Consider the following 123,689-nt stretch of genomic DNA (forward strand, 5'->3'; position numbering starts at 1 on the left):
ACAGGAAGGAATGTATGAAAAGAAAAACTGACCACAACAAACAGTGGGGGATCCAGGAGGGACAAAGTCCCAGGAATTTATTTGTTTCTATCGTGGCTAGCACCACAGAAAAAACACCAGGATGTAACGAAAATCATGCACAAGCATGAATGCTGGCGATGGCATCGGCCACTACGTGGGTTACACTGTAGGCTCTACAAAGATTCACAGCAGTAGTCTAAGTCTACAGTTATACTTTCCGTGTTTGTGAGTCTGTAGGAATCAGCGACATAATTTCATCATCAGACAGTGAGCGTGGGTCCATGTGGACTTACCTGCCAATCTTTTTAGAACTGTGAAGACTCGTCTGTGGAGACGTTACATTACAATGTACCAACTGTGCAAGAGCTCCAGGCAGTGGACTTTTTAGAAGCATAGCAGCAATCGCTTCTTGGCTGTAATTTTTTCAAGCTGTCCATGCCTGTGTCCCCAACAGAGTATAATCAAAGCTTTAGAGAAAACAAGCCTTCAGCTCACTGGATTTATGATGAAACACTTTCCAGATGAGTTTATGGTTCGAATTGCAAGTCTTATAACAACACCATCTTCATTGTGTAAATTATGGTCCCTATTAAAATCAAAAGGTGGAAAGCAGGGTATTTTTTTAGAATGGGATTGCTTTGTATGTGACACAATAAATAGCCAATAACAAAGGACTCAACACCTATAAAGGATATAGCAGGTGGGTGATATTCTTTAGTCAAAAGTGAACAAGGGCATATTCACTTACTGCAAATTGCTCCTCCATGAGGATTTAATAAAAAAGTAACAAACACCAAAACTGACCTCCCATGACTTACTATGTAAGACATATAGGACACTATTACAGCTACAGAGTTTATATGGTTTTTATCCATATTTTCTCATCTGAGTAACTCCATTGACCTTTATTTGTAACATAAAAGCAAAAGTCACACAAGTAAAAACTCAGTTAAGTTTAAAAAATGTGAAAGTTCATTGTTTCCCTATGTTTCTAAAAAGTGAACTGTTTCCCAATTAAAATGTCCGTTTATTACACTCACTTTGTATCGACAAGCCATTCACCCAGTATTACTGTGGCTACATGTCACATTCTCTCTAAATCTGAGGCTCAACCTTGTCTGGGAGGCTAACAGCTGAGTCTTAGACACATCATCAATCAATACAGAAGGGTCACATACTGAAGGTCCAACAGTCTGAAGGCTACACAGCAGAGAGCCATACTTGCAATATTTTCAGACATGTGAATGGACCATCTCGCATCTCCAGTCTTCTATTCTTTTCATTGTCAATAGAATTATATGTTGAGTTAGTGTAAGATTGCTCAGTCAGTTCATTTGAAGAACAATAGTTTCAAACAAAAACTTTTTTATGTTTGTGTGCACTTTGCACAACAGTGAACAAGTGTGAATGCACTATTTTGAGAGTGTTGTGACTAGGAGGGGAGCAACTGCTGCCAGGACCTCAGTGCCCCACCTATTTGTGCTACTTGGTCAGTCAAATGAAACTGGAATAAAATGGAAACACAAGGGAAGTCCCATGACTCGGTCATGGAGTTTCTGGCTAAACAACTGCAGTTATTGACAATAATAACAGCCCTGATGCTATCCTTTCAGTTCTTGGGATCACTGCTACTCTGACCGACCTTTGGTTTGAAAGCCAGACTGAAAGTGCAGAAATCCACTGTAGAAATAGTTTAACTTCTAATCTGTAAATTTAATTTATCTAGTTTGATCTACAAGGTTAGCTTCTCTAAGATCTGAGTGACTTTGTACCAGGAAACCAACTCTTCGTCAATGAATGCACAAGTTTAGAACTTTAGATAAATAATGAATAATTACAGAAAGGATTTACATCATAGAATGGTTCTATAGTAACATTCTGAGCAATTGTGTCTGTAAATTTAAATTTTAATGCATTTTTAGGTTATTTAGGTTTCGAACCTCTCTGCATATTGTTAACACCATGTAGAGGGAAGGGTAGCCTAAAGTGCTAAACAGAGGCAAAACAAGTGAATTACAAGTTTGTGCAAAAATGCACCACACTCAACGTGGTCTCCAGTCTGTTCAGTGCAAAATCCTGTATGAGAAGCAGCAATTAAGAAGTTACATTTAGAGGCTTTGTTTTTTCTATAAATAGCAGCCCACAAATTACTGTGTACTTCCTTAGCATACACTGCGACAAGGCGTTAATTCCAGGGAGGACACAGTATAAGGGAAAAAGGTGGGAAAATGTAAGAATGTTTCTGGTATATTTGCAAAATAAATACAAGGTAAACTAAGCTGTGTGACAATGCAGGAAGAAAGAAAAAAAGTAAACAGTAAGTCGTTTTTATTTGTAATGGCACATAGTGTATTGCTAAATCTTAAAGCCAAGAGCTGAGCTTAAGCTTTTAAAAACAGGATAAATCTCATAATCTGTGTTCTAATTCATTATAAGCCCATATTTGAACTGTACCTGGGTATCTACTTTTATAACTACAAAGCTTGGAGTTACAGAATATATTGTGCATGTTTTTTAAAGTGGATACATAGATCCAATCTGAACAACATCCAACAGAAAATCAACGTGAACAATAATTAGCATATCACAAATTGCATGAAAGTTTCTGATAAAGTTTTGGCTCCTCTAGCAGCAGGCGCCACAATTTGAACCAATGAAATACTGCACAGTACTGCAAGTAATAAAGTTTATTTATGAAGTGCTTTCAAACAATTCAGAAAGTGCTGCACTGGTTTGCTTTTGTTCTGGTGCTTCGGCCGAGGTTGTGTTGGAGTCTTGTCAACCCAATCAGCCTCATCAGCAGCCAGTATACAAGGACCACCTCCAGCACTCAGCTTCTCTGCCTGTCTCTGAGATTTATTGTGCCCCTGCGTTCCTGCGAACTGATGTTGTAGCTTCCCGGTATTCCCTGTGTGGCTGAAGAGCAGTTCTCTTACCAGGACTACTTACCTGTCTCTTGAGCTGACCAGTTCCTTCTGAAATAATCACCTCAGCAACTCACCTGGCTGTTCACCCTCCTACGACCCCAGCAGTCCCCCTCTGAGTATCATCCTTGGCATTGCAAAATAACCAACCCCTGTTGTATTGAAAAGACAAACAAACCTTGGAACATCTCTTTGGAATCTCTCCTAATAGACTTATCTGGAATAAGCACTCTCTTTTCCAGTGAAACCACTCCCAGTGACCTGATGTGTCTCTCAGAGATCCCAGCCTTTTAATGTACAAATTTTTCTTTGAATGTCAGTAAATTTCGTTGACCGAGGTAGGAAAAGATACAATAAAACCAGAACAATACAAAAGCATCTTAAGCCACATAATAAAAGTAAACCGATAGCTTTAAAAAACAAGACTGTGGTCCCAAAAGTTAATTGGCAGGAAGCTAATGAGCAAACGTTAGCTTGTTAAAGTAATGTGCTAGCATTTAGCTGAGAGCACCCCAGTGCTAATGCTAAGTAAAGCCTAACAGAGCTGTTAGTGTGTATTTAAATTACATTAAGTGTGATGTTTTTCAAAGTCCACTGTTTGCTGATGTAATGTGATCATTTTATCTATGTAAAGTTTTTAAAATTTCATCTATATCCCACACAAACACCTTTGTGACCCTCACCAACATACGGTACAAAATATCTACATAGCCGTTTTTAATTAGGTGCGATAAGCCGTCGGGTTTCCCCTCTTCGAGGCTCAAGGTTCAACACATTCCTGACTGCACTGGTCAGTATGATTTTAATCTGTTTTCACAGGCAGGCGGCACAGACAGACACAATCTTGTATGGAATTCTCGTCCCACTTGACTGTGAGACCTTCAGTCTCATCTTGTGAACATACCAGAAAGGAATCAAGGGTGGCAGCCCTTTTTGTGTGTGTGTCCCACATGTGCTCACTGGAAAAACATCTGAGCCTAACACTGGGATATCATATCTTTACCCTGTCATATCTTTCAGGGGCATCTCTCTGGAGCCACACATAGCTTTGTCATTGCAGCTGAAAAAACAACAACGTGGGGTGACATCAGAGTCAGCGAATCGCAGTGTTGATACAGCGGAGGCACATCAGAGCTGAAGACTGTGCTCGACACTCACGGTGCTGAGTCAAAGTGCAGAATTAAGTGCGAAAGACACACCAAAACCACTTTGAAAACTATGAGGAGGAGACGAGCTGTGACACCGCAGGGGCACGCTGATCATAATGACAAGTAGGGGAAGACGGAGCAGCCTGTCAGGAGGGGCACTTCACCACAAACGGGGTATGAGAAGTGCAAAAGTGGTCTGCAGTCGAGCTGAGAAACTTACAGGCCCTGGTTTTACATGAATTGCAAACACTAGTAACGTCTAATTAAATAGACTATCCCATCATACTGAAACGCAGAGTTTTGATTGTAGAGTAAACTGACAAAGTGACAAATTTACAGCCTCAGCAAAGTAAGAAGCACTTTCTCAGAAACATAAAATAATCATGTGGTACTATGGTATTTGCTATTACCAAAATCCCAGTTTGAACTCCATTTAACTGCCACAAATGGCATTTTACTTTAGCATGTGGTACCATGATTACTTTGACAGAATTAGACACCAAATAAATAACTTAGAAAACAAAAATGTAGAGTAGGTTTTAAAAATTTAAGTAAGAAATTGGCAGTGGACATGGGCCATGGGCATGCCATCTGGGCTGACTGTTACTTAATAAATAATTTAGTGAAATTTGCCCTAAAAACCTCGAAGGCCACTCATCAATTAAGCATCAAAATTCAGTTTAACTAAGTAGGACTTACTTTGGACCACAGACAAGTGAAGACGCTGAGAAAGTCAATGTAACGCTTTTGAATTATGATCAGTTGTGTGCTTTAAAGAGATGATATTCAAGTAAACTGAGTGTATTAAAACAGATAGAAAAGAGATTTACAGTGATTTAAAATATACTTTACTCCCATATTTAGGTGCACCGACCAGGATTTGGAAACATGTTAATAAAGATAATATACTTCATACAGACTTTTTATGGTGCTGGTATTTATGGAACAAAAATTAATAATTATAAATTAAGGAAGGTAAGGTATCCATTTCCTTATGTTAAATTACAAAACAAAAATCAATCCACTGATTTGCTTTTAGAATAAAAAAAAAGTGCATTTAAAAACAAACCATTTAAACTGAAACAAGTTCAAACCCTCACCACTTTGCATAAACGTATTGGCATATCCTGGTACCACCTTCACATTTAAAGGACAGATTTGAGTGGGTAACAGTGCAAGATATATGTTAAATGTCACATGGAGCAAGGAGCTGAGAGCAAACAGTATTGCAGCTTTGGTTTCTATGGTGACAAGTCTGGGAATTGTGACAAACAAAACAGGAGCGTCATTGACTCCTTAATGACAAATAGGTCTACGGCTCTGTTTTTCTGTAGCAGCAGTATTGTTGTTTGTTTTGCTCAGCTGTCAATCAACATGCAGGGCAGGTTAAAGGTCGCGGCCCACATTCGGACAGTGGCCGCCTGCTCTCAGCAGGAAGCATTTCCTGCTCTAGTCTGTATGCTGCTTTCAGTGGAAGGTCAAACACCTAGGGGTCAAAGGTCAAAGAGGATGTGTATATGAAAGAAATTAGTTTCTCCTGCTCAGATTCTAGACATGCAAATGTATAGTGTAGCTCCCCTCAGAGACAACACTATGCACTATATCCCTCAACCGGTCGTGATCTGACGAAGATTCACTGGTGAAGATACACAGAGATTAATAATAACTAGTGATTTATAAACACATGGTGAGTGAAAAAGAAACCCTCAGAGTAACTAAGAGAGGACTCAGGGTCACTTGATCCAGCCCTAACCTGATACAGCCTAAGATAAAAAGTCTGAGAGAGCAGATAAGAATCTCTGAGTAAGCCCCAGGTGGATGATAGATAACAACAAATAAAATTGGTTTTTGAGTTTTCCAGCAAGGATGGTTGGGGCTAAACATTAGGCTTCCAAATGAATTAAGTGTCTGGATCTTTGGTTGATTAATAAGCTGGAGTGAAAGATTGCTGCCATCCACCCTCCTCAGCCTTTGCTTCTGGGTAACAATTAGGGGTGTTGATTCATTTAAACTAATCCGCTGTAACCAGATTTATGTAAGGCAGAGTAAATGTGCAATAATCTTTTCTGGCATCGTTGTATTTTTACTGAGTTGTATATAGCACTTCTATTCTATTTTTATCTTATTGCATATTTTATTCTATTTTATTCTACTGTATATAGTATTTTATTTTATTCTATTCTGTACAGTTGTATACTGTATTTATTCTTATTTTATTTTATTCTAATTTTTGCTTCATAACTTTTGCACTGTCCACTTCCTGCTGTGACAAAACAAATTTCCCACGTGTGGGACTAATAAAGGTTATCTTATCTTATCTTATCTTAAATCAGTTTTGACTCACAGATGCTGCTGTTACTGACTTTCTGAATTCTTTGGTATTGGCTGTTATTCTCTTTTAAAAACAAACAAACAAAAGTTGTTGTAAAACGTCACCTTTCCACACAAAGGAAAATTCCTGCTGTTGTAATTCACAGTAAACAAAATGCTACAATATTGGTAATATCCGCCTAAGCCCAGGGCCCCCAGGCTCCAGTGGGGCCTGGGTCACATCTAGGGTCATCGTCAGGAAAGTTTATGGGCTGAGCACTTTTTTGGTGGTGCTCTAGTCTACAGAGGAGATGCTCGACTACCTTGGGGAACTGAGCAGACACCTCATTTCTCTCTTCTGGATCCTTTTCAATGTTAAACAGCATGACAGGCTTCAGCTGATCCACCTCAGAGGAGCTTGAGTCGGAGGTGTTGCCGTCAGGTCGGGGGAACCAAACGTCACATCCTGGGGATAACAAAAAGGACATTAGCAGTATTGTTAAGAAGGGAAGAAAACCCCATCTCCATTTTCTGTTCAGCTTGTTTGTTCTTTTTTCCTGCCCTACTTATTATAGATGAATTTTATCATGTGCAAAAACTGAGACGCACTGCTAAAATTGCACTTTTCTTATATTAGAATATCTCAGGGATTAAATGTGTAATTAAACTTCTTTACTGACAGAAAGGGGAGTTTCACTGGTCCGGTCCACTCAAGATCAGACAGCAATAATAATAATAATAATAATAATAATAAATAAATAAAAAAAAATGACCAGGCAACCACTGCTTTTCCTAGTGGCAACAAGGCTGCCATATTTTTACTCTAGTGTGACTGAGCCATAAGGCAACTTGCTTCATACTGGTTAGATCGATCACTTAGTACTGGTATTAGAACAATAATTTAAAAAAAAAAAAAAGAAAGAAAATCCTCCAAGTCCCAGAATACATTTTTACCCCCCCCCCCCAATATAATATAATATAATATAATATACTATACATTTTCCACAGTGTGATCACAATGTAATGGGCCAAGTGGTATCCAGTGGGCAAGCCCACAGTTAATGGCACTTTGGCTCATTGACCAGACCACAGACTGAAGATAAAAGATGGCCTCTGGGTCTCAAAAATGAAGGAAGAGAGAACTATTTTCCTCCTGCACAATGAGGACATGCTGTCAGCTCTGGCAACAACAACTTTACGGTTTTACACAAGATATATTCAAATATTTGCTACTACCAACTTTACTTCATGTATTGCTACTTTATGACCTTGGACTTTTACTTGGCATGGAGTGTTTGATTGTATTAAGTTGTTTGTTTGTTTTTTTTAATAAAGATAAGAAATGAATGTCTTCCTGTGCATTACTGTGTTTCATATTCTACGTTCCACTTAGACTAAATATGACATTAGAAGTGACAGAAGATACTGACCTGGGTACCCAGTCAGCAGCTTCCACTTTGAAGATCGAATGGCTGCGTGAATGGACACATTGAAGCCGGAGTTGGCCACCTGAGCCAAAGTTAACTCGCGCTGCCTGCCAGGACCTGTAGACAGAGGAGGACAGAGGACAGAGCTGATTCAAGGAAACCATCCATCTTAAGAACTACAGTTCGCCGATTAAGATGATATTAGTCCACCACTGGATACAAAGCGCCTTCTGTGGATATCTTCAGAAACCAAATGAGAAGGTAGACTGGCATCAGCATACTTGACAATCACAGTCGGTATCAGGTGAAGGGTGTGAAAATAAATGTACTAATAACAGACTCTTTTGTGCTGCAAAATCTGCAGTGAAATAGAACAGTTTAAATAAACAAACCCCATGAAAATCCCTCCTGTTCAAGAACAAAAGTTGTTTTGTTTTTTTTAAATGTATAAATTTCTGCAAACACACAGAACTTTGGGCCTGGAGGAATTTGACAGATACGGTGGTAATGTGGTCGACTCAGCACCAGTCTTCCATGTTTGCCAAGCACAATGAATAATGTGCCGTTAGTGCAGTTGTGCAGACACAAAGATGGCACAGAAACAAGGGTCACAGTTACCAATGAGCACACTTATCAGTTTCATAGGGCAAAAGTAAATAACTGATCTTCCTTTTGATGGTGTAGAAATATCTGCAGCTTCCAGTGATGGGAATAACGGCGTTACTTTTTTCAGTAACGAGTAATCTAACTAATTACTATTCCTATCGTTACAACGCCGTTACTGTTACTAACAAGAAAATGTGGTGCGGTCGCGTTACTGTTTTCAACAAACAGACGGTTGAAGCTGTGTTCAGCTTACTGCATCTTATATCAGTTGCACGGAAGTAGCTGTAAGTAATCTGGGCCCTACAGCTTTAAGCAGCTGCGCGCGCACCTGCGTACGGCAATCACTTTCTGGCAGACGATCACTTTTTGGCACAACACCTGGAGCTAAAGGGGCAAAACAATCGCATGAGTGCTGCTGTTTGACTGGAAGAATAAAGTAGTCGTGGTAAGTCAATCACATGACCACTTCAAGATGACAAAGCAACAAGGTGATAGATACCAGTTTATAAATTGTGTTGATAGGCCACGTAAAACCAGAGTCATGATAAACAATATATACGCGGCGTTTTTTCCTCAATAGTTTCATCACGTTTACTGTCTGAGGACAGCGCTAGCAAGCACTCTCTGCTTATGAGCAAAAAAACCCAAAAATCAGCCCTTTCGTTTTGGTGGAAAAATGCACCATGTCGACCAATCAAAAAAATGATATAGCAACATGACATTTGGTTGTTTAGGAAGAGGGGGAAGTTTTAGGAGTGATGGAGAGAGATAGAGAAAGACAGCAGAAAAAGAGAGAGAGCAAGTTTTGAGATGTGAGAGATTTGTGACGTTTAGCGTGTTTGGAGTGTGTAGTTAATGTGTTGTCTTGTGTAGTTAGTGTGTAGTGTTGTGGATAGTTTTGTGTTGTGTGTCAGAACAATGAGGTGACTGCTGTCTCCAGGTAGAAAAAGGAGTGATACACCTCCTGCTATCAGACCTGCAGGTATCAGGCTGTGATGTTCTCCTTTATAGTGGACAGAAATTATTTTTTGGAGTGGCACAAATAATTTGTGTGGCATCTTATTGAATGCAGAACAGCTGATTGTTCTGTAAATAGTTTGAAATGGTTATTTTTTTTTTTTTTTTTTAAAAAGGGGGTAAAAGGTAAATGGCTGCAAATAACTTTGTTGTTTGCAAAACTTGTGCATAGGATTTTAAAATTGACAATTTATATTTGCATTTAAAGTTATGAAAGTTATGAAATATGATTCAATAAACATGTTTGTGGTTGTTACAGTAAAAAATATAACTTTTTCTACTCAGATTTTATGTTTTTTGTCTGATTTTAGATCAATTGTGTTAATACAGTATGTCAAAATGAAAACATAACTGTAAATTCAGGCACGTGAGGTTGTGCTGAAAAGCATGATACCAAACAAGGCAAATAAATAGTTTTTAAAGGTGAAATGTAGAGGAAACATCAAAAGTAGTCAAAAATGGCCAATTATACCCTGGAGCCCAGAGGGTTAAACTTTTTTTTTTTTAAAGTAACGCAAGAGTTACTTTTCAAGTAATTAATTACTTTTAGACTCTTGTAACTCAGTTACTTTTTTGAAGAAGTAACTAGTAACTATAATTAATTACTTTTTCAAAGTAACTTGCCCAACACTGAGTATTTCTAACCCTTACGGAAAATGTCTCCCAGAAGCGAGTACACATCTCCGCACCTTCAGACACAGGAGATCTGGCCTTGAGAGTATTCTCAGGTTCATACCTCTGTTGACCCCAACAATATGGTCCTGGTTAGACAGATTTGCAAGTCATTTCAGCCTCCTAACGCTGTCAAAAACAAGCATGTCCTCAACATTCTTCACATAAAGAGAAATCCACACCCACACAAAGCCAAAGTTCCCCATCGGGGCTTGTTTAATAGAGCCGATTCCGCCGCAGCAACATGAGTGAGGGAATTAAAACATTTCCGATCTCAGCGTTTTTGCGACCACATGATAAAAGCTTCGACAATGAATTCTTCGCTGATCGTTGTGCGAATGACGTGTGGGTATCTCAAACACTTCCAAATGCAGAGCTAAGCTGCTCAGCTCATCAGGGATCGGCATCGCTCACATGGTTGCGTAAGAGTGGGGTATTCAGATTCAGGTGTGAACACCGTTATGTAAGTAGGTGATTAATGATTGACAGGTTTGATTAATTATGCTGCGCATGAGCTTCTTCTTCCATTCTTAAAAAGGGACTGGACCTCAAACCCCAACAGATTGCCCGCAGTGTACACATGTCCACTTCTTACATTCATTCTTTGCAGCACAAAGGAGGCTGCACTCATCTGGATCCACAGCAGGATGACACACAAACAGGAGGACGGGAGGGAGGGAGGAACAGTGGGAAAAGACCCCGAGTGAGCAAGAGAAGTTTCTAGAGGGAGAGCTGAGGAGTGATTTAAGGTTTGGGTCAAGTCCAGGAATCGTTCTCTCAGCAAGTGAGAAGTTCAGGGACCCCTCTGTGACCCATTTAGCCACAATCCTTTTACTCACAAAGCGACAGCAAAGAAGATTTTGAAAAAGAGACTTGAAAGGAGTGAAAAAAAATAAATGAAGGAAAAAAGTCTTTTCATGAGCTAAATAGAAGACACCCCCCCCAAAAAAAAGCATGAAGAGGAGAAGGAAAAGGAGAGGAGAAGGAGAAAGGAAAGGAGAGGGAGGTCTCAAAGAGAGGCTGGGTTATAATAGGAAAGAAGAAAAAGGGGAAAAAAGAGAAGAATTTCAGCCTGGAAGGGAGGGTGGGTGTCAAAGCGGTGGCCGACAATAAACTTTCAAACATAAAACATGAGGTTGAAAGCTTGTAAAGCAGTGCTTCCCTTATCAAGCCAATGATTTAAATGTTAATGACCACCAGTAAACTTTGAGGGTAATTTGAGCAACACTGGCTGAAGCTGTACAAACAGGCTCGTGAATGAGGGATTTTAATAAGTTAAAGCTTCATTTATCAATATTTGTATTTGGTTTTGGTTTTCTTCCTCTCAGCTTGGTGCAGCCAACTATTACAGTTTTCACATTACATTTTTTCAATGATTGTTTTTGTGTCTTTAAGCTCCTTGTTTTGGTTTGACAATCAGCAACTTTAAAGTTTTGTTACTCTAGTTCAGTACAAGAGGCCCTGATAAACTCAAAGTATACTCCCTGCTCAGCAATAAACAGCCCACCAAACAGATCAGCAACCAGTTAATGTGAGCCCACGGTTGCCCCTAAAGGACTGCTGATGGATGCTAATATTGTTTTGTTTTCTTCCTCATTTTTGATGTCTACTACACATCATTAAAGACAGAACATACTGTACTTTGTAAAAGTCCTGGGCCATCCTTTATTTCTTTATATTTTGCTTCCAAGGACCTAATTTGGTCCTTGATAGTTATCTTGAGCAAAAGTTCTCCAAACTTTCAGAAGGTCTTTCAAAGTTTTCTTAGGACATTGTCTGCTTTTTAACTCATTTTCAGTCTAATCCTGTACATTGCCGTTTTAGAAACACACTGCAGGCAGTTTAGTGTCACGACTAAGCCTAACCTGCATGCTTGTGTACTGAGGGATGAAATGTTTCTTCATTAAGCCACCTAACACTGACCTATCAGTCAAGGATGAAAAAGACATCTAACTTGAGGAATAAATCAGTATTGTATGAACATGCAACAGACAATGTAGCAAAGAACCAATTTTTAATTGGCTCTTTCAGCACTCTGTTACTGTCAGCCTGTCACAAAAACAGTTTGCTTTCACTACTTAAGTTGAATCTAAGAAAAATGCCAAAGATCAAACAGTTTGACAGGCATCAACTGAAAAACCTGCCAAACCTTGGCATGGTGTGCAGTATCCCTTTAAAACAATTTGAGGAAAAGACAAGTAGGACAAAATTATAAGAATTAGGCTTTATGGACATGACTTTCAGATAGTGTTCATCTGCTGTACACAGTTTTAAGAAATAAGAATTAAAAAAAAAAAAAAAAAAAAAAAAAAAAAATCATACAGAGACCTAACACAGGACCAGAGCAAAGCATCTGTCTTCAATTCACCCATCTACTGTTCACTGAAGCCTTATCAGAAATGGTCTCAATGGAAAGATGGTTGTCAAAAAGCCATTCTTAAGGAAGGCAAGCAGAGAGAGAAGGCTGGGGATGCCAAACACACAAGAACTGGACTGAAAATCAGTGCCAACGGGTCTTATGGGATCATGAATTCTAATTTCAGTCAGTAGACGTCGACAGTAGAGGCCTGTGAGTTTATACACTCATCTGTTACACATGGTTGAGGCTCTTTCATGGTTTTGGGCTGCATTTCATTCAGTGGTTTTTAGGAAGAAAAATGAAGGACTTTCGAAGGAAGAAAAGTACCGTCAGATTTTCATCCACTGTGCAATACCATCTCAAAAGTACCTGATTCACAATGGCTTCTTTTCAGCGTGACATTGATAGCAGATATACTGGCAATACAGTAAAAGCATACCTGGAAATACACATGCACACACACACCAGTCATGGATTGGCCTCCCTGGGGCCCACAACTCAACATTATTGCCGCACTTGCATCATCTTGACAGAGAACGGAACAAACAGGGACTCACTGGTGAGCACTGAGGCCTGGTCCAACCCACCCACCAGAGAGTCGCTAATGTAGATATGTGAACATGATCCCCCACCAGTGAACACCAAATGTTGCCCTTAAACCTGAAATTAAACCCAGATCTGTGCAGTGCTTAGCTGACTTGAAATACGGATTGACGTCAAACACTGAAAATGTCATATTAAAGCAGGCTGCCGTTCATTGTTGAATATGGACTCAGGAAGGAGCGCGACTTGTACAAACTCTAAAGGACTGCTGTTTAAAGAAATCCAGATAATATTTTGAAAAGCCCCTAATACATAAGACTACTGTTTCACATATGTTTGATCAACATATTAATATCTGTGTGGTACATCTGTGAAGCTTTTCAGTCCCAAAAAAGTTTGCAAAAAAAAAAAAACAGAGAGCAACCAAGGCTGAGTTGGTAGAGTGTGCTGTCCACTAATAGCAAGGTTAGTGGCTCACATTGCCGTTCCTCCACACGTCTGCGTGTCCTTGGGCAAGAAACTAAACCCAAAGTTGCTCCCTATGGCAGGACGGCACCTTGTAGGTCTCTGCTGCTTTAAAAAAAATGCTGTAGGAGAAACACTTTAGAGCACTTTGGAAAAACCACCAAGGTTAAAAAGGTGCTATATAAGCAGGATTTTTTTTTTTTTACCATTTTAGTCCCCTTGGACCTCTGCTATTTTAAATGTGTAACTGAGGTGTAGTATCCGCCCCAAAAGTCAGAAAGCATGGCCCCAGATAACTGCCCTGCTACCTCCCCAGAGATGGAAGCGGTTTGGTCCACTAAATATTAAGTGGTTTAGACAAGGATGAGTCCAAAAAAGAAAAAAGCAGTCCCATAGCAGATTTCCTGTAAAACCTCCCTACAATCAGAGGTTAAAGAGCGAACACCCGCCCTGCCCTCTAACATCAGCTTTCTCAGATTTCCTCCCTGGCGACTGATTACAGTGTCAACAGTGAATGATTAGAGTTTCACCCCCGTGTTATCAGCATTCCTCAGAAGAAAACAAAATATCTTGTTATATACGAAACAGTGAGTGAAAAAAAACTGATAAAATTCTCTGGATTCAGCTAATTTTAACTAAGATTCCAAACACTCTTTACAAACCTAACAACAATTTCAAACACTCTTTTTGGTCTATTCAAATGTTATATAAGACTCTATTCTAAGGTCTAAGCTCAAACAATGATCCTTTCATACAGGCTTAATGAGAAAACACAGCAGAATTACACCGTTAGTAAGAAAAGGAGAACATATCCTACACTGCAAGCACACAGAGGAGGAGGTCAGTGCATGAGGTTTTCATCATCTTAAGCCTTCACTGGCATGTGAATTATGACTAAGAGTGTTTAAGCTTGCCTGTGTGAGTTTCATCCCTCAGAACACAAGCATGCAGGTTAGGCTTAGTCGTGACACTAAACTGCCTGCAGTGTGTGATAAACAGATGACCTGCCAGGCAGCCTGCAGTCCACCTTTGACCCAATGTGAGTACACTCCAGATACCCATGACCCTGCACAGGACGAGCAGACTGATTTACAGCAGCACTGCTTAAGATCAGCTAAAATCCATATCATGATTACCTGTCACATTTATTGCAATAACAGGTCAGCCATCCATCTACATTCCCTACTGCTTATTCTATTCAGGGTCGCTGGGGAGCAACCTATACTCTAGCTGTTATAGGGCAAGAGGTTGGGTACGCCCCAGACCTGTCACCAGTTCGTCACAGGGCCCATCACTTCTCTTAATTACTGTTTTAAATGCAAGTGAATCTAATTAATCTGCATAACGTTTTAATTATCTGCACTGTGCAGAAAAGAAAATAATTTAACATAATTATTGTATTATAAAGAGTTACATGGTTCTTTGGAAGCTCATTTCTAGATCTGTGTCTTTTTTCGTTAGCTCTACCAAAATAGTTTTGAATAATTAAGAGCTCAAAATAATCACATCCACTGGTCAGCTGGGACCTTTCTCTGTGGGGTTTGCCTGTCTCAGGGTATTCTCTCCTACAGCCCAAAGACACAATTATACGATGTGTTAGCCCTTTGATGGACTGGCGACCAGTCCAGGGTGTACCCTGCCTCTCACGCTATGACAGCTGGGATAGACGCCACCTACCTGGAGACACTGAACTGAATAAGCAGTGATGGTCAGTTTATACTTTTTATTTTTTTTCATATGAATCATATACATTCAATTTAGCTTCACTCAAGATTTTCTTCTGTGGTCATTCCCCACTAGTGGGGTCATCCCACCAGTCCTTTAAACCAACACTATTGTGATTAGCTGCACCCTCATAAACCAAAGCTTTAATAAACAACAGGTAGGTGGAGCTTCTGTTCTCACAGTCGAAACAGTGTTTCCAAGTTGATCATATCAGGGCTATCTGATATTTATGACATCATACATACATATGTAGCTGTTTAGCAGCTTCCTCAAAGCAGCACCCGCTCTCATGTATTTTCAATGGATTCATTCTAAGTTCATGACAATGTATCAGCTTGTTGAAGACATTATTACACACTAATTAATCCATATTTCCAGTATAATCTTCTATTTTTCTATTAAATAACCTTAAAAAAATTACTTACTCTACCTTTAGGGAAAGGCATAATTGACTTTAACAATGGACATTCTGTGAAATCAGCAGTTTGCATTAATTGAGAAAATTATCAGACAAACTGAAAAAAAGATTTCCAAGAGCGTTAAAGTGGAAAAAAGAAATGTGAACTTACATGGAGCAATGTCATTATACAGAGGGTCGATGTTGTGCAGCAGCTCCAGTCTGGGTGAGGCAAACCCTTTGCTGTAAGATAAAAGCAGTGTTGCACTTCAATAAGAGAACACACAACCAACACGCCACGCTGTCTGACTCATGTGCTGTGAAACCCACCGGGATCTGTAAATCTGAAGCAGCTGGCTGTTGCTCACCAGGCGGTCATATGCGCTGACCGCACTCCACCACAGAGAAAACGCACCACTTTCTCTGACCACACTGACTGATAACACAACTGAAATAACTCTCACTCTCTCACTGGGTGCTTCTCTGTTCTGGGCCTTCGTTTGGTTTACGTTTCCCAGGCTGTGCTGTCGGGGCTGCTGTTTTCTGCAACTGGGACGTCCAATTAAAACACAATGAAAGCAGCGTTTTGTGCCCTGCAGTGCTGCTCACACGGCCGTGCCAGCAGCTGGTGGTCAGCTGACACGCAACGGCCAATCGAGTCAAGTGGAGGCTGCGAGTAGTAGTTTGCGGTCCTGGCTAAGCCTCGATTTTCTGCCGGGGCTCTGCTGTAGCCCTCAATTTCACCTCTTTCACTGTGTCCGCATTTAGTTTACAAATATAATGTGTCAGTCAAATGGGACACAGTGACAGCTCGCCTCACATGGAAAGCACATCTGTGGTCTGCAAGCTGCTCCGTGTGACTTATCGATTTACTAATAGCTTCTTTGCAAAGTTCTCCAAAACACAAGAGGTCATCCAGACGTGTAATTGAATATATTACATTTAACAGAATTGCATCATCTCAGGCATGTCCTGACATAAAAGGATTTGCAGCAAAACAAATTAGCTGATCTAACAGGAGGACGGCTTAATTTTTAGTCTGAAGCGAAGCTGGGGGGGGGCAGAACAGAGGGATGGACGGACTACAGATTTGTGTGAGAATGACTGATGCAATTTCCTTCTCTTTGAGCTCTCAATGCCACAGCAACAAAGGGCTTATTGAAGAAGCAGGGGCTCCTACGAGAAGAAGACAGAGGTAGCTGGAGAGTGCGAGTATGGGGCAGGGGTGGGGGAGGGTCTGAAAGGGGCACAAAGAGAGGGCAAGCTGTCAAACTTAAGAGCTGGTATCACTCACAAAAACCCTCCAGGCTACAGCCAACTTCCCCCTCAAGTCCTGTGACAGATCTTGACAGTAAAAAACGGCCCAGCTCACCTGATCGCGTTCCACACATCGAAGCCGTCCAGCGGCTTCGTGCCTGTGGTGCTTCCTCCTGCCAGGCCAACAAGTGTAGGCAGCCAGTCGGAGATGTGGATGAGCTCACGGTTCACGGTACCCGGCTGTTTCAGTAACGGGCTGGCAACAAATCCAACTCCTCGGATTCCTCCTTCCCATAGTGACCACTTCCTCCCTCGCAGAGGCCAGTTGCTGCCACCAGACAGCGTTTGACCTCCATTATCTGAAACAACCACAGGGGCAAAAGGTATGAAGATCATTTGTAGGTACTGAAACAATGTTCAAAATTTCCCAGAGTCTGGATTTCATATATGTTCAGGTTCCAGTGTCACTCTGTGGAAATTTGGTTTCTGAATGTTGATTGTACATCAGCCAAACATTTTATATTTCCAGCAGACATGTGGGAAACCATGAAAATGAATTTAAAGGTGGAAAACCCATCTAAGCGATATGTGCTCAGGTTTTGATGAGTCAAATACTCTTTAAGCAAAGGCATAAAGAAGTTTTCTTTCTTCTTCTTTTTTAAAGGCAAAAAAGAAACAGGAAACTCCTATCACCTGATAAAATTTTATCCAGTCAGCTGATATCCTTCCACTTTATGTTACCTAATTAAAGTGAGCTGAATCATTGATCACTGTATGCCAATAAGGTCAACTGTGACTGTAGCACCAACTGTAGCCTTTAACCTTATAGCAAATGGACAGCATCAATAAGCTGCAACATTACAAAGTTTCACAGCTGACACAATTTAACGTGCCAATTTGCTATGGGGGCTACACAGGGTTTTATTTTGTTGTTGTCAATTTCAGATGTGTGACATACAATCATGTGAAGAACAATCTTCTCTGGATTTCACTGCAGATCTATGATTTTTGTTTTGTTTTTTAATAGAACTGCATAAAGTCCAGTGATCAGCAGTTATTGGGAAACTTCATGTGGTGCTGAGATAAAGTCAAAGCATCATTAAAGCCATTAGGGATTCATGTACTCTGTAACATGACTGTAAAAATTCAAGGATTTCGGTTTGAACAACCAATGAAGCAGCTGTCAGTGCACTCCCCAGGGCTGCTATTGCTAAAAACAAGTGATCAGCTGAGACATTAAACCAACACGCCGTTGCTGTCTCACTGTCTGACAAATACACCTATAAAATATCCAACCATTACACAAGTGCACACACAGGCGGTTAGACTGTCATCATCCCAATAAGCCGATCCAGTATAAATACACTTGACCAGTCACATCCAGGCAAGGCTCCCCTTTCACAGGCAAAGTGTCATCCAAGTCCAGGAAGTAGTCTGTGTCGATTCCCGAACGGTTTTTGGAAAAGACCGTCTGCTTCTTAATGTCTTTTCAAGCTGCTTCGCCTCTCTACAGGCCAACTCTGTCTTTCCCAGCTCCCCCAAAAGTTCCCTTCATCCTCCTTGCTCATTTGCTTACAGTAAATTCCCAGTGAGGCTGTCAGTTTACAGAAAATGTCATCATAAAGGAAACTCAAAGTCCAACCAAACCAAATTCTGCCAATTCTGTCCTGTTAAGCTTAGAACATGTGAGTCAGTGATAACAGCTTGACCAGGATGAATTCAAAGTGTGAGCTGGAAATGCGACTAACCAAACAACTGATAAGCCTTCTTTCAGTAAGTTATAGTTAAACATTTATCTGGTCAAATCACAGATTACATAAGCTCTGCACCACATTTACACAGAAGCAGGAAGTACTCTGAGTTTTTCCACTGCTTTAAATCAGCAGAGTCAGTGTCTGCCCAGCATATGGTTGGCTCAATCCTCAGAATCACAGCGAGCCAAATGTGTAAAGGAACAATGAAACAGGCCACCTACCGTAGCCCACCACAGGCATAAAAACGCTCACACTTTACTTTCACAGCATTGTTCCTGTCTTCTAATTACCCTTTAAAAACACTAAACCCCCTAAAAATAACCCTCAAACGTAGTTACCTACTTCAGATGCAAATCATTAGATGTTCCACGTGTGGAAACCTGCGAGCAGGCACAGGTTTAAATGATGTGGTTTATGGCCCGTCTTGGCCACATTACGTTCTTCATCAAAGGTTTATTAGATGTTTTTCCTTTGTCTTTTTCTCAGTGAGTTGCCTGTAGAGCTCTACACGAAGACATGAGCTAAGAAAAGTTTTCCTTACTTCTGTCAGCCGGCAGTGACGTTTGAACAAACATAGCAAAACACCGCCCTCTAGTGGGCATCCGCAGAAAAACAGCTGTCAGCCAAGCCAACTTAAAATAAATAAATCTTGGATATTTGAGATCTCTTTCAGCTCGTGGAGACTGATTTCAACATCATGGAGTCAATTTTGGGATTACATGAAGAGATAAAAGGCACTGAGACACAGCTCTAATTAGTGCTCAGCTATATAATGCATTTATTTCTAAAAAAACAACTGTAAAACAAATGGTGGTTTATCTAGCATCTCAGTTTAAAAAACAACAACTAATAATTAAACTCATACCAGTTGAGAACACAAGGACCGTATTGTTCCAGAGTCCCTCTTTCTGTAAAGCCAGGGTGATGTTGCCCACCGCCTCATCCATAGCTGACACCATGCCGGCGTAGAGCCTGCGATTGGTGTCTGTGATAAAACTGTAGGGAGTCACGTAGCGCTCTGGCACCTGCAGGGGTGCATGGACCGCCTGCAGCGCCACATACATGAAGAGTGGCTGAAAGATAGAGGGAAACGGGGACAGAACATTCACACTGTTGTCATTACAGACGTTAAATGTCCCCCCCACCAAAAAACAAAACAAAAAAAAAAACAAAACAAAAAACCACAGTTGTGATATTACTCCAAATGAGAGGCTGAGCTAAAAAAGCTTAAAGAAACAATAAAACAATAAAGATAATTCTTGGATGAGATTAAAATAAATAAAGAAAAAAAATCTGCATTTAAAAATCAAGCGTAACATTAGTGCCAGCATACATCATCTGATGTCTGAGCTGATAACCTTCTACACATTTTAAATCTAGGATTATGATTAAGATAACTAAGGTTAAATCTAAGATTTGGTTAGGCTAGCAGTTTCACAGTTAATGTATGTGATGAGATGTTGTGTGTCACCTTTTGAGAGTTGTGTCTCTCAATGATGCTGATGGCCCTCTGGCTCAGCAGCTCAGTGGAATAGACCCCTTTGTATCCTGTGGCGACCTCTTCCCCATCTCTAAGGTCCAACGCACAGCGGCTCAGGTTCAGCGAGGGGCTTTGATAACAGCGGAAGTGAGTGAAGTAATCCTCACCACCTGTCAGGTAACCTGTGGCACACAGCGGATAATCAATACATTAAAAACAGCTTTAAAAACAATGAAAGCACAGTCATGTATGGTAATTTATCCTGTTATTCTTTATATGTTCATTATATCACTTTATATAGTGAGATGGCAAAAAACAAATGAATATTAAATATACATATTTATTCTTCTTCTCTGTAAGCTACATATTCACTGTCCATTACAGACACTATTAGCATCACAATTACAGATATGAGTGACAACACATTGCAGTGACCTCTTAAGTTCTACTGCATTAAAAACTGTTTAGCAAAATTTACACCTAATGTCGCCGTTTGTTTTGAGGTCGGCTACGACACAGAATTTTTATCATTCCTAAAGATCTAAATGTGACAAAAATGATTCCCAAAAGCCACATAAATACTGATAATTCTGGTACTGGCAGTTTATATAGTACGTGTCATTCAGATTGATTAACACATGTGTGTATATTGGGTAGTTTGAGAACAGACGGACATGATCTATGAGACTACGATCAAGATGCCAGATAAATAATGACACTAGTTTTGTTAGGCTTTAAATATAGATGTGAAAAGTACTGTATGTGCTCAAAAATTAAAAAAAAATATCATTAAATACATAATATTATTTTAAAATAATGCAAAATGTCTATAATACTGTTCGAACTCCGGACCAGGAGTATAGGGAAGCATTTTTAATAGTCGCAGTTTTTTAATTTATGTCACTCTTTAAAAAACAAAAAGACTTAAATTCTCAATTTGACTTTTACTGGGATAAACAAAGGCTACAATAAAAATGCTGTAGTTGTGGTCAGCTACTGAGGAGCTCATTTCACATGTGAAGAAATTGCAGACTTTGGCAATGACACACAGCGAGCAATGCAGCAAGCGGTTAGGAAATAGTTTCCTCAGCAGAGGTATACGTGTTGATTTGTCAACAAAATTATGCAAAAAAAACCCCCAAAAAACAACTTGGCTAAACCTTCGTAAAAACAGTCCTCCCTTAAGGCGCTATGCTCTAGTCCAAACGGTGTTTTTGTCCTCCTCATGTTTAGAACTGGATTTATTCACTTAACAGTGTCCCCTTCAGTGAAGACAGTCGCTGATCAAACATCTTCATCTAAGCCCTCTTCAGTTTTTAGCATGTGGCCTTAGCATCTAAGGTGTCAGCATGAATGATTGGGGTGAACAAAAACATTGCATTAACTGTTGGGTAACTTCACTTTTAACACACGATCTTCTATTTTTAGCTCAAATGCAAAAGATTCAAATGTATCATGAAGGTGATGTGTAACTAAGGTAATCGTCACTTATTATGTGCATGATTTTATACAAAGATAAACACATGAGCTGTTACTGAGTAGCATTCATGCAAAATGTGCTCCGTGAAGTGTTTCTTCCACATTATACAAACCAAGGTACGTGTCAAAGCCACGGCGTGTGGGCAGGCAGTCCTTCTTGTACATGCCCAGGTGCCACTTGCCGACCATGTGTGTGGCATACCCCGCCTCCTTCATGAGCTGAGGCAGCAGTTTCTCATCCAAAGGAACGCAGTACGGCTGGCAGGGCCAGATGATCTGGTGCTGCATACCGGTGTGGATCTGAAGTTTAAAGACAAACACAGACAGTTAAGAAGAAATCTGCAATTTAGTAAAAAGGGAACAAAATCGTTTAAAAACAGAAAAGAGGAAAACAACAGCCTTTGTGGTGGCGATGACTCAAACAGAAGTTTCAAAATAAATGTCCTGACTTTGTCTTGTTGTTCTCCTTTCCATCAACATCTATAATTATACGTACTTCCCTAGAAAGACTCCATTAAAATAAAGTTTACAAATCCAAAGTAGAGCCTGTAGGAAGACTGTTCTCATCATGCAGTGAAGGGTCCTCTGTGATTGGCTTAACCAAATTTCACATTTGATTTACATGAAGAAAAAAAAATAACTATTGTTTAGGAGTGTTGGTTATAATAATGGGGATTGTTCCTTACAGGAAATACAATTTAACATGCATAAACACCAAATAATGCCACGAAACATGTGACGTTAACATCGGACATAAAAGTGTTAGCTCGCTAGCTAGCTGGAATCACAATGGCTGCCATCAGTGATCCTTCATGCTACTGAATGTAAATTCTTTGGTGATCTTTCCGCTTTTGCTGTGGGTGGATGTGAAGCTTAAGCCTTTATGAAGGCCAGCAGGGAATGACTCCTGCGGTTAAAAAAAACACATCTGGTTGCATTAAAGTTTACAGTGGGGGAAATAATTATCTCATCCCCTGCTGAATTTGTAAGTTTGCTCACTTACAAAGAAATCACACGTTTCTAATTATTATGGTAGTTTCAATTTAAAGGAGAGAAACAGTATCAACCAAAAAAAACAGAAAAAAAACAACAACAAAAAAAACAAAAAAAACACATTACTTAAATCTGTAAATTGAGTTGCATTTCACTGAGTGACCTACAACCTAGCCAGAATTCCGGCTCCCACATCCTGATCTCGATTCTGTCCACAGAATCGATCATCTGTTCATTAAATTATCGATCCATGAAGATGACACAACAATGTATGTGTTAAAGACATAAAGACCTGGATGACCTCTAATTTCCTGCTGCAGATAAAACTCTAAAAATCTTAGAGACATGTTATCTAACCAGATACTTACTCTGGACGGCATTACCTTGGCCTCCAGTAACACTGTGAGGAATCCTGGAGTCGATTTTGATCAGGATTTGTCCTCCAATGTCCATATTGAACAAATATGTAGGACTGCTTTCTTTAAGTTGCGCTATATTCTCTAAAATTAAAACATCCATCTAAGAGTGATGCTGAGTGATGCTGAAGTTCATGAATTTGTTACTTCTTGGGTGAACTATTATAATTCGTTATAATCAGGCTGTCATAAAAACTCAATAAAGAGCCTTCAGTTAATCCAAAAATGCTGAAGCAAGAGTCCTGACAGGGACTAGAAAGAAAGAGGCGATTTCTCCCACATTGGCTTCTTTTTACTGGCTCCCTGTTAAATTCAGAATTCAATTCTAAATCCATCTGCTCACATACAGGTCTTGAATAATCAGGCCACGTCTTATCTTAAACACCTTATAGTACCATATCACCCAAATAGAGCTCTTTGCTCTCAGACTGCTGGTTTGTGGTATCTCTGATAATTAAAAGTAGAATGGGAGGCTGAGCCTTAAGCTTTCAGCCCCTCCTTCTGTGGAACCAGCTCCCAGTTAGGATTCAGGAGACAGACGGCCTCTCTACTTTAAGATTAGGCTTAAAAGCTTCCTTTAGAGGAGTTGACTTTAACTCCTCTGTTAGCTGCGCTGCAACAGGTCTTAGGCTGCTTGGGGTTCCCTGATGAGAGTTCTCCCTTGAGATGCTTTGTTATCAACCATCTACTATGCCTTTGATGCAGCTACCTTCAGTTATGATGTCTCTGTCTTCAGTAGCTAAAAACTGAAAATCATGCCCCGTTGGGCTGAGATCAGGCGACATACGCTTCTTTTCCTTATCTTTAGATGCTTTCTGGCAAACTCTAATCTTGAGTCTAACCAGTCATTTGCCCGTTTTTGTAAACCCTATGCATTTACATTCATGAAGCTGTCTCCAGACTGGGACTTTGACAATGACACATCTGTCTTCATCAGTGTTATTGACTTGGCTAGGTTTTATTCTTCATAACCAAGGAGAGATTCTGTCACCCTCCACTTTAGTCATTTTTTGTGGGTTTTTTATTTTTTCAGACCTTTGGGTGTTGCCAACTTGGCCACTGTATTCTGTCTTTTTAGGGAAGCAGATTGTTGATTTGACCCCTCCAGAAGCTTTTGCTCCTCTATTCAGTAACATGGCATTATCTTGCATAAAGTCAGTAAATATGCTTCACTGTGCACAAAATAAAAAAAAAAATTGTGTCACTGTCCAAATCCTTATTACCTGACTCTATATACATTTATAGATACCCCTCTTTTATTTATTTTAAGCCTACTAAGAAAGTAATGTGATATTTTCCAACTGGTTGAATAAAGTGAAAATAATAATTCTAAAATATTGGAATAGATTCATTATTTTGTTCCCCTGTATGCGTTTGTACCAATGACTGTAGAAAACAGTCTACAGTCATTGGTTTGTACTCATTTCAGTGATTTTGGAGCATATTCACATAAAACCTCTTAAAAGGATTATTCGGTTACACTGTAACTTGTGTCAGAGAAATGAAGAAATAAGGTCAGCTCAGGACTGGTTGGCTTATTGGTCATTAAGAAATATCGTCTGTATTTCAACTATCTTTATATCCAGTCTATGTTCTCACCTGATACCTCCCGGTCATGAGCTGGTTCCTGGAGGGGGTGCACAGAGGCTGCACATAGTAGTTCTCCAGGCGAACTCCTCCGGCCGATAGCTTGTCCAGGTTTGGCGTCCTGATCTCGGAGCCGTGGTAGCCGATATCGTACCAGCCGAAGTCATCAGCCAGGATAAACACGACATGAGGCTCCCCAGCTGCTAAAGTTTGAGCTAAATTTACTATGAAAGTCGAGGCAATGATCCAGTAAACCGCCTTGCCATTACCTTCAGTCATCTTCTTATTTATCACCTCAATGGGACAGTTTTTTTCCGCCAAAGTCAAACAGGAAGTCGGTACGGCCGCGTTTAGCTAACCAAGAAAGAGTAAAGTAGCACCAGCTGTTCATGAGTTATTGTAACTAATGAGGTGTCAGTGTAATGATTACACTGATCAACAATGAACGACGCACTGCAGCTAACTTTCACTTCCCTGTTCCACAGATTAAAAACACTGCCGAGACTGCAGCAGCCAATCAGATGATCGAAAACATTGCGAAGCACGTGATGTATGGAAGCCCGAATTGGCGTTTTTCAATTCCTGCTGAATTTAAAATTTGTACTGTATTTGCATTGTGTTTATTAACTAGCAGTAAATCAACCAATATTTGGAATTAGTTTATATCAGGTATAGGACTATAGTTATCTATTAGAAGCTACTTTTTGGTGCTCATCTGTCACAAGGGGTCACCACAACATGTTCGAGTTGGCAGTTTTTACACTGAATGCCTCTCCTGACGCAACCCAGAAGGTATCAGTGTCTTTTCCTCAGATCAAACCCGGGGTCTTTCACTTGTTGTTCAGATGCGTAAACCACTACGCTTTGGAGCTACTATATAAAAATCTATTATTACTTATCATGATTTTATTTTACATGATTCTCTATGATGTACTTTTATTTTTACATACTTAAAAGTATGCAGTAATACAATGTTAGTATACATGGCTGACTCTGTCTAAACTACTAAATGGAAGAGGGAAGGAGTGGGAACACAGAGAGTCCTTTAATTATCAATGTATATCCATTTAATTATACTTATAGAAAACACATTTGGTTAAATCTTTGTACAGTTTTGCAAACACTAATCTTTTTTAAGCACAAAAGCCAAGACTTATTTGGACACCATTCAATCTGAAAATCAGTTCTTCTTCACAAGAGAGGCAACAGTTGATGCGTAAACATTTGACAACCATTCATGAAATTACAAAAATGAAATTACTCTGTCAACAATGCAAGACACTGTGGTGCAGGAACACCCCAGTTTATAAGACTGTGCTGAGCTTTCGCACGCCTGTTTCAGACTTGTTCCTTGTAAGAACACGGGTAAAGTGTCCTGAGCTGGCCACAGACGTGAACACAAGCAACTCAGGATGTGAACCACCCTGACTCTTGTTCACAGCAAGATCGTTCTTCATTCACTGGTGGGAAACTGATGAGAGGATGGCCTGTGTTTATGCTTTGCTCTGAGTTTTCTTCTGCAGCCGGGTCCGCGTAGGCTCAGTGTGGATTAAGGGCTCTTGGATGACGGTGGCGGGGTACTTCTTCCCAAGCAGTTCCACCTCCACCTTCTGGCCCAAAGTGCTTAATTCCAGAGGTAGATAAGCGAATGCCAGGCTCTGCTGGCTGCTGTAGCTGTAGGCTCCAGAAGTTGTGTTGCCAACCACCTGAAGAGAAGGTCAAGGGACATCAGCATCGTGTGAATGATTACAAAATCTCTAAACTAAACTGTAAATTAAGTTTTGATCTTCTGTTGTCGCTAACCTTGCCATTGTACCAGATAGTCTCGTTGCCTTCGGGGTCGATATCATCTGTGCTCACAGCAATGTAGGATAGCTTCCTTTTCAGGCCCTTGGCTTTGATCTCCTGGAGAGCTGCTTTGCCGATAAAGTCAGCAGGCTGCAGGACCACAGACACAGTTAAAGAGGAAATGCATGACTGAAACTGGAATATGAATGCATGCAGGAAACAACATTACCTTGTTTAGTTTAATAAAAGAATCCAGTCCTGCCTCCAGAGGGTTAGTGTCACAGTTCATCTGTAAAGATCAATAATAAAAAAAAATCATAAGCTGTACTTTACAAAGTAAAATTTTCACCAATATAATTGTATAAATGTATAAATTCTGGTTGTGTTTACTGACCTCGAAAAGATTTTATGTGGTACAAGGTGCTCGAAAATCTGTCAAATGTTTTAGTACGACTTTGCTAAGCTACGAACCCGCACCGCTTGATGGACTGTCGGAGCATTACGGCTATCGTAGGCAGGAGCCTCGCGGAGTGATACGTACTGTGCTTCAAAGTAATATTACCGTATTGTGTGTGTATAACCTCTTTTTAAGTTTTGTGGATATTATGGATGGTTATGCTGAGGATATGTCGGCCAATTTCCACTGGAAATACCTTTTGGTTAAACTGTCTGAAAGGAATTTGCATTTGCACTGTTAAATTTTTATATAACTTTAATGCACATAAAAAACAGCTGCTCGTTCAAGTGAAAATACATTGATGGGTTTTTTTTTTGCACTAATAAAGTTCTGGAGTTGTAAAGTATTTTGTCTAGTGTCAATTATATCGTCAGTTATATCGTTATCGCAAATTTTCAAATGTATATCGTGATAAATGTTTTTGGTCATATCGCCCTGCTCTATATACAACTTCACTTTATTAAGGCGGGTCTAATAAAAGGTGTTTGGAGTGTATACCATATACAAACTAGGTGAAAAAGATAAGAGAAGAAACATCTCTCTCAAAAATTACACTCTGTAAGATTCAGATTCTTTTCCAAAGTCACACAAAGACGTCTTTCTTTCATCTCCATTGTTTTGGAGATGTTCCTCTAATCCAGGGGTTTCAATCTTATGACCCAAGGGCCCAGTGACCAGTGAAATCCAGCCCTCATGATGGCTTTGCAAAGTGGGAAAACCCTAACCCTTTCAATAAAATGCTATTCCTGATTGGTCCACTGGGTGTCCCACTCTCCTAATGACAGTATCAAGGCCAGAGGCTGATATGCTAATATAAACACTACAAGCTAGACTGTGAAGCATACGCTGCTGTTTATTTGAGTTCCCTTTTGAAAATATCTTTATCAGAAAAGGAAGAAATTGACACGGTTTGGGGTTTGGCGAGAAAAATGGAGGATAGCTCATAGTTTTTCACTGGGCTAAAAGGGAAGCTGTGTGTTTGGTGTTTTCATTGCTGACAGAATATAATATTAAAGGACCACTATGAGACAGATCATGGAGAAAAACTGTGTTTTTTGAATCAGCCTGGCTGGTGATGCAGCACCCTCCTGACTTGAAAAAAAGACAGCTGTCGTCTAAAACATTATGAAAAGTCCAAAAAATGCATCCCTCCAATTGCAGCCTGTATTTTTCTCTTGAATTTTGTCACAATAAGTAGTTTGTTTGTGTCGCCGTGTTGTCCTTAAAAGTGGATGAATTCATGAGTGAGGTTTTCCGAACTGTAATTTTCATCCCAGCCAAAGATCTGAATCCCCGACAGTTTGACAACCTTCATACTGAAGAAAGCATCATGCGTGGCCTGCCTTACCACACCGAAGCCTCTTTGACTCACAGCAGAATTACAGGATGCAGAATGGCTGCAAGGACTTGCTTTTTTATGGTGCATATTTTATACCAGTTGAATACTTTCAAGAAACTTATTCAAAATTGTTATAAAAAGTTGCAATATGACACTCAAAGTTTCCTGCTGAAGCTGATTTTGTGGAAGACGCAGCTACCAAGAGGTGACGTTTTCATTTCCTCTGTCTCTCTGTTACTGCGTAATATGCTGCTTCACATTTAAACAGGACTTTTTTTTTTCTTCTTCGTGTATATATGTATGTACCTCAGCTCCCCAGCCTCTGAAGCCCTTCTCCAGTCGGAGCGAGGCCATGGCATAGGTGCCGAAATTGTCAATGCCCTCGTCTTTTCCTGCTTCCATCATGGCCAGGTACACAGCTGCCATGTCCTTCTGGTCAGTGTACAGCTCCCAGCCAAGCTCACCTAGACACAAAAACACTTACACTTAAGAGCATGTCGATACTCAGCACTGAAAACTATGTCACTGAAAGGAAAAGACAAAAGAATGAGGGCAGTCATAAACTCTAAACTATGAGACTATGCACACTGTAAAAGATTCACAAAAATAAAAGAAAATATCCATAGTCCGTAAACTGAGACCATGGAGTGTACATGTTTTATAAAAATAAAATGAAAATTAATGAAATTAAAATCTAGGCACATGAAAATTAAAGTAGTTGAAATAGTTGAAGAAAGATTTTGGTTTGGTTTCTGCATAATTTTGAATGAGTAAATTCAAATTTTTATTTAACACCTGACATTTTTCTTAAATAAAACATCTCAATAACTCATAATTCTAGTTTTAACCCAATAACCATCATTTTGACTTATCATAATTTTACTACTACAACTACTACTAATAATAATAATGATAATAATTATAAAAATAATAAGTCCTATTGAGTTTGCATCTAAAATCTCTTAATGAATATTTCAGAATTTTGCATTAGCAAGTCATAATATTTAATTGATGTCTAAACTGTGTTCGTAATAAGTCATAGTTTGCATTTTATTTTAAAAATTAGGCTAAAGTTTGAGTTATTAAGTCAGAATTTTTGTTTTGGTATAGGTTTGTCTGAGTAATTCATAATATTGATTTTATATTTAATACTTGACATTGTTCTTTTCCCCCTGAAAGATAATAATGACTTATTATTTGACTTAGTATATCATTATTTTATTAGAATCTTGCATTTTTGTCAAAGTAAGTGAAAAATGTTCACTCGGTATCTCATAATTCTAAGTATCTCAAAATCCATGTGGAGTTTTCTTTTCTTGGGATAAATGAGCCTCCGTATTTTTTTATATTCACTAAACCGATGTTTTTGAATTTCTTATCTTGTGTGTTTAGACACAAAAGATGAGATGTCAGGGGATCACCTAGAGTGCCTGTAGAAAATTTCACTCCTTTCACTATTTAAAATATTCGGTCTGGACCAATATGGAGGAAGCACTGACCAACACTGCTGTTAGGCATGGCTAAAAATATATATTATTGTGCAAAGCAAGCTAGGGATAGTTGCATTGCAAGACACAATAAATGAACTGCTTTGCACTACCGGTGTAGGAGATCCTGATGGCACGGACAGGCTTGCCGGCAAGCTGGATGGACTTGCAGTGGAGAAACCTAAATCCAGCGTCACTCATATCCTCATTTGTCAGTTTCTGGAGAACTTTGCGAGAGTTTGGTCCGGCAATGCCCAGCACACCTATGTCTTCTGTCACATTTGTAATGTCAACGTCATATCCACCTTGTGCAACTTCAGTTTCTATCCACCTGTAGCAAGTGCAAATCCACAAAGCAAAGAGCCATTAATACATTTATAGACCAGACAAATTTTATGGGCTTTGCAAATGTGTGAATTACCACTAGATGTCGCTACATGGCATAAAAAAAACTTCATAGCCTTTTTTTAAACTGTGGTAGAGAGTTGATTACAGTGAAGGAATGAAAATAAATGGTTTACAATTCTGCCTCATGATTGGAGGAGCTCGAGGGGCGTTGTGTTAACAGCTGCCGATAGGTTTTAAGTTTCTGCATTACAAAACAGACAGCAAGCCAGCACAGCTTGACATGGGCGCAGGACAGAGAGCAAAACAGTGTTTGCTTAACTGCTAACAGTATGAGCACTGTGCAGGGACTGAAATATTGAAATGTAGTCTAAATCAATATGTGTGTGGAGTTTTAGACATGCTGCACTGATTCAGTTCTGCCACACTGCATAAAAATACTGCATGAAAACTCTTAGTATGATGCAATACTTCATTTAAAGAGTTTCAGAGTTATTTTTATTTGATGAGCTAATTATTTAACTTACTTTCCATATTAAATCAGATCTTGGCAACTCACTTCAGTAACTGAGATTCATGGGTATTGGTGTATTTCGACCCAAAGCAAACTGAAAGGAAAACACAAATTTTGAAAAAAAATCTAAAGTATCAGCCTCAAGACAGAGCTCTGTGTTTTTCTGTGCTATGCAACAAAACACCTTATTTCTCTAAGTAAGACTGTAATAAGGAACCCAGTCTGGAAAATCTATTGAGCCCAGGTTCACTGAAACTGCATGAAGAGATAATGTTTTAAGATATTCTTTTAATTAAATTAAATTTTTTTATTTAAAGAAACTATTTAGGACAATTATTGCTGCTAAATTATCTACGGCTGAATTTGACTGAGAGTTTAAAGTTTAAAGGGTTTGATCCATTTCACCTGAGGTCGTGCAGCTCCGAACCGGAACCTGTGACGAGCAGAAACCTTCCTGGTGCCAGCTGGGTGATGGTAACCTCAGCGTATACTTTCCCAGAGGGTGTCAGCATGTGGCTGATGTTGGTCATCCCCACCTGAAAACAGGTTATAGAGTTTGAGAAAGCTGTGTGGTCAGGACCGTTTGTGCAGCAGTACAGTGCACTGGATATGTGACCAACACAATCATCACTTTATGAGCTGAACAGTTTACATTAGGTCTTCTACCTTGGGCATGGTGTTGGCAAAGAGGCAATCCAGAAGCTTATGTGAGTCCTTCCCCTTTACTATGAACTTGCCAAAAGGTGTCAGGTCTATTACTCCCACTTTCTCCATCACCAGCTTGCACTCTCTTCCAACTGGTCCAAACCAGTTGGTGCGTTGGAAGCTGGGTCTGAGCACACCACAAAATCAGTTAACTCTGAATTTAATTAACTAGTGATTTCCTTATATTATTACTTTTTCTATTTGAAAGTGTTATAAGGTTCACTGTAAAAGGGCAGTGGACTGAGTGAATATTGTTCCAATGGGAATAAAATATAAACAAGACCAGAAGACAAAGAGAAAACACTGATAAAAGTTTTGCAGACATGCCAACACCTGTGCAGGCACTGCATTCTGTAACATCAAATAAAGCAACACTATCCATTGCTATTGCATGAAAAATGTTCAAAGCTTATGTTGGAGCAAATTCAACAATCTTTTTAAGCAGTTCTAGTTAGAATTGATACAAGCCAACACATTGCTGGCCCCAAGACTGGATAAATGCCTCAAGAAGGGCATCCAATGGTAAATCATTGGCAGACCAAACCATAGTGGATGGATTGAGGCCCAGTTTAACAACAATCACATGCAGTGCTATTGGCCAACAGGGTGCCGGTGGAAACTGTGCTGCTGTTGGCTGAATATAAAAGAGAAGGAAAGGGGGAAGGCATGTTTGGAGGCAGCGAAAGAGAAGGAAAATGCAATAGTATGGCGAGTAAGTACTTTAAATGGAGGGACTATGACTGGTAAAGAGAAAGCTGACTGATATGATGGAGAAAGTGAAGACTGAGGACTATGGGGAAGGGAAGCAAGGCCAGAAGCATTGGAGGTGGATTCAAACTTTTCTAACATGGTGTAGATGGGAAGAGAAATGGAGTAAGGATCATTTTTAAGGAAGATTATGTGAATAGGGTTGTAAAGGTGAAGAGAGTGCAGGACAAGATCATGAGTTTGAAACTAGAAATCAAAGAGGTAATGTTGAATGTTTTTATGCCCCAAAGGTTGGATAGTTGGAAGAGAAAGAGGAATTCTGGAGTAAGTTGGATTTAGTGGTAGTGTGTTCCCATGGAGGAGAGACTGACAAGAGATTCACTGGACATGTAGGTGCCAGGAACAGAGAGCATGAGGTGCTGGGTAGGTATGGCGTCAGGAAAGAAATGTGGAAGGGTAGTGGTTGAATGTGGATGGTGGTGGATTTTGCAAAAAGGATGGAAATAGCTGCGGTAAATATGTTTCAAGAAGAGGGAAGAACATAGAGTGAAATATAAGAGCAGAGGACAGGGGCATACAGGTGGACACAGGTGGAGTTGAAGATGCTCAGATTTTCATTGGGAGTGGCCAGGATCGACAGCATTAGAAATGAATATATCAGCAGGAAAGCTCAGCAATTTGGAGACAAAGTTAGAAGGGAAAGGCTGAGATGGTCTTGACATGTGACATCTTTGACCTCCCTACTACACTCCACTGGATAAGTGTTAAAGAAAATGGATGGATGGAAGCATGGATTAAATCAGAGAAGTTGTCCAAAATGTTGTCCAAAACAGAACCCCACCCCCCACAACTGATGATAACCTCATGCTGACACTAGAGAACAGAGCCTGAGCAAAACAAACTCATACCAGTACCAATATTTGGTCTTTTAAAGGCTGACTATTCCAATATACAGGCTGATATTTTTTCCATAACATTTCTCATGTGTAGTTATCCATTTACTCATTTACACTCAATTCAGATAAAGAGATAATGTTTTAAAAGACTCCCATGTTATAGCTGATCTGACTGCTCGGATCAACTGGCTGATCAGTCAGGCTCTACATGAGATATCATGAGATTACCCAGAGTGCCTATAAAAAAATGTCTGTCCAACTATTTGAGATATTCGGTCTGAAACCGAATGGAGGAAGTACTGACCAACACTGCTGTTAGCATGGCTAAAAATATATATTTTATTGTGCAAAACTGGCTAGCAGAAAGTTGCATTGCAAGACACAATAAATGTTTTGCAAGATTATAACCGCAGCTTTTAGCTTCCATACAAACTAAAATAACTATGTCCCAGAAAGAGCCAAATATGCAACTGCCAAGAAGGCCAACTGGATATGTTTGAGGTTTGGACAACCCAAAGGCTCATCGACATGTGGGTTTGTAAAAGAGACTTGTGCATCTGCTCCATGTGTTCTTGAACAGTAGCAGCTGTTCAATTTCAGTGGGGAATTTAAATGGTCCCCTTGTGCTAATATCGTCAGAAAGCCTGTTAGATGATCTCGGGCGAACTTGTACCTGTACTAACTGTGTACTAAATGTGGCGCTGTAATGCACAGTGGATTCAAGTGGAAAAAATTAGCATTCGGATTTTCCATATCAAAAAGACACTGTTAGAAATTTACAGAGAAACCTTACTTGTATCCAATGTCGTCTCCAGGTTTATAGAACCAGTGAGGTTGCTCCCAGCCAGCATGAAAACCCATAGATCCTTTGTCTTTCAGCAGCTCATAAACACCACTAGTTCGGCAGGTTGGTCGGCCAGCAAAACGCTCCTCCTTGGGGTAACCAACTGCAGTGACCAACAGCATGAGGAGGACACAGCAGGCTTTTAGTAACAATATAATAGAACGCTCTGTTCCACAAATGCTGTGCAGCTGTCCCATGTTCTTCTTACCCACATTGTTGAAGCCATAGGATTCTCGAGCTTTTGCACACATGAAGGGTACATCAGTCCACTTGCCATAGCGGTTGGGGTCGCATTCGATCAGGTCGTATGGAGGTTCTCCGTTCATGATCCATTCACTCAGGAACTTGCCCATGCCACCAGCATGAATAATACCATACCTGAACAAATATTAAATCAGAGCTTTAGGTACTATCGATTGGCTTTGATGGATTTTGAGAAAAAAAACTAAAGCTTTTCAAAGAAAATCAAAGTCTTCTAGAGGTTTAAGTCACACTGCATCTAAAAATATGCGCATCACATTTGTAAGTTACATATAGCTGGGATGCAACTCCAACTGCATGTTGTAATGCTAGCCAAATCAACGACTCATACTACATCAGCTATTTTTTCTGTCTTTAACCTCTTAGCAGTATTTTAGCCAGATACGGTTCAGCAACACCTGACTAAACACACACCCAAAGCCAATCGCTGTCCAGTAGTTGCGAACTCCGCAGTGTGGTCCAACCATAGGCAGGAGGTCAGGAGTGTATGTGATTGGTCCAGAAACAGTGTTAATGATGTCAGCTTTCTTTAGTACAGGGACCATCTCCATGGCCTTTTCCACATGCTCCATTATCCTGTCCAAGTCAGACTCAAACAGCTCCTTACCAAAACCTGCAGGCAGATAGAAACAGTCATGCACAGGAAGACGAAAATTTTGCAGAAATATTTGGATTCAAAAATCTCATGTGGCAGACAGACCTGGTGGTACTCCATCTCTCACCCAGGAGTCCTGTAAAACCATCTTTTCCATCTTCTCATAGGGGCCAAAAAGCAGGCCATCTCTTTCCTGACGCAGGTAATAAGACCCCTCCAGGTCCCTGATGACCGCCAGCTCCTTCTTCAGAGCCTTCACCTCCGGTATTGTTGCTGTCACAACGTACTGGTGATGCACTGGAATAGTAGGGTGTTCAAACCCAATCATCTTGCCAACCTCCCGGGCCCAGAAACCTGAAAACAAATTAGATGCAGTCAATTCAGCTGAAGAGGTGAAGTCAGCCAACAGATAGAGTTGGCTCGCTCTCAATCTCTAAATGCATCTTTGACAAATATTTGTTCAGAATTGTCTTCTCATGAAAACATAAATGTCACTCAGTTAAAGGTGAAGGGTCAAGATTTCTAGCTTATCTTTGCATAAAGGGGAATCATGATGCTAGCCAACAACAGCCATTTCCAAAATGTAGCTTCTCATAAAAATGTACAGAAGCAGAGTGGTAACAATCATCTTACTCACAGCATGAAACTGGGCTTCCTATTTAAAGAAACATTTTTTAAAGGATGTTTTTCTTTCACTGTTTGATTCTTTATAAAACTGCCAAACAGATTACAAAATTTTTAAAAGGTATTTCTGTTGTTTCTGTGTTTTTAAGTTGAACCAGCAATTTATTATTATCATTATCATGGCATGATCAGATTGCGGAAGAAATGTGATTTAAGTGACTTTGAATGGGGCATGGTTGTTACTGTCAGACGGGCTGATCTGAGTATCTTAGAAATGGCTGTTGTACTGGGATTTTCCAACACAACCATCTTTAGGGTTTACAGACAATAATCCAGAAAAGAAAGAATGTCTAGTGAGCGACAGCTCTTTGGGTGAAAATGTTCATGCCAAAGATTAAAGAAAAATGGCCTGAGTGCTTCGAGCTGATAAGAAGGTAACAGCAAGTCAAATAACGATTTGTTACAACCAAGATATGCAGAAGAGCATCCCTGAATGCTCATCATGTCTAAACTTGAAGCACATGAGCTACAGCAGCAGAATGACTCTGGCTGGCACTCCTGTCAGCCAAGACCAGGAAACTACAACCAAAACTGGACAATAGAAGTGCTGCAATATTTGGAGGGTAAGATCCAAATTTTGCATAAACAAGGATGTATGCTGCTTTATATCAAACAATGGTTGATACTAGTGGTGGTGTAATGGTTCCTGGAATATTTCCTTGGCACACATTTGGCAGTTTGATACCAAATAAGCATTGTTTTAATGGCACAGTCTACCTGAGTATTGTTGCTGATCACATCTATCCCTTCATGATCACATTTGTACCCATCTTCTGATGACTGCTTTCAGCAGGATAAAACACGAGGTCACAAGGCTGAAAGTCCATCTCTAACTGGCTTCTTGAACATGACAATGATTTCATTGAGATCTGGTGACTGTGGAGTACAATCTAATAGAACATTGGGATGTGGTAGAATGGGAAATTCGTATAAAGGATGTGCAGCTGACAAATCTACACCAACTATGTGATGCTATAATGTGAGCACTGACCTCTGAGGTCAAGTTTTGAAAATATGCCACCAGGAGGTCCAATCCAATACTGGCATGGTGTGCTAGTACTGGTGCAAGCTGGAATTCTAATAGAATTTCACAAAGTGAAAACACTGACTGCTGGAGTATTTCATCACTTGCAAGGAGCGTTAAGGGATTAGATTTCATAAAAATGTCATATCACAGGGGCAAAGACACAGGCGTACACATAGATATATGCAAGACAGACACACATAAGACCCAAAAATGAAGGCAAGAATAAATAAGACAGCACAGATTAAATAGATTCAATATAAACCACGAGGAACTAGTTCAAGAGCCCTATCGCTAATCTAATGTATGAGCATTACAGCATTAGAAGCAAAAAAAAAAAGAGATTAAAATCTGAGGATCTCAAACAGAAATACAAGTCACACTATAAAAATCACATGTTATGAGAAGACACCAGACATGAATCAGAAGTTACCCTCAGGGTTCATAGCTCTACATTATTCACCAGAGCAGTTTTTCCACATAGAGGGCACTTCAGCGTGTAGAGGGAATACTAAGCTTAATTTACAACATCACAACATTTTGGTTAAGTTGCTTACTTGAATGTGTTCACTTAGAGTTTCCCCAACTCTTTCTCTTAAAAAATAAATTTGCATACACCTGAAGTACAGCATAACCCGTTTTATAAATTAATAGCCACAAAACAAATATGCTAGGACGCGTGAAAGCAACACAGACGTGTACTAATGCCTTTGCTGGGGCCCAGGGTGTGAAGCCAGAGAAAAACCCGTTGATCCCTGCTATCTTTAGCCAAGTGTTGCAACATACTCTTGTCAGCAACTCTTCACAAGAGTTTGTATTTCAAATTACGTTAATCTGTGTACCCATATGCAAGTCTGCAGCATAATAACATTGCAGATTCTATTTACAGTTGGTTACAGGTTGGAGCTTCATATACACAATACTTTAAGAGTTACTGAGTTACCTAGTAAACATTGGTTAATGGAGTAAAGAAGCCAAACAAAAAAAAATCCTGCTAAATTGTTTCTCTGAGAATTATAATAGTCAGACCAATTTACTTTAAAATCAGAGGCTAAAACAGCTGTTTGCCACATGCTCAGAATATGTCTAGTTCAGTGGGTACTCCTAGTCAACTGTGGTATGCATAAAACAACTTTGAAGAAACTCAGTTTATAAAAGTTTATTATCAGCTACCGGAGGGAGAGGAATTCAAGTTAGCCAGAAGTAATACTTAAACGATTCAAAACAAAAAATGGTTAACCCAGTTTATATGTTACAACGTGAGGCACTGAATGGTCAGAAGAGATATCCAGAAGTAATGGATTATAGTTTATATAATTAGCTAAATGTAAAGGATAACATAATGACAAATCATAACATAATAAAAAATGCACTTAATTTATGGATCATTAGTAAGTATAAGCACCTGTATATAGTTTTGGCATTTTGCTGGTCTGGAAGATTCAGGGCTGTGTCAACACAAAGCCACAATTGTTGCAACGTCACCTTGGCTCATGTGATTAGAGGATCACCAGGGGGTCCTTTGTCCCTCTTTGGGGGGGATACTCCCTCTGGGTTTAAATCTGGGACTCTCGGCCATTTGACCTTAGAACTGAAGAAGCTTCTCGGATGAGAGGTGAAACGTCTTCAAGCAACTTTAAGAAGTCCAGACGCTTTTCTTTCCAAGCTCCTTAGACTACGATGACCTGGATGACTGAGAACCTTCACAGACAACGTCAGATTGTACATTTTGGGGTGGCTGTGGCTCGGGAAGTAGAGCAGGTCCCTTACTAATTAGAAGGTTGGTGGTTTGATGCCGCTCTGTTCCAGTCCGCATGCAAAATATACTTGGTCAAGATACTAAGGCGCTCTCCAATGCATCCATCACAGTATGAGTGTGTGTGAATGCTAGATAGAAAGTACTTACATAGGAAAAGCATAGAAAAAGTGCTTGTGTGAATGATTGAATAAGGCAAGTTAAACAGAAGTGCTCTGAGTGCTCAGAGTAGATATAAGAACCAGCCCATTTACAATGTTCCCATAGACTGCAAAAGAACCAAAGGACATGGGCACCTTGCAGTCCCTGAGTCGACCATGAATTCCTCTGCATATTGCAGTTTCTACAGTCAAACATGAGGCAATCTGTTCAACAGCTAGTGCTTGGCTGAAATTTATGTCATACAACAAGACAGCGATCCCAAGCACATAAGAAAATCTGCAACCGAATGACTGAAAAAGAAAATAATCAAGTTGCTGCAATGGCCCAATCCTGACTGAAATGCTGTGGGCGGGGCCTTAAGTGAGTGGTGCAAAAACAAATGCTCATAAACCTCAATGAACTAAAGCAAGGTTTTAACTTTGCTAGTTTGGCCATACATTTACACTATTTCATCATGTGATCTACTATAATAAGGATGGATAAGGAAATGAAAGGGTGAGCTACAAGTTACTGATCTAATGCTAATAAATAGTTTTTAAGACTAACGATTAAGTGAGAGCTAAAAATGATAATTAGTGAAGTATTAGAAACAGTTTTTATTAATAACAGATCAAAAGTTATGCAATGGGGAAGCAGATGAATACATGCAAAAATCACTGAAACATCACATGAAATTCCAAACCAGCCTGTACACACATATTTTACATGATGAACAGACTCTAGTACTACAGACAGAAACATTGAGAAAACACTGAAGATAATCAAACGATATTAGGTATATTAGGTTCACATGGCAACCACGAGCTTTGGCTTCAACTGAGCCCTCTTTGGTAAGGAGGATGCTTTGATAGGAAGAGGGCTTACAGGCTGTACTGCAGATCACACTTTCAACTGTGAGATGTTTTCAACAAAGAGATGTTTGCTGTAGAAGCATAGAGTTTGAGAATGTAAAGGCGTTTTTTGCCACGCTATGTGAGACTGCCCATGAAGCAGAAGAAACTCAACAACCACAAAAAATTATATTAATTGAATGAATTTAAACTTTTTTTGTAAAACTTTGCCCTTTGTTAAAGCTATACCACAAACCCGAGGTCCATGCATGCAAGAGGGAGCAGCAGCCCAGCAGTAGTGAAAGGCTTAGAACTGCATGTCAGGAGGAGGAGGAGGATTACATGTGCTGCTGCTTCAAGATTGGATGAAATCTGACCTGTTGCCCTAAGTCGATTGGCTGTTACAGTGATGGCGAAATGCCAGCAAGGCCTCAACATAACTGGATTCAACCAGAGTAAAGAAAATATGAAAGGAAGAAAATGTGAATGAAGTAGGAAATATGCTCTGCTGCTAAATATTTGCTATTTTCAGCTTCTTTACACCTTTGTGTGTGTTCCAAAACACATGAACAGACATAGTTTTGTTTCTATGGACAGTTTGTTATTTTTAAACCATGCATATCTTTGAAACGCTTGTATTTTTTTTGGTGGCGGTTGTTTGACTACAGTCGTTATTTCATTTGCCGTTTGTTTCTAAGTTTTTGTATTACATTTAAAAGAGGGTGACTAATGAAATGCATGACTCTACAGGGGAGCACAGACAGGAGAAAGAGAGTGAAGCACATTCTTGAACTTCTGCCAGAAAAACAGGCAACAGCAGCAAAGAGTCGCAGCCAACAAAATCCCCCAAGAACTGGTATGACCCGGTTCAGACCAAAAACTCTGTTTTCTAAACTTTTCAGCCAGTGGTCTGGGTGGGCAAAGGTCTCCTATTAGAGTATCTATAGATAGATAAGATGTTTTACTGTGCTCTGAAATCCGAGATCTATCCTTTTCCCACAAAAAAAGAAACAAATAAAACAAAATCAAAAACTATTCTTCTTTTACCAACATACACACAAAGAAACTTGAGACAAAGAAGAAAAATCTGGACTTGAACATATTCACATGTGCGTTGTGGACTGCACTTATTCCCTTGTACTTTTCCTTACATTTTCTGCATGGATATAGTGTTTACCATCTAAAATATCAGGATCACCGCTCCTATTATCTTTTGAATAAATGTGTATAGAGATTATGAATATTCACCTGCTGTGTTGACAATGCGGTTTGCCCGAATTGTTCCATGAGAGGTCTGCACGTCCCACTTGCCATCAGACGTTGGCTTGAGGCTCGTCACGGGGGCATTATTATAAATCTGGGCACCATACATACGAGCTCCAGCAGCCAGAGCCATAGTCAGAGAGTAAGGGTCGATGTGGCCGTCTCCTGGGGTGTAAAGACCTGCCAACACCTAAGATCACCAAATTCAAAATGGTGATCCAATAATAATAAACTTAATAATTAGCTGATCAAGCAGCTCCATGAAGATATATTACTAACAGTGAAATATACTTAGATACTTAAAGCTTTTCTATAACTACACATAATATCAACGACTCTAAGCACTTAAGCAGACCCGGGTCAACAACATATCAACAAATGTCTCATTCTTTGGGTCATTTAACTTAAGAGATTTGTAGGTTTTACCTTTCTAAGCTGATGTCATACCAAACAACATAATATTAGATCAACTAATTATTCCCTTATCATAACTGTGTTTGATAAATTTCAGGAGCGCTGGATCAGGTCAACTTTAAAGCCCAACTTTACAACACTCATCGAGATGTTTTGCTTTGGATCTAATGCTGAACTGTGAACTTTGGACAGAGCCAAGAGCACAAAACCAGGAATATACAATGACATGTTTCAGCAATAAAATAATAATAAAAACATTCCTAAATTTATTTTAAACTTTAATAGCTCATCCATTTTTCAGCAAGATTTCTACTCGTGTTTAAGGCTTAGATAAAGTAATCATTTTTACATATTTCTTGATTTTGATTACTCCCAACCGGTCATGACAGATGGCTGCCCTTCCCCGAGCCAGAGGTTTCTTCCTGTTAAAAGGGAGTTTTTCCTTCCCACTGTCACCAAGTGTTTGCTCATAGGGGTTCATCTTACTGTAGGGGTTTTCTCTCTATTGCAGAGTCTACAAACCTAATTTCATAATTAAATATAGATATAGATATACAGATATAGATCAGGGATACATCAATACTGACATGATTATCTGAAATGTCTGAACTAGATGGAACTAGTTTCTTTACAAAACCATGCTACAAATAAAAGATGCAGAGAGTCATTTAGAAATGTCACATAGTTTGTGCCATTTGAGAGTCTAGCACTCCAGTGTTACAATACTCTCAGCACTTTTTTAAAGCATGTACCAGAGCAGCATTACAACTAAGCAGATGCATGCATGGTCTTAAGTGGGGGAATGTTTATGGCAAGTATCTAACCAGTTCTTGAAATACATTGCTTGAAATCTGTTAAACAATGAGCTCATCACTTTATCTTGTGTTTTTAATATAACAGCTGATAGAGGGTTATGAGAACCTTTTACTGTCTAAAAGCTGGTATTGGAATTGCCTGCAAAAATCCAGTATTGGTCGGAGCCTGAGCTAAGTTAAACATCTCCTTGCTGTAGTTTCATAATGGAACAGGAAGCACTCCAAGAACGCAAACGTCCGCCAAGGCAGCTCACTGTCTGGGCAGTGTTTACTTTTAAGGGAATAGCATTATATTTTATTTATATTTATTTTGTTTTCTTTAATGTTTTTTAACGTGCTTTCAGAAGTTTGTAGCGCACTAAAAACCATGACCAATGTTTACTTTAATTACACAAACAGGAGAAGGTAATGGATAATAGGTATTGATTTGTAACCAACAGGGAATGAATATTATTACTTATACAATATAGAGCTTATTGTATAATACTATTATTATTTATAATTTTATGAAAGTTTGACCTTATTTGATGTCAGAAGTCCAAAGTAACGTGATATTAAAAATCACCATATATCATTCTCTATAAGCTGATATGCTGTCAATACAAACAACTGCAGTAAGGAAAAATGGTTTTAAATAGCTCTGCACAGTATCACTTTGACTTTCAGATAAATCTATTGACTTCTATAAAAGGTCAGAGGTCAAATGTGACATGATACTTAAAATCTTTATACAGTACTTTCTATATGTTGACAATACACAGCAACCAACAGGTCATTACGCTGACCTTAATGACCCTGGTGGATGTAAGAAAAATTTTAAGGCATTGTAACATGGCCTTATTCTCCACCCCTACAAAGTTTTATCAAAATTCATTTAAAACTTTTTGAGCTGTTGCGCTTATAGACAGTAAGCATGGCAAGCACGTGTGTAAAAACACATAACCTCCATAGCAGAGGTAATAATTAGTGAACGGTTAGCAGAGTGATATTTATCTTTTCTAACTCTTGTCAAGAAGTCAAGTATTTGGCTTTAAAAGTTTTAGGTAATTGAATACCAAAAACACATCTGTCAAGGTTCAGATAAACACTGTACTTCTTCACAGTTTCTAATGTCTGTTTCAAGACAATAAAAAGATTGAGCAGGAACAAGTTTGAGAACAATCGAATTAATGACTTCTTGCTATCAGAAGTCATTAATGTGACTAATCCACAAGGGCATACAGACCTTATCCATATTAAGCAGAGGGAAGAGTTCTTGGATTTTTTCTGGTCCGATGAGGTACTGTTCTGTCACATGCCAGTGTGTGCGGGTCATCTGGTACTTCATTTCGTCAACTCGAATCGGTGTTGAAGCAATACGAATGCTGCCAGGCTGGTGCAAGCCCACTGCCTGCAGAGAAAGTCAATATAAAAGGTATACAAATATACAAATACAGTTATGCTTGTAAAAGCTACGAAAGCTAAGGAAAGTACCTAACCTGTCCAGTTTCAGCCTCCAGGGTCTCATATAATTTCATGCTGTCATGGTGGATTTTCTTGAGGTTGATCCCTGGATGGTAGTATGTTGTCAAGCCAGCCTGAAATACAAACACACCATTAAGATGATTGGAAAATACACCCACCAAGATACTGCTTTCACATATTCCAACTTAAAGCTGCAAGAACTGTTTTGTGGCCACTTGGGGGCAGCAAAAAAAAAATCAATGAGCCAAAACACTAAAATATTCCTTAAAGCTGTGGGAGCTCTAAGGAGCATTATAGCAATATACATCATCTGAACCGCTAATAGCGCTCTTCATTAAACATTAAAAAAGAAATCACAACTTCTGTCAGCAATGTTGTGGGGATGGACCTGGACTCTCTTAGGGTGGTGATGGAGAAGCGATTGTTATCCAGGATAAAAACAGTGTTGGATAATTCCTCCCACCCACTGGAGCACGTTCAGTGAGAGACTGAGATTACCAAAAAGCACCACTGAACGACACAGGAAATCATTCCTGCCTGTGGCCATCTCCCTGTACAACTCATCCACCTAATACACAGTATAGCGCTATAGCTACACCCTTTTTATATATTGTGCTATTTCTTACTTCTTGTATTGTCCATTTTTGTTATTGTTTGTACTGGAGCACATAATTTCCCCTAGGGATCAATAAAGTATTCAGATTCTGATATATTGGTTGTAGGGCTGTTCGATATAACGATATATATCGGATGACGATATAAAAACGTCTATCGTTTCATTTTACGCTATCGTTTGTTTCGTGGTGTCGCAAAATAAACTGTTTACGGCAATATGTTTTCATCGTTTTGATGGTCACTGTAGTGGCTATATTAATTTCTTAAAGTTGTCTCTTTCTCTTATATTTTATATAACCACACTACGGACGGACAAGCGCCTGTTTTTATGCATTGTGGTTAGCAACAACGATGGTAACAGCATCGCGTGTCCGCTTGTTTATGTTCCACATAAACCTTTCACAATAAAGCTCAAGATCCTGTTGAGACTTTTCAAAATAAACTGAATCACGTGAAAGAGCAGATTATTTACGGATGAGAAGTAAGAAAGAGCCGCCAGGTGTTAAAAAATAAACCTTAGACTAAAACGTTAGAACAGGCTTTTCCCCGCAGCACACTGTGTAATAAATACTCACAAAGAAAACGGTGGCCGTTACAACTTATGTCTAAAAATTTATAGTTTCATGCATCGGTTAAAACACTCGACTCCAGCTATATGACGCGCAGCTGGAAACACTTCCCGCAAGACGGGCTGCCCGAGATTCACAGAATTTACAGAAAATGTTACATTTTTGTGATTTATATCGTTATCGGGACGATAGAATTCTTATATCGGGATATGAGATTTTGGTCATATCGCACAGCCCTAATTGGTTGGCAATTATAAGTCATCAGCTACCCTACTTCCTCATCCAGTGTCCACTGGGTCCCTGCCCATCCAATGAGGCGAGTAAGTGAAGAGCAAGTTTCCCCTCTGACATGTGAAATGTCTATTAATAGTATAGGAGTGTTGCGTTTTTGTAAATGAATAACATGGAGTGTAAGGAGCAAGAGGATCAGGACCTCAAGTACCTTGAAAACTTAACAGTTGCTCTCAGTGGAAAGGGAGTAACAACTGGATGACAGCCACTTGCCAGTACTGGATCTAAACACTTGCACTGTCAAGGAAGAGCCAGACTTCAGTTTTCTAGCAGTATTAAAGACTCAGTACCTTCAAAATACTCTGGAGACATTTTATGCTTATCATTACACCACATCACTGACCCAAGACCCAAAATTGAGTCATTTTATTATATTTTAAGCTAAGAAAGCTCATTCAGAGAATATAAAAATAAAGGCAATTTGAAAAAAAAATTGTTTCTCATTTTCCAAGCACAAATACCAAATATACCCTTTTTCCAGTCTCTTAATTTTGACCATTTGCTATTCTTCTCTGTTAGGCAGAACTCCAACTGTCAGATTACAATTCAACTGCAGGAAAGAAGCCAAATGTAAAGATTTCTTTCAATGACTGATGTAAAATTCAAGTTTAATGGGAGCAGTGGTTTATTGACTTTGGGCTGTGGTCCTTTCAACGTTAATGAAGGTAATAATGGTCGCCAACCAACATGGTTGTGAAATGTGTGACCGTGGCCTTTCTCTGGCTTCACCTTCAGGACCCTGTGGACCCCAGTAGGGTCTTTGGCCTCAGTACTTTTGTAAACTTACAGCATGCCAGGTAGATCCAGCTGTCAGCTCGGTCTTCTCAAGCAGCACCACATCCTTCATCCCAGCTTTGGCCAGGTGATAGGCCAAGCCGACACCCACACACCCTCCACCAATAATGACAGTCTCTGCAGTGTCCTTCCACCGCTTTCCCAAAACTGAAGATGCATCACTGCCAGGACAGGAAGCAATTTAACTGCAGGTAAAATAGCTACAGCGCCATGCAACATGCACAAGTTACAAAAGTAGCTTGATAATGATGTACTGAGGTCAGCAAGTTGAGACTTTAAGGTCAGATAAGACTAACGTGTGTTAAGTCCAACAGTTTTGTGTGAAGCTTGCATATCACGTTAAGTTTTGCTGCACAAATCGATCACTTTCATGGCATTTTTAAAGCCTCATTTGTGATCGTTACCCTGACCAAAACTGGCTGCATGAGAAGAATCCTTAAAAATGAATCAAACTAAACTGTCTCACCTCTCCTCTGCTTGTTTTCTTGAGGTGCAGCTGATGGTTCTCAGAGGCTGCCCAGCGACACCTCGACACGAGGCTAAATCTCTGCGCAACTGAACTCTGATGAGGTTTAGTATCCGAGCCATGACTGAGAAATAGTACTAATGTTTAAAAAAACTACCAATGCAACACGAAGCATGACCAGCCCCCCTCTCTCGGAGTCCCTGTACTGTCGTGTGCAGTTACAAATATCCCACTTTTGCACTGACAGCCGCTTTGACACGCCCACAGTTCGCGAACCAAGTCAGGACGAAGGTTTAGCGCAGTTAACGCTTTGTGTGCTGAGACTTCAAATGTAGGTCAGCTAGGCTGATTTAAAAAAAAAAAAAAAAGAAAGACAGAAAGAAGAAAAAACCTTTGTTGAGGGTTAAACTAATGTGCTGTCAGAGAAAACCCTCATTAACATTCTGTAAGAGTCTGTATTTGTTTTTGCAGTAACTGGTTTCTGAACACACACACACTGAGTTTTTTGTAGGTCTTAAAACTGTTGCAGGACTGTTTTTTTAATGTATATATATATATATATATATATATATATATATATATATATATTGAGAGAGAGAGAGAGAGAGAGAGAGAGAGAGAGGTATGTCTTTTTAGCACAAAAACTAGTGGCACTTAAAAAAAATTGTGAGCATTTGATCAGTTTGTTTCAGCAACATCTAAAAAATGTAGCAGTGCCATGTGTTTATTTTATGAACAAGAAGACAACAGGAATCACTAGGTTTGCAGAGGTTACATAAGCTCTGCAGAAAAGGTGATTAATGGTCATGGTCTGGGGGTCCAAAATAGGGTTTAATTGCTCCAGGACATCAGGGTTCCTATTTTCAAAAATTAGAACCCCCCCCCCCCCAAACTATTGGCTGAGTTGATTTGACAGAATGTGACAGAGTCCTGTGCTCTGGCATAATGACAGCAGCGCTTTAAGTCACAAAATGCCATGCAAAAATTATGCTTATGTGTGTGCATAACTTCTTGATTCATAGTGCAGTACAGTAACACTGTTTTTCACAGAAAGCCTTGCAGCAGTTGTTTGTATCACCAGGTTTTTTGTGTCAATAGAATCGACTCACAAATGTCTGTCAGATCCAGTTTGAACAATCCATTCAGAAGCATTTATCTCTGAGTAGCCCTTGAGCCTTTAACCCAAGCGGGACAGCTGCAGCAGGTTTGAACTGGGTGCTGATAACTGCTTTATATGAACACAGAAATGAAGAAAGGATATTCACTACAGTACTGATTCATGTTGTGCATGTAATAGTTAAGCTCACAAAAAAGAAAAGCCAGAGTCTACGCAAACGCGTGTAGTGGAAAAATATATAATTTTACACAAACACTTGCAAAATAACAACAACAAAGGAACAGCACCACTGTTGCTGGACTAATTATTAACTCAAACATGGACTAGAAACAGGACTTTATCAGTTAAAAATTAATGTGCAGATGTAACCGGTGTGTTCCTGCGTTGTGTCTGATAAAGAAAGGTAAAAGAAACAAAGACCTCCAAGTTATTAACTTGCCCACTCCAGCTCCTCTCCCACAGGGGAATTGTAGAAAAGGGCCTGCATTTATTTTTTACATTAAACATAAAGTACAAACTTACATGGAACATATTTGACATAAGATTAAAAAAAACCCAACACGAAATCTGACATACCTGATAAAGAAAGGCAAAAGAAACAAAGACCTCCAAGTTATTAACTTGCCCACTCCAGCTCCTACAACCACATGCAAACAGTAGGGAAGAGGGTTAGCTCAACCCACCACAACTCCCAAGCTAGCAAGAATTATCTATTCATGCTAGCATTAACTGTGCTTATAACACATATGTGACACACACGTATTACACAGCATCTAGCAAAGTCAGACACAATGATGACAAGAATTGAACTAAAGACACACAATCAGAAATATCAGGGTGACTAAATATACATTATATGTGTGTTGTACAGTGTCTGGAAAGAAATGACACCAACCTCTCACACCCTATAAATACAGTGTACCCATAGGGTTGCACCAAAGAAGAAGAAGAACAATGAGGAGGGGCTCCAACTGATAATGAACATAACTACAGGCTTGAAGGTCCTATAAGTCAGGTATAACAGGAACGGTTTGGGGTCCCGAACACATTTTGTGTTATTATAACAATATGTAATTTATGGCCCGGTTACACAGACACTGTCGTACTTATGAGCCTGTACAGAACAAATACAGAGTAAAGATCATTACCTCTTATTAACATGAAGTAGTAATTCTCAGTAAAACACAACTGAAATATAAAAATTCAAAGCTTTATTTGTTCAAATAATGAAGGAAACTAAGGAAACACTAATTAAAATATGCTAACTATAAAGTGAATGTATACCAATCAGGTAAATTTCATTATTTTTAGATTCCAATAAGTGTGCTCATGTGGAAAAGTTCAATGGAAATCTACATGTAATCAAATCAGTTCAAAGCTGGATTTTGGGCATGAATATTTGTGGGGTGTGGGGTTAAAAAATTTGGAACGGCATCACCACACATGGTGCTGAAGAAAAAACTGTAGCCTGCCAGCTTCTGTTTGGACTGTAACGTGCTGCACTTTAATAATATCCCATTTGAAACCCTCTTCTTCCTGCTTTCATCTGTTTCCTGTCCTGACTAACCTGAATAACCTGTACTGTATTATATCATCATTAACAGGTAAACAGCTAAAAAAAAAAATGTTTTAAACACATCATTAGCATTTAGCAAAATTAGCTTAACATGCTAATCTAAAAACTAATGCTTTTAAATAGACATTGTAAAAATTCCAGTTATACTGTTGCACTTAGTATCAAATTATGGTTAAATACAACAATAGAAGGCCTACAACTCTTGTAAAAAATAATAATAATAAAAAATTTTCTAGAGTTGATTTTCATTCTAAGATGGCCAGATTTACAGGCTGTCATCTTGTGCACACATCCTCCGTTTTTATACATTATTACCCCATGTTCCTCCATATTTTTCAAGTCTGTGTTCATCACAGCCATTTCCATTCTTTTTGCAAAACCCACCACCATCTACCTTTCTTATCTTCTCCTTAACACTACCTCCTCATCACTTCTGTTCCCTTCACCTACATATCCATTTAAGTCTGCTTTGCCAATCTCTCCCTCATGGCAACACTCTCTACCACTTAATTCATCTTACTTCATAATTCTTTCCCTTCTTACTAACATCCAACTTGTGGGGCATACAACAAGGCAGACAGTGTTCAACATCACACCTTTGACTTCCAGGCTCTCTCTTCACCTTTACAACAATCTTCACATATCTTCCTTCAAGACTACCCCTACTCCACTTGCCTTCCCATCAACATAACAGGTTGAATCCACCTCCAGTGCTCACAGCCTTGCTTCCCTTTCATCTGGTCTCCTGCACACACAATATATCCGTGATACATCTTTACCAAAATTCTCCATATCAGCCAGCTCTGTCCCTTTACCAGTCAAAGTCCCTAGATTTAAAATCTTTGCTCTCACCATCACACTCACTCACGTTGGACGCACTTCCTGATGCAAACACCCCCAGATATCATATCCATGCAATTTTTTTATTTAATAAATGTTATATGGTAATCTGTACACAGTGAAAATTATATAAATATATTTCTCCCTGTGTGTGGTTTGTCTTCAGTTCATAATGACAAGTCTGCTCTGCCGCCCTCAGAATTAACATTCCACTGGTTGTTTGGCCTCATTGACTCTTGTGTTAGTCTGGGCTGGTTTGCCAGAGGAGTGCCATGGAGATCTAGACTAACCTAAAATTTTTGTGCAGTTTTGGTTTTGCTTGTGACTAAATAAATGTGTTGCCTTTTATTTACATATAAAAAAGTAATAATTTCATCTCTTTCTTTTAAACTTTGCAGGCAGGGGAGAGAGTATAATCAAGCGAAATGGCTGGGCAGCTGAGCTCAGAGAGAAGAGCTGATGAGTAGGAAGAAATTAAAAAGATATTAGAGTGGTAAAACACAATCTGGCAGTCTGCTGAGGTAGAGACTTGTGGCTGTGGCTGCAGAAGTTGCAGCCCAGCAGGAGCTGATGGCCTCCGCCACCTCCTGTCCACCTCCTGTGGCTCTGCTTCACAAGGACACACAAACTATACGGATGTGGGAATTGTTGGGGTGAATTCCAAGGGACAACTCAGATTTCATATCACAGGACCTAAAAAAATAAAAAATAAAAAATACAAGGACAACTAAGAGAACATTGATTGTCTCTTTTGGTCCTTTTTGAATGTGCACCTTTTGGTCTGTAACTGGGGTCAGGCATATAACAGCAGTTAGCTTGATTCTGGATCTTTATGGAGGAGATGAGGCAGGCAGTGCAGGCTCATTTCCTGTGCTTATGTATGTATGCAGGTTTAGCTGATGCAACAGCTAATTCTTACCCCTGTAGAGGGAGATTGATAGCCAAGAAAGGATAAAAAAGGAGAAATACTTGAGGAGACATTAGGTTGGCAGGGCAGCTGAAAACTCCAGGTGGAAGGATTATCAAAGGGCAGTCCTCATCTCCTGGTTAGCTTTAGGAATGAGGATGGTAACAAGAAGAGAAAACGTACAGTATGAGGCTCATAGGGCTAAATGCAACATCTTCCAGACTTATGAGATGATTTTATAGAGACAGAATATGATGGAATCCCATGAAAGATGAAGATGTGATTGACCAAGATTCTAATTCACTGAGGGGAGTATGGGTAAGGCAAGGAAACAAGCAGCAGTCAATCATATAGTTGGCTTTGAAGACTTTGTCATTTCAGCCACTAATTTTGCCCTGGCAGAGGGGGAGATGGTGTTTAGTCACATGTTTTTCATAGAAAGGTTAGCCAAATACTTTCTGCATCTCCTGGGTTAAGGTAAGAGAGAAGCAGGCCTCTGGTTGTGCCTCCCACACTGTTGAGCCTCAGTCTCAGGCAACTCCTCTCGACAAACCAATCAGATAAGCTAGGCATGTGGGATCAGTGGCATAAATGTAGCATGGGAAAGTGAGACAAGATAGAAGACCAGGTATCTGAAGAGCACAAGGCGGTTAATTAAAGGCTTGAGAAACCCAGAGAATTGTCTCCAGGAGAATACCGTCTCAGTCTCCAACTCCATGTCTGGTGGGTTTATTTTATGGTCAGATTCTATTGTAAAGACAATAATGGAAAACCCAAGTGCAGTGGTAGCGCCAGACATTTCCTTTTTCTTCCTGTGATTTGAGGTTTTGTCAACTTTTCAGTGAGGGTGCTCTTAAATTTAGCAACTAATTGCCAAACAACACACACTGCACAGCAATTACACGTCATTCTGCTGAATGACTGAAGAGATTCATATAGGTTTTAGTGTTGTCAACATGACAAAGCCTTTGAGTTGCTGCCTCCCATTGTTATTTTATTTTTTGGATCTGGAATGATGGCTCCACTCTACTACATGCAAACATACACAGATAAAACTCCTCAGGCAACATCAGACCCATAGCAACCAGGGCTAGAAATCATCATGAAATAGCAGACCTACACCGAAACTTTGGTAACTGATCCATCTCCTCAATTTACTGTTTTTCTTTATATTGATGGAACAGTAATTTCTTGCTTTTACAGACATTTGCTCTATTGTTCTTGAACCTCACTCTTGCTGGTCCCTTAATCACCTGCTCCACCTCTCCTCCTGCAGTTGAGCAGTAGCCCCACCCAGCTACCACACCTAAGTCTACACCCCCCACATACGGTATCATCTCTTTGGTCATTTACAGCCTAATATCAGTTAACTCTGTCTTTACAGAACAATATTTTCCAATTTCAAAAATTCCCAGATATATGTGGATATATTTTTCCACCATTTGTCCACAAGTTTATTTAACTGGAACTAAACTTTATTGTTTTATCGTTTCTCATTAGGGCTGGATCATGTGACCCTGAACTATCCCTTAATCATGCTGCCACATGCTCAAGACTGCTACTTTACTTCCACTGTGATGCCCTGAGCATTTCTTCTGTATGTCTCTTCTTGTTAAAATTGAGTTTTTCTTTCCCACCATCTCCAAGCACTTGCTCATGGGGAATTGGCTGTTGGCATTTTTCTCGCAAATAATGTAAGGTCTGTGCTTTGCAGTATAAATACCTTGAGGTGATTGTTGCTGTGAATAAGTAAATAGATCTGAATTAAACTGACTCGCTTTGTTAGTAACTAGCTGCTCTCTGAAATCCAATAAAAGCTGTTAACCTTTGATGCTTGCTCTTTCCTTTCTCTGCCTCCCATACTTTTTATTAGTAGCCTTGTATATATAATACATGTGTGTGTCTGTGTAGGACCCTAAAAAACATGGCATGCTGGGTGAACAGGGTCTCAGCTACCATGGCAGTTGTGTGGCGAATGAAGACTTGAGCCAAAGACCTGAACCTGAGGATTTGACCCCAGTTTACATCACTGTTTTCTATATTCAGCCCTGTCACACCCAAACAACCTACACCTTACTGGTCTGTAAGGTGTAACCACCAGTGGTGCCTCCATAGTTTTTACATAGGGGTGGCCATATAGGGACCACTAAAAATATTAGGGTGGCAAACCAAAAACAGAATTTCCAGCCTTATTATGATGTTGCCAAATATAGGCTACTTGAAAAATATGGCAAAAAAAGGGAGAAAGAAAAGAATTATATGCCTAGTTAATCTTCTGCTATCAAAGATGATATCACTGAAAACAGGTACATATTACAAATCTAATAAGATTTTAAAATCCATAACAATCTGTTTTAAGCAGGAATAAATAACAAGTTAATGTAATTCAACTCATTGTGGGGTGTCTTCCTCCCTCTTGTGCTCGTGTTTATTAGAATCATTACCAAAATAGGACAGTCTTGCCAGGGCAGGCCACTGGAGGGGCCAGCAAATTTTGGGGGATGGGCAGTGCCACCCCTGGCCCCCCTTAGTGGCTCCCTTGTGACCACATCATTGTTTTCCCAGTTGCCATTGACATAACATCATCAATGAGCATACACACACAATTCATTCAGCTCTTTCTTAAGCATAACTGACCTACAAACACAAAAATTAGGCAGTGCTGCCTGACCCTGTGTGTTCACTTACCCGACCTGTCCTTACACAAACACTCACTGCGAAAAATCATTTTAGAAAACTTTTTTTTCATAGGTAATGGTTTCAAACTGCCTATAAAGGTTAGATTTAGACTTTTATTCCTCAAAAGTGATCAAACAACGCCTCTGCACAGAGCCGAGATTTTACGGATTCTGCGCCGTCACCAACAACAACAATATCAGAAGTGGAAGAGGGAGGTGGTATTCGGGTGACATCAGGAGCGACACACCCATCTTGGATTATAAATGCAGCGTGGATGCCGTAAGCGAGCCTTTTCCAAACACAAGACTCTGCTGCTGAGAAGTGTGAGGCGGTCACTGCTGCAGTAATCATGGCACCAGCGGGAGAAAAGAAGGTAGGAGGGCACTCCGATCAGTCTTGGATGATGATTGCGCTGCACAAGTTGATTTTTGTTTTTGTTTATTACGTTTCTCGTCATGTTGCATGATTAAAAAATGTAAAGGGCGCTCTGAACTTGAAGCAGCTTGTGCGCGCTTCATGCAAGGAAATGGGTGTTGTGCAGCTCTCTGTGTGTTGTTTTGATTTGCGTGTTAACTTCACGGCAGAACATTTTGGAGCGCCTGGATGCAGGAGAGGTCGTTATTGGGGACGGAGGCTTTGTCTTCGCCCTCGAGAAGAGAGGTTATGTAAAAGCGGGGCCGTGGACACCTGAAGCTGCTGCCGAGCACCCCGAAGCGGGTAGGACTCTGCTTGGTCTCCGTTTAAAGCTTAAATGTTGAAGTTCCAGTTTTGTGGGTGCTGAATGGGGGGTGTTGTGGTTGCAGTGCGGCAGCTGCACAGGGAGTTCCTGAGAGCTGGTTCCAATGTCATGCAGACGTTCACTTTCTATGCAAGCGATGACAAACTGGAGAACAGGGGCCAAACTCTGAGCTTCACCGTGAGTTTGTTTTCATGTGCAGCTGCTCTGAGCTCTCATCGGGCATGCAGAGGGGTTTAAACGGACTCAAAACATGAAAGTTGAACTGATTTATAAGTGGTTTAAAAAAAAAAATTCCTTTCATCCACAGGGACGCCAAATAAACGAAGCAGCTTGTGACCTGGCCAGAGAGGTGGCCAATGAGGGTGATGCTCTGGTGGCAGGTGGAGTCTCTCAGACCCCGGCATACCTCAGTGGCAAGACCGAGGCGGAGGTCAAGGCCATCTTCATGAAACAGATCGATGTCTTTGTCCAGAAAAATGTCGACTTCTTGATTGCAGAGGTATGCCATAAACTTAGACATTTCCTTCTGGAAACTTAAAGCAACTTTTGATAAGAGATCACTTAGGTCAACATTTAAAGAGATGACCCTGAACTAGAACTGTCTCGGTGCAGATTTGGGAGTAAAGCAAAGTTAACAAAACCATTGCAGCAGGTTAGACTATCATCTCTTCTTCTCCTGTCTCTGAATGACTTTTTTAATAAGGAAACATTTTCAGCTTGGGCATCTTTGAAATTAGAAATTCATTTATTCATGCATTTATATATTTTATGTCTATATATTCATGTAATTCCCCTCTCGTAAGGTGCTTAACAACTCTCAAGAAGTCTGGAGGGGGTGTTACACCATGTCATTGTATAACTGCTCACATTTCAGTGTCTAAATGCTGGAGCCCAGGTTTACTGATGACCACTTCATATATTTTTTCCACTTAGACTTGGGAAAGAAAGTAGTCCCTGTGAGTAGCAAAGTCACCTCCCTTGGTTGCAGACACGGCCCTTCTGTTTGCTTAAATAGCACAAGTAACTGAGATAAGTGACTGCATGCCTTTATGGACCGGTATATTGAATTCGGGTGCACAATAATCTCATTCTGACATTTCAGGGATACTTGGCTATAGTGTAGCATTTTTTTGGACCTGAGCAGTACTGAGCCGGTCAACAGTGAGATATTAAGTTGTTGTTGACCAGCTGTTGACTGTTTTGCTCCCCCTTTTCCTTTCTTTCTTTCTTTCTTTCTTTCTTTCTTTCTTTCTTTCTTTCTTTCTTTCTTTCTTTCTTTCTTTCTTTCTTTCTTTCTTTCTTTCTTTCTTTCTTTCTTTCTTTCTTTCTTTCTTTCTTTCTTTCTTTCTTTCTTTCTTTCTTTCTTTCTTTCTTTTTTAAATTTGCTTGACCAGAAAACCAAAAAGATTGACCAAGAAAAGCTGCAGATTTCTGTAGCGCTGAGGGGTACTAAAGAGCTTCCACAGCAGCTTTAAACTGTTTTAGTAATGCAGCAGTCTTTACGTTTTGTGCTTCCTTGCAGTACTTTGAGCACGTGGAAGAGGCTGAGTGGGCAGTCCAGGTTTTGAAGTCTTCCGGTAAGCCAGTCGCTGCGACTCTGTGCATTGGACCTGAAGGGGACCTGAACGCCGTCAGCCCCGGAGACTGTGCAGTCAGACTTGTTAAAGCTGGTATGACAATTTCCCGCACGTTGAGTAACAGGAATTTAAGAAAAGTTTACTTTAAAAAAATGTTTAATCAACAATATTATTTAATTTTGGCGCCATTGTTTGATGTATATGAAGAAACTCAGCAGAGTTTAGAGAAACTACCTGACAACTAATGTTTTGGTAGTGTAACTGCAGAGCAATAGATGCATACATCAGTGGTCACAATTGCAGAATGTCTTCTTGTCTAAATGATGCAAACCCTGTTGCATGTCATTGAAGCTCTTGGATCAGGTCTGATAAAAGCAGACTTCAAATTCATTATCGCGACTTCATAGCTCAAACAGCTGCACACAGTTCTGCCTATGAATAACTATGAACTATGTTGAAATGTCTCTTATAAACTTAAGGCTGGTTTGTTCGTACTCCAGACTTCTCCTGGTAACTCGGTCTAGAGTATTACGATGCGTCTTCTGTAAAGAAAGCCTGTGTGCTTAAAGTTGTTTCCTGTAATGAAACTCTATAGCATCTTTCATTCCCCTCTCCCTGCCTGGTAAGAACCCACATTTGTGGTCCACACACCTCCTGGTACGGTGAACCACGTGGACAACATACAGTGTATTCAGTATCTTAATGGGGCCTCAATGTCGTATTCAGAGCTAAGTGCACCTCATAATGGACTCTCTTCACAGCTGCTTTTTTGTCACACTATGGTAAATTCAGGTCAAGCAGTTTAAAATGAACTGGTCTTGTTCTGTGTAGATGGACCAGTCAGGGTGTAGTGCATGCTCCACACTGGAGGGACACAGTGGGTCTGTAATTAATATTATCCATTGCACTTGTTTACCCTCCTGGGAAACTGTTCACCCTGTTTTAGTGCTACATTATGCTCAAGCTTGTTTTTGGACCTGCTATCTTCAGCTGACATGTGGGATTCAGTATAATTTTCCCATTGGCACATGTGGAAGCTTTGCGCCAGTCTTTCTTGTTTCCTACATCAGATGCTGGCAATCTTTTGCTCACATTTAGCTGATCTACACATTTCCAGAAGACTAATTTTAGTTGGTTTGGCAACTGCTCAGGTCCTATGTCATATGGCATATAGTCTAGCAATGCAATCAGGCCTACCATGGGTATGTCATACAAGTACGCATATTATTACGCAACAGCACTGCAAAACTAAATGTGGGTGTTTGGACATCTCGTTTTGTCATGTGGGGAAAAAAAAAAAAATCAAGACTTGCAAGGTCTGCAAAGTGTCTACGTTTCAAAATATCTTGACTTCTGATGTTGTTTTTGTGGTCCAAAACTTCATTTGTCACAATCTCCAAATACACCAAGAAAGCATTTTTAGCATGTTAGTGGTATGGACCTGACATCTTAAACTCAATGCACGCAGTCTGTATTCATTTGAAGTCTTAGTCTGTGTTAATGTTCAGTCATTAGATTTCCTGTTAAAGCCACTGTGTAGATCAGATTTTTGCTGCCATCCAGTGGTGGTATGAACAGATACTGAGGCAATCAGCCATGTGCACTGATACGACACATCCAGCATTGAGCTGAAACCAACATGGATTGCTACCATTTCTCACAAGAATTTTCCACAATCTCAACAATTTATTGCCTCAGTTATGATCTGTTCTGCACATCTTCTCTGTAGGTGCTGATATCGTTGGCATTAACTGCCACTTTGACCCAGAGACTTGTGTGAAGACTGTGAAACTGATGAAGGAGGGTGTGGAGAAGGCTGGGCTGAAGGCTCACTACATGTCCCAGCCACTGGCCTTTCATACTCCGGACTGCGGCCGCCAGGGATTCATCGACCTGCCGGAATTCCCGTTTGGTCATTACCTACTTTAAAAAAAATTAAAAATAATTAAAAATAAAAAATTCTCAATCCACATAAAAAAAAAAATTGAAGAAATCCTAAAAAATAAACTCCTCTTCCAACAGGTCTGGAGCCAAGGATCCTGACCAGAATGGACATGCATAAATATGCCCGGGAAGCATATAATGCTGGGATTCGCTACATTGGAGGCTGTTGCGGATTTGAACCGTATCACATCCGTGCCTTGGCTGAGGAGCTGGAAGCTGAGCGAGGTTGTCTTCCTGCTGGATCTGAGAAGCATGGCAGCTGGGGTAGTGGCCTGTCATTGCACACCAAGCCTTGGGTTAGAGCTAGGTAGATGTTATTTCAGTTTTTTCAAAGCACCTCAAGATTATAGCCACTGTTTTGTTTTCGGGACAGCTTGCCATTTCTCTTTTTAGGGCCCGCCGTGACTACTGGGAGAAGCTGAAGCCCGCCTCTGGCCGCCCCTTCTGCCCCTCCATGTCCACACCTGATAGCTGGGGAGTCACCAAAGGCCACGCTGACCTGATGCAGCAAAAGGAGGCTACCTCCAAGGAGCAGCTGGAGGCTCTGTTTGACAAGGCCAGCCAAGGCCACTGAGCTCCTGTCTGAGGCCTTTGACGAGGAGAAGCAAAGGGGTGGCGTGAGAAGGCATACTCACACATTCCCCAAAGTTTATGTACCAAAAAAGATCGAAATGCTGAAGTTCTTTCTTTTTTAGGACCATTTTTACTCTGTGAAAGACTGGAATGATATGCTTAACCTTTGAAATTGGCTTTCCAGACTGAGCCATCACAGTGTTATTATGACCATCACAACTGTTTAAAGAAAAAAAGTGAAATTACTGTATTACAAATGTACAGTTGTTTGTGAATGCACCCAAGTAATGTCTTAATGATGTGGGCAGCAATAAACGACAAACGGCAACAAAGAAATCAGCACTGGTGGTTTTGTTCCTTGGAAGGGTCATTTGGACTACGTCCACACTAGCCCGGATAGGGGAAAACGCCGTCTCAGGGTGGATGGGAGGCCAAAACAGAGAGAAAACAATGCGTTTTCAAACGAAAATGCATTCATATGGACATAGCCTTACCTATAAAAGTCAAACTTCAGGAAATGGTGTGTTGCTTATCACCTAAAATAGGTTTTTGTTTTTGTCGCACAGATGCTCAACTGTATTGAGGTCTGAAGAATTCGGAGGCCCAATCAATCCTTAAATTAATTGTTGTTCATCCATTCCTAAACCTTTGGGGGTTTTTTGTGTGTGTTTGTTTGTTTGTTTTTTGTGCCCTTTGTGGCAGGACATATTATCCTGCTGAAAGATTCCACAGCCATTAGGGAGTACAATTTCCATAAAAAGGGTGTACATGGTCTGCAAGTAACATCCACATGGATGGCAGGACCCAAGGTTTCCCAGCAGAACATTACCCAAAGCATCACACTGCCAACTGCTGGTTTGCCTTCTTCCCATAGTGCAAATTTAATGTCTGAAGTTGCTATGTTGCAATTAAAGTGCTTTTTCACCCTTTTTGACATGCACATAAATTTTTGGATTCAGAGTTTGAAGTAAAATTAAGAAGTTTTATCAGTTTGGTTTAACAGTTAATAACTTCAGTACAAACCAGCAAAACAAGGACAAAGTGCAAAGTTGGTGCAGGGCTATTTATTTGTTGTTTAAAAAATATATATAATTTATATCTTACTTTTCCAAGAGGATAAATGATGCAACCGGTCTCAAAGTGGAATATTACAAGTTTTTCTTTTTGTTTACACCTTAACTATAGAAATTAATGAGCAGTAAATAAAGTGAGGTCAAAACAGGGACTGTGGCAGTGTATGAGAGGTGCTATTTTATTGGAAAGAGAACATGCCTTAGTGGGTGAGACCAAATGTGAAACATCGAGTCAATTTAACAGATTATTACTCAGACATCAATGTGCCTATTTCCATATAAGGGAACAATCTACGAAGCTCTGTAGAGCTTATCTGTTTTTAAACCATGGAAATCCAAAGGGAGTTCTGGTTTCCTGTGTTTATTAGGCTGAAGTATTCTTTCCGCACACTGACTCAACTGATCCAAATTTTAATGGCAATAATGCATGACCTTCACCTGGTGAACTACATTGAAATGTCTTTTCAATGTGTTTTCACATGATTTACCAGAAGAGGCAGAGAATTAAAAAGCAGGAAATGCATTTATTTTCAGATTACTTTCCCCCCTCAAATATAATAAAAATAATAATAATAAAACAACGAAACGTACAAAAAATACAATCAATGCCAATATTTCTGCCGTTGATTGTATTTTACATTCATATTCACGTTTGAGATTTGCCTCATTGTACTTTGAATCCTCGCACATCTTCCATCTCAAGCTTACTGTCAACAAAGGCTGGCATATTTCTACAAATACTCTGCAGTGACTAACAGAACTGAAGTTTGCACTCAGAGGAAATCAAAAGTTGAAGAAAAGATTGTAAATATAAGTCAAGCACCAGCAAGATTTTGGAAAAGGCCCTTGGTAAACTAACCCACTTGGTTCTACATACAGTTTTGTGGGGTTTTTCTAGTAGCGTTAAAACCAGCATAAAGGTAATCTTTGCTCCACTCTACGTTTTTTTCTAGTTGCTAGATTGATTTTAAAGTTGCATACGAAAATTAACTTTCTTAGAGAATAAATGGTGCATAAACCTGTTTTGACCCAGTTCGCTTACCGTACGCAGTCTGGCACTAAACACGTTCTGTACGTATTTGCGTCATGGATTTGCCCACGTGCAGATGTTTATGCTCCTCGTGCACGTATGCAAGTAAGGAAAAGAGACAGAGGAATAAAGATAAAAAAAACAAAAGAGTACAAATCGTAATGAACACTTTTTAAAAATTAACCACGTAAAGTTACTGAATTAAAAAGTAGTTTGCGTGGAACAGTTTTCTGTATTTGTGTGCCGTTTGGTTTATTAAGCTGTTAAAAGAAACGGACTGTTATGTTGCCTTCAAGGGTTCATGTGGAAAAAGTGTACGCGTAATAAAAACGTTAAACTCTTTAATGTAATGAACAAAACAGTTTAAGGATGTAGTATGTACAACTGGACTGTGTTTAAAAATATCCAAAAAATAAAAAGAATTGTGAAAAGAATAAAAGTTTGTGATAGAAAGACATGTCACGCTTAATGCATCTGATAAAATGTTAGGCTTTGCATTGCTTTTTAATGATAAATTGATATATTTCACGCTCGCATGGTATAAAGAGAGACTAGCGGATATAGTTAACCAGCATTAGCATATTATACATTTTATGCATCATTAAACGTCTTTTAAAATGCATATTATTGGGATTGTTTTGTAGAGATAAAGAAATATTAGTCAACTAACTAACAATTTGCTCAAAGATCGTTTTGCATGTCAGTACGGTATCGACATTTTCTAGGAGCATCATATTTACCATTTTCATCGTGGAGATGGAATGCAACACCGGAGGGAGGGGGGTTTCACCAGTTAAATCCCTCCCCGGACAAACACGCACGCACCTTCTGCTTGTAAACAGAAGCTCACACGTGACATCGAGAGCCGATGTGCGTCGCTCGACGGCATTGTCTGAGAGCGGACAAAGAGCTGCACATTCAGACAGCGCGAGCATCGGGCAGGTGAGCGGCCAGGTGTCATGGCAACGGACATTAGCTGCAGCAATATGAGGCCGACCTCTCTCCTTCGATTAGACCGCGGTGTCCGAGTACGTTTGGCTGCTTGAACTTCTTCATGTCGGAATCCCAAATCCGACCATTTGGAGGAGGGACAACGACGTTGGCTGCGCTTTCGGCCGCTCACACGCAACAGACAGCGGGTTAACAAAGCAAGAAAGCCTTTGTGTCATCTCTTAATCTAGCTCGTCGGTTTGTTCGCTGTAGCTCCGCCAAATCTTACTTTATGGTTTTTTTTTTAAATGTGGGGTCTGCTGTCGGTGGCTACGAGTAGCATTTAGCCTCGACATCAGGGAAGATTTTTTTTCTCTGGCTAACGCATATCTAAGTGTCTTTTTTTACTGGCTGGATGAGATGTCATTCATCATGGAGGATAACTTGGAGTCCGGATGGGTGTCCGTCCGGCCCAAAGTCTTCGACGAAAAAGAGAGACATAAATTTGTTTTCATTGTGGCCTGGAACGACGTCGAGGGAAAGTTCGCCATAACCTGCCACAACAGAACCGTGCAGAGACGGAGCACTTTACTGGACGTCGACTGTGGCCCAAACGCTGGGCTTCCTCCCACCGGTGCCTGCGTGGCTGAAAAACACACAAAAAGTCCCTTCACGGCGAAGAAAGATGGAGTCTGCCAAGTGGGTAAAGTTAGACCGCACTCTGTCCCCAAAGGGAAACCCGCAACAAATGCTAACGCAGACAGGAAGACTTTAAAAGCCGGTAGTTCAAAGTCATATGAGTGCGTAAGTCACACTTTAGGGTCATGGGACGTTGTGACACCCAAGATAACGGATATGGAGATCCTGGAGCCAGTGGATGTCATGCTGTCTCCGGATGATGCAGACCCAGGTGACATCGAGGCCAGTAACCGCGAAGACTTCAGCTGGGCTGGACTGTTCTCCTTCCAGGAACTGAGAGCAGCCCACCTCCAACTATGCGCCGTCAACTCGGACCTAGAGCCTTGTTTGCCCTCTTTCCCGGAGGAGCAGTCCGGCGTGTGGACTGTCCTTTTCGGTCCGCCCGGGATGTCACAGCGGGAGACGGACGCCCTGTGCTATCAGTTGCAGGTGTACCTGGGTCATGCCCTGGACACCTGCGGCTGGAAGATCCTCTCACAGGTGCTTTTCTCAGAGAGCGACGACACCGAGGAGTACTACGAGAGTCTGAGTGAGCTGAGGCAGAAAGGCTATGAAGATGCTCTGGAGAGGGCCAAAAGACGCATGCAAGAGGTGAAGTAACTTATTCAGGTGTCATGAAATCTGTCTTGCTTTTAAATAAAAGCAGGGAATCAAGCTTTTTAGTACTTGATGATGTGAGATCTGGTAAGTACACCCTTAATGGCAGCCTAACATTACATGGAAAGGCAGTTTTTTTTGTTTTTTTTTTGGGGGGGGGGGGGGGGGGGGGGGTTCTTTGATAAACGGGGCAATTTTGGTATAATTTTAAGTCATGGGCTGCTGGTTCTCTTCCCTCCTCTTCCTTTGTCCCCCTCCACTCCTGTGATCTACCATCTGTTGCTGCACATTCACAAGCCAGTAATATGATCTGGTCTGGCCAGACATTACACTCCAGTTGGCTGAACCATTGGAAGGGAGTTGCATAGAAAAACAGGAGAACAAAAAGAGGTGGAGTTACAGGAATGATGTGTCACCACAGCTGTCGAGATTGCTTCAGTGTAATCCTAGACAGATGAAGGTGTATATTTAGCCCAGCTATGTTACTATATTTCATGTCTGTAGCTTGACGTGAGTGGCAAAGCAAGGTGAAGTGCCAGATACTCTATAAAGGTGTAAGTTATGGTCATAATAGTAGCCTCAGGAAAAAAATGTTAACCTCCAGAATGTTTTAACTGACTGATGCACCAAACCAGTAAACAGCTGGTTAACAAGGAGCAAGGAATACTTAATTACTTTAGTGATTCATATGTGACAGGGCGCAGCTTCAGAGGATACAGGGATGAGTTTTGTTTGAACTTGTTTTATTAAAAGAGCAGCAGTCATTACATACAGCTCTCATCAGGTGTTTAAAATCTAGTCGGGAAAACAGTTGTTAGATTAATCGATAATGGAACTAAGTGAAAGATGGGGCAGCTCTTAGTAGCAGCAAAGATGACTGTCTTCCTTTGATGTGTAATTAGTGTTATTTGTTATTTTATCCAACACACTCATGTGGAAGAACTCCTCAGTTACTAATGCATAACAATAAAATGTAATCTAGCTCAAATCATAAGCTGCAGCCTCAAGTTGGAACACTATAGTGTCAACAACAGATGTAATATTTACTCTGTTTTATTGGATCGTACTTGTTCCCAAGTTTCCAGGTTCAGTCATGATGAACTTTGACTTTAAGTATGCTGAACTGGTTCCAACACTTTCAGGGCTGTAGTTGGTTTAATTGCGTGATGATATTGGAAGAAAAGGAGGGCATATCATTTTACCTCAGGTAAAGTTTACAGTTTTTTACTATAAAGATATGGTAATTTTATAGTAATGTGCTTCGGAACTCCACTAATTATGTTGCTCTATCCAAGCAACAGAAACAGAGACATTTTTACTTTTTAATCCTTACCAAGAATGATAATTTTCATCAGATAAAACAATATTTTGGCTTTTTGACCTGTATAGTAAATAAATGACTTGACTGCATTACATAGAGCCCTTTAAAATGCCAGTTTATGTCATTTTTTTCTGATTTGGCATAAACACTGAATAGCCTGTCCTGATTGTTTGGTTTGTCTGGAAAAGCTTCAGACTGAAAATCACTGCTGTTAATAATTGTACTTTGACACTTTCCCAGTTTTTCCTTATCTGTGGCCTGATGCCATATGAAATCCAGCTTATCGCCAGGGGACCTGACATGTTGCGAGTTAATAGTTACATTTTAACATCTTTTTGTTGTTCTGCAACTTGAAAAATCACACTATAGTGTTTACTATAAAATCTAAGCCACAGGTATCATATAAGAGTCATTCTATCTCAGATCAGAACATTTTCTGCTCAACCACCTCTGATTTGCCTGGAAATGTTATGGTTTAAAATTTGCACATATATAAGGCTGTGAAATTATAGCTCCATATATCAAATCATTTCAAAGGTTTTACTTGTTTATTTTTGGAAAAAGGTGTATTGACCTACGTCCAGTATGTTTTTTGTTTGTTTGTTTTTTTTTTCAATTTGAACATGACTATCTCAAAAGCTAGTAAAGATGAAGCCTTTAAATTTTCACTGGCCTCTCAGATACTTAAAAATGTAGTATTTCCTGAATTGTAAACTGTTATATTTGACAGAATAAAACCATGTAGCCATATGTAGTCACCAAAATGAGGAAAATATGACAATTTCTTCCATAAAAGCAAGAATATCAGTAGATTGTGCAATAGAAATTATACTGTTGTTTATAGATGATACTCTAATTATAACATTGAAAATAGTAGAGTTTTATAAGTCAGGTTTAGATTATAATATATTGCGAGGCAAAGACATAAGTACTAATGTAAAGTTTTTCATTTGTACAAATAAATAGAGCAAAACAATAAAGAGCAATGAAAAAGAGATTAGTTGCTTGTTTCATGTGTGTAGTCCTGTAAGCCCAAGTTGTCAATGTCTATATAGCGATTGGTAGTCTGATAAAACAGTCAAGAAGGAATCGGGCAATCAACATGCTTATCATTTGAATAAATGCAAATATATGTATCACATATATTATTGTTGTGATATATATGAAAAAGCAGCATCTTTGCATTTTGTAATTGTTCGCTCAGTGACGTTTAAATCTGTACAACCATTGTGAGTTTCTGACAGTTAAACTACTCCTCTGGGTGGTTTGAAATTCAGGCCTAAATGTGTACAATAATCAAGTTTCTCTGTCTCCTTGCTGGGCGACCTCTTGACCTTTGCATGTTGAAGGTTAACATGGCTTCTGCGTGTTTTGTGTACGCCCACAGTTTGTTTGTTATGGTGAGTCTGCATGTTTGCCTCAGGCACAGCTGTGTTGTTAGTCTGCTGTACAGTTACTGAACGGAGCAGTTTACTTCATTCACATTTATGTATAGGGGTATTTTATATTTTGTGTCACTCACATCTTTTTAGTTAGATTGCTTTTCATGTCCAATACCAGCAGGCAATTGCTGTTTTGCCTGCTGGTATTGTCTTGTTGTAGCTTAAAATGGGAACACATAGAGCTGAAGCTGTACTGTTCTGACAATTGTTTGTCAGAGCAACTCCTCAAAAATAAGTAAAATAATAGTTACAATATACAAATTATTGATATTAAAAATGTATCTTAAACGTTGTGTTTAACCAGTTGACATTACCTCTGTTGATTACAGGTGGCATTACTATTTTCATCCATCACTACATGAAACTTTTGTGCCGAGAAAGCCAGAACCAATCAAGTTGCCTGAAAGATTTAGGCCTGAGGTCTGTTGATTGACGACTCCTGAACAGCATTCAGTTTCAAATGAGCTTTAAAATCCAGTCTCTGCTCAGTCAGGGCGTTCTCTTCCTGCCTCACATCTCAATTAAAAGGCAGAAGGGAAACTGCTTCAGCAAGACTGAGCAGATGTAGCAGCAGCAAGAGTAAGTCCTGATGACAGAGCTGGTATACTGCAGCTATACTGTAGTGCATATTACCAGGAATGTCCCTGTAATTATTATGTACTCATTTCACATTGGAAGGCCTTCTGTTTAACAGCAAGGCTTAACATAGGTTTTATGTTTATTCATTTGCAAACGGCTTTAAAACATGCATATTTATCCATAGCAGACAAGCAAACACACACACAATATACTCTTAGTGTGAGACTGGTATAGAATAACAAGAGTAAGAGCAGAACACAAATGAGGCATAAGCAAATGATATGCAAACTAGTCAGAGTAATAATAAGAGGCACTTAAAAGAGAGCAATGCCTGAAATCCTGGATGGTGCCTTCAGCTGTGTGCTTGATGTCTGGGTACACACTAAAATGGACCAAGCAGGGGTTACAGTAATTTTGTCTTACAATGTGAAATAATAATTGTTAGCTTTTAAATTTGTCAAACAACAAAAAACTATGATCGCAGCAGTTGAGTACAGTTTTAATGAAAGTTAATAGGATTGTTCTTAAATGATGACCTTTTGGATGTGGTGCATGGGGATTCTAAATGCTCAACATCACACTAGGCAATATCAGACTGATGTTCAAACAAATAGTCCAGTTCATTTGTGCAGTTTTCAGCATAATTTATTTTCCCCACAGGAGCAGTAGTTCATGTGGCGGGCGGGCGGGTGTGTGCGTGTGTGTGTGTGTGTTAGACAAAGCACTTAGAGGCATAGATAATAGCGTTGTATCAATGTGTGTGATAGGGTGAGTGAGACTTGTAGTAGAGAGTGATTTGAGTGGTCAGCTTGAGTAGTAGTTATACGAATACCAGTCCATTTATTTCCCCACAAAAAAGTCCCATTTAATTACATTATAAATGTGTAATTACGTTATACTGGTAGCATAATCTACAAGAATGTAGCATAATTTATTAGTAGATTTATATTTCATATTATAAAACTGTATCTGCAAAAAAACATGGTAACAATAACTTAAAACTAAATGCAGTAGGGTAAATGTTGTCCCCCTTTTTTATGGGGTGAACATGGCTTTCCATTGGTGGTGTGTTGGCAGGCTGTAGGAAGCTACGAACAGCCCGTCTACCTGCAGAGAGCGTCTGTTGCCAGATGGAAGCAGTCCCCAAAGTATGTGGTACAATCAGTCGGTGGGCTGCTTCAGCTTTTGATGTTTTTGACCCTTCAGTCAGCTGTGGAGAAGAGTAAAGTTATAACACACAAAGAGCTGAAGTGAAATAGATATCTCTCAGTAAGGACACCTGAGCTACATGCTGTTGGGTTTTTGGAGGACTGCACAGGAGCATGATTGTGTAGGTTGACAACACCTCTTGGTAGGCTCACTATAGGTAATTAAGGACACATGTGCTGTACCATAAAATAAGCATTAGACGTATCCCTGCATGCTACAGGCATGTCTACTAGAAAGCAACGGGGTTGCAGCTGTTAGCTCAAGTAATCTTAAGATCTGTCAGTTTACCTGCTTCTTTTTTTTCTGTCAGTGACCAAACAGGCCAGCAGCAGGCCAACCAGCTTGCACAGTATACTGTTTAACTGGTCCCAGTTTAAAAAAGAAAAAGAAAAAGAAAAGCTTAACACACCTACACACCTGACAACATTCAGTTCATCATCAATATAATGTCACTTATGGTTAGGATTGTAATGTGATGATGAAAAATCAGTTATTAAAATAGCAGCCCATGTATTTTTCTGTTCATTAACTTGTTGATTAATTGGTAATTGCCCAAAAACTAATTAAGACATTGACTTTGCACAAAGCCAATTGTATTAAGTAATACAATTGGCTTTGGAGGGCAAGAGCAGCAGCTCTTTGCCTTAAACTGTTCCCAACAAATATATCAGACCATTTAAATAACATCACTGCAGGAAGTGAAATTGTTGCATTATAAAAATAGGAATTGTAAAAGAAAAATGTGCAAGTCCAGCTTCAGCGACTTATTCTAAAATTCTCCAGTCTGAATTAGAGTCGGCTCATTTAGCTCAGGGGCTTTCCTGGCTATCAGTGGCTGCAGGGGGTGTACGGCTGGGCACTGGTTTCCAGGGCTACCCAGAGCTAAAGTAAACAGTAGGAGCAGTGTTGGAGCTGAATCGTGTAGTGTCTACCCCAGTACCCACTGTGGAGGGCTTTGGAAACTCAGCCCACAGTTAATATAGGAGTCTCTATTCATATCTATCTGTTTCTGCAGAGCGAGATCACTTTATTCACCACGTTGGATGACGATTGGTGTGGTGGTACATTTCAATATTATCTGAGGCAGACGTGAAGGAGAAGTATTATGCTGTGTGAATTGAAGCTGCTGGCTTCTGAGAGCTGGGAGGTGAATTGTATTTCCTGTGAACAATAGTTGTTTTAATGGTTATTTTCTCTGGAACAATGAAGTGTCTGTGGACGCTTGGACATATGGTATGAATCAGCAACAGTAGAGGCCAATTTATTCGTCTTGTACTGCACTTAAACAATGTATTTTATGGCATCATTCCTGACCACGCAGACTAGTGTGCCTGCACTTACACATGATTGGTAGGATTTTTTTCTTTGCGCTTTGAAAGGGCTTTTGTTTGGACCTGACTGTAATCATGAATCAGAATTAGACCCACATTTGGTGCAGCAAGTGACTCCAGTGTCGCAACATTAGCCCTTTTCTACAGATAACGGAATTATCTTGGCAATATTTTCTAGTAAAAGAAAAAATCAAAGGTTAACGTTGTCATGGAATAAGCCACCGTGTAGTAGAGCAGGGCGATATGACCAAAAACATTTATCACGATATACATTTGAAAATTTGCGATAACGATATAACTGACGATATAATTGACACTAGACAAAATACTTTACAACTCCACAACTTTATTAGTGCAAAAAAAAACCAACAATGTATTTTCACTTAAACAAGCAGCTGTTTTTTATGTGCATTAAAGTTATATAAAAATTTAACAGTGCAAATGCAAATTCCTTGCAGACAGTTTAACCAAAAGGTATTTCCAGTGGAAATTGGCCGACATATCCTCAGCATAACCATGCATAATATCCACAAAACTTAAAAAGAGGTTATACACACACAATACGGTAATATTATGTTGAAGCACAGTACGTATCACTCCGCCAGGCTCCTGACTACGGTAGCCGTAATGCTCCGACAAGCCATCAAGCAGTCCGGGTTCGTAGCTTAGCAAAGTCGTACTAAAACATTTGACAGATTTTCGAGCGCCGTGTACATAAAATTGTTTCGAGGTCAGTAAACACAACCAGAATTTATAAATAAGGCCCATTGGATTATAAGGGGCACTGTCGATTTTCAGAAAAATCAAAAGATTGATTTTAAGTGTGCCGTATTTTCCAAAAAACACGGTAATAACGACGGCCCGCTAGCATGCTCTACCAAAAATAGTGCTTTGTTGTGTATCTGACGGACGGAAGCTAAACCAGTTCCACACCACTGAAGTTTTTGCATTTTTACAAACCAATTCTGGTTCATTCGTTTCATTCAACGATCTGCTTTCGCAGCCATGCTTTTTCCGCCGTGTGCGTATGAAAACAAAGGCACTGCGCATGCGCGTTTTACCCATATTCTATCGCGATATTTCATTTTTCTATCGTTGCCCAACATTATACCGGTATTACCGTGAACGGTATGATATGGCCCAGCCCTACCGTGTAGACCTTTTTCACATCACATATTCCGGACAGAAGGGAAACATGGGTGGAGTTACTAATGTTAATAATGACCCAGTTCCACCGAGTGTCCCAGTATGCCCTGACGGTGAACCAGCACGCATAGTAATAGGATCCCCCGCCATGTGTTTTGAAGTCTGAATGTCAGCTGTGCAAAAGCTTCTGAGGATGTTTCAATTTTAAGTCAACAAATTAAAACCAACAGTGTTTTTTTTTTGTTTTGTTTTTGTTTTCTTCTAACTTGCAGTGTAATTGTGCAGCTCCAGAAATCAATAACCCTTAACTGAGAACACAATTTTAGTGACTACAGTGATGAAGTAGTGTCATTTATGACCCACATTACGTGTTATAGAGGGATTTTTTTTTCTTTTCAATGGCTCTCTTAGTTGTAATCATACCTATACCATTTTTGTTTCAAAGGGAAACACAAACCTCTTGGGGGTTGTCAGAAAGGGCATTTGGCATAAACATCTGCCAAATCAAACATGGGAGCTACCTACTGTGGTGACCCCTGGTGAATAAAGGAGCAGCCAAAAGTAGCTTTTATACCTGTACTGTTTTTATCTGCGGCAGATAGTTCTTGTCCAGTATCATAGATGGTAAAGAATTTGTCACATTGTGACTCCTGCAGTCCAGTTATTGTATCAAAGATTAGATGTTTTCCTTGAGTTTTCTCAGGGATGCCACTCGCTGGTTTTCCTTTTCCAAATCTTCCAGTCTTCTACAGTTCTATGCATAGCTGGTTTTTGCATCACATCACAAAATGTCATAATTACCTGACTTACTGGGTATGTATTGCCAGAAGGTGCATTTTTCATGGGAAGGGGCAAAATGTTCATCTACTGTCACCTCAGCCCTGGGTTGAACATCAGTCAGTGGAAGGATCTGCATCCATTCCTAATGGGAGCAAGCTTGTCAGATGTTGCTCTAGTATCGCTGTTGTAAAATCTGAGGACTCTTGATATTATTCCGAAGGTCTGAAGTGACATTGTAGTCTGGAAAATAGTTCTACCTGTTGATGTGTCCCTAAGACTATCAGTGTTCTCATTGCTGGATCTGTACACACCAGCAAGAAGAACACCATTATAGGCATCCAGGTATTCTCATCAATGCCATTCCAAATGTTGCCATGGACTTTTTTTCCTTCAAAAAATGACAATGGCATAAACAGATCAAAACGTGTCTTGATGTCACTTATTCTTGTCACAGCAAACCTGGTAATCACAGGCGTTACTTTGATGACATGTGCAGCAATTACCCTACCATGTAAGCCAGGAGTTATTGGACTAAAAAGATATGTCAACACTTTTGGATTTGTATGTTTCAGCAGAAGTGAGAGCAGCTTCAGCACATGTGACGACCTCATCAGACGTATCTTTGTCCTCTGGTTGATAATCTGTCCTCAGAAAGATGGTCAATTATATTGCTATGCTTTTTGTGTCCTCTCATCTTTAGCAAAGATACGATCAAGAGTTTGGCTTATTGTAAATCTTCTTATTTTTGTATGCTACAAACTACAAAAAGCTACAAAAGCTACAAAAAGATGTGTACTCTCTCTCTGACAGTGTGGGAGAGCTCAGAGTGTGTTTATGATTTCAGTTTTAGCACTAAAACTGAAATCATAAAACTTTTTAGTTTTATAGTCTTATATTATAACTGGGTCAAAACCAACCCCAACAACACAAAGGTCATCATTTTCACCAGAGCTTTTTATAATTTAGTGAAATTCAGTTTTTTGTTTTGTTTAAATAGAGATTCCTGACAAAGTCAAAAAGTCTTGCTGAAATAAACAAATTTAAAATCCACTTCTATGCATTTAAAACCTAAAAACAGGCCACTGCCGACCCTAATGCAAGAGGAAGGTTAAGTATTCTGGAGCAAAGTTTTACCGGTTTTTTGAAGGTCTTTCAAAGTTTTTCCTTGGACAAACAGATAACCTAGCAAAGAGTCCATTTTAAACTGTAAATTTAAGCACGTTGTTACAAGCACACTGTCACAAAAACACAGAATTTGTTCCCAGTTCTTAATTTCAATCTTTGGAAAATGCCAAAGATAATACAAATTGGCAGGTTTAGAATCGCTTTTTTGCACCAAAACAATGATTCCCAAAGAGCTATTAGCTGGAAACTTGGTGAACGGAATATCAGAAATGGTCTCAGTTGTGACTGTCAAGAAGCCCTTCTTAAGGTAAATGAGAAGGAAAGGCTGAGATAAGCGAAATATGCTTAAGAACTGAAAATCAGTGGCAGCAGGTTTTTATCAGTATTGAAAAGTGTCATATTTTGATCAAACCATGCAGTACTATCTGGAAAGTGTCTGACTGGCTGCACAGCTCTGAACACAACAAAAGGCAGTCAAGGTCCAAAGAAGAGATTTGGATGTCCTTCAAGAAGCCTAGAGAACTATTTCTTGAAGACTACTTGAAGACATTACATGAAGGCTTGCATAAGCGAGTTCAGTCTATGTTGAATAAAGATGGTCACGCAATCTTGATTTTCAAGCTTGTTAGATTTTTACAAACTCTGATTTGCTTCTGTACTGTGTTTCCATGTATGTTTGCATCAATTTCCCATTCCCAGGACACAGTGAATAATTAACTTCTTATCCTTGGTTCCGATCTGTCTCTGTGGGTGAATAAGATAGTGGTTGTGATGGTGAGAAGTCAACACATGGGTGCACACAGAATATCAGAAATCTACTATGTAAACAGATAGGTGAATAACCAGGTTTCTCCTGCTCCATTTAATACACATGCTGATTTTATAGGTCACATATCCAGTCATTTAAAAAAGACCCACTGGTGATATTTTTCATACACTGCCCTGGTGCTCTTTTCACCCACTAACATGCACCTGATAAACAGCTTAAGAGCTTTAACAAATGCAAATACACCATGTACTCAGGTTTGAGTGATGCTTTCTGAAAATTAGGGATGACTAACAATGTCATTACTAATATATCTGCCCGATACTTTCTCAGGTATTTTGGGTGATCTGTAATAGAGCTAAAGGCCCCAAAGACTCACTTTACTATCAGAAAACCAGCAAATATTCACCTTAACTGAAACCAGTGAACTTAGAGCATTTTACTTTAAAAAAAAAAAAAAAAAAAAAACTTGAACATTAAGTCACTATTTAATCATTAAATCTGTTGCTGATTGACTAACTATTGATTTAACTATATTTACACCCAGCTAAAAGCTACAGAGTACAGTAATTAGTGGTTAACAAGCCTGTAAAAACTATAAAACTATTATTTGTGGCACTTTTGGTCTAGATTTTGGTCTTTACTGGCAACCACTAGGACTTTGTAAAGCCTGAAATGTTTAGTCTTTTGGATTATTATTGTGGAATTTATTAAAGAGATTTCTCGCATCAGCAACCTTTTACTCAAGTGCAGTATGTTTCACTGTGTGGACTGTTTGTCTGACTATACTGTTCAATGCACATTTTGTCTCTAGGTGCTGGATAAACACAAAGCGATGGACAGCATGGTGGAACTGCTGCAGGTGTACCCGGAGGAGGACGAAGTGTATGGAGAGCTGCTGGAAGCCACAACTCAGCTCTATCACTACCTGCTTCAGCCCTTCAGGGACATGAGGGAACTGGCAATGTTGCGCCGACAGCAGATTAAGGTAATACACACAGGCACACTGATACAAATACCATCTGTTTGAGGGGCTTGATTTAAGTAGGTTTAGCACTAGCTATTGCCGACTAACTGGTCGGTGTGCTCTACAGTGGTGCATGTTAGCAATTAAAGTGCTGTTGCTATGGTTTGATTAGTGCTGGAAAACGATCCCTGAACCACTGCATGGTGAGCCTACACTTCTAAGCCAAGTGCATTGACCAGCAGTGTTAGGTGTTTAGGCTGGGTGCAGTGGTATTGATGGTTGGGTAGTAGCCCGTCTGCGTTATGCATTTGCTACTGGGGGCTGTGGAGGTCAGAGGATCAGCAGAGAGGCTTTCCCCCAGCCCAGAGCAGCTTAACCAGCATAAGTATTATTGCAGCAGTCACTAAACCACTCAGTAATTCTGCAGCCTCAGCACAGCCTTCTGTTTCCCACTCTCTTTCTCTGCTCTGTCTTTGTTGCTTTTCTTCATTAGGCTTGGAAAGGGAAGTAAATCCACAGACTAATCCCTACTGTCTCACAGACTTCATGGAGAGGAGTTCAGACTTAACACATGCCTGCTCAGTCAGTAGGTCAGTTCTAGCTGCTTCTCGTACACTTGTCCAAAAGCTCAGCAGATAAGAAGTGATATACATAACATTGAAATTCAATAGAAAATTGGATAAGTCAGCTGATTTCTCACTATATGATAGTTCATATTTTCAACCAAGACAATCAGACAATAGTTAGCTAATGTCACACTAGAGTAAAAATAGGACAACAACTGTCTTGCAACTAGGTCAGGTTGCTGTGATTGCACTGAATTTCTTTGCATTTAGCCACAAATTGTAAGTGGTCAGGGTGATCACCTGATCGCCCACAGACTGGTCATGCAGCACCCCTGACTTTTGATCACAAGGCGACTGCCTGGGTTGTCTCTTGGCAGTCATCCTGTATCCAAATAGTTGTAGTCCAGCTCAGACTGATTGCAAACACTGTCAGACAGATTGGTGAATGTTTGTAAATAATTGCCATTAATTTCTAAATGGAGTCGGTCTACGCTGATAAGCACAACGCATGTTAGGCACGTCTCTTCACAATAGGAGACTCGACTCCACTGGTTTCCAGCTGGTTGCATTCTGGTTATATTCCTAAATAAAAGCAAGGTTGCCAAGCGCCTGTGTCGTTTTTTCCAGTTAAATCGCTGCCCTGCAGCAACGTCCAGTGTCATGTAATTAAAACGCACCTTTAGATTCTAGTGCACCTGTTTGGATTTGTTTAGGCTTAAAATTAAGGGTTTTAAACTTGCCATCTCAACAGAGTTCCTATAGCTTGAAAGACTGATAAATAAGAAGTACATGGACATTAATTTAATGGACAATAGAAATAATGTCCCATACAGTCCCTATTACTATCTCTCTACCTGTCTTTTGTTCTCTCTTTCATAGACTGTCTCAGTCTTTCACCCACAGTTGGGCTGTATTTTACATTGTCAACATGCCTTTCACAGCATGCTTATTCGGCGTCTTGTCACTAACAACACAAGTGCCTGTGTGTGTGTTTGTGTGTGTGTGTGTGTGTGTGTGTGTGTGTGTGTGTGTTTGTGTGTATCTCGGGTGTGATTTCTGAGTGTGTGTTATGATGGTTCTTGGGCGGGTGCTGATGTTAAGTGAGATATTTCACTGTTTTCCCCTTTGCACTTTTTTTTAAAGGAGAATTCTAAATATTTCCAATAGTTAGGAAAAAAGGAAAAAAGAAATCTAAATTTTAAGTGTTAGTACATTTTTCTACTCGCTGTACGCAAAGCTCCACTGTTGTCAGATATATTAAAAACACATCAGTGTTGCACTTAGTGGTACTGAGTCAAACATAAACTGTGGTTTGTTGTTATAAATGTCCAGCTACCAAAGGATTTATGGATTTATCTATAACCTAAAATAGTTTCCTGTGAATAAAGTGTAAAGTTAGTGTTACTAAAAACATTTCTTTTCACAAGCTGTTTTTAGAGAAGGGCTAATACGTCATTGATTGTTGGTCTTTTTTATTTATTGACAATAAGAAAAATATGTCTGAATCAGTAAATCTACAGATTTCTTTTTTCAAATTTAAGAGAAGTATTTTATCTTTCAAAGCTTCTGGTATTTTGCTATAGCCAATTAGTTATATATATTTTTGGTATCTTTTTTTTTGAGCAAGAGAGTCCAAAGCACCAAGGAGAAAAAAGGTAAAAAATAGTAAAAATTGTGAATATTTTACATTTGACACAACCGACCATGACCAGTGAATATTTTTTGCTTAGAAATTGTGTAACCCATTAATGCAGATTAACTAATCCTTTAAGCTGTGTTGGCAGTCTTATGTTTTAAGATTAGCAGTCTTGTTTATGCTGTGGCAAAAAAAATAAATCAGTAGAAATAAGCAATGCGTTTTTGATGAACTGTGCAAAGTGTGAAGCCTTCACTGAGATTTTGTACATTTTTGTGTAGGACACTACAATGCTGCAATACAAACTGGTGTGCTGTCGGTGGGTAGGTGGGGCTATAAAAGCATGGCGTTTTGTTGAATTAAAGAGCTTATGAATTGCATTATGGGAAATGTAGTCCAGCATGTGGCAAGCTGAGCCCATGATAGCATTTTGATATACTACATAGTAATGTTTATAATATTGCTTTAACTGTTGAAATACAAAATAGAAAATTTGTGATTGTAAATAAAATAGATAAATAAAAACAGGTAAACATCAAAATGTTTTACTAAGATTACATTTCTTTCTTCTTCTTCTTTTTTTTTGCCCCAATATTTTTCAGGTGTTTCACAACAAGCGAGAGTCTGAGAGTCAGACTTTGTTACTTTCTTTTAATTCCTCAGGTTTTATAGCTCTGCTACATTGCTGGAAACAAATCCTTCAGCATTTTTTTGGTAGTCTGTGTGTGGTACGATGTTAAACCTGAATTTTAATGTAGTGTCTAATGAATGCAACTATTTCAACTTTTACCTCAAACCTTTTTTATTTTCTCCATGTGCTTCATGTGCCCAAGTTATTCCAGCTGTACCACCTGCTCCCTTCAGGGCGATCCAACGGCTGAAAACAAAGCTGTATGCAAATGATACCTTGACACAGACTAAAGGGAGCTGTCTTTTTTCAAACTGATGAGTCAGGGGTTTGTGGAGATTCTCTCCTTTGTGAAGAAAGGGGAAGAGGTGTAAGAGGGAATCAGCACATAGGAGAATGTCATTTACATGCAGTTTGCATCCTGCTTGTTGTCGTAAAGGCGAGGAGGAAAAAGGCAGACAGGTGCTAGTATTACAACCTGTTCTGACCTCATCTGCAAGTGTGAATGCAGTAATACACATGGCATGTATGAGGTTATTGTGAAAAGACCAAAGTGCTTCAAGGACCTACACGCTGCATGGTTACAGTCAATTGCGGAGCCCTTTTAAATAAACAACAATGCTGGTTTCATCAGTCTGTTAAAGTGGTGGCGTCCTGTTATTCAGACATATGTCACTTTTATGGCTTCATTTAAGCGTTCCTGCAACAGTAATGTAACCATGCATAGTACTTGCAGTATATAATGTTCTGTACATGAGATTCCAAAGAACAGAAAGAGTTTCATTAGTCAGTCTCTGTTCTCCTTATTGAAATTGTAAAGCTTTATTTGATCACGTCTTAAATCTGTGATAGATAGAATAGAGGGCTGTGAGTGGATCTGGCAACTGAAAGCAAGCAAACCGTCTTTTTCACTCTGATGTTTATACTGTAGATCACTGTTGATGCTGAAATGTTGAAGTAGCCGGATATTTAATAAACAGTCTAACAGTTTCTTTTCCTTTCTTTTTTGCCCCTGACATGATGATGATTTCTCTAAAAAAAAAATTGTCCCCTTGTGAGCTAAGCAACTAAAGATAGAGGAGAGCTCTGTGCATGCTGTTAATGTGACTACATGCATTCAGACTCAGGATGTATTGAAAGTTTAAAGTGATGCATGTCTGACCTTTACTGAAAAGTGACCAGGCTGCCGTTCATATATGAAGCTAACATAATCAGATGGAATCACATAAGAGGAGTTGACTGTCTGAAAGTAATCTAAGTAAGGTGTAATATTGTCAGGTAGAGGTGTTACACATTAGAGAGAATTGGAAAAAAAACATTTAATACTCGCATGATATATTTTTTGGTACTTAATAGTTAGGTTAATCTTCTTGGAGATCATTATTTTTCCTAAATTAACTTTAAAATGGTTTAGTCTGTAAAATGTCAGAAAGCAGTGAATATTGCTGACAAACTAGGAGCTGAGATGTATGAATATATGTATATAATCATTAATTTCACCATTGTTACTGCTCAGCTGTGAATTTTCAGCTAAAGGTTTTCACGCTTTCAACTGGAGACAACTAAGCTTACCAGAAACAGCGAAGAGCTGATGGAGAATTGAATGAATGTTCTCTCATCAGGCATTTTGGTGAACGGTGCATTGTCCGTAGCAGGTTGGAGCAGTCCAGCGTGGGTGTCCTGTTGCTCAGGAGGTCAGAGGGCAGCCATGAATTAAAAATGTGGTTTCACTGTGGCATGGCAGAGATGGTTTTGTGCCATGGTGAGCTCCAGTTACAGTTTCACATTGTATTCATTCTAACATGGCAACAGTTGTCAACATGCTACACTAGATTCACCTCTGCTAAGTTCTTCTGCTCTTTTATCTATGCTCCACCTCTCCACCGCCCTGCATCACTGAAAAACATTTATTTCCTCGCCCTTCTTTTGTCATTACTTCAGTGTGTCACCGAGGCAGCTTTGTTTTAATTTCCTGTGACTCAAAAAGCCCTTTTCCACTAGCACCTACTCAACTCGACTCGAAGGGACTCGACTTGGCTCGGTTTTGGTGGCTTTCCTTACATATGAGTGCCACCTAATGTGCCTGGGGTCATTACACCAATGTCTTTGAAAGTCCTGTGATGCCATTTGTATGCGACACACACAACCCAACAATGGAGGACGTCGACGCGATGGTATACCTACAGCTTTTTGTTTTTTTGTGTAGCAATTTTCAAAAATGGCGGGTTTCAGAATCAGAATCAGAAAGGGTTTTATTGCCAAATGTTGAGCAGGTTTACAACATTAGGAAATTGCTGCGGTACTTAGTGCAAACATACTGTTATACAACTAGAATTAAAAGTGCTAAGAGGATAGATATGTACATGAGTGCAGGTGGTGATCAGTGCCAAACATGGAATGATGCAGTGAACACAGTGTAGGGTCATGTGTTAGTGGTGGGAACAGTCATATGGTTATTGTTCATGAGTCCAACAGCAGAGGGGAAGAAACTGTTCTTATGGCGAGAGGTTCTGGTGCGAATGGACCGGAGCCTCCTGCCTGAGGGGAGCAGGTCAAACAGACTGTGTCCAGGGTGAGAAGGGTCAGCTGTGATCCGAGCTGCACGCCCCAGTGTCCTGGAGGTGTACAGGTCCTGCAGAGATGGGAGTTTGCAGCCAATCACCTTCTCAGCAGAGCGCACAACACGTTGCAGTCTCTGTTTGTCCCTGATAGTGGCTCCAGCGTACCACACGGTGATGGAGGAGGTGAGGATGGACTCGATGATTGCGGTGTAGAATTGCATCATCGTCCGTGTTGGCAGGTTGAATTTCTTCAGCTGCCTCAGGAAGTACATCCTCTGCTGGGCTTTCTTTATGACGGAGGTGATGGTGGGCTCCCACTTCAGGTCCTGGGTGATGGTGGTACCCAGGAAGCGGAATGAGTCCACAGAGGTGATGAGGGTGTCAGTCAGGATGATGGGGGGGAGTGGGGCTGCGTGCTTCCTGAAGTCCACAATCATCTCCACTGTCTTCTGGGCATTCAGCACCAGGTTGTTGTGGCTGCACCAGGACACCAGACGTTCAACCTCCCTTCTGTAGGCAGACTCATCCCCGTCCAAGATGAGTCCAATAACGGTGGTGTCATCTGCAAACTTGATTAGCTTGACAGACTGGTGGGTGGAGGTGCAGCAGTTGGTGTACAGGGAGAAGAGCAGAGGAGAAAGAACACAGCCCTGAGGGGAGCCGGTGCTGATGGTCCGGGAGTCCGAGACATTCTTTCCCAGCCTCACATACTGCTTCCTGTCCGTCAGGAAGTCAGTGATCCACCGGCAGATGGGATCAGGCACATTCATCTGGGAAAGCTTGCCTTGGAGATGGTCTGGAAGGATGGTGTTAAAGGCAGAGCTGAAGTCCACAAACAGGATCCTGGCGTAGGTTCCTGGGGAGTCCAGATGCTGCAGGATGAAGTGTAGAGCCATGTTGATAGCGTCGTCTACAGACCTGTTGGCTCTGTATGCAAACTGCAGGGGGTCCAGGAGGGGGGCCGTGAGGGTCTTGAGGTAGGAGAGAACCAGGCGCTCAAATGACTTCATGACCACAGATGTCAGAGCCACAGGTCTGTAGTCATTTAGTCCAGTGATCCTAGGTTTCTTGGGAACAGGGATTATGGTAGAGGACTTGAAGCAGGCAGGCACATGACATGCCTGCAGTGAGGAGTTGAAAATGCCAGAAAACACTGGGGCCAGGGTTTCGTGACGTAGTCGCTCTCATGACTCATGGAGTGAAGCCAGTGACTGGCCAATGTGTGGAAGCCTGTCTGCTGATATCACATTTTTGGTTTCACCTGGTTGCAGGTACTACCATCTAATGGAAAACCCTAAAAATTGAGCCAAGCCAAGCCGAGTAGGTAATAGTGGAAAGGGGCTAAGAGAAAACATTTCTATGCACATAAATTAGCTGATTAAGCAATTAATCTAATTGTTTTTTACTAGTTATAGAAGTCCTCATTTTTTCTTTGTGGTCTAAATGTTTAAGCTCAAAATTAATTAAATAAATCATATATTGAAGGACTTCCTTCTCAGCAGCTCCAAACCATGACCAAGACACCACCATGTTTTACAGATGACTGTAGACACTCACTGTTGTACTTCTGTCTTTACCTCCTCGATACATACTGATGACTAAAAATGTAAAATTTTGATCCAGTAATTCATAAAACATGTTGGCACTGATTTTCAGTCCAGTTCTTGTGCAGTTTGGCCTGTTTCCCATCCTTAAGATTGACTTCCTGGCGGCCACCCTCCCACTGAGAGTATCTCTGATAAGGCTTCGGGAAACAGTTGTTTGATCAACTGTTGGGCCAGATGCATGTCCCAGGCCTGTGTCAGTTCTTTGCAGGACGTGACTTTCAGATACTGTTCATCTGCTGTAGATGTGAAAGACACGCTGCACACCGTGATGAAATATGTCAAGTTTTCAGCTAATATCTGATTGAGAATCACCTTCCTGGTCCAAAAAATTATATTTTATGCCTGGTGTGTTATCTTTTTTTTTTTTTTTTTTTTTTTTTTTAAATACATTCACTCCTGTGTTTTTGCGACAGGATGCTAGTAACAAAATGCCTCAAGATACGATTTAAAATTGGTTCTTTGAAGTAACTGCAGGTTTTTCAAATAATTATAAATAATTGTTTGATGAAGACTGCCTCGTATCTACCACAGTCATGCTATTTTAATCAAATGAGATAAGGGCTACCATGACAGCATCCGTCCTGTAATCCCAGCACTTTAGCGTGGGAAATGGCGTCACACCTCTGTTTTAAGTAGGGCTGACATATCATTGTATGACACCATGACCAGAGGTGTTAACAGACGTAACTCAGTCAGTCCCCCCAACCCCCACCACCATTGTTTTTTGTATTTTTAAACTGTATGCAGGAAGTGAGTGATAAAATGCTAGAAGGGAGCAGGCTGGGGGAAAAGGGATGCTAATTTTATTTGTGTGGCTAGTTGGCCTGTTTTTCAGACAGCCAAACATGCAGAAAGCATTTCAAAGCTGACATGTAATTAAAATGTAAAACTCCTTTACTGCATTTGGCTCACAGTCCAAATGTACATTAGTCATAGGAATGTGTCACCTTTTCCGAGCAACTTTACAGGTTTGAATCATCACTTGTTTGCACCGCACTTCTTTTATTTCCATAACTTATTGAGACTTTGATCAGACACCAAGTATATTCTAACAATGCACATTTCAGGAAATTCCCCAAATGCTAGTGTTTGTGTTACATTTCAACGGGCTTTGGCCTGCTTTACTCGTAGAGCAGGTGATGCATTTTGTCAGTTGTCTGGATGCGTTTCAGCTTTGCATAAAACCAGTCTAACAGACTGACGATCAAGAGCCAACTTTATGCAGAGATGTTTTCTTCAGTTTGATTTGCTGCAGAGGTCAGCAGGGACAAAGTCAGTGATGGCATGCAAAGAGGTAAAAGAAAGGAGGCTGGTGAATGTCAGTATCCATCCCCACCAGGTGGGATTGACCTGCTAAAAGGCAACCTTGCTCTTGTTTCCTCATGTTGTTGTAATTTTTAGGTGAATAAATAATATACTTTCTAAGATTTGTTCCTGCCAGACTTTTTCTTTTCTTTTGATGTAGACTCTCCTCCCCCGCTTGCTCCCGGTTTCACCCCCGAACCACTCCCTGTTCTTGTGCCTCACTTGCACAAGAATAAAAGCACAGAGTATGCTGGTTAACATAAATCAAAGCCTTTGGGCTTTGATTGGGATTATTATAGTCTTGTTTATTTTTGAGCACCTACGCACATCTGTTTTGCATCAAGATATTGAAATACCACTGTATGCACAGGAGGCCCTCGCAAGGAGTTTAGCTTATATTGTGTGTACATTTTGTTCCCTGCCCTCTCCTCTTAGAGGGGGTTGTATTTCTCCCTCAACACCCAGAACACAACTCCACGTGACACCGCTTTTCTTTTTCTTACTCTTTTTTTTTTTGTTTGTTTTACATGGCAGGAGGGAAAAAAAAGACCTCGGTGCATGTATCGTTTTATTTATTGTTCACAAGTATACTGGGTCAGTGTCACTGTATAAGCGTGCACAGACGCGCCTAAGCCATTTCCTTTTTGTTATCACCATCTGCTGTGACTTCCTGGTATTTCAGAATGCTATAGATGGTCTTTTCTGGTGGTTTTCAAACTGGCAGAGGTGAAGTGGGATTTGGAGAAAGGAAGGCGGGGCATACAATGATCAGAACAGGTGCATGCTAGTGTTCTTCAAACAAAAGGAAGCTCAAAGAGGCAGTTAAGGCATTGGATTTCTCTTTGGGCCAAATTAGCCCAGCTGGGATTGAAAAATTGTTCTCTTTTATATTTATATATACATAAACGTGTATGTGTGTATGTAAACATGCCTTCTAATGCTCTGAAGTTGGGCTTTATAATGTGTGAGTCTTAAGGGATTGACTCAAATTGCGATTAGAGCTGAAGTTTTTGGCACAAGAATGTTGCTTCTTGCTTGAAACTCAATTATCAAGGAGCGTCCTCGTCTGCTTTAAATTTCAGACCAGGAAGCCGTGTCCATCTTTTATATACAGTCTACGAATGGTCATAAAACTTCTTGGGAATCTCTATCTAACTCTGAAATGTGCTTTACACATATTTTTAGTTTTCTACAGTTTCAAAGTAATCCAGTATACATAAACATACATAAACAGGAACTGACAGCTGCTAGTTTGGCATCATTTAATTGGAGCCTGTTTGCCAAAATGCAAACAAAGATTGACTAAAACAACGTTACCAAAGAACAGTAACACCAAGGCATAAATACCAGTTGCAAAATCTTCCTATAAAAACTCTTGTTACCTCACTGATGATACCTGATCTGATGTAAGTACTGTACATTTAAGCTGTTCTAACAAGCTGCCTTAACTCCTGCCAGATTTCTCTGGAGACTGAGCGACTCGGCCCTCGTCGTGTGGAGAGCCTGAGAAAAGAGGACGAGGAGTGGCAGAAGAAGGCTCACGCCGCAGTGCTTTCCATTCAAGACCTGACTGTCAAGTTCTTTGAAACCACAACTCGATCTCAGAAAGGTAAACCCAGACAGGAGGCCAGTTTCTCTCTTCAGAAAACAATGTGTGGCATTGTTTTTGTTGTGACCTTTGAACCTTTATAAAAGTATGTTTACTTCATAAGAGAGCGCTTAGAGATCATGTAAAAATAAAACATTCTGGCTCTGTTCTCATCTCCAACCTCTGGCATACCAAAGTCATTAACATACACTCCACCCTGACTCGTGACACATTTTAATCCTCAAACCTTCTCTGCTATGAATTGGAATAAAAATATGTTTTTCCTCAAATGGGCTTTATTTACTTCGGATTTCAAGTCAAAGCAATGCTGATTTGTCCATTTTAGGCATTTAATGCTCCTCTTTTTATACCAGAAATAAACTATAGCGTTTAGGCCAAACCATTTTTTCACATGTTCTTTTTGCTCCAAATGATTCAAAACTATTAACTACAATTATGGTCATTAAACTGCAGCTCTAGCCCTTTTCACTTACTTCTTTACTCTATATGTTATAGCTCTGTACGAGAGGATGCGAGCTGACCAGAGAAAGTTTGGAAAGTCAGCGTGGACAGCGGCGGTTGAACGCATGGAGCGGCTGCAGTTTGCCGTTTCCAAAGAAACTCTGCAGCTCATGAGGGCCAAAGAAATCTGCCTGGAACAGAGGAAACATGGCTTGAAGGAGGAGGTAAAACATAACATGCTGATGCTGCTGAAAAAAAACCAAAAACGAATCACACATGTGGACCAAGATTGGTGTCAAAATTCTGAAGCCTATCTGGGTGTGTTCTGAAAAGGTGGTGCTCAGTCAGGTTTGTTTTTAAGAAGCCACAATAAGAGGACATGGATATAGTGAAGTTAACCGAAGAGAAGAACTCGAGATAATAGCCATGTTGGAAAAATGAGCTCATGGCTGTGGCATCCTGCAATGGAGGGAACAACTTCCTGGTCTGCAAGAGTGGAAATGACTCACTGGGAATGACTGTCAGGTCAAATGTTTGCTGTGCATTTGAAAATACACTAAAACTAAAAATGTACCTGGTCAGTGTGTTGTAGCGTAGCACTTAGAGAAGACACAAACACTGGCTCAGCTTCCACTGGATCTGTTAATGTGAAATATAAATGCACAGTCACTCGGGTAGAGCTTTTGGAAAATCCTGTGGACGATGCCCTTTGGCCTTTGAAATAGTCTCTGTGGTTGTTGTTCTAGATGCAGAGTCTACAGGGTGGGGAGGATGCCATGCTTCGCCTGGACCAGCTGGAGGCGCTGTACTATGAGTTACAGCTGCAGCTATATGACATTCAGGCCGAGGTGCTGCGCTGCGAGGAGCTGCTGCTCACTGCCCAGCTGCAGAGTCTGCGCAGGCAGATGACAGGTGAGCATCTCTTTAGATGGTTTGGTTCAGGTTGTTATTTTTCTTTCTCTTTTTCTGTTATAGCTCAGTGTGTCAGACTCATGACTGATGCTTACAAGTGCTGAAAAATGTGGTTTTCAAGTATAAAACTAAAAGTTTTGGCTTCTCGTTGGTTTCCAACCTCATTCTCCCAGTTAAAAGGCCTTTGCTTATCCCGTGGCACCACAGCTGTCCTGCTTTGACTTTATCACTCAGTACCACTTTTTCTTCTACTTATAGTCAGTCAGAGATCAAATCCTCGAGCCATTGTTACTAGCTGTATAAGCTGCACAAGCAGCATTTGAATCTTCAGTGTCTTCTGATTTACTGCCAGAACGACAGGATGAGGTGGTGTACTACGATACCTTTGAGAGTCCTGATGCCATGAAGGGTGTAGAAGACCCCACGACCCCACCGTCACCCCTCAGAGAAGAAGAACTCTGCGCCCTGCAGCAGAGGACCCGGCAGCTCGAGGCCCGCAGGGGCCGCATTACTGCCAAGAAAGTCTACCTCAAAAATAAGAAGGTAAATCACCGATGGCTAAAGATCCGGTCGTGTGCTTTATCTCCTGTGGGTTAAGGATCAGTTTGACAGGTTTGTTTATAATAACATTATGTTTGTGTTTTATTCTTCCTCAAATAGGAAATCTGTATCATCAATCACAACCAGAAGATACAACAGCGCCAAGGTAGCCACATTGACAGCAAATCCCTGCAGGAGCTGCAGCAGGTAAGAAACTTCTGTCTGTGGCTGCAAGGGATAGGATTTATATATTCACTGTTCTACTCTATCAGTAAATGAAGAGATGATATTACCAGTTAATTCAATGCAGTTTTATTTTTATAGCACCAAATCACACTAACAGTTAACTTAAGGCTCTTTATACTCTAAGATAAAAACCTTTTAATAATATAGAGAAAACCACAGCAATCAGTTGAGCAAGCACTTGGCGACAGTGGGAAGGAAAAACTCCCTTTTAACAGGAAGAAACCTCCAGCAGAACCAATGCAGAGTGGTGCATAAATGTACAGGGAGTGAAGGGAGAGAGTGAGTGAGAGCGTGTGTTACTCAGGAACATGTTGTGTCCACATCTTGTGACTAAACCTGTTGTGTTTAATCACGTTTAATGATGGGGTCTATAGGGTAAGTGCCTGGAGGATAACACAGAATGCACATTGTATTGTGTATACTGAACCTTTTGAAAGGCTGATGATGTTTGTTGTTATTTGGTGTCGTCTAAGCCCAGAGGACACATCAGCCACTCTCACATCTGCAGGTAGATTCTCATGGTGTAACTGGGAGATGGTTTATTCGTATTAAATGTGGAGAAGGACACGTGCACAGCAACTCCAGTATCTTTGTTGCTGTGGTTAGAAAATGTTTTGATAAAATAATTTGAACAACCCTTATTGAAACACACAATTTGTCCCAGAACCAAAAAAGTAATGCATCAGAGTACCTCTGACTGCTTACAGGGACCTGTTGCCCTATTTCCATCTCTAAGGGTTTATTCCTGGCAAAGAACAAATGCAAACTTCAAAGTAAGCCTTGTTGGTCTTAATCCATTCTTGGGGAAAGCTGTTCCATTCATCCAGTGTGTGAAATATGCTGTTTTAGTTCTCCTTCCTCTCTCTTTAAACAAACCTTTCTTCTTGGCAGTCCCTACCAAACAAATGAGATGACCATATTAGGAATATCCATTATCTGTGACATCAATGAGAGCTAAAACTTAATAAAAACTAGAATAAGCAGAGCATTTAGAGCAGCTAGTTGTATGCACTGTGACTTTAAACTTTGGCCGCATTTAACGTGATCATCGACCATTGTTACTGTATCTGCATGTGAAAGAAAACAGGGAGTCCACTTTGATGCTCACGGACACGGCAAATATTCTGTAGCAATGATTGAAATTTTTTGATTTAGAACTTGCTGCGAGACAAATTTCAAATATCGATACCAAAGCAGTGAAAGCAGCAATTGTTCCTCACCCTGCTACAACACATTCATCTCATTTGCTGTTTCTGTGAAAAGGGAGATGAAGATGATGAAGCTAAGCGAAATGCCAGAGTGAGTCAGGAGAGGCAGAGGACACTTGACAGGCTTCGCAGCCTCAAACAGGTGAGGACTTAACATAAACACACACGTCATCTGAGGAGGAACCTTTACTGAATCCTCCTCAAACACCAATGATTAGTAACTTTTAGTTTTTTTAGTTAAAAGATGATTTTGTGTTTGTCCACAGGGTTTTATGTTCTTGTAGTGACATCTACATAGTCTTGATACATTAACCTCCTAAGACCCGAACTCTTCCATGGCATGCATTTTTAATTTCTTTTTGATATTTGGGCATATTGGGACTTATTAGGAATGCAAAAACAAAGAATTACCAGATTTTTTTTTTAACCTGATTTTTGTTTCTAAGAAAAGTGAGAGCCACATATGAGGATATTTGTTTAAAATTTAAATAAAACAGTGGCAGTATAATGTCCTCGTAAGTGGATATAAGGCCCTTGTAGAGCAAAATGTAGTATTTTGGTCTAAATAACCCAAATTGTGATGTCCACATATGTGGACGCCAGGTCCTAGGAGGTTAAAGCAAAATCATGTGTGTAATGTTGCTTAAACTACACTCAGTCCTCTGGCTTCAGCTTTACTTTCTTTCTTGCTGCTTCCCCACACAGAGGTATCCAGGCCAGGTGACTCTGAAGTCAAGCCGCCTGCGCCTGAGTCAGACTCACAGTCGGAGGCGTGCTGGGCAGCAGCCTAGCACCCAGGCTGCCGGCGTTCAGACCGACTGCATCTCAGATCTCCCAGAACTCTCTGCTCCTCTCCCGCTGGACGCGTGCGGCTGTGACAGCGTCTCTTTACCTGCAGTCGACCTCCAAGGCCTCGATCCCTCGCCTCCCTTCCTCTCGCTGCCCCCCCTCTCAGCCACGCCGTCAAACTTTTCACTGGGTCCCCCTCCCCCGCCTCCACCGCCTCCTCCTCCTCCCCCGCCTCCTCCACCACTTCCCACCTCAGAGGACGACCAGCAGAAGAACCTCACAGCCGTCACGCTTCAACACCAGAAAGGCGAGTCTGACTCCACCTCGCTCCCGCTGGCTCCATTTTCCCCTCGATTCTTTGACAGCAGCCAGCTGTTAACAGCGAGGAAAAAGCTGCGGAAGACGGCTTCTCTGGACTCGTCGCAGTGGAGGAGAGGTGGGCAGGGAACTTTTTATTGCAGTAGAGACCTTCATGGTTGGTTAATACTACAAATGTTTATTGTAAGGCACATAACACTCATTCGGTACCTACTTTTAAATGAGGTAATTTAAGCATTTTATCAGTCACAGGAAACGGTGTATTTAAACAGAGGTTGGAGCTAAGTTGTGTGTCAGCAGTAGGTTGTTTGGCCGTGTGCTAAACAGTGAACCAAGCCTAAACACTGTGGGGCTAATTGTCTCTGCCCTGTGTTCTCAGCGAGCTCTCCCATGGATGAGGTGCTGGCCTCACTCAAGCGGGGCAGTTTCCACCTGAGGAAGGCTGAGCTGCGGGTCTTGGGCCCGGATCCGGATGACGACAGCAACAATATCCTGGCTCAGATCCGACAGGGCGTCCGGCTTAGGAAGGTACGGACCAGACCGGAGCAGCAGCGTCATCCCAAAAGCTTCCCCCACTCGGCCGACGCTCTGACCCGCAGCATTCACGAGGCTCTGAGGAGAATCAAGGAGGCCTCTCCTGAGTCAGAGTCAGAGGATGAAGGTCTTCCCTGCACTGACTGGGAAAACTAATGCGGTTCATCAAAGGAATCTTTTAACCCCCCCACCTTTTTGTTTTTTTAACACAAAGAGTTTAAACAAAGTGAAACCAAGTTAAGCAGGCAAGCCAGGGTTAAGTCACCTGGAGATTTCTTGGTGCAATTTGAACAAAAACCCTCGATTTTTCTTTTTTTAATATATATTAGAGGATTTTTTCTTACTCATGTACGCTGTTTGTAAAGATGGACCACTAATCTTTTTTTTTTTTTTTTATGTCATTGCTGTGGCTCTCTGGGCGAGGATACAACCTCTGACCTCTCATCACGTCCGAGTCGTACTGTAGCTTGCTGTGACGGGTTTGTTTGAGGACACGAATTTTGCTCACAGTGATGGTAAACCTTCAGTCTGAGCGTTTACATTTTACTACACAACAAGCATTTGTACTGTACATCTTTTTAAAGGAATAGTTGGACTGAGTACATACGAGAGTGGTATTAACATTCATATTTACAAAATCGCCAAACTTTGTCTTTGAGATGATGTTTTGTGTAATCACCCACGCAGTTTATCGGAATCAATTTGAACGTCTAGCATCTGTTTTAGGGCTTTAGAACTGTGAAAGCACCTGATTGCAGTACAAAGTGCCCCCAAATACTCTGAGGGCTGTTAGAAAATAATCCAGTCATCTTGCAAATGTGTAAAATCTCTGTTTACCTGCACCTCACACAGGATGAGACAGCTCGACTGGTCATCAAAGACAAACGCAAACTTGTAGATTTGCTGCTTTTCAGCTCTAAATATGTGTGAGACTAACAGACCTGGGGCCAGATTTACTCGATGTGATGCTACTAATGCAAGAATGTGCTGATAATGCTCATAATGTGCAAATCTAACCACCAGTTCAACCATTGCAGTCTCCTGAGGGCAGTGTAAACGAGTGGGTCAAAAACATGCAGAGCGGACGAGGAAGCAAGTAATCCAGCAAGTGTAGGTTTTCACTCTAAAACAGCATGGTAATACAAATCAAGGACGAGCAGCTGAAGGAGAATCTATATGTTTTGAGACAAAGGCGAACTCTTCTGTTAGAACTAGATGAAGTCTGCGTGGGATCTTGGAATTTGGGACAGCTGTTCTTGGGATAATGGTTTCAGGCAGGACCAGAGTAAGGCCAACCCCAAACCATCTGTCTGTTAGCGAATTTACTGTAACTGTAAATGTGCTCATGACTCTGTTTCACTCCTGCATGCTGCGTGAGGCTGCTCTTATTCAGAAAAAAAGACTCAAATAGGTTCAATAAAATGACAAATTCAACTCAAAAATGCCTGAACTTAAAAAGCGTATTAGGGTCATGGTGGTTCATATATGTACACAGACTTGTGGTACATTTTTTAGAAAAAAGTGTCAAATGTACGAGGAAAAAAGATGCAAAAATTTACGAGAATAAAACTCGGAAAAAGGAATCTGTCGTTACACGTTTCCAGGTTAAGTTAGAAGAAATTCAGATATGTGAACTCCTGGGACTAATAAGCCATACAGATATGTTATTAGAACACCAATAGTGCCTTTTTTCAAGCATACCAAACCAACTCCATGCATTTAAAAGTCAACCTCTGACCTGTACAGACAGCACTGGAATCATAAAGTTCAACACTGACAAAAGATGTTCATATCAACAGTAACTTTGTTCTCATATATGTCACCAACATGTAGATTCTGGGTGGTCCATTGCTGCAAATTGTTAAAAAATAAAAATAAAAAAGCTTATAAGGAAATTATATTAAAGGTTCTCTTAACTGAAAGTCATTTAGTAATTTCCCTTGTAAAACTTGCCAATTATTGATAACAATAGAAGCACGTTTTTACATATGGTTTGATTAACGGGATACGTATGTATTATACGTTTCGGCATTACACTTTGCAGACGGTCCCAGTGTTGTTAGTCCAGGTCAGAACATCACTTGCGTGTCTTTTTATGAACATGCTGGAAAAACGGTGTTGTTGTTGTTCTAATGAGTTATTGATCCCAGAAGATCAGCTGAACCTTGAAAAGTAAAAGCCACAATTTTTCGAGTTTTTCTCTTAAATGTGTCGCTTTTTTTCTTCTTTGCACTCTGAACTGAAAAATCTGTCTAATACATAAACGATAAAACCAGCCACAAAGAAAACCTGCCGGCGTCTTTTAGCTTGGTGCTGATGTAGACCCGTAGCACATCTGGCCCCTGGTGTTCCTTTCATAGTCACACTGTAACACTGTAATCATCAGCACACAAAGAGCTGTGGTTTTACATAACAAGCTTTATCTGTTGTTGTGCATCCTCCACTTCTTTTATAAGGATGCCGTTAACACCAGGTCAGTATTTTGACAGATGTATACCTGTATGACATTTCTATTTTAGCTCCATTTGAAGTATAAATGATTTCTTGAATGTAGCTTTGGATGTTTTCTGTGTTTGGCAGAGTTTACTGTCCACCTTACAGATGGAAATATTGTTGGGACCAGATTCCCTTTCATTTATTACTTTGATCTTGATTCATCATTGACAAATAGCAGAACCAAAAAGCAAAAAAAAGTAGATATGAATCACTATAATGGAGCTCGGCTCTTTAGATACAGATCCACAGATTGTTATCGGTCTAGAATTTCACATTCTCTAAAATAAGAGTTTGACTGACATTTCTTTCCTGTTTATTTCTGCTTTTGTGCTAGCAAACAAATTCATCTTAATTTTAAAATATAACTGCCTTTTAATCTCTTTATCGTGTTATTTTTTTAAAGAATTCAACAGTGCAAAATTGATCTGGCAAAAAGAAAATATTGACTAATATCGGTAAAATCGTTGGTTTTTTTGTTTGTTTTTTTGGGGGGTAGCGTCAGTCAAGAGGAGCCGATATCAGCTGGTAGTGTAATGATATTTGGCCGATATGTTGAAATTTTAGAATTTTATTTGGGTTTTTTTGTTTGTTTGTTTTTTGTTTTGTTTCTTTTTTCTGTTTCATTTAGCATGTGATAGTTAGCTGCACAATAGCTAACCGTAACCTGGATATTTGACACATTTGAAGACATTGCTTTTGGCTTTAGGAAACGGTGATGGGTGTTCTTCCTTCTTGTCTTTATTTTTTACTATTATCTCCACACAATGAAAATAACCAGCATATTATTTTGTAATAATTCAGATGCTTTACACGGTGTGGCAGGGATTCATAGAGGAGCTTTAGGAGAATGTGTGACGTTTCTATTTATTGTGCTGCGCTCATGTGTTGTTTTTACTGTCAGTTTCCTCACCTGAGAGATGCTGTCTTTCCACTGCCTTCTTTTATGAAAGATGTTTTCCGAGCTTGCTTCCTTACCTTACTTACTGGAGTTGTTGATTGTGTTGATGTGTGTGTGTGTGTGTGTGTGTGGGGGGGGGGGGGGGGGGGGGGGGGGGGGGGGGGTTGGTTTTTAATATCTGTTGAGAAAACTTGTTAACTGAAAAACTAATCCCACATTTTCCTGTTTGATAAGCCATGCACTGAGCGAGCAACATGGCTTATATATATATATATATATATAAATGTATGTCTTCTTTTTTCTTCCCACATATGCTGACATTGCACTGATAACATCAGTGCTGCTGTGTTTGAATGATTACCAGCTTAGCTTAGCATAAAGACTGAAAACAGAGCCAGCTTCTCTGTTTAAAAGCGATACTTAATGAGTTTTAGACGCTAGTTTTGTTTGGTTTTTTTATGATGTAATTATGTCAAAGCGGGACTGGTACTTGGCTGATTTTAAACACAGACCATCAAATTCTGACAAACCTGAATTTGGCCTTGTTTAAAGTAATAAATAACTACACATAGCAAATGTTAGGGAAGTGTGTTTATGTTTCATGTGTCTAAATAATGGATTTTTTAAAATGAAAAATCTTTTTCTGTATCGCTCCTAAAATTCCTATGGGGCTGTGTTCCAGTCTTCATGCTAAGCTAAGCTAACTGTAGCATTATGTTTTCTGCATACTGTATAACAGGAAGACAATTAGTCGACTGTCAGAGTAAAAGACTGCTGCTAAGTGTTAAAGTCATCATGAATAATTTGCACGCAGTTCCTCTTCATCCAGTTAGATTTTTAAATATATCTGTATGAGTGTAAACCTTTGGCAGCAGATGATCTGACTTTCTCCTTTTTTCTTTTTTTCTTTTTTTTTAACTTTTACAGGTTTTTTTAAGTTTTTTTTTTAACCATTTTAACTCTGGTAGATTTCAAATTCCACCCATAACTCTTTGCCAGTTTGACCTTTACGACCTTATGCATGTGATTGGTTTGATGACAAACCAGTTACAACGTAAGTGCAATAACGAAGATTGGGGGGGCTTTTAAGAATGATACTGTAATGAAATGTAAATCATGAAAAATATATCCGCATGCCTAAATGTATTGAAGTATTTATTGAAACTTCATATTTTAAAGAATTTTTAAAGCGTACAAATGTAAATGTACTTTAAGGTTTTCTTTTTGTTTCCTATCATGACATTCCTCTCTGCTTTCTAAAGGCCATTTATATATATATATATGTATGTATATTTTTTCCTTTCAAAATAAAATGACGCACCAAAATGTTGTTTTTGAATCTTTCTTTAGAGTTTAACCACCACATATTATGCTGTTATCATTCTAGTCCATAATCCATTTACAGAATCCAAAAATCATATTTTTATTCACCTTCCTGAGAATCATTGTTTTCAAGTTTATTCCCACAGACAGACAATTAAACAACACGTCTGTGTTTTTAATAGTTTTAATAGCTCCCCTTTCTTAAAGAGGAAACCCACCAACCCAGTCTGCTAATCCAGAGTAGACACTGCTGAGGAGCTGTTCCCCATCATCCCCAGACTCTGCTTCTTCTTCAAGGCTTGAGGAGATCCTCGAACTATTCTTTCCACAGCGTAGCCTAAATCACCAGCACTCCATCCCCACTATACAGTGTGGGTACTGTTTTCTCCTGAGATGCATTAGTTTGCCAGAATTGCTTTAAACCTGACCAAAATTCTTTGTCAGTGAACTCAACGAACTCTTCCCAGACCTCATTTCAAATAGTTTTTTTCATATAACACCTAATCACAACATAATTAGTCTCAAGGTGCTTTATATGACCCTACAATAATACAGAGGAAACCCCAGCAATCAGACGACCTCCTACGAGCAAGCCCTTGGTGACAGTGGGAAGGAAAAACTCACATTTAACAGGAAGAATCCTCCAGCAGAACTAGGCTCAGGGAGGGGTAACCATCTGCCTCGACTGGCTGAAGGTGAGGGGAGTGAGACGGGACCTGAGGTTTCGCTTCAGCTGCTGCCAGAGCTGCACTTTGCTTGGCCTGCCAGTCCCTGTTAGCGCCCTCCAGAGTCCCAAACTAACCAAAACTGATGAGTCCTTCAGTTTGACAGGTTCATTCAAAACACCATTAGAACATCGTGGGAACGTTTCCTGCTAGTTGAGATGCAAAAACAAAAACATTCATGGATTTAAATCCTTCAGGTTGACTCGCTGAATGCTTGGAAAAGTGACGGTATGCTGGTACTAAAATAGTCCAAAGAACAAGCTAGGACGCAAGTTAAAGCTTAACCAGGCAAGTCCAACTGCAGTCAGGTTTATTTAAACCTGGTTTATGACAGCAGGGCTGGTTTACTGTGAAGTATGCTCATTAAAAGACAACTGCAGCGTTTTCATTTGGTTTTCTTTTATTAAAAACTCAAAATTACAATTTGTGTCTGTAAGCATGTGGTTTAATCTGTATTTCAAAGTCTTATTCAAATGTTTCTTTTTTCCCTTTACAGCACAAAAATCCATCCAAGTGTCCCGAATGTACCCGCGCTAACAACAAGCCCTTAAATAGTGTTCTTCAATTGTACACGCTGAATCGTATTCCTCTCATTTTTGGCAATAGTAAATCCCACCAAATAAAAAGTACTGCTACTTAGCTACCATTGATGCATGTCTGTACCAAAGGCAACATCAGCAAAAATTCAGATCTGTACAGGAAAACATTATTTGGCAAAAGAAAAAAAAAAACTGCAATCAACCCGCTGCATTTTCCTTTTTCCTTCGATAAACAGCTCAAAAATATTGCCAGGTTTCAACATCTTGACACTCACGTACCACATGATAAAAAAAGATTAAGTGAAAATGAGATGTAAATAAAGATACTTTGATTTTGTACAACTTCCATCATAATAATAATCATCATCGTCACAAATTTCAGTAATAAATTAACAAAAAAAAAGGATTCAATCATTGCACTTCATGTCGCAACAGAAACAAAGAGGGGAAAAGAAACATCTGACTCACTCAGACACACATGAACAAGTGCACTATGAATCTGTTATATCCTTAAAAAAAGTGTATAGAAAGAAAGAAAAGACGTTTGAGTAAAATCCCGCCTCGATGTCTTAAACGTATCCGAGAGGAGTAAAATTACCTGAAAGTGAGAGTGGAAAATGTTTTTTTTAAACCCTCTGGTGCTGCCCTTTTGTATTGCTCATATAATTCAGAAGAATATTTCACGATAGATACCGACGTCCTCCGGATCCTCTTTGTGTCGAGTCCACACAACAAATAACCGAATGGATCTCAGAGTTTATTTGGCTGATGGTGACGTGGGTTTTAATAAAGATTTGTGCCTGGAAAAAAAGTCGGAAAGAGGAAAAAAAGAGAAAAGAAAACAAGAACAATCACAGACTCTGAGTGACTGCATTTGAATGCACCAAAGCAACATTTAAAAGAAAAAAGCGAATTTCGCCTTTAATGTTTCCGTAGAGCGAGGAAAGCTTCTGTGGATTTGTCCAGAGTGGAGTGGAGGGGAAGGCTTCACATGGCGGTTTGTAAACGATCTGAGCGTGGATGTGTGTTAAAGTATAAAGCCGTGTGTAAACTTTTACACGCGTGTGGGAGGAAAAAATTTTAAAAAAGAGAATTCAAGTTGTCAGTGAGCAGGTGAGTGCCGACATGCGGTAAAAGTCTCGGCGCTGGCTGCTGTGTTGGTGGAGGTGGTTGGAGGTGGTGGCACAGTCTTCGTCTCTCTCCGTCTAGCTGCCCTCCAGCAGCTTGGCCAGTGCGTCCCGCAGCTCGTTCAGCTCAAAGATTTTGCTGTCCAGCAGCTCCAGCAGGGAGCGCAGGCTTTTGCGAAAGGCTTCCCGCTCCAGCTGGCTGCTCTCCAGACGCTGCTCCAGATCAGTCAGCTGGGCCTCCAGCGTCTGGTTTCTCAACTCCGTCTCCTGATAGAAACAACACACGTTTTTTAAAAACGCACATTTTTAGCTTCATATTTGTAATTTGGGACTCCACTGAAAATCATTGTTTAGTTTAAACGAGCCCTTTGTGACCCATTCACATTTTTTTTGTCTTTGCTGGTTAGCAGCACTGGTAATATTTTTTAACTCGGGCTTCAACCAATGCAGTATGGAAGTTTTATTAATGAACTTCATGTTGGATTTTCTAAAAATGTTTACGTTGGATGCCCTTCCTGACACAAGCCTCCCCTTTTATCGGGTACTAGGAGTACACTGGCCACAGATACGCAGTCCATTACATTATACAGATTGATCATATTTAAGATCAAAGCCTTCTTTGAGCAGTCTTGAAGGAATGGGGTCTACAAACAGAGGAAGTAATTACTGAAGTTACCTCGGATCAATCAGAAAGAAAGAGCCTAAATAAATATCAGTAGTTTTGAAAGTTGCTGTACATAATGATACGTCTGTGGGGTGGCTATAAATAATTGTTTTCTCCAATGGTTAAAATTTCATTTGTGAAGACATTCATGAAGTCATTAAGGTTAAAGGAATACATCGCTACAGTGCTGAAGAGAAACCTAGGGTTGTTCTTATTTCCTTTAATCAGTGAGGGATAATAAGACGTTCTAGCTTTACAGAGGGCCGTTTTATAGAGCAACAAACTTTCAAGTTATCTGCTTCAAGTCACATGTTTGTGACATGGACTGGAGTACTTCTGATTAGAGGCTTTCTTCTTCAGAGGAGCTACAGTATCCAGAATCATACACAGTAAGGCTGTAACACTAAACAGGTAATGGCATTATCACTTGTGGCCAGATAATGCCATTAAGCGGCACCAAAAGACAACACCACCACACACAGCCAAGGGGCTTGCAGACGTAGAGCTGCAACTGCCTGTATCAGAAAACCTGTCAGTCACTGTGGCCACACCCCTAACTCCAACATCCATCTGGATGCACTGAAGATTTTTCTATCTCTACCAGGCTATAAGCATTCTTTCTAATGCTCTAAAGATAGCCATGATACTTTATGGGGACTGACTTAAGTGGCCAATGGAGGAACTGCAGTTTTTGGCACTTCTGTGTGCCAGTTGGTTAAAAAATACGGTTTTGTAAAAAGACAGCAACCGCCAAAAGACGCAGAAATACTGGTCCACAATCCATGTTTTACATATACGGTGAATTTTTGAAATATTTATACTAAATACAGTCTGAAACAAGCTCCTCCTTCTTTAAAAGTAACTGTTTTATTAACATCTGTTACTGTGTGGTAAAGCAGTTTTTACAAAAATTAATATAATGCATGAATTGACTGATTTTATTATATTTGTTGATGTTATTATGAGGAAAAGGCAACTCTGCAACCAATCTGGCACCACTTCCTGGACTTGGGATGGTCATAGATGGAGTCCTTTTTTTGCTCTTTCTATTTTTACTCACTATTTACAGACTGCATTAATCTTTATGCAACACATGATCATTGAGCAATACTCACCTGTAGCCTCTGTGTGAGGGAATCTCTTTGAGACCTAAACTCATTGGCACTCTCCACCTCTGCTTTAAGTCTCTCCAACTCCTGCAAGCATGATCAGAAAGAGTGAACAGCTCAGAACAGATGGTAAAAGCACCAATCAAAGTCCAGGCATGCAAAATCCACGACTTCAACCCAGTAGGATGAACAAGCACTCGTTGTACCTCCTCTTTAGCCTTCAAAGCCAACTCCAACTCTTCTATTGTTCGGTTGAGTTCAGTCTTTTGAGATTTAATCCCCGTCGTTTGGCCGCTCACGCACTCCAGCTCCGTCACCTGCAATCCAAAAAGGAAAAGAAAAAGAAAAAGCATTCAGACGTGGTAAAATGGGATCACGCAGTGAGTACTTTCCTGTGTGCAGGGACAGAGTGATACCCGTTTGTGTAGCCTCTCAGCTTCTTCCTGATAGGCTGCCAGCTGCTGCTTCCACTGTTTGACGTTGGCTGTAGATTCAAGAAGAGCCGCCGTCAGTTTGGCATTGTTCCCCTTCAGCGCCGCAAGCTCTGCCTCCCAGTGCTTATTAATGCTGGATGAACTGAAAATGGACAAAGGAGGAAAGGGAATAACTGGAAAAAGGTGAAAAACGCCCTTCAGAATTTTCTTAAGCCCACAGTGACATTCAACAGCATTTGGTGTAATTATTACTATACACGAGGTGTGTACATGTGTGCTTATTTTCAGCTTCGTGTTATTCTAAACAGAAATCTATGAGAGAAAAGATGGTGGCTGTCCCATCCCGTCCCCAAAGAGCCAATCAAAGGCTGGACCAGGAAACAGACTTTCCATATTAACCTCTACTGTGCGCTGATGTACAAGTGCAGTATTTCTCAGCTTACTGTGACCATAATGCAAATTAACAAGGCGTCTGTGGAGTGCTCCGGTGGGATGAGCAAAGATGCTGATCATGTGGGAATTTCAGGCAAAAACAGCTAAATGTAATAAAATAATAATAATTCTTTGACAGCTGATTCTGTTTGGTTACCATCAAAATTCATCTTCTTTCATTTACACAAAGGCTTCAAAAATAAAGAATAAATCTTCCCACTCAAGTGTGTGTTGTGAAAAAAGGTGCCCCACAAAACCAACATAATGTGTCTCTCTGTGCCCCCTAGAGCTGACCACCATGAATGATTCTTTGTGTTTCAGGCTTCCAGACTGTTTAATATGAATGAAGACCCAGCTGGTGATGACTTTTCTGTGTAACCATTACATGCCTGATGAAGTTTTTTAACTGCTTGACAGCTGGATTGAACTGACTTTAGTCTGAACTTAAAATAAAGTGCTGAAAAGTGATGTTACACGTTACTAAACAAGAAGTGCGACTATTTCTGCGATCCAGTGAGCTTTGGTTTACCTGTGTGAGAAGGGCAGTGCATTCTGGGAAGGCTCTGCTCTGGCTTCGGGGTGCTGAGGTGTATCTGGCGTAACTCTGTCATTGTCTGTACCGTTGATGCTCTCTGAGGTCAAAGGTGACTGCAGATCACCTGGGGCTGACTCCTGATTTGGCACGTTTGTGAAAGTGAAAAAAGCAAAAGAAAACAAACAAAAAAAAATGTCACTTCAACACTTTGAGAAATTGATGCTGAGAGTTAAGACTGAAAGACTGACACCACACACATCTGTAAGATAAATAAAAAGCTACGACAAGTTAGCTTAGCTTAGGGGGTGGAAGGTGATGGAAACAGGAAGGGGAATACAAAGACGCCAGTTTGTGTTAACACTCGGGGAAGACTCGGAAAAGGTGCTGTCAGATCTGAGACAACAAAGTAATTTTTCTTCCATTTGTCTTTACCTTCTTTATAACAGGTTTGTTGACTGACAACACATTCCTTTTTACGGTGCCACCCTGAGGACGAATCGTTTGGGAGAGCAAAAGGAGGCAAAACAGGCCACACAAGGTGTTAGCTTAGCGGCTACAGCAGCATAACGTGGGCATGACGCCGAGAACAACACGAAAAAGCAAAACACAGCAAACACAGCAGCGATTTCCACAGTTAGGGCTCTCCAAGTAGAATGGTAGCATTTAAATATTAGCAAATACAATGTGTAATATCTCAAGAAAGAAACTTCTCATTCACCTCATAGAGATACCTAAGAATTGATAGCTTTGCATGGTTCACAATAATACTTAATCATCTTATCTTATACAGACCCTTTGTGCATCCCCTAAGTTCACCCTGTGTCAAAAAAAAAAGGTTTTTTTGCGCACTTTTAGTTAACTATCTTTTGATTAGCTGCCCCTTGTAAGCAGGTTTAAACAGTAGATGGCGTGGCTTCGTGCTCACAGCTCACACAGGTGACCATATTAGGGATATATACTTTAAAACAGCAGTCTGTAGCAGATTCAAATCTGAGTCTTAGTCTAAGTCTTCTTCTTATAGTGTTTTGAGTTTGGATGAGGAGGTACGTGTCAAGTTTAACATTTCATTGTAAAGCACGGTGCCCTATATTGGTTGGATTAAGTTGTAGGATAGTTTCTAATAGTGTAGGCCCTGGTAGAGGGCTTGAGTCTGAAATCTGGGAATGAATAACGTGCCTGGCTTGCAAGTATCTGAAAAGGTGTGATGGTGGTAGACTGTATTAAAATGTACCATCTTAAGAAAAAACAAGCTCACTTTGACTTCGACGACAACGCGTCTCAAAGAAAGTTGTGATGGGCACAAAAAACTACTGCAAAAATTAAGGGTACTCAAAAGAAACAGCTGGAGGAACATGTTGTAACAAATTAAGTTTACTAGTAACAGTAATGTGACTGAGTACAAAAAGAGCCTCTTAGAGAGGCCACTTTCACTTCGTTCTTGAGTTATTGTATTCACAAACTTGCCTGTTTGACAAAGTGAAGTAGGTTTACAGATCTCAAAAAGCAACACTTCACACCACAATCTAAAGAAACTCAGGTTTTCTGGACCCCAACTAACCACGGTGCGAGCTATTATCCACAAATGGAGAAAACTTCGAACAGTAGTGAACCTTTCCAAGGTTCCAGTCTACCAAAATTTACTCTGAAAGCGCAGTGACAACTCATCCAGGAGAACAACCTCTAAAAATCTGCAGGCCTCACTTGCCTCAGTTTAGGTCAGTATTTATGAGTTAACTATAAGACAGAGACTGGGCAAAAATGGCATCCATTGAGAAAACCACTGCTGACCAAAAGAACACAAGAGCTCATCTCACATTTGCAACAAACATCTTGGGAACTTTTGTGAAAATATTCTGTGGACTGATGAGACAAACGTTTAACTTGATGGTAGGTTTGAGTCCCGTTACATCTGGTGTAAAACTCACAACATTTCATAAAAAGATCATACCAACAGTCAAACATGGTGGTGGTAGTGTGATGGTCTGGGGCTTCTTTGCTGCTTTAGGGCATGGGACGCCATAACTTACGGAACAACGATTTCTAATGTCTACTAAGAAAATCGTGAAGGAGAATTTTCATTTTCAATCTGAAACACACCAGCAAGGCCACCTCAAATGAAGGTTTTCTTTCAGTATCCAGCTCAAAATCCAAATTTAAATCTGATTAAAATGCTTTGGCATGACCCTCAACAGGCTAAGAAGAAAAACAAAAACCAATGGAGCTACATTAATACAATGTTTCAGAGAAGAGTGGGCTAAAATTCCTCCACAGTCACATGAAAGACTCATTGCCAGTTATTGCTGCCAGGAGTGGCACAACAAGTTATTCCATTGAGGGGGCAGGTAGGTTTGGATACCTCTTTTCTCTTGGTAAATAAAATCATCATTTAAAAACTGCAGTTTGTATTTACTCGTGATAGCTGTGTATATATTCTCTAATATTTCAGTTCCCAGATGGTTACAAATTGTCATTAACAGAAGAGAAGATGCTACATAGTGACAAACACGGCACTGTTCCAACTTCTTTGAGATGTGTTTCTGCTGTCAAAAATCAACATGAGCCAGTATTTTTCTTAAAATTGCAGATTTTTTCAGTTTAAACATTCATGTTATATAATGAGGGAAATATGGGATTATAAGATTTGCAAATTCTTGCATTGTGTTTTTACACTTTGCACAGTGTCTCAACAGTTTGGAATTGGGTTTGTATTACAACAAGTTGTCAGCACTTCTGCATCACCTGTGGTGGTGGTACTAGGTCTGAGGCAGTGGTAGTGTTTTTAGTGTCTGTTACCTGAGAGGGCGTGCTGGTGAGCTCCATCTTCTCCTGAGACTTCTCCTTGGCTAACCGTGCCGCCTCCTTGAACTCTGCAAACTTCTCTGCAAACTGAAGTAACAGAAGCAACTGATACTACAGCACGGCTGGCAACTGAGCAGCGAACTTTGGTTTCTGATAGGGCATCGGCAGTTTCTCACCTTAACCAGGTGGCTCTCTGATGAGAAGCCGAGGCCGTAGACAGTGTTGGCTCGGCTGTCCGCCCACTGGCCAAACTTTTGCGATGTCTTGGTGAACGTCATGTTGGGGGTGATGGTGCTGTTTATAATGGCCTGTTGGGGACAAGTTGCACATGACAGAACGTCATAATCAAATGTACACATGAACAGCTTATTCAAGCCAAAGAGAGTTTAGAGCTAAAGAAAAGAAATCACTGTGAGCTCAAGGTCAGCATGCTTGCTTTTCTTGAGCTTTATGCAGTAGGAAATGACTCCATCAGACTGTCAAAAACCTGATCCAAGTGCACAAGCCTGGTGGTCAGGGATGGCTGATGCAGACCAAAAGAGTGACATGAGCCCACCACAGCAGGAGGGGTCCGGGGCAGTGTGGAGTGGCCTACCATCATGGGGCAGAAGCCATGTGTACCCTCCGATGTGTTGTGACCACTACTTTGTAAGTGCACATGAACAAACAGAGGAAAAAACGATGGACACTGAATTTAAAGAGCGGTTCTGTGAGGAGGTGCATGGGTATCTCAGTCTGTACATGTGGTCTTTAAAACAATATAAAGACAATAAAATTTGCACTAGTTCTTGGATGGAATCTGCCCAAGTAGTGGAGTAAGTAAGGCAAGATCATTCTAGACTTGCAATATGGTTCATGGGAATTTTTATATTTAAAAAAGTAACTTTTATGAGTACAGTTTTGTATTGATGTTTCTTTTTTTTGACTCTTTCACCAAACACCCAAGGTAAACCTCCAAAAAAACCTCTGACCTGGTAGAAAAAACTGCTGATTTACCAAATATATATGTATGTTTCTCATTAGTTATACACTTACAGTAATACATAACAGTGGTTTCTAAAATTTGACAGGTTGTAAGAAAGTTAACAGAAGGGAAGAGCAGAAACAAACATTCATGGTTTTCAAAATAAGCAATTGAACACAGCGGGTAGACAAATGTCAACAATTTGCAAGTGGCTATGTTTTTAGCTTGTGATATCAATTTCATGAACCACTTGGGGGCAGCAGAAACTACTGACATAAAATCAACTTTTTAATTGATCCTGCAAACAGTTGCTGATCATTTACACAATCAGCAGCAGTGAGGGAGAAACATTATGAGTAATCATGAGTGTGTTTGTTGAGCTGTTAAAAGCTCAGCAGCTGGAGCAGGTTGCATGTCGGACAGTTTTTTTTCCTGTTGTTGAAAACATCTGCCTGCTTCTGCTGCTGATGAGTAAACCAAAATAGTCGTGGTTCAGGGGGTTGGGAAGCTCATCTTGTAACCGGAAGGTTGCCGGTTCGATCTTGGTCGTTGTATCCTTGGGCAAGACACTTCACCTACCGCCTACTGGTGATGGCCAGAGGGGCCGATGGCGCGATATGGCAGCCTCGCTTCTGTCAGTCTGCCCCAGGGCAGCTGTGGCTACAACTGTAGCTTGCCTCCACCAGTGTGTGAACGTGAGAGTGAATGAATCGTGGAATTGTAAAGCGCTTTGAGGGTCTCGAAAAGCGCTATATAAATGCAATCCATTATTATTATTAAATGTGCAACCAAGAAGCCAAAAAATGAATGAACCCACTATAAAGTTTTGAAAACTCTTATTATTAACAAACAGGTTATAACCACTTTTTGTGTATTTCTAGGATCCATGGGCATGCTAACATGTCAAACATGTCAAAAGTTTGCTCCCTCTGGAACTTTGCAAGTAACACCAGTCATTGTGTGAGAATCCTTCTTGTTGTCTGGATAATAAAGTCCTCCAAGCACCAGCCCACCCGACTGCTGCTATTTCCAGCACAGCACAGCTAACTTGCTGGTTCAACAACAGCACCGCTAGTCACCCATAGAGACTCTTGCATAACTATGCTAACTCCACCCCTGCACCTCTCTCAAGACTAAAATAATCACTGCCACATAGATATGACGGGCCTGAGTTCAACTTCACTGCTAGGAGAGAGGCCAGGCTGAGGCACAGCAGTCACAAAGAATATGCACTGATGGAAAACCAGTGTTTCCAATTATTTATATGAATATATTTATATACAATTAAAACTTCAATTCAATTCAGTTTTATTTACATAGCCTCAAATCACAACACCAATCGCCTTAAGGTGCTTTACACTGTAAGGTAAAGACATGAAAAGGACAATAATCAAATTGTCCTGTATCAGTAAGCACTTGGCAGTGAGAAGGAAAAACTCCCTTTCAACAGGATGAAACCTCCAGCAGAGCCAGGCTCAGGGAAGGCCATCTTCACTGACTGGTTGAGGGTGAGGGGAGGGAGACGGGACAAAAGACACGCTGCGGAAGAGTGCTTTACTTCCACTTTTGTGAAATCCAAAAAATTATTCTTGGGTGGTGGAATGTGTGGTGGATGAAGCATTTCTACGATAAAAATACGTAATTATTTGATAGCTGAACAAGTAATGTTACTATAGCAAAGCACATAAAAGAAGTTCAATGAAATCAAAAGGATGTAGATAAACATGTAAACATAGGTTAAAACTGCAATCCTGTACCAGGTAGGGTTAAGAACTGGCTTTACTTGTACGCACCTTGGATCCATCCAGACTGATGATTCGATATACATTCCTGGTGCTATCGAAGAAGTACGACACTGTGACGGCATGTTTACTCGTGGGAACCCAGTTCTTCTTGGTGTTCGGGTCTATCTGGAAGACGTGGGCCCGCGTACTGAAGATGGGCTGCTCTCTGCACAGAGAGAGGAAGAAACAGATGAGGATGTTTAAAAGTTTCAGATTAGGATGGCTTAAAGATGTGAATGATTCAATTAAACAGTAGTTTGGAAGAGGAAAAACAAGAGAAATACAGTCAGGATCAAAAGTTTAAGACCACTTGAAAAATGGCAAAAAAAATCATATTTTGCATGTTTAGATTGTAACAAGGTTCCAAGTAGAGCTTCAACATGCAACAAGAAGAAATGGGACTGAGACAAAACATTTTTTGAGCATGCAATTTATTGAAAACAACGCTTAAACTGAAACAGCTGATCAAAGGTTTAGGACCACACCTCCAAAATAAACCTGTAGACTCCCACAAAACAGAAATCAAAGTTCCAAACATGAACTCAGTAATGAGTAGCTCCACCTTTATTGTTGATCGTCCAGTGTCTTGATGGACCGTCAATTGGATCCCCCAGCTCAGTGCTGGTGAAATTTTTGGGGGTGTTTCCACTTGACTTTTTTGTTTCATAACCCTCAGGATCATTAAAGAAATTTCAAATAACTGTCTTACTGCGTCCCACCTCATCAGCGATGGCGCACTGCAAGAGATCCTGCTTTTGCAGTTCAACAACCCGACCACATTCAAAAAGGGAAAGTTGCAAAATATTTTTTTTTGCCATGTTTCAAGTGGTCTTAAACTTTTGATCGGGTTTGTATTTAGTCCTTAAAAAGTGTCAAAAATCCTAGTTTACTTTTCTCCCAAAGTGCCCTAGATCAGGAAAAAACAGTGAGACAGCAATGAAAAATATCTGAGACCAACACTGGTTGTGTACTGGTTGTGTACTTGTGTTCACTGACTGAAAGGAGTCCCTCCTGAATGATAGAGCTCTTCACTCTGCCTCTATGGGAGAGCACACAGACCCTTTGGAGGAAGCTAATTTCTGACAACTCATTCTTTCAGTCGCTTCCCAAAAGGTCACACCCTAATACTGCACAAACCATCATTTAAAAAAAGGTGGTATAAAGGTGATATAAAGCTGAAAGCAGATCAACTGTACCCTCCTTTGTCCACTGTGATAATGAGCTTTCATCCGTTATCCCCTAATATTCAGAGCAAACAGCAGCACAACAAAGACAAAAGAACAAAAAAGACTCTTTTAAATATGTTGGCTTCTCTGCTCACCTGGTGTATTAGTCAGAAAACACTGTCCATGTGGGAATAAAGATTGCGAACAGATTTTTTTTTAAGCTATCTGATTACAGAATACTTACTATGAATATTATTAATAAGATACTAAAGAGGTGGTTTTACCTCCATGGACCAACTGGCAGGACGTCAATTTTGACTTTTTATCCCCTGCTGCTTGTGTCATATCACAGGTCTTGTGGTGTAATTTCTTTATTTCATTCGGAACTGTTTACGAGCAGTAGCAGGAAATCCCATATTTGTCTCCATTACTATGGACTGCTCATCCGGATAAAAGGTTAATCCACATGTGGAGAACAGGCCCCTGTGTGTTCACAAGTTAATGTGACCCCATTCAAAAGCGGCATAAATGTCAGTTCCAAATTGTATCCGTCTACAGAGACATTTTGTAATCATCTGGTAGATACTGAGATATCTCACGGGATAATCCTAAACAATGATTTTTAAACAATGTTTTTCTCTAGTGGTCCACCCAGCTGTAGTGACTAAAGTGGTGCACCAACCTACCAGCACTGCCAAAGCTAAAGCATACATGTAAACGGAAATATCCAACTCTGTCCTGTACTGCCATGGAAAGGAAGTCTCAAACAACATAATGAATCAGAAGACACCATTTCTCATCCCCGCACATCCATAATTCACAGACCTACTCTGTTGTTGAACTAGCAGATGCTGAACAATGGACGAAGAAAAAAACGCCAGTAGCCATTCACACTGAGAGCAAGTGCGTAAGTGTGTCTACCGGCAAAGGTGAACATAATACAACTTATGCAATCAGCCACAATGTAGGGATTTAGATTACATTAATGTAGCTGGAACAGGGGAATGCATGGGCATTTGATTGTGATATCAGTTGCATTATATATCAAAATAATCTGACACAGACCCAAACTGATGTAGACAAAATCATTAAGACATCTGCCAGTACAAAAATGTTCTAGAAAGCACATAAAATGAAAGACCTTCAACAATTTGTAAGAATTAATAAAAAATGACAAATGTGGAAACTTTGAAAGCCATAATACAGCATCCTTCATGTCATATTTCAATCAAAGTCTGTGTGCCAAATCCTGCCCTTTACAAAATTTAGTCCAGCTTAGATTTAACCCTTTAATTAATCTGTGGTCTGCACAGCAATATGTGCTTATCCACACACCAACCCAGACAAGCCATAGCTAGCAAGACTTTTAGGCTTGCTTGACTAAATGGAGATTTGGATGACTGGTTGAGGTCTTGGACACGGACTAAGATGTACACAGAAGATTAGGTGCAGCATGCATTTCACATTAGATAAAAGCAGGTCCTTTAACTGCATGTATCTAACCTCCGAGGCAGTTCTCTTTTAAATTAAGCTTGACACCCCCTTTTAAGATGTATCATTACGAGGTATACTTCACTTACACTAATTTTGCACTTTGCACATAACATCAAAATGTGAACAGCATTTCAGGTAAAGACTTAGCAGAAATTATAGAGGAGAAAAATGTTTTTCTTCTGTACAAATGAAACATGTTTTAGTCTCAGGGACCAGAAAATGATTTGTGCAGTCAACCACTATAACTGCGTTTGACTGTGGAGGCATCTTTTATTGTCCTTCTGAAACCTACTGTCTCTTTTTGAGTGTGTCATTGATAAAAATCAGACGGTAGAGAGGTAAACAATACAGCAGAGTATACACAGAAACAAAAAACCGCACATCTCTACATGAACAGGGATGATCGGACAACCTCAGGACCCATCGGCAGCAAAGCTCTACAGCAAGCAAAAGCTGGTGAAGCTGCTGAGCAACTTGTCTGAGATAGAAGGGATTAGACTTGTTAGAAAAACAGGCTTATCATTGGACTATCACGATCATGTGGGTCCAGATACTGAAGGAATCTTGGTATGCTTCCATATCCGTTCGTTAGGTGCAGATGTGGAGCTGATTGCTGCTGTTTGGCTGTCACTTTCATTTTAAATGCCTCTTTCACACCAGCAGCACCCATCGCAGCCACAGCTCCACCTGACAAGCCAGAGTGACTTCTGACAGGAAAACTGACATGGTGTTATATTTTTGTTACTTTTTATGTGCAAGTGTGTGCAGGCTGGTCCTGACCAGCGGGGTGCACACTGAGATGAGGTGAACAAATGAAGCCAAAGGTGACCTGGAAGCACCTGTGCCAACATACAGAGATCAGCAGATAGTGGATGACTTCCAAACATTGCTATGGATGAAAAGCTCCCAGGGTCTTGGATTAAAAACAAGCTTTGACTGTTCTGGTTGCAACTGGTCACAGTGATGAAGGAAATCCACAGGAAATAAAGAGCAGATATATTTAGAATATTTAAGGGACAGACATAAAGATGGAGACTAATACATGTAAAGAAACATTTAATGTGAAAGCACAATTCCAGACTTTTTTCTAGAAATACAATCTCAACTTTTCTTAAAATAGATTTTCAACTCCAATCTGAAAATTATGACTGTTCTCGAAATGATCAACAGCTGGGACACTACGCGCAGACCAACTAATGCTGCTTCAGCTAACAAAAGGTAAAGCTGACAGTGACATCTATAAACGCTTTGGTTACTGTATCTGAAACAGATAGTGTCATATCAACATGCAAAATGGGTATCACTTCCAGCGCGTACTGGATTAAGTCAGGGTTGACAGAGATCGACTTTCACGCTCTGGGCTACCAGACGAAAACAGACATGGTCCTGAGAGGACTGCAGCTTCAGTCTAGTTACAATTAGTCAAAAAGCTGCTCAAGTTAGACAACAGATCTAACTGCAGCTAGTAACTCTGTGTGTAGCTCAGTACTATAACAAGCTCTTTATTTCAACATGACTTCTTTAATGCAGTTCTGGTTCTGAGATGTCTATCTGCCAGGCTTTTAGGGAAAGTAGATATGATTCCTTGTCTGGCAGCTAAGTGTTCCATGACTCCTCTGAGCCCAGCTATTGTTCCCATCTCTGGGAATATCTTGTCACATCTCACTGTGTTAATTAAGCTAGCAGAGCAGAGGCTTATTTAAACACTGACACAGTTAATGATGTAACGATGTGTACATGGGAGTCACACCGGCTTCATCAGCTCATGCAGGCTGGAAGTAAAGAACCATATAAATACACTACAAGACATAAACTCATTAGAAGCGCTTACTGGATGAAAATAAAGCTGTAGGAGAGACTGAATGCAACAGCACTCTTTGCTTTGGAGGTTACGTGCGAGTCAGAGTTCACCATAAAGACTTCCTCTGACATGATTTGGTTACAGCAGCTCTAACCTGATATCTACCAGGAGATGTTATCGATGAGATATTATGCAAAACAAGCAAGGTTTCAGACAAGATAATTAGAACAGCACAAACTGCCTCATGAAATGTTTTAACTATTGTGAGCTGTTTTTTAAAGCTATGTCAAGGCAAGCCAATTAAGCTAACATCACCTCTGACTGACTTTCTAATGTTTCAACTGGTGATGCAATATTTAGTTTGGCTATTGCTCCGATCCTGACTCAAAAACCTAGATCAGATGTTCCTGACAGATCAATTCAGTTTCATGTTGTTTGCAGCAAACTGGTGCACAGCTAATATACCAAGGAGGAAGGCAATGTGAGTTGTAAAGACAAGTGCAAATAAATAAGACAAATAAAACGGATCAAGCTGGATCAGTGCATCCCTAGTTTCATATAACAACAATAATCTGTGTAACAAAAAAGAAAAACCTTCACAAATATTTGCAGCTGCACTGCAAGCAATAGCACTGTGGCTGCCAACACAGATAATGTTTAGTACCAGCAGGATGCTAATTACACACTTTCAAAATAATTCACTGGTGATAAACTGTATCAGTGACATTCCCCTGTATTAAACTAAAATACAGAAAGATATCCTGAAACTGTCTGCTGCATGTAATACCTTGGACTCTGTTAATCTAACTTGTAAGTAGCTACTCAGTTGAATGAATTGAGTAATCTGACAAATGTTATCCAATTTCTTTTAATGATTTTAAGGCAAATATATAATCAGGTGGTTTTAAAATAGTTCTATAAGCCAATAGAAAAATGGGTAAGGTAATTATTGGAACTAGAGCACATAAAGGTATTATTCAGTTCAATCTCAACTCTTTTGTGCTTGGTTTTAAAGCCATAGTGTAAAGAATCTCACCGCTAGATCAAATGAATTCTGTTTTTTTTTTTTTAACTCTTCCCAATTTCAGTTCAGTTCAGTTCAGTTCATTTTTATTTCAAACATGTGCCTTCACAATCATTTCCAAATATCATTTCATTATTTGTTTGAAAAGGAGTAGGCAGAAGTAATTACTTATTTGTCCCTACCCCCTCAAGTTTTACCTCTCATTCTTTTAATTTTCTTTTAGTCTTAAATTAAACAAACAACATATGAAACAAAAGTACAGCAAAACAAAACAAAACATACATAAATAAAAAAAAGAAATTAGCAAGCCCCACCACAGTATAGTTTCTTTTTTATGAAAAATACAGAATGTGTATATTTGCATATTCATAAGTTATGGAAAAACAAACAAACCAAAAAAAACAACAACCAAGAACCACAATACCATTTAAGCATATAATCCTAGCTAACGTGGCTGCTGTAAAACAAACACATAAAAAACACATAAAAAAAGACTTTTTTTTCTTTATTTCAAACTCAAAGATGTCAGCTTGAATTACCTGACGAGCAGAAAGCAGGCGACTTTGGCATCACTTTCAAAATCCCCCTCTCTTTGTAACTTATATCTGGGAAAGGCTCCAGTACCAATACTATTTATTATTTTAATCTCTCGTTTTATCCCAAAACCATTTCGGTTGCCTCTTTCCTTCATGTCTTTACTTCTTTAGTGAAGGGGACCCCTTCCTAGCCACATACATAAACGCCACAAGTAGAATGGCAATGTCCATCTATAAGAGTTTATAAGAGTGCATCAATTTTTTGGAAGATGGAATTACACAATTATATATATATATATATATATATGTATATGTATATGTATATATATATATATATATATATATATATATATATATATATGTGTATATATATATATATATATATATATATATATATATATATATATATATATATATATGCATACAATTTTATTTTCTCTATTAGATAACCTCAAAAAGTGACTGACTGTACCTTAAAAGGCTAAACTTCTATCAGTCTTATCCCCTTCAGAATTTAAAGACAGGTAAAGTTATTCAGACTGAAAATGAATTTAATGCAAAGCTAAAATGAATTTAAAAGTCATATATAATCAACGTTTGATTAATTCTTAAACAAGAATAAAAGGCATTGCTGGTCACTGTGTCAATGTCTCAATTAGCCGTGGCTTTTCAGGGGCTTGAAAGTGGATGCAGGTCATTAGTCTGACAGTGTGGCCTAGATCAAACTCTGCCCCGGTGCCGTGTGTTTCCATGAGAGCGTGGCGATTGTTAGCCCATAATCCCTTTTCACAATGAAACCTAGCATTCGAGTCTCAATGACATGTACTTGTACGTGAATCTGAGTGCAGATGTCGTCAGATCAGCAGAAACATTCACAGCAACAGAAGACACACACGGGCGCTGGTGTTTTCAATGGTGGCAAACAAAGATGCGGACTGTTTGTGACCGAAACAATACTCAGATTAGTTTCCAATGACAAAGAGTCTATTAGGACATGTCACAGTCACTCAGGACACTGAGGCTTGTTGATACCCGCCACATTTAATGACGTCTGGGGACTGATGCGAAACAATTTCCTTAATTGGTCACATATTTGGGATGCAACTAACGTCAACTTGAAGTGTTAACTAATCTGATTAATCTTAATAACTTCACCACTGGCTATAATTAAAGTATCTATGAATATAACATACAAACAAACAGAACTATTCACAACTAAGAGCTTGAATCCAGCAAACTTCATTTTTTCTTGCCAATTGTTTCTGCACTAATACATAGTATGTGTAATTTAGTTTACAGCAATAAAAGTGCAAAAGAGTCATTATTAAAAAAACATTTAAATTTTGTATATTTTCATGCAACCATTTATATATTAGCATTTCATTAATCCAGTCTGGCTTAAAATAATTATCAGAAAATGCTTGGAATCCACTACAGATGGGTGAAGTTTTTATGAGCAGTCACCGCCAGTCAAATGAGTGCACGTGCATGCTCTGTGTGTTTGTGTGTCTGTGTGCATGTGCGTAAGAAGGAAAAGTCCACAAGAATCAGCTGTGCAAAAAAAATATTTAATCTTCTGTTTGGGATTATTTGGGTTTTAAAACTGATAAAACTGGCAAGAAACTAAACAAAGCAATCGGATGCAGAGCGCCTTCGCCCGCAGCCAGGAAATGAATGAACAGGTGGGGATAACAGACGGTAGTAAATGAACAGGGTGCACAACCACACATTCAGTTTTAGGTCTAGTTTTTTCATTTTCTTCATGAATTGACATTGTTTTTTCAGTACTAATCCAATAGATGGAGACTTCTTTACATTTACTCTCTGCCATGGTTTGTGAAGAAAAAAATAGTGCTGCTAAAGTGTGCATAACATGGCCAGCGCCTATTAGTGCTTATGTTTTACCGATATAGTATCTACCAAGGTAGTTTTCTTTCTTTTCTTTTTTACAGTCAACAGACTATTAAATAAGCAAATTAATCCCATTCCCCTCAAAAACAACAACTATCACCAATTCGGGTAATCACAAACTACCCAATCCTAACAACCCAAACAAAGGTGTTGGCTGATGTTTGGTTTGCTGGCTGATATCAGCCTATCAGCACACTGGGCCTCAATCACACAGCACTAGAGTCTGGTTTGCGACTGCCTGCCGTCCTTCGGTCAAAAGGCAGGAAAAAATGCGTATTTCCTAACTGATTGGTTTATATTTGGCTGCTGCTACATAAAATCGGTTGCAAAGAGGACTCTGGACGAAGGCCCTCTTTGTAATTGCATTGGTCATTAGCAGATTGCTGTGGTTGCTCATAGCAAGCATTGAAGACTTGACTTATCTGCTAACACTCTCTCAGCTTTCGTGAAACATGAAAAAACAAACTGGAGGTTTGTCTTCGGAGTAAAAGTTGTGCCTCACGGGTCACAGGTATAAGAGATGTATACAGTGGAAAAATTATTTGATCCCTGCTGAACTTTGAAATTTCTTTTATTTTTAAGTCTTGAATTTTATGTTAGATTCATTTATTTCTTCTTTATAAATCGTAAATCATTTTTTACCTATCCTGTCTATACTATATATGAAGGACTATATCAAGAAGAATATTGAAAACAAATCTGACTACAAGCCAAAACTCCACTGAGTGAAAGCAATGACAGCTGCAGCCCGTGTTTGCTATGCACAAGAATAATAACTCCGCATTACTAACTTAGCTGCTACGTTGTCATGGCAACTGCCCATGTGGTCATGAGCTGTGAACATCCTCTAACTCCGTTGCTCCCTCTCCTTCCTACACGCTCTCTCGCCCAATCCGATCGCAGCATCCCTGTGGGTTAGCCCACTCGCAGAGGGAGGCAGCAGGAGCCTGGCAAGGCGCAGCCTCCAGTCCCAAACACCCATATGCCGCTCACAGACCTCTAGTCTTTCAGCAGCCGACAAAAGAGAAAGAGCGAGCGTGGGACACTCGGCTGGGCTGACACTTTCAAACTATTTCTCATGACAATAATGAAGTCCTGTGTCTTTTCCACTGATGCTCTCTTTGTCTGAATGTAAGAAGTTCAGAGAGTCCGAGCCCTTCTGTAACGACTCTTCTTTGACACTGAAAATAACACAAGCTCATAGAGGAAGTGAAAGAAGTTATGAAAGACTGGCTTGTCTTGAGGAAACCCAACTGAAATCACAAAACAGCAGCTGAGAACATGTCAAGTTATATACAAAAACATTTCATTAATCAGCCACAGCTCACAGCGCCAGCTTAAGACCCATAATATTCTGACCTATAATAATATTTAAAAAGATTCAGACACCCATTTGCCTTCACTTTTTAAAAAAAAAAAATTAGGAATAAATGTGAAAAATAAACATTACATTTAGTCTATTTCTTGTTCCTTATCATCTGGGAAATACACCAACAGAGCCATCTACATAAAAAATTAGCAAATATCAGCTGATTTATTGCTGTAGCTCTGCATGCAACATCTTGTTTTTTCCCCAGACACACTAATCTTCCCATAAACCTGTCAAATATTCCTATCTGAAAAAGCGCTTTTTAAAAAATTGCTCAAATAAATCACTTTGATGGTTAATTGCTCATCAAAACACCTGCCTGTCCACTGAACTATCATTTTAGTGCTACCTGAAAATAGCAGTGACTTTACACAGGAATGGGACAGATGGATGCAGGCACAAAGGTGCACCCAAAAGGCTCCAGCTGTTATCAGCACAAAGGCTTAAAAATATCAACATGTGTAAATGTTTTTTTTTTTAATTTTTTTAATTTAAAAGCATTCAATTGGCATACATCAAAGAGGTTACCCGCATAAAGATAAAATACATGAATTGCACAGACTTCTACAATATCACAGACTCATTGTAATAACAGTATGGGAATAACTGTCTGAAGCTGCGCACCCATTTTTAAGCCAGTAAAATTAAAAACTTTGTAATTGTCATTTTAGGGATTTTATTGTGTTGTTGCTGGATGTACTATGCTTGCTGTTGTTTACTACAAAGTCCTAACTGAATTCCAGTGGTAGGGGTGTGTCACTGCTGCAACTTCAGATGTGTTTCAGTTTCCACTGAAAAAACAAAAACATGCCAGTGACATTTGAACTGATGAAGTTTGAGCCTTTTTAAGATCAACAACTGCACAAAGAGGACAGGAACAGGGAGAATTGCTAATTGAGACAGTGTAAACACATACTGTAGGACATACTCTCTTTTGACCGACTCAGAAATTGATTGTTGACTGGATTACAACCACTGGCCTTGAGAATTACAGAGGATGAGGAGGCAAGCGATTCAGCAACCCCCTTCTCCTCCTTCCCAACTACAATATGACAACAAACCAATCACATGCTACATCATCTGGAGTGGGAACTAGGTCGCTCTTGATCAGGAGAATCACCACACATCTGCAGGCTCAGCAACATGTAAGCACCACAATGGAGCTTACATGTTTACTCATGGCAAAACATTAAATATGCTCTCCCTATCATCAGTAGCTTACTTCATCACAGCCTCATCCTTATTGGCTTCTGTAAGCTGAAATGTCAGCGTATGGAGGCTTTAGGCGCACATAATGATGGCCTAGTGGATTACAGTAATTTTTTTCTATGTAAGAGGAGAAGGGATGACAAAAGTGCTTGGTTTAATTACCAAAGGGGGGCTAGCTAGCAGACTGGCAGCTGTGGGTGCTGAAATCTGCAACAACAAAGTGTGCCACACTCATGACATGCGGAGTGAGAAATACAACTTCCACTGAACCACCACTTTACATACCCCATTATAGCTGGATTCTGGTCTCTAAGTTGAGTCGAAAATGATCCTCTCAGCGGTCTCCTGAGAGCTGTGCGGACAGGCTAGCTGCAGCTTTGTTTTTTGTTTTTTTTATCCACTCTCCCTCTCAATTGAAATCCGCTCTCTGCTTGTTTGTGTGAGCTCACAGCCCGGCGAAGCCCCACTCTCGCTGTTCTCAGTCCGACATGGCTCGGCGTGTTGTTGTGCCCTCTGGGTGCATCATATTTTTGGCTTAGGTGGTGGTTTCATCCGTGCGAACGTGTCGGTGCACGCATGATGACTGACAACACGCGCGCGCGCTGCTCTGGATCTAGTAGCCGCCGCCGTTAGCTAAAAAACCCACAACCAAACTCCACAGTAATGCAGGATTATGGAGCTCAACTCGGGCTATTAAAAAAAGAAGAAGAAAACTGACAGCAGACGGAGGGTGTGATTTATAACCACATTAGACTCGAAGGGATCGTGTTGCGCTTTTAAATTCAGAGTGAAATTATCGAAGGGGGAAAAATGTTAACGTGTTTTAGCAAATAAAACTGCCTATAGTCTCTAAATGTGACGTTAGCTGGCTATAAATGCTCCGTTGGCTGGTGTATAATCTGAATAAGGATGGCAGACGTTGGGATAAAAAAAATTAACATTCACCCCTCAATTTCGACACTCATAAATCCCTCTTTAAGTCGCTGGCTCTTGATTGAAGTCCTCTGTGCCATTAAAATCCTCAAATCGGAGAAATATTAAAGAGTTTTACCGCCGCAAGTGAGACATTTAACGCCGCTCTGTGGTGACAGACATCTTCTTTCCAGACGGGGCTTCATCTCCGCTGCTTTTGGAGAGAACACAAAAAAGCCCTTGGAGCACACTCCGGGTTTTATCATCACGTCCTGCCCTCCTCCAAGAGGAAAAAAAACCCAAAACAGCTTCACCGACGTCGATGTTCGCCACAAATTTTTCCTTCATTCACAAACGAGCAGATTTCTCCGTCTTATTTTGTTTGCGTTGTTTCGCGAAAACTGGATCTGAGATGGTGGGAGAATAGGACACTGATGCTCCTTCAGCTGCTGGTTCATCCTCTCTCATCATCAGCCCGTCTGCCCTCTGTTAGCCCCTCATCTCATTCATCAGCTCCGCTCCATCCGCCGCCTCTGCTCAGAGGGAAGCGTTAACCAACGACGTCATCACGCTACGTTAACGCCTGCAGTTTTGACGTTATTGGCAGTATGTATGTCCTCACATCCGGTAGAGGGTAAAATAAACTGACTGTAAATAAAAGAGGACAATAACAATAACGCAATGGTACTCAGAACATCTGAGTATTATTATATTATATTATATCAGTAACAATAAAGAAAATATATTTGTGTATAAAAAACACATTTTTTGTACTTTGATCAGATTTTAGGCACAAAGTCATAATCATTATTAGGCATTTAAATCTCACTAAATCCATTTGGATTTCAACCCTGTCACAGACAAAATTATCATGTGATCATTGTGATCATGATTTGAAATCATGCTGAAGTTCAGTTCAGTTTTATTTATATAGCACCAAATCCCAACTACAGTTGTCTCAAGTCCTTTATATTGTAAGGTAAAGACCTTAAAATAATACAGAGGAAATAGCGAAAACCCCAAGAATCATGATAAGTAGTAGTAAATTCTGGTGAGTATGAAATGATGAAATGTCCCATGGCTAAAGATCACTTATGAAACACGTAATTTTCACTCAAAAATACTCTGTTTCATTGCCAGAGCATGCCAAGAGAACTTTAATTAACATCGGCTTCCATGTTTTCTCAAAAAAAAAAAAATGCAATAATGCTAGAATCTGATAAGGCTGTATTTCTTTTAATTGTCCTTCAAATTGTATACATAGTTTAACTAACATTAACCTCATATTTCTTGATATTATTCAAATATTAATAAAAGTCTATCAAGTAATAGGGCTTAACTTTGCATTATGGGGGTTGAAAATGGTGATGGGGTTGAAGGCACAATCAGCATTTCAGTAGGATATGCATTCATGACATTAATAAGATAAGATAACCTTTATTAGTCCCACACGTGGGAAATTTGTTTTGTCACAGCAGGAAGTGGACAGTGCAAAAGTTATGAAGGACAATTAGAATAAAATAAAATAAGAATAAATACAGTACACAACTGTACAGAATAGAATAAAAATAGAATACTATATACAGTAGCAGTACAGTAATGATATATGTTTTAAAATAATGGGAGCTTTCTTCTCTGGATCTTAGAGATAAAGTTTCTTTTATCATTTTTTCCTACAGGACCTGTAACAAACTAAGTATAACCTATGGTGCAATAGCTTATAGAGAAACCTTTCAGCAGCCTAACATAAATGTCAAATTACTGGCTCCGTGACCCAGTGTTTTGTGTTTATTGATTAATTTATATTCTTGGACTTTTCAGTTTTCAGTTTTGCTTCTTCCCGGTCTTGTTGTGTGTGATTACTCCCAGCTGTGCTCTCCTCCTGTCTCATTCCCTCGTTATCCCTCCCTGTTTTTAAGCCCTTTGTCTTCCTCTGTCTGTTGTCGGATCGTCTGTTAACTTCCTTTATGTCTCCATGATTCATGTTCCAGGTTTTCCCAGTTTAGGTTTTTGGTTAGTTCCAGTTCTGTTTGTATTTGTGTTTGTTGATATTCTTTTATACACACAAGGTCCCACCACAACATTTTTACGTGCTTTGGGGTTTTTTTCAGTTTCACTGGGCCATTGCAACACCTTAAATGATTTCTTTTTCAGCCAATTTGGCATAGATTTCCTGCTACGCTTGACAGAGTTGTCCTGTTACATGACAAAAATTTAGGTAAAATTTAGTCATCAGAAAGTTGGCCTCCTCTGTATACTATACTTTAGTATACAGAGGAGTTCGTGGCAGACTCACAAACAAGCACATTTCATTACCCCTCTACCACCATGCTTGACAGTTAGAATCAGGTGTTTGATGAGATGTCCACAACTGGGAATATTGTGGCATTGAATTAACACAATTTAGTGCTCCAGACCAGCAAACCGACAAAACCTATGCTTTTATATAAAGGTGCTCACACTCGCTGATGATCAATTAATCAGTCGCGCTTGATTGGCAGCAACTTTGCTGCTACTTGCCCTCTGTGCCATTATTTTGTGTATGTGTGTGTGGGGGTGGTATGGTATTATGGGATTGAAAGGAATTTGAAGGACGTGTGTAAATATTGGAATTTCATATATAATGTGTGTTTAAAAGTATTTCTAGTTAAAATAGACGTATATTCATGTACTGTCACTAAACGTTGAGTGGTAATTGTATTTTCTATGTATTTGATATTCAGTTACTCTGTAATTCTCGTGCCTATTTATCCAACAATCTATACACACACATACACACATGTACAACATCTTAAAATGTTAAACATTTGCAGCATTAAAAATATCAAGGAAATACTGTAAAATAGTATTTGAATCTTGTGATGGACTGTATTAGTTCACTACAATGACTGCAAGTTTTTTTTTTAATAACAACCAAAACCAAACTCAAAATTAACTAACAAAAACAGACCTTATAGAGAAAACAGCGTAGCTTAAACAGTGATTAAGCAGACATATGTAGAACACACACCAGTGAATTAGCTAAGAAACAAAAGCAGCGCCTTAATAGTTACAATACGTAACACAAGAATAGAACAATGATATCCAATATGAAATGAAATAAAAGCAAACAAACAAAACATCCCAGTCATTCTTCAAGGATGTGACACATTCCAGTATGCACTTCCTGTATTTGCAGTGGGGGGAACAATTATTTGAGCCTCAAAATTTATATAATATTAAATTCACAGTTTGGCATGCCCACTGGAAAGTTTTATGATTTGCACAGGGTATGTCAGACTAGTTTACACTGGGGAACTTTTACCCAGATAGAACATGTTGACGAAACCCTCCCCAACTCCTTCACGCTTTCATTTCCCACATAGCGTCTCTGACACTCTGTGTGACAGACACAAGCAGGTGGCTCAATCAAAATGAAAGAAAAGCAGATTTTAAAAACTTATTTGGCCAGTTACCACAAAAAATGCTCACTAGTGGGACAGAAAAGCATGACAAGTCTTACTTTTAAATCACAATTTTGGTTTTTACTATTTTTCATTGAAATGTGATTTGTTGCACATGAAAAAAAAAAACAGCTTAAAGATTTTAAACAATCTTACCTCTAACTCACTTACAGAGAGACTAATGATATCAGATACATGTTGCCAAGAAAAAATTATTAATAGACCTGGCAAAAATAAATAAGACAGAGACACTGCCTTAATGTTCCTGCATTTTCACAGTTCAGATTATTTGCAACTGCTTAACCCAGATTAACTTGTTATTTGTATGTAGCGATTTCAAGAGTTCAACCATTGTGAACAGGAGACGAATTACTCTCCCTGCATGCTGCAAATGTTTCAGATGAAACAGTGGAAGGCAAGTTTTCTATTTCAAGATTATGCTGAGCATGAAAACCCGACTCGAGCTCGCTCGCTCGCTTCGTATGTGATCAGCAGAGCAGCATCGAGTCGTGCTGAGAGGCTGAAGCAGATCCATACTGCTAACAATGGCTACAGCAATGGAGGATTTTGCACAGTCAGATGTTGACCCTGAGATGACTGTGTTGACATCTGAAGATATTACAGAACAAAACCTTGATGTTACTGATGAAGTGGAGACCCTTCAAAACAGGTGCTCTTTATGCTGCAGGTTAAAGTTTCATCTTAATGAGAGTTGTTTTGCAATTTTGTTTTTGTTTTTTTACCACAGAAGAAAGTTTTTGATCATTTATGAATTAGAGTTTGTGGTGAAACATTTATTTTACAGTAATAAAATATGCTGAATTTATGGAGGAAATGCCACACGTTCATATGTTTGCACTGGTCAAGCAGAATGGGAAGTTCTGCAGGGTGAAATTTCTTTCTTTCTTCCTACTTAATGACACTTGTGTGATGTAAAAATGCTCATGGAGCACAACAAGCATCTTCAAAGGTTGATAGATGTGATGCTTTATGCAGTTCAGACTTCGGTGAATATAAGTTGAGACTCTTACTCTCGCTTTAGGCGCAGTGCAAAAAGTATTAAAGCAAAAGAACACCTGCACAACTTAGAAGTTATTAGGACATATTTTGTATAGTTTTCCTTTAACCTCCCAATATTTGTGCGTTACTGTGCCTTCAGCTTACGCGAGGCTGTCCACGATGATAATGTCCGGCCTAAGATGCAGTGCCTAATGATGGACTCCTCCTTCTCCATGGTAACTATGCAAGGGGAGGACAGCGGAATCGCATGGGAGACGACCCCCAGTCGCTGCACCACACCATGGATGTCTGAAGCTGGACTCCCCTCTGTGGATCTCAGCTCTGCGGTTGCAATACAGCCTGCAACACCTGGGTCTCATCCAGCAGGCAAAATCATTTTTGTCATGGATGAGGAGCTTATCTCAAGAAGGAAGGCAACCAAGGAGAGGGCAAGTGGGCCGAAAAGCAAAGCAGACAGAAAGCGAGAAGTCCTGGCAGAAAGCTCTGAGAACATCTCAGGGCGGCCAGAGTTAGTGGAAGTCTCTCAACCAAATTTGAAAAGTGAAGGAGAAGGAGACCAAGAGGAAACAACTGATCCTCAGGAAGACAAAGAGCAGCAGCTGTTCAGCTTAGTGTCAGAAGGCTCTGAAATCCTCAACATTGTTGTTCCCCAAAAACTGGCCACCGTGGATGAAGAAGTCAGCAAAGAAATGGTGGACAATCTTTCATACCTGGAGGAAAGTCTTGTTCCTAAAGCTAGTGAGGAGATCCATGAAAATGAGCTGCTGCTCTCAGTAGAAACGGGCCCAACAATAGATTACCAAGCCAACCCCCGCCCTCCTGTGGATCTAGATTCCATGGATCCACCGGGAGCTCCAGTGGCCAGAATGCAAAGCAGAGCAGCAGCACGAAATGTGGACTACTTTGAGGCATTCGCCCTGATTGATGCTCAAGCTCCAGGAGGTCCTGCTGTGACTGCAGAAGGACAGGTGGAACCAGAGGCAAAGACTGCTACTGAGAGTCAGTACACTGAGAAACATGCACAGACTAAAGAAACCACCAACACCAAAAGTGCAGATGTTGACAAGTCAGACACAATCAGTCTGGTGGAACTTGCTAACGAGCTTTTAGATGAAGTCTTTTATGGCGGTACAGACGAATACTTTCTGAAAAGTCCAGGGGCAACAGATGGAGGTGGAGCAGCAGAAAGTGCACCATCTAGGCTTCCCTCAAAACAGAGTGGTTCGAATTTGTTTGGAAGCCAAGAAGATGTCCTCACACCAATCTTTCTACCCGAAGGGCCCCCGAAAATTATTGATCCCATTTTGCTGGAGGAACCCAAAGCCATGGCCTTCCTTTATACAGACCTTTACGAGGAAGCACTCGGCAGCCGGAAAAAAGAAGAAGACACTGAAAGTGTGACCTCGGAGAAGTCCTTCCACAGCAGGCATTCAGACCGAGAGGCCAGGGGATATTTAGAGAAATATGTCCTGATAGATGAGACTCCTGTTGTGGAAGGGGAACCAACAGATAAAGAAAAATGCCCAGAGGAAGGACCTCGGATAATGTCCGAGGATTTGTATGATCTTGGTGTTTTTGTGACCAAACCTGAAAAAGGCGAGGTGCCTAACTCAGAGGAGGATATTACAGACTTCTTCAGGTCCAGCGCCAATTCTTCTCCGTGCGACATAGAGCCTTTCCCTCGACTTCTGGAAGAAGACGACACACAAACAGCAAAAAAGAGTAAATCCAAGACAGTAAGGAGTGTGTCTATAACAGTTGAAAAACCAACAGAAATCCCAGTCGATCAACTTAGCATCTCAAGCTTTGAGTTTCCCTCAGAGGAAGCAGACTGGACAAGTATAGATGATCATCCCGCAGCCTTGGAAGAGAGCAATGTCTGTGTTCGGGATTTGTGGAAAAAAGATTCAGAAATAGACAAGCCAGTCGCTCCTCCTAGGAGAAAAGTAGCATCCCCTCCTAAGACGTGTCTAGATCTAACGCCTCTGACTCCAGTTGACGTCATTGTGCAGGAAAACGAAGAGGCTGGAGGGAAGGAGCAAAGAGAGGAGGAGAAAGAGACGGCATCGCCGGCAGAGACTGCTGATGAAGGCGACGGAGATGGAGAAGAGAATGCGTTGGCTGTGGCCAAAACAGAAGCTGAAAGCGTACAGGACGGGAATGAAGTGACCACCAGAGATGAGAGAGATGGAAAGCCAACTGAAGGAGAAAACCCCAAACCAGAAGTAGAAGAAAGAAGCCAGACTGAAACAGTTACAAAACAAACTGAACTAGAGACAGATGTTAAATCATCAGAAACAGATCCAACAGAGAATAATGCTGAGAAACAAGAAGATAGTTCGACAGTTTTTCCAACTGAGCAAGCCAAAAACAAAGGACAGTGTATAATACTTTAGTGCGCTACAGTCTTTTTCAATAAACTTGGTATTAAGTGCTGTAACAGATCAATATCCATATTTGGGCTTAAAATGTCAGTAAATGTAAAGTGCATTAAACTAAGATAAATTCTTAAAGCTCAGATTTGCATATATAATCAAAGTCTTATCTAAAACCTTTGCCTTCAGATTGATCATATATCCTTTGTCTCTGCAGGTGAAGCCAGTCTTTCTGCCAATAGCGCATGAGTCATAGCATGATTGATGAGAGTGAGCCTTGGTTCACATGTGCAAATAAAAAGGATGAGCATGCATGTGTTGGTGTTTGTATGGTGTCAGGGTGCATCTTCAGCTATAAATAAGCCCTTCTGGCCATTAACTCGACACCTTATCTAAACTGGGAGCCTGTGTTCCGCACAACCGCTTGTAAACATCCAAGACAGAGTCTGTGATCCGTGCAGATGAGCCTATTTACCTGTGGTTATTCCTGACAAATTATCCACCCTGCAAATCTTTGTTTAATCACGGATGTGCTTGGAACGTGAAATTTCTTGACAATGTGCATCTGTCACTAAGCCAAATGGGGTGTGATGTTTTGCACCCTGTCAAAATAACCTGTAATTAAAGATCTTCTTCAAATGTTATAAAATTTTGCAAATGCTTTTTTAAAAAAAATATCATAAAAATGTTCAAAGGCATTTATAAAAGTTACGTATATTTCTCCTGCATCATTGAAAAGATATCTCCAACTTAACCAAGCATAGCTCGTTTTAGTCTGCTTTAGCACAGATGTCAAAATGAACAAAATATTCCCCAGTGTATGCACATAGAGAAACTTTTTGGGGTTGTTTTTTTTTTTTTTTTTTTTTTGCACTGTGGGGTACAGTATTCTGCATGTTTGCATTGCTTGCAGATACACTGTACAGTAGTTGCTTTATGTCCTGAATCCAACGGTGCCATCTGAAGCCTCAGCTGTGACCCTGTGTCGACTGACCTTCAAAGTCAAACTACAAACAAACTCACAGATATCCATTTCAAATGAACAAACGATGTGTGAATAAAATGCATAGGCAACTAAGTGTACATAACTATTTTGCTTCCGTGGGGCAAAAGCGGTGTTTTCAAGTATTTAAAGCGGTCTTACTTTTACATTAAATAGCCTTTGGCGACACCCAGCGTACTTTTTAAAATAACCCTTTTCCTCCACACCGACAGGTGGCAGCCCTGAGTTAATGACGTACTAACAACTTACAAGCAACTGTGTCGCAGAAATACAATAAATAGAACGGATGTGTCAGTGCATGTTGGTAACTTGAGTTTTTGAACAGCAAACAGCTAACTGACAGAAAATGAAAACCAAAACAAAACAACGACGAGTATAACAAAATGATTGCTGTTATATTTATGCCTATGAACTGATTATGAACATCTGTAATCATCCTGAGAAGGACAGCAAAAATTGTAATGAAACACAATTTCGACAATGAAATTTTAAATAGCTGCTATTTTTAGCTCTTCAAACAATAATATATTATTTTTCTTTGTTGTATATGATGGCAAACTGAATATATACTGATTTATATACCAGTATATATATATATATATATATATATATAATGTCCTTAGAGATTATAAAAGTATTCTGTTTCTGACATGACTGGCGTTTTTACCAGTGATGCATGAAAGCAGTCTGGATTATATGCATACATACACATATTGAGAGTATATTTGAGTCTTATGAGGAAGGTGGAAATGATGGGGTTATTGTTTAGTCACACACAGCTGCCAAACTAAATAGTTAACAGCTTATTGTGAAGCTCACTTTGCACCACTGATCTTGGATGTGACAAAAAAATAGATGTGACAAAATAAGGAACTAGTCTTAATTTTAGTATCTGTATCTGTATTGAGACCCCGGATGTCAAAAAGTTCTGTGTTAATTTCTGTTAGCATATACGTGAAAACATCTGGGCCAATATCATATATACCTGTGATAATGGCTAATACTGGTTAATAATATCGATCTAGCTTTAGTCCTTTTACAGGTTAACCTTGTAGTGGCAATAAGTGAAGTCGCCCCATAGAT

General features: G+C 40.0%; 5 protein-coding genes across 7 annotated transcripts; 2 read left to right on the forward strand and 3 right to left on the reverse strand.

The window, feature by feature from the left end:
- Positions 1-2,077: 2,077 nt before the first annotated feature.
- LOC134630623 (arylsulfatase B-like) lies at positions 2,078-25,067 on the reverse strand. 2 transcript variants are annotated; one of them, XM_063478061.1, is made up of 9 exons: positions 24,593-25,067; positions 21,698-21,884; positions 20,097-20,287; positions 19,491-19,698; positions 16,987-17,230; positions 15,787-15,857; positions 7,834-7,947; positions 6,727-6,869; positions 2,078-3,097 (listed from the first exon to the last, which is right to left on the reverse strand). In XM_063478061.1, exons 1-9 carry the CDS (start codon positions 24,857-24,859, stop codon positions 3,068-3,070), a joined length of 1,455 nt encoding a protein of 484 aa, XP_063334131.1. In that variant the 5' UTR covers positions 24,860-25,067; the 3' UTR covers positions 2,078-3,067. The 2 variants fall into 2 exon arrangements, with proteins under 2 accessions (XP_063334131.1, XP_063334130.1); XM_063478060.1 differs by lacking the exon at positions 2,078-3,097 and having other exon boundaries at positions 6,311-6,869.
- A 608-nt stretch (positions 25,068-25,675) lies between these two features.
- dmgdh (dimethylglycine dehydrogenase) lies at positions 25,676-45,840 on the reverse strand. Its single transcript, XM_063480574.1, has 16 exons — positions 45,668-45,840; positions 45,194-45,362; positions 42,946-43,044; positions 42,693-42,857; positions 40,224-40,428; positions 34,625-34,873; positions 34,339-34,537; positions 33,872-34,041; positions 33,613-33,766; positions 31,177-31,342; positions 30,916-31,046; positions 29,765-29,982; positions 28,471-28,628; positions 26,598-26,657; positions 26,384-26,518; positions 25,676-26,286 (listed from the first exon to the last, which is right to left on the reverse strand). Exons 1-16 carry the CDS (start codon positions 45,787-45,789, stop codon positions 26,074-26,076), a joined length of 2,613 nt encoding a protein of 870 aa, XP_063336644.1. The 5' UTR covers positions 45,790-45,840; the 3' UTR covers positions 25,676-26,073.
- Positions 45,841-53,036: 7,196 nt separating this feature from the next.
- bhmt (betaine-homocysteine methyltransferase) lies at positions 53,037-57,958 on the forward strand. The gene is made up of 8 exons (XM_063478063.1): positions 53,037-53,159; positions 53,371-53,503; positions 53,590-53,702; positions 53,833-54,024; positions 55,048-55,195; positions 56,832-57,014; positions 57,125-57,353; positions 57,440-57,958. The coding sequence occupies exons 1-8, from the start codon at positions 53,136-53,138 to the stop codon at positions 57,618-57,620; spliced, it is 1,203 nt and encodes a 400-aa protein (XP_063334133.1). The 5' UTR covers positions 53,037-53,135; the 3' UTR covers positions 57,621-57,958.
- Positions 57,959-60,550: 2,592 nt separating this feature from the next.
- On the forward strand, positions 60,551-91,030 carry jmy (junction mediating and regulatory protein, p53 cofactor). The gene is made up of 10 exons (XM_063478062.1): positions 60,551-61,942; positions 72,462-72,635; positions 82,376-82,526; positions 83,022-83,191; positions 83,714-83,879; positions 84,232-84,422; positions 84,540-84,626; positions 85,929-86,015; positions 86,579-87,098; positions 87,360-91,030. Exons 1-10 carry the CDS (start codon positions 61,073-61,075, stop codon positions 87,668-87,670), a joined length of 2,727 nt encoding a protein of 908 aa, XP_063334132.1. The 5' UTR covers positions 60,551-61,072; the 3' UTR covers positions 87,671-91,030.
- A 2,308-nt stretch (positions 91,031-93,338) lies between these two features.
- On the reverse strand, positions 93,339-115,313 carry LOC134630626 (homer protein homolog 1-like). 2 transcript variants are annotated; one of them, XM_063478064.1, is made up of 10 exons: positions 114,139-115,313; positions 103,353-103,509; positions 100,772-100,903; positions 100,590-100,682; positions 98,229-98,282; positions 97,791-97,933; positions 96,812-96,971; positions 96,602-96,712; positions 96,402-96,482; positions 93,339-94,889 (listed from the first exon to the last, which is right to left on the reverse strand). In XM_063478064.1, the coding sequence occupies exons 1-10, from the start codon at positions 114,141-114,143 to the stop codon at positions 94,701-94,703; spliced, it is 1,125 nt and encodes a 374-aa protein (XP_063334134.1). In that variant the 5' UTR covers positions 114,144-115,313; the 3' UTR covers positions 93,339-94,700. The 2 variants fall into 2 exon arrangements, with proteins under 2 accessions (XP_063334134.1, XP_063334135.1); XM_063478065.1 differs by lacking the exon at positions 98,229-98,282.
- Between the last annotated feature and the right edge of the window lie 8,376 nt (positions 115,314-123,689).

This window comes from Pelmatolapia mariae, linkage group LG7, assembly GCF_036321145.2.
Source record: "Pelmatolapia mariae isolate MD_Pm_ZW linkage group LG7, Pm_UMD_F_2, whole genome shotgun sequence".
Classification (NCBI taxonomy): Eukaryota; Metazoa; Chordata; class Actinopteri; order Cichliformes; family Cichlidae; genus Pelmatolapia; species Pelmatolapia mariae.

Coding starts and splice junctions, on each gene's coding strand:
- dmgdh (XM_063480574.1), bottom strand. CDS start 45,789: ATGGCTCGGATACTAAACCTCATCAGAGTTCAGTTGCGCAGAGATTTA. Junction 40,429..42,692: donor CTCTGCTTAATATGGATAAG/GTCTGTATGCCC, acceptor TGGTGATCTTAG/GTGTTGGCAGGTCTTTACAC. Junction 31,343..33,612: donor GGAGACGACATTGGATACAA/GTAAGGTTTCTC, acceptor TGGTGTGCTCAG/ACCCAGCTTCCAACGCACCA.
- jmy (XM_063478062.1), top strand. CDS start 61,073: ATGTCATTCATCATGGAGGATAACTTGGAGTCCGGATGGGTGTCCGTC. Junction 83,880..84,231: donor TCTGCGCAGGCAGATGACAG/GTGAGCATCTCT, acceptor ATTTACTGCCAG/AACGACAGGATGAGGTGGTG. Junction 87,099..87,359: donor CTCGTCGCAGTGGAGGAGAG/GTGGGCAGGGAA, acceptor CTGTGTTCTCAG/CGAGCTCTCCCATGGATGAG.
- LOC134630626 (XM_063478064.1), bottom strand. Junction 100,683..100,771: donor CAGAGAGCCACCTGGTTAAG/GTGAGAAACTGC, acceptor CTGTTACTTCAG/TTTGCAGAGAAGTTTGCAGA. Junction 96,972..97,790: donor GCACTGCCCTTCTCACACAG/GTAAACCAAAGC, acceptor GTCCATTTTCAG/TTCATCCAGCATTAATAAGC.
- LOC134630623 (XM_063478060.1), bottom strand. CDS start 24,859: ATGACTGAAGGTAATGGCAAGGCGGTTTACTGGATCATTGCCTCGACT. Junction 19,699..20,096: donor AGAGACACAACTCTCAAAAG/GTGACACACAAC, acceptor TCTATCTTTCAG/CCACTCTTCATGTATGTGGC. Junction 15,858..16,986: donor GATGTGTGGAACGCGATCAG/GTGAGCTGGGCC, acceptor TTTATCTTACAG/CAAAGGGTTTGCCTCACCCA.
- bhmt (XM_063478063.1), top strand. CDS start 53,136: ATGGCACCAGCGGGAGAAAAGAAG. Junction 53,703..53,832: donor GCCAAACTCTGAGCTTCACC/GTGAGTTTGTTT, acceptor TTTCATCCACAG/GGACGCCAAATAAACGAAGC. Junction 57,354..57,439: donor AAGCCTTGGGTTAGAGCTAG/GTAGATGTTATT, acceptor TTCTCTTTTTAG/GGCCCGCCGTGACTACTGGG.